The 138,616-nt window shown below is 50.1% G+C and overlaps 6 protein-coding genes, 1 non-coding gene and 2 pseudogenes across 28 annotated transcripts; 7 read left to right on the top strand and 2 right to left on the bottom strand.

Annotated features, from left to right (window-relative positions):
• The first annotated feature begins 17,760 nt into the window (after positions 1-17,760).
• On the top strand, positions 17,761-25,653 carry LOC101703389 (cell adhesion molecule CEACAM8-like). The gene is made up of 3 exons (XM_087200583.1): positions 17,761-17,824; positions 22,476-22,964; positions 23,465-25,653. Exons 1-3 carry the CDS (start codon positions 17,761-17,763, stop codon positions 23,725-23,727), a joined length of 816 nt encoding a protein of 271 aa, XP_087056709.1. The 3' UTR covers positions 23,728-25,653.
• Positions 25,654-48,140: 22,487 nt separating this feature from the next.
• On the top strand, positions 48,141-59,725 carry LOC110347263 (cell adhesion molecule CEACAM6-like; annotated as a pseudogene). Its single transcript, XR_015447136.1, has 5 exons — positions 48,141-48,394; positions 48,879-49,010; positions 49,586-49,945; positions 54,862-54,890; positions 59,509-59,725. The product of XR_015447136.1 is annotated as a cell adhesion molecule CEACAM6-like (transcript).
• Positions 59,726-61,600: 1,875 nt separating this feature from the next.
• LOC101703044 (beclin-1 pseudogene) lies at positions 61,601-62,653 on the top strand (annotated as a pseudogene).
• Positions 62,654-65,139: 2,486 nt separating this feature from the next.
• On the top strand, positions 65,140-71,014 carry LOC101702667 (uncharacterized). Its single transcript, XR_015447131.1, has 2 exons — positions 65,140-65,397; positions 70,105-71,014. It is a non-coding gene; the product is annotated as an uncharacterized LOC101702667 (transcript).
• A 5,992-nt stretch (positions 71,015-77,006) lies between these two features.
• On the bottom strand, positions 77,007-83,083 carry Lypd4 (LY6/PLAUR domain containing 4). 4 transcript variants are annotated; one of them, XM_021250974.2, is made up of 6 exons: positions 81,983-83,083; positions 81,551-81,610; positions 78,697-78,883; positions 78,292-78,435; positions 77,533-77,859; positions 77,007-77,278 (listed from the first exon to the last, which is right to left on the bottom strand). In XM_021250974.2, exons 3-6 carry the CDS (start codon positions 78,761-78,763, stop codon positions 77,076-77,078), a joined length of 741 nt encoding a protein of 246 aa, XP_021106633.1. In that variant the 5' UTR covers positions 78,764-78,883; positions 81,551-81,610; positions 81,983-83,083; the 3' UTR covers positions 77,007-77,075. The 4 variants fall into 4 exon arrangements, with proteins under 4 accessions (XP_021106633.1, XP_004873127.1, XP_087056922.1 ...); XM_004873070.3 differs by lacking the exon at positions 81,551-81,610 and having other exon boundaries at positions 81,983-83,078; XM_087200796.1 differs by lacking the exons at positions 81,551-81,610; positions 81,983-83,083 and adding an exon at positions 81,169-81,544.
• Positions 83,084-83,243: 160 nt separating this feature from the next.
• On the top strand, positions 83,244-89,014 carry Dmrtc2 (DMRT like family C2). 4 transcript variants are annotated; one of them, XM_004873072.3, is made up of 9 exons: positions 83,244-83,382; positions 84,516-84,743; positions 84,828-84,985; positions 85,568-85,644; positions 85,902-86,085; positions 86,225-86,351; positions 87,205-87,265; positions 87,423-87,597; positions 88,483-89,014. In XM_004873072.3, exons 2-9 carry the CDS (start codon positions 84,520-84,522, stop codon positions 88,593-88,595), a joined length of 1,119 nt encoding a protein of 372 aa, XP_004873129.1. In that variant the 5' UTR covers positions 83,244-83,382; positions 84,516-84,519; the 3' UTR covers positions 88,596-89,014. The 4 variants fall into 4 exon arrangements, with proteins under 4 accessions (XP_004873129.1, XP_004873128.1, XP_004873131.1 ...); XM_004873071.3 differs by having other exon boundaries at positions 83,247-83,448; XM_004873074.3 differs by lacking the exon at positions 88,483-89,014 and adding an exon at positions 87,917-88,461 and having other exon boundaries at positions 83,247-83,448.
• Positions 89,015-95,609: 6,595 nt separating this feature from the next.
• Positions 95,610-110,600, top strand: Rps19 (ribosomal protein S19). 4 transcript variants are annotated; one of them, XM_087200798.1, is made up of 7 exons: positions 95,814-96,016; positions 96,451-96,521; positions 96,614-96,714; positions 108,855-109,151; positions 109,344-109,462; positions 109,977-110,045; positions 110,186-110,600. In XM_087200798.1, the coding sequence occupies exons 2-7, from the start codon at positions 96,451-96,453 to the stop codon at positions 110,297-110,299; spliced, it is 771 nt and encodes a 256-aa protein (XP_087056924.1). In that variant the 5' UTR covers positions 95,814-96,016; the 3' UTR covers positions 110,300-110,600. The 4 variants fall into 4 exon arrangements, with proteins under 4 accessions (XP_004873126.1, XP_087056924.1, XP_021106640.1 ...); XM_004873069.4 differs by lacking the exons at positions 108,855-109,151; positions 109,344-109,462; positions 109,977-110,045; positions 110,186-110,600 and adding exons at positions 101,347-101,530; positions 101,968-102,022; positions 102,904-102,968 and having other exon boundaries at positions 95,610-96,016; XM_021250981.2 differs by lacking the exons at positions 108,855-109,151; positions 109,344-109,462; positions 109,977-110,045; positions 110,186-110,600 and adding exons at positions 101,347-101,530; positions 101,968-102,022; positions 102,904-102,968 and having other exon boundaries at positions 96,014-96,272.
• A 1,210-nt stretch (positions 110,601-111,810) lies between these two features.
• Positions 111,811-130,621, top strand: Arhgef1 (Rho guanine nucleotide exchange factor 1). 12 transcript variants are annotated; one of them, XM_021250874.2, is made up of 33 exons: positions 112,074-112,186; positions 112,295-112,384; positions 112,824-112,984; positions 113,328-113,456; positions 116,775-116,816; positions 116,906-116,989; positions 117,425-117,538; positions 119,126-119,224; positions 119,434-119,476; positions 119,700-119,946; positions 120,328-120,357; positions 120,564-120,663; positions 120,792-120,888; positions 120,965-121,000; positions 121,205-121,342; positions 122,090-122,195; positions 123,226-123,393; positions 123,678-123,823; positions 125,536-125,682; positions 126,011-126,093; positions 126,273-126,398; positions 126,509-126,623; positions 126,741-126,841; positions 127,105-127,182; positions 127,457-127,532; positions 127,619-127,786; positions 128,371-128,458; positions 128,548-128,634; positions 128,950-129,017; positions 129,116-129,202; positions 129,577-129,740; positions 129,848-129,952; positions 130,190-130,621. In XM_021250874.2, the coding sequence occupies exons 5-32, from the start codon at positions 116,793-116,795 to the stop codon at positions 129,929-129,931; spliced, it is 2,904 nt and encodes a 967-aa protein (XP_021106533.2). In that variant the 5' UTR covers positions 112,074-112,186; positions 112,295-112,384; positions 112,824-112,984; positions 113,328-113,456; positions 116,775-116,792; the 3' UTR covers positions 129,932-129,952; positions 130,190-130,621. The 12 variants fall into 12 exon arrangements, with proteins under 12 accessions (XP_087056909.1, XP_087056911.1, XP_087056908.1 ...); XM_087200783.1 differs by lacking the exons at positions 112,074-112,186; positions 112,295-112,384 and adding an exon at positions 111,811-112,010 and having other exon boundaries at positions 113,328-113,444; XM_087200782.1 differs by lacking the exons at positions 112,074-112,186; positions 112,295-112,384 and adding an exon at positions 111,875-112,010.
• A 529-nt stretch (positions 130,622-131,150) lies between these two features.
• Positions 131,151-135,828, bottom strand: Erfl (ETS repressor factor like). Its single transcript, XM_013068560.3, has 5 exons — positions 135,749-135,828; positions 132,892-133,126; positions 132,323-132,518; positions 132,089-132,206; positions 131,151-131,729 (listed from the first exon to the last, which is right to left on the bottom strand). The coding sequence occupies exons 1-5, from the start codon at positions 135,813-135,815 to the stop codon at positions 131,278-131,280; spliced, it is 1,068 nt and encodes a 355-aa protein (XP_012924014.2). The 5' UTR covers positions 135,816-135,828; the 3' UTR covers positions 131,151-131,277.
• Positions 135,829-138,616: the final 2,788 nt, after the last annotated feature.

Raw genomic sequence — 138,616 nt, 5'->3', positions numbered from 1 at the left:
CTGGACACTCCAAGGACTTTTTGGCAAACACTTGTGCACACTGTCACTACTGGACCTCCTGTTCAGAGTCGTTGTTGAATACATCCCCTCTTGGATTTTGCCAAGCAGTGCTATTAAAGGGTATACACCACTACATTCCAGGTAGTGTTGTTAGATCCTATAAACTTCTCCCTGTTAATATGGATTAACCCAAATTTCTCCTGTTAGTGGCTGCTGTTAAGACTCACCAAAACTCATCTCTCATAAATATCTCCAGGCATTTTCTGTCTCTCAACAATCTACCCCACCAACCTAATAGCTGAACAATGGGCAGGACGACTGGCAAAACAGCCACATGGCCAGAGAAACTCCCGTGAGTGCCGACATTATGGAGATTAAAAAGGAGAACAAACCCGGGGTCTGGAGAATCCCAAGGTGGTCAGCTACTTCCATGCTTTTGTTGGTGGAGTGGAGGTGGCCCACATGATACTCCAAAGATGAGTGGAAATATTATCATTTGTTAGTGAGCAATATAGTTTAAAACAATAAGAAAGATGTGTAAGTGTTCAGCATCTGTGGAGGGACAACTCCCCGAGGTGATGTGAAGTCAGTTGGGGCTCTTCTCAAAGCCCAGTAAGATAGAGACTGAGGGTGATTCAGACTATCAGACGGAGCTAAACCTGGAGCTGAATCCTGAGCTGGTGTGTGGAATTGATCAAGCCATAAGCTGGACATCAGGTAGAAAAGGCAGCTTTGGGCGGTGCACAGCCTGCACCAAGTCCCAGCTTGCGGCCACCCTGGTGCTGACTCCTGTTGGGAATCCAAGGAAGGAGAACAAGTCTTCCTGGAGGCGCAGGGACAAGCTAGAGAGTTCATGGAGGGTGATTCTTAGCTTCTTGGTAAATTTAATCTCAGATTCTAGTTTCATTTGATGGTATTGTCAGATTAGCAAGTCTAAAATATTTTCTGTGAACACCTTATTATAGTTTTTAAACTGCAATTATAGAATCAACTTGCTCCTTTACTACTTTCTGTTTGTAGTAAGATAATTTTTCCATTCATGGTCATGCTATTCTGGCCAGCACTAGCTGAAATTTAACAACTCTAAGACCAAAAAAAAAAAAAAGGTCTTTGTAAAACTAAGGCAGTTACCAGGTATACAAGAGAAACAAAACAAAACAAAACAGTAGGTAGGAGAGGGAGAGAGAGACAAAGAGAGACAGAGAGAGAAGAAAGTTGTAAGTATGAGCATGTACGTCAGTCAGGAAAGATTTGTATGGTACAGTAAGATTTTGTCCTAGAATAAAATGACTTGGATTGTACCAAAATAGACAAGGAAAGATAAGGGCAAAATCAAAAGTTCATAGGAAGTCACAAAGGGTTTGCAAAAGATAAAACTTATGAAATTGTATGCATGTGATTAAGTAGGTCATAATGGAAAGACTACTTATGAGCCACCATGCCCAGCCTAGCCCAATTAGTTTTCTAACAACCAAACTTTGATGTACTGATATAACAGCAAAAGTTAATCCTCTATGTTTAAAGTGACATTTTTGATATTTTTAAAGAACCTAATCTATTCTTAGTAACATTTATAATATCTGGCCTAAAAAACAAACATTTTGTCATTCGTCCAGATAATTTCTCACATTTCTTGCTGTGCTCACTAGGGTTTCATTGTTTGCTTGTTTCATATCACATTATTTTTCTTTTTCATCTGTCTTTCTTCCTTTTTTTCTGGGGCTCAAACCCAGGGGAAGTCAACTTCTGAACTGCCTTCCCATGCCGATCCTTTTTATTTTATTTTATTTTATTTTATTTTTTGAGACAGGGCCTCCCTACGTTATCCAGGCTGGTCTCGATTTGGAATATTCTGCCTCAGCCCCTAGAGTAGCTGCAATGACAGTTGTGTGCCACTGTGCTCTGCAGCTACTGATTTCATGGAGAACCCTGCTGTTTGAAACCTACTCTATTTGCTTTGACTAAATAAGCATTTGTTATTGTATATGTGTGATGCATTCATACATCAGAAAATAAGTATATTCATGATCATTAACACTCTTTCTTAAACTTAGAAAAGATTTAAAGATATTCCTTGATTTTTGTTAATGTTAAGCTGTGTAGGCCGGTTAAAGACAGTCCTGCTCTGATAAGTAAATGGATGTAACATTAATTTATTAATACATCTAGAAATGAATCACATCCCCGTGATCCTGTTATAATAATATCAGTCATACTGGTTGTCTTAAAAAGCTACACAAAATAAAACAACTAAATTTTTAGTTAACTGTTGTAATCACCTAAATTCTAACCGTACTTGCTCTAAGTCTTTTGCCATCCACACATTTGATTTTTCTCCAGAGCATTTGCAGTCAGATTCATAAAAAGACACTAACATGTACTACCAACAAATTGGTCCTTTCAATGATTATCTTTGGTCAAAGTCCATATTACAGGAAAAAATCAGGCAACTCTGCTCAAAGCAACTATGTACATTAAATTTATTTTTATTGTCTTCATTTTGTTTTGTAATTCCCTTGTAGCTATTTGTAATGTTGTCCCTTGAAATTCTGTAGAAGCATACCTCCAGAAAAGACTTCTAATCTAGCTTTCACTAGACCATCAACCATGAAAACAGGTTAAACATACCCATAAAGCCCAGGTAAACTTACCCACTCCTTCTAAGCCTCTGTGTTGCTCAAGTGTGGCTAAAAAGGGTTTGGGTTCTAACTCTCAATCATCAATCACTTCCCCTCCAACATGGCATAAAATGAGACCAGCAACCAGAACAGTTCTAAAAGGGCCAGAAAAAAATGTAAGTATAAGATAATTCGTCAGTGAAGACTTTGGAAAGACAAGAGGAAAATATAGGGAAATAAATTGTCAAAATCAATGTGGGATCGATTGTGTCAGCCCTATTAAAAAAATAGCTAAGGGGATTGTGAAAAAAAAAGCAGGATTCTAACATAAGAGTGCCTGATGACAAGTACTACAAGAAACTCTGCCATAATAATAAATTCGCCTGGAGCTAATTTTTGCCTGTTCCATAAGTGTTATCATTGGAGAACCAAGATCTTGAGATGTTTACACATGAGAACAATTTCATAGACACAGCTGCATGACTGCTCTATGAAATTAAAAATGAACTTGTCTCCTTTTTTTTTTTTGCTGTCAGGGATCGAACTCGGGGCCTTGTGCTTGCGAGGCAGGTGGTGGAACCACTGAGCTAAATCCCTGGCCAACTTGTCTCCTTTTAATGACACCAAACATGATGCTGTCACTTGGTAGGAGAACAGGATGCCAGTACACTGTTTGGGGTCTAGGTGGCTGAGTGTGTCGCAATGAGGCATCTGCGCCCTCACAAGACAGAATATGTAGACAGCCTATTTATTCCTGATAATTCTCCTACTGAGTCTTAAGGGTAATTTACCAACAATATTACAGCTATAAATAAATTTAGTGTCTAACTTGCTTCTTCGTGGTTGGTTAAAACCTCTACTTCTACTTAAGGTATGTTTTATTCATTTTTCTTGCTTTTATAATAGGGCTTGTTATAATTTGTTGTGAAATATGGTTAAAATATACATCTTAATGTACTCCTTGAATGATATTGCAAAAGATGGACCTGAGTAGATGCTGAGGACATTCAGGCACACAGGGTTGGGGTGTATCATTGTTGAAAAAAAATGAAGCTTTTAGAACTGTCTTAAAATACCCTTTGTTGTTCCCAAGACTCTGGCCAAGACAAGGGGACATTGTAAATGGGGAAACCTAATGTTATCTGTAAAAACTGTCCTCCTGTCTGCATGCTACATCTGCTCTCCCTTGAAATGCTGGCCATACAAGGGAGCAAAGCAAGTTAATGATGTCATTTTTACATACTGATCAATACACCCACTGACAATCATAACTCACGATAGACTAGAACACCATGGAAAGGACAAGTGTTATAATCCAGCTGATGCTGGACCCTCTCGGGTATTTTTGCCAAACACTTGTCCAGCCCCTCCACCCTGTGCCTGTTGGATCATGCTGTTGTTAAGTGTGCATGCTGTGTGACTGTCCGAGACACTGTGGCAGAGTCCACAACCCTCAGATCTGGAGAGCAGTGCTGCTGTGAAGTACACACCCTCATAGGACTTGCTGAAGTGTCTTGTTGTGGTGCACCCCTTGAGCACAGGCCTGTGCACACTTCTCTTGGACCATCTTTGTTATTAAGTATCAATTAACTCAGTCCTCCTTGTTAGTAGGTGCCAGTGTTAAAAAACCTTTATATCACCCTAGCCATATTTGGATATTTTCTTCATCCTCTCAACAAGTTACACCCATGTCTTCACAGTGTTTAGGCTCAACAGCAACCTTGTTATGGCCTGGACTGTCCCAGATGCCTCCCCTGAAGCCCATCAGCTTATGTATGTCTCGGGCCAAGCCCAGGGTAGGAAGCCCAGGGCAGAAGGGGATCTGCTTCTCTTCTAATGAATGGAATTCCGAGATCAGAGGCAAAGGGCATAGATGTGTCATCTAACAAAGGGAAGAAATGAACAGTGGAGAACAGAGGATCTATATATATCAAGAAGCACCATTTATTGTAAGTATTATACGTTCATTTATTATCACTATAAGTCCTCCTCCTTGAATTCTTACATTTAAATAAATACCAGTTGAAAGACTTTGTGGTTTTCTCACTCACAGATTGCATGTGTGGACAAGTGCCCTAACACACATACACACACACACACACACACACAGAGGCACGCACACACACACACACAGGCACACCTTCAGGGCCCTGGAAGATCTTAGCAGCAGGCAGGCATTAAACACAGAAAATGACTTGGTTGATGTTCTGGGACAGTCAGCTCAGAGACCATGGTGGGTAGTGAGATGGGGCCTGAGTGGAGTTTGCAGAGATGGTGGGGTCAAGGGCAGCGATACCCTAATGCCCGACGAGGAAGGAGCATCCCCCCCCCCCCGCCACAGAGCACATACAGAGGAGTTTCTCTCTGTAGAAACTGCACATACAGAGGATCCTCAGGCCAGGCTGACAAAATGCCAAGCCTATTAGGTAGAACTCTCGAAGACCTTGGCATAGGAAAAGACTTCATGAACAAAACCTCAGTTGCACATGAGCTAGCACAAAGAATCAACAAGTGGGATCTCTTCTTATTAAAAAGCTTCCGCACAGCAAGAGAAACCACCAACAGCATGAAGAGACAACACACAATGTGGGAAAAATTTTTACCAGCTGTTCCTCAGATAAAGGTCTACTATCTAGAATATAAAAAGAACTTTAAAAAATCAGACCTCCCAAATTTAAAGATCCAATCCAAAAATGGGCGTCTGAAATGAACAGACATTTCTCAAAGAAATAGAAATAGCAAATCAACATGAAAAACTGTTCAACATCACTGCTCATTTGAGAGATGCAAATGAAAACAATGCTGAGATTCCACCTCAACCTAGAAAGAATGGCTGCTATTATGAAATCAACCAATGACAAATGCTGGTGGGGGTGTTGGGAAAGAGGAACTCTTCCCCACTGTTGGTGGGAGTGCAGACTGGTGCAACCAATGTGGTAATCAGTATGGAAATACCTCAGAGAAGTAGGATTAGAGGTCCCATTTGACCCAGCTATTCCCCTGCTGGGTATCTTCCCAAAAGAATTAAAAGAATCATACCACAGTGATATATGTGCACCCATGTTCATAGCAGTACAGTTTGTAATAGCTAAAGCTTGGAAACAGCCCAAGTGCCCATCAACTGGAGACTGGATAAAGAAAATGTGAGGTTTCTTTTTTAATAAAACAGAGTACTACTTATCCATAAAGAATGAGAAACTAGAGACATTTATAGCTAAATGGATGCACATTGAGGCCATGCTCTGGTTTTTTTGGGGGGTACTGGAGATCGAACTCCAGTCCTTGTGCTTGCAAGGCAGGTGGTAGAAACACTGAGCTAAATCCCAGGCCCCAGCCATACTCTTAAGTGAAATAAATAGGACACACGTGGAAATACCAAACAGTTTCTTTGATGTGAGAAACTGAAAGTGTAAATAAGGATCAAAAGATATAATAGATGATGTAAAATAGGGAGAAAAGATGCAAAGGAGAAGGGGAAGTGGGAGGGGTAGGGGTAAGAAAAGAAGGAAATGGAATGAATCAATATGAGAAAAGGAAAAAATGCAAACCAAGTCTTTGTAAATAGGGAAGTGTGGAGGGGGTAAAGGGAGGGCAGGGGAAGGGGGAAAAAATAAGAACCAAGATAGATTATGTAAAGGTACAAATTTCCAGTCATGAATGTCATCATATTGTATGCCTAAAAGGTACCAATAAAATTAATTTTTAAAATGCCAACCCCACACTAGGTGCAGAAACTGAACTCTTCACCCAAGTTGACATGATTCATATTGACAATAATATCCAAGGGGAACTTGTAGTTCCAAATTCAAAAGGCTGGGCCCCCCAAAATTCAAAAACACCCTCACGTTTCATATTTAAAGGAAAGTCCCCACAAAACAACTTCTATCACATAAACTCAATTTCAGTAATTTGTGGGCTCCTCCCCACACCAGGGTGACAGGCTGACATACAGGTTGGCTGACAATGGCCCCAGGATCCTTGCCTCTGCTCAGCTGTTTCTTCCCCCTGGGGTTTGACTGCTGATAAGGACTCAGAGCCTCAGAGCTGCTCCCACAGCTGACCAAGAGGGCAGGATTTTGCCTCCAGACAGCTGCTCACCCTGCTGGGGACAGGGGTGTGCTGAAAGGCACTCTGAAGACCTGGCAAACATCAGGAGAGGTGGTTAGTCTGAGCTGCCCAGTGTCATGGAAGCAAAGTGCTGATGTAGGACCGGGGGCCCCAGACATGAAGGTAGGCTGTAGATGGGAGCTCAGGGACAGAACTGAGGAAGCCCAGCCAGGAGAGCATGGCAGTGGGAAGTCCTTGCGGCACAGCAGAGCAGCTCAGTGCTATAGCCAAGTGTTACAGCTCAGTGTTGCAGCCAAGTCTCACAGCTCTGAGGCATAGCTGAGCTTTACAGCTCAGTGTGGCAGCTCTGGGTCACAGCTCTCATTCTTTGAAGACTCGAGAATCCTATGGTTGCTGAAGAGGTGGAGAAAAAACTTTTATTATGCTGATGAGCCTCCAACTCAGAGGAGTCGGAGCACTCTACCAGAAATGAGAGCCTCCTTAAATAGGGATTTACAGGGTGAGCATGCTCAATGAGGCAGACGGGTGGATTAGAGAACATTCTTGAAGTAAAGGGGTGGAGTTACAGAACATTCCTGAAACATACACCATGTCCGCATGCTCACTGAAGCAGAGGGATGGAGTTACAGAACATTCCTGAGAGGGGGCAGAGCTTAACAGAATCGCCTTGCCATGGGACAGAGTTTAACAGAACATTCCTGAAAGATTACACAGTTCAAACAGTCACAAACCATTTTGATACATTGGGCAGGAGCCCAGGAATACAAACTTACATTTCCAAAACAAAACATTCTGTGGGGGGAAAAAAATGGAGGCAAGCCAAGGGCTTGTCTTATTGTATAGTACTTCTCTATCATTCACATTAGTGTGCAGGGACCAGGCTAGATTGTCAGAGCTAATCGCTCTGGCCCATGGACTCAGCCGGCAGCATTCAGAGAACTATGATCTTTCTGGCTTTCCACAAACTAGTCACTCCCAACTCCAGGAATACCAGCAGCTCTGCACTTCCACCTAGTAGAATTCACCTGGATTCCTCCATTATCTGATTCTACAGGAAGGTCCCTGTCCATCTCTAGGATGCACAGGGGCTGTGAGGAAATGGAGTTTCCTCCAGATAACCAGCAGATGGTCCTGCTGAAAGGGGTGGGCATGACCATGCTCTCCAACCTCCTGATCCTGTAATGGGGGACAATGAAGCTCATAGACCAGCTTCTCCCTCCAGCCCTGATGTGTCATGGCTGTTGCAGCCCATCTGATTCTTCCAGGTGAAGTCACTACTTGAGGGACCTAGGCGAATCTAACTCTAGAAGGTCCTGCCGGGGATTTAGCTCCGTGGTTTTGCCACTTGCTGCGCAAGCGCAAGGACCCCAGCACCAAAAAAAAAAAAAAAAAAAAAGAGTATGTCCAATTCTAGAAGGTCCAGCCCTGCCAAGGCTCTGTACACAGGTCCTAAGTGACAGCATGTAGAGACACAGGCTCAAGTCCCTTTTCCAAAGTAGCCACGTGTAGGCAGGGGTACTTGGGCCTGGGGATCCAGCCAAACTTTCCCCCCAGTGTCGCAGACACTGGCATTTTTTCTGGGTCAGCAGTCCCTGCTGCCACACACACCTTGTGGGGTTTCTCCTTGGGTCCATGGTGCCTGTCCCAGAGGCTTCCACCTGGGGAATCTGAAGCCTGTCTGAATCTGGGTCTGGGCAGAGATAGCAGAGGCTTTTCTCTCAGGGATGGTCAGGGTCACGTGATCTGAGGGACCAGCCTGTGCACCCTTGGTGGAGGCTTCCTGCCAGAAGCAAAAAGGGGCCAGGGAGGGGAGGTGTGAGGCTGATCCTGGACAAAGGGCAAGTTCACAAGAGCCGAGCATGCTGAGGCTGACGTCACAAAATGCTAGGAGGAGGAGGAGGAGGAGGAGGAGGAGGAGGAGGAGGAGGAGGAGGAGGAAAGTAATTCTACAAACTGAATGACCCTAGGTATTCCAACAACAGCACAAGGCAGAACCTGTGCTCTTATTAACACAAAGTGTTGTGTGTACATTCCTGACACTCTGCAAATGTGTCTCCTGCATTACATGATCTACGTTCATAGATCAGTTCAATGTCAGACTCTTCCATAAGCTTAAATAACTGACTGTGTCCTGGTTCTCTGGAACTAGCTGCTGAAAAAGAGCTCTAATTTCTCTGGCTATATGACGCTGCTCAGTGGAATTCCTGTATGTTGTGTGATCCGTTGTTGTTGTGGGCTAATGTCTCATATGCTCTTGCCCCCTCTTTCAGACTATCACAAAGAGATGGTTTTATAAACAACAAAACCTAATATTTCTATGTCTCCTTCAGATCAGTCAGGATGGGACATTTGGTTCCTGCCTAGGCAGGACGAATGTCCCTCCTCACTTTTAAGTAATAACAAGAGGATGGATCAGCAGCCGCTTCAGTATAAGGGATCGAAATCTTGGGGGAGGATGAATAATAGAGAAGAAATGAGAGATAGGTAGAGAGGAGTCAAGGAAATTATAACTGAAAACTGTACTTTGAGGAAGACTGCAACTTCCAGGGCCCTGCCAAAGTTACCCAAGGAGATGTAAACCAGCATTCCTTTGGTTAAATTTAGGCTCCTTCCCTTAAAGTCTCATCATACCCCCAAATTCCTCAGAAATATTGAAAGTCCATAAATTGCCTTAATTGAGAAAGTAAAGAGCAGGAACCTGATCCTAAGATAAAGAAACAGGTTGAGAGAATCTGAAGAATAGGGTTTGTTTACATGGCCTAATGCTAATATTTTTAAGAGATGCTAAAAACTTATTTACTTTCTGTAATAAAGTGCTGTCATTTCACTAGCTAGGCTTTGCTTAAATTATTTAAAATTTTTAAAAAACACTTTGCTTTTACAGAAAATCCTTGTAAGTTTCAGAATCAAAGATTTTGGGCTTTTCCCACCTCAAATGTGTTATATGTTCTTATCTAGTTGTTTAGGGCTTACATCTATATATGATATAGTTTGAGACACAGATATAAATAATAACACTAGTTTTAAAACTACTAATAAACTATGTGGAGATGGCACAATTTATAATGATCTAAAAGGTGTGTTGCTGTTGTAAATTGATCATATATCTTTTTTTTTTTGGTACTGGGGATCGAACTCGGGACCTTGCGCTTGCGAGGCAGGCAGTGGAACCACTGAGCTAAAGCCCCAGCCCAATATATCTTAACAATATGTCTTTTTAGTAAAATATTTCTAATTACAAACATTTTGTACTAAGGAAAATGTTTTAGAAAAAAGTTTAAAATGTAATGTGCAGGAATAAGGTTAGAATCTTTGGTTAAAACAATAAGGTCTAGGGTAATGATCTGTTTTTAGTAAAATTTACAACAAAAGTTTAAAAAGAAAAGTTTTACATTTGCCAAAATAATTTATTGTGTTCTCTACTGTCTTGTCCATTTTAAACGTTTAGAAACATTAAGCCTTAGGAAGTTCGTATTTGCTTAGATATTTGTTAGAAGTTTTTTTGTGATTCTGGCAACCTAAACTACTATTCTATGTAATTTGCCTTATTTTTACAAATGTAAGTGTCCTGATATACTGCAATCAGTGGTGACTGTCGTCTTTCTATGGTGTAAAAGTAACTGAATTATTTCATAAATTGCTACCTTGTATGTAGTCATATAATTGACAAAAGCCATACTTCTCTTGAATGATGAGACACAGTCCTCAAAAATGTATTTTCACCGATGTTAAAGTAGACATCTAAGTGCCAAGATAGACGTCGAGCAGTCCCACCTGCATGACTGTTGGGAATTTTTGAAATTTGTCTGTAGTCTGGAAACTATGAATTAAACATAGTTAAAAATTGAGGGTCCAAAATATGGAATTAAAAGAATGGTGGTCCCAATAGTTAAGAGTTGTTAGGTTCCAGCACCTGCCTTGCAAGCCCAAGGTCCTGAGTTCGATCCCCGGTACAAAAAAAAAAGAATTATTTCCAACAAGAGAAAATAGCAATCCAAGTGCAGACCAAGGTACTCCAGGGGACTAGGGGCAGACATGAGCCAGACTTGTTGGAGGTGTTCAAGGGCTGTGGACCCCTTGCTGGAGCTGTGTGGAACATATACACAGTGCTCCGTGTTAATAATAATGCGCATTCTGCTGTGAGCTGCAGTTGGAGTATCTCAGGCCATCCTGTTTTGGAGCACTGCCCGTTGCTTATTTTTATGTCAGTGTTTAAGAGAGAGAGCCTCTGCACGGTGTCACTGGGCTCTGTGGGAAGAGATAACACTGTGGCTGAAGAGAGCCTGTGGCAGGTGCCCCAGGGCCCTTTGATCTTGTTGCTGGACCAACTGAAAGGATGAGTTTGATCCTGCAGGCCTTCGACTCTGGGCAACCTGATGGCCACAGATCCCCATTGCAGACTTGGCAGGGCTTGGCGGTGCCCTGCCCTTTCGACGGTGATCCTTATCACATACTCTATGGAAATGTCCTGGCCTCCCACAGCTGTATCAGGTAATGAACTGCCTTTAGAGCCTTAGGAATCTGGGTCCCACTCCCCCTGCCCCCCAGAGGGCAGCACTTTTTTCTAATCTCACTTTTCTTTCTCCTGGACCTCTTCCCAGTCCCAGTTATAAAAGACTGCAGTGGCTATCTTGACCAGGACATCTAAAGAACTATCAGGACCAGGGCTGCGGATATAGCTCAGTGATTCCAGTGCCTGCCTCACAAGAGCAAGATCCTGAGTTCAATCCCCAGTACCAAACCAAAAAATACCAAAAACTATCAGAACCGAATGGGTTTTTTGTAATTTCTTATTTACATCAGTGGAAGTTTGGGATATAAATTTATCCTTGAGGATTATTTTTCTCTCTAAGGTGTCTGGGAACAGAGAGGTATATTTAATTAAAGGGCCTTGGAGTCATTTTTAGAAAGACGGAGAGATTTTCTTCTTTGCCCTGATTAATAGCTGATAATTTCAAATAATTGAGAGGCTTGGGGAATGTCCTTTGTAAACCCTCAAAAAAAGGAAGGCCTGAAAAATGTTTACATTTCCATTCACCTCTATTAACATCTGGAGCCCAGTGGAGATCCTCTCCTGGGACTGCCTGTTTCCCTCTGCGATATGATTTCTCCCCTTCCTTTAGATCCCCAGACCTCTTATAATGAATTATATGAAATTCGTCTCCAAAGACCTCTGCTGCCTGTAAGGCAGCTTCTTTTTCATTAGGTGATAGTGTCTGATTTAAAATGAGCATAACATTTCCAAGTTAGATTAAAAGACTGAGTTAAACCTTAAAGTATCTCTGTGTACTTATCAATATCATCAGAAAACTTCCATAAATCCTGTTTGATCTGTTTTAGGTCTGCCAAGGAAAAAGGCACATGGCCTCGGATGGTGCCAGATTCTCTCCCACCCAGGTCCTGAAGAGGGTATAAACCCCCTTTGGAGGTTGCCTTTGCTCTGAGGAGCAGCAGAGGTTCTAAATAGAGCAGACAAGAAGGCAGAGATGGAGTTGTTTGAATTCTGGTGGAGCCTTGTGGGGCCATAAGCATTATGGGTTCACATTTATATTGTTGAAAAAGTTTAGGTTATCTCCCAAAGTGAAAAATCACTGGACGTAACGAACTGCCAATCATTGTTTCTCTCTCTTACAGAACAGTTCAAACTGAAAGATGGTGTTGTAATTTATACTTCCCTCCAGCAACCACTTTTCCCCATCTCCCAGGGAGTTTGCAAGCTATGCACAGGTGCAGAAAAGAATTAGGCAACTTTTGGCGTCCCAATTTCTGAGCATATACTCCAGGGAGGTGTGGGAAATCGAGGTTGACAGCAAGGGTCCCATTTTGGGTTTGTTTTTGGGTTTGTTTTTGTTTTTGTTTTTTTTTGGTACCAGGGATCGAACTTGGGTCCTTGCACTTTTGAGGCAGGCAGCAGAACCACTGAGCTAAATCCCTGGCCCAAGGGTCCCATTTTGAAAGATGAGGGGAGAGAAGGTGTCCCTATCAAGCCTACTTATGCTGTCCCTATAGTGAAGATGTCCCTCGACTTGTATCCCTCCCATGCCTGCAGCTGTGAGCTGGAGTTGCCAGAGGAAATGGGTGGGCTGGATTGTCCGCCCTTCCAGGCACCTGTGTCTCCTTCCCTCACGATCCTGTGACTACTTGGCTCATACCAGCTATTGGTTTCTCCTTTTCCAGCCCCAGTTTACATATCTCTGAATACAGAATTGGAGCACAGCTCTCACCCTCTCTGATATACTCTGGAGAGAAATCGTGACAGGAGCAAGCAGTTCCCTGGAGACCAGCAGGGATGTGGCAGTTACCTCCCTTAATATTGGCTCTTGCCCAGATTTACCATCAAACCTATAAGGTTCCTTAAAATTGTTTTCTGTTCTGTCAAGGAAATCATCTCTACTTTACAACCAGGGACACTGACCCCATCTCAGGAGACTAATAGTCCTCCCTGTTCCTGCCAAGAATAGCAGATGCCTGGTAAGTACCTTTCCAGGCATCATTCCCTTTGGAGAAGGCCAGTGGAGAGGAGGTGACACCATAGTCTCAAAGGATAGGCCGAATCCAGCAATATTTACCTATGTAGGGCATGAGAGCTTTATCTACAGGGCTCATTACTATCTCTCAAACCTCACTACACCGAAGACTCTGGACTTTAGTAAAATAAGTCTCCAAAATATGAGAAATAAAAGAAGCATCAGGAGAAAGTCAGTGTTAAGAGGGCCTAATAGGGAAAGAGATTTGTCCTTATCCGCATTAGTGGTGAGTTAATAGAACAAGCTGCCCAAGAACCATCAGTCTTGGAAGAGTGAGAGCATTAAGAGCTTAAATTGCTCCCTCAGCAGCAGAGGTTCAAATCAGAAAGGAGACTGAGGCAGAATAGTCTCAACATTCCATCCCACATACTTCAGAGGGGTATTGGGCCAGACTGATCCAGTGAAACCTGTTCCCCAAGCCTTGAGACCAGAAGCCATGTTAATCACATTTGTGTGAGGCATAAAGCACAAAGCTATCCAAGTAAAAAAAAAAAAATAGAGAATTCAGATCTTGCTTACTTCCTAAATGTAATCATGGTTAACAAAAGCAGGGGTGGGGGCATGGGGATGCCAAATGAAGAGATGGAGAAGAAAAGAAAATACTTCCCAACCTGGATCTTACTTCCTTATCAATCCTGGATGAGCCCCCAAGGTTTTTACTGTCCAAGCCAGGTTGGTGTCTCATGAAGTTGAAGAATGAAACTATGGAAAAAAGAAGCAGTTAAGAGGAGTGTTTATTGGAGGTATATGATGAAAGAAAGCACTCAATAGGCAGAAAGAAGTCTCAAAAGAAGGTTGCCAGACTGGGCTTTTTGTCTAGGGTCTTCTATATCTAGGTGGTCAGATCTCTGGCCATAACGGATCAAGATGGACTTCCCCTATAGAATTTGGGTATGGACTGTCCATGTCCTAATATGACCTAAAGAGAAGCAGCACATGCAGTGGCCATGAACTGACCAAGCACTGTGCCCAGTCAGGAATCTCGGGGTATAATTAAGGAGAACAAAGTAAAAGGGAGGAGCTCAGTTACAGTAATCACTTCCCCGCCTTTTCTTTGCATTCCTGAGCTTAGTGAGCTATATGATTTGAGTTAACCCTTAGCTCGTGTGCATGCTGATTTCTTTGTAAGGCTGACCAGTCCTACTCCATCTTAGGGCCTGTCTAACTGACTATTTATAAGGTAATAATTAAACAACCTCCTGTAGAGGCATGCATTGGAAGCCAATCCAAAGCCTGATGAGGAATGATTGCTTAACACAAGGAGTTCCAGACCAGGCAATGCAATATAGCATGACATCATTTTAAAAATAGATGATATAAAGATGGATGGATAGATAGATATTCAAATATAAATTTTTAAAAATTTGATGCAAAATAGGCTAAAAACCATGATAAAGAAAATCAAATTTGGATTTTAATTTCTCCTTATTTGAAAACTTACTACAATGGTATAGTAACCAAAATGATGTGGTACTTGAATAAATATTCACATATAGACCAAGAGAATGGAATTGAGCATGTAGAATAAGTGCCCATGACATTGGTCATTTGATCTTTGACAAGTATGTTGATATTATTTACCAGCTGAAGAAAAACAATCTTTTCAAAATGAACTGCAACAGTTGAATAAGGACATGCAAAAGAATGATATTTTGGAATCCTACTACTCACTATATTAAAAAATTAACTGAAATAGATGAGTGAGTTAAACATAAGTGCAAATTCCATTTTCTTTTAAAAAACTATTAGGAAAAAATATAAGAGTAAATATTCATGACCTCCAATTTGTCAAAGAATTTTTAGATTTAACACAAAATTATGAACAATAAATGGTAAAATCTTTTTTTTTAATCCTTTTATTGGTACATTTTAGGTGTACAATATCATGACATTCATCCTTGGAGATATGCACCTTTACATACTCTCTTGGTTCTTTTTTTTTTTTTCCACTTCCCCTGCCCTCCCTTCAACGCCTCCATCCCTCAACAAATGGTAAAATCTTGATTCACATTTTACTAGAATTTTACTGGATGATAGAATATTCCAATATAGGTTTTTTAAAATATTTTACAAATTTTTATGTATCAAAATATATTATTAAGGAAGAAAAAGCTACCTACAGTGTAGGAGAAAATATTAATAGATAAAATATTAATAGATAATGTATGTGGTAGAAGTTTCACATCTAGAATATGAGAAGAACTGGTCTGACTTACCAACAAAAAGATAAAGAACATAACTATAAAATCAGCAAAGAACTTCAATAGACCTGTCTCCAAAGATGTACAAAGGATCATTAAGCCCATGAAAAGATGTTCAATATCACAACTCATGGAAATTCGAATCAAATCACAATGAGATGTCATGCCATACCTACTAGGGATGCTATAATACTTGGTAACAAAAATTTAAATAACAAGCTTTGTGAAGGATTGGAGAAATGGGAATCCTCATGCATTACTTGAGAGGATATGAAATACTGCAGCCACTGTAGAAAACACAGGCTGTTCCTAACTGAGCTAAGCAGCATTATCATGTGAACAGCTCTCCCTCTGCTAGGAATGGACTCAAAGAATGGAAAACAGGACCTTAAGTAGGCATCTGCTCACTACAGCTTTCTTCACAACAGGCAATATGTGGAGACAGCCCAAGTGTCCATCAATGGAGGAATGGATAAAAAGACATGGTACACACATGCATTCACATATGAAAACTAAAATTATGATGCAAACTGCAACACAAAACAAACAACAACCTGAAAACATTTCCCCTAAGTAAAATAAGGAAAAAAGAAAATGTCATTGAATCAACAATTCCACATAAATACAATACAGAATATACAAATTCATAGTCAGAAACTATTCTAAAGGTAATCAGAGGAATGTGTGAGGTGAACAAGTGGAGTTATTGCTTAATATCTGTGGAATTCTTGCTCAAGGGATAAAAAAAGTCTAGATACTTGAACAACATTTAGATGTAGTATTTATACACATCAAATAGTTAAGATAGGCAAAGGTATTCATGTTATAGTTATTATACAACAAATTTTAAAAGCCTTTAGAGAAGATACACCCATCCAAGTCAGCTAACTTGTACATCCCTCATGATCTGTGGCAGGAAAATCCAAGCACATAGAGACTGAGCATCCACTGCAGACCCAGCCTCCTCCAGGCTGGCGCTGTGTCCCTCCCAGATGTTTATTTGAAACCTTCCCAGATGTTGCTTTGAAACTTCAGGGACAGATGGCACCTTCCAAAGCCATTCATTGCCTAGAAACACAGTTCTCTGACTTTGGATTAAGAATCCCCCCAAAAAACTCCTTTCCTCTCCCTGCTCATCCTGCACAGCATAGTGTTACAGCCTGGAGACCTGCAGTAAACAGGACCTGGAATGAGCCGTCCTGCAACTCGGTTCAGAGCCCATTCATGCACAGGGATTGGGACCAGCTCATACAATGTGGATCCTGGTAGCATCCCTGCTGCAGAGCCTGACACTGGACACAGGTCTCTTTCGTCCTTCCTGGGGTGACACCAGGACACGTAGTCAACTCTCAGGAAATGGATTTCCAGACATGAACTTGGTTTTGGTTCAGGAGGTGGAGATGCAGCATAATTTCCATCCATTTCCCCAACAAAAACTACTGTGTTGCTGCTATGTACCTCCTCTGTCCCACTCCCTCCATGGGGCTCTGTGGACCCTGCTCTGCTAGGTGTTCTTGGGAATCCCCAATCCTGATAACCCTCATGTGAAAGGAGGTGGGGTGACCATTAACAGTCAACAAGGCAGCAGACAGAGGCTGCCCGTGGAGGATATGGCCAGGACTGAAGAACAACTCGGCCAACACACATTGACAGAAAAGTAATCCCTAAAACTTTCTACAAAAGACAATGCAGCTTATGGCCATTTGTCCTCCAACCACCTCAGTCCATTTTCCACAACACACAGGTCACCACCCATTGCACACTCAGGACCTGCAGATCCTTCTGAAACAACTGTTTAGGGGTCACTGTCCTTGGATCTGAGGTGAGGTTGATGACGGCAGGCATAGAGGACAGGTCTCCCTCACCAGTCCTCACTCAACTGGGCCCTTTCTAGCCTCTGCAGCCACCTGTCACTTTCTTGCTGTGAGTGAATCCCATCTTCCCAGAATATCTCAAACACAGAGAAGAGTGAGTGCCAAGCTGGGTTTCTGTGTCACGAAGGAAACATGTCCCTGTATTTGGGGTTCCCAGATGCTCCCTGTGGTGTTGACAGCCCCAAGGTCAAGACATAGCCTGGGTGCACAGGGTCTGGGTACCAAAAAGTCACCCGGGAAGAGGAAAAGGGGACAGGAGGCAGCGCTGAGAAGGGAGGAGACAGAGAAGTGCCCTGAACAGAGGCACCACCCCCAGGCCACATGACCCTGGAAAATGCCCCTGCCGGAGGACAGGCTCAGCTCAGAGGGAGGAAGAACAGCAGACCAAACACGCCTGAGCAGCCTGCTTGAGAGCTCTTCCAGAGGCAAAGCTCTTCTTCATACAGGAAGGACAGAGCAAGCGACAGAGACCATGAGGGCATCTTCTGGCCTTCCCAGCAGAAGGAGCATCCCCTGGCAGGGGCTCCTGCTCACAGGTGAGAGGGGATGAATTCCTGCCAGTCGGTGGGAGGACACGAGCAGAGACTGGCTGGGGTCTGCTGGGGAGGACGAGACCCTGAGAGTAGGCACAGGGTTCAGTTTGGACCCTGAGGGAAGAAGACCCAAAAGAGGGGCAGATGTGTCTGTAACAGGAAACTCTGAGTGAACTGGAACTGATAAAGGGAAGGACAAGCTCCACTGTTCTCTGTTCCAAGTCAATCATTAGAGGGCACTGTGTGGTGAAAATTGCTATTAACAGCTCTGGCAATGAGACTTTCCGTATAAAAATACAACGAAAGCATTAACCACTGTTCTGAGCCAGTAAGCTCAGAATCTGCCCTCGCTCCCAGAAAAAATCCCAGACCTGCAGGGCCCTGGGAGCCTCACACCCACAGGTGTCTGAGCCTGTTCCAGGCCCTGGGCTCCAACAACGATCAGACAGGTCCCTGCACTCACAGAACTTTTGTCCTAGTAGTCAGGAGGACAGCCCAGCAAGGACATCCAGAAGGGGAGGGGCGGTGTTGACAAGAGCCTTGGAGTGAACAGAGCAGAGACAAGTAAGAACGTGAAGACCCAGGGTCTCCACAGGGCTTGGTCAGGGAAGGCGTCTCCCCAGGATGTCCTGAATGTGAGCAGAGACCTGAGGGCAGCGAGGGTGAGCTGTGCCATACCTTGGAAAGAGTGCTCCAGACAGAGGAAATGACAGCTCAACGGCATGAAAGAACCCAGTAGAGGGCCAGGGATGTAGCTCAGTGGCACCGCACCTGGCTCGCAAGTGCAAGGTCCTGAGTTCCATCCCTGGTACCAAAAAAAAAGAGGAACCCAGTAGAGAACATACTGACATGCACATATACACAAACACAGCCAACACACAAAAATACACACATGTACATGCACCCAAGGCTGAGGAATGAAGACACCTGCTCAGGACCCAGGGCCCCCTCTTAGCATCCAAATGGGAAGATCTCAATGCTGATGGACTTCTCTCTCCTCCCTCCTAGCCTCACTTTTAACCTTCTGGAACCCACCCACCTCTGCCCAACTCGCTATTGAAACTGTGCCCTTCCTTGCTGCTGAAGGTAGCAATGTTCTTCTACTTGTCCACATTCTGCCAGAGAATCTTTGACTCTATCGCTGGTACAAAGGGGCAAATGTAGTCAACACCCATAGAATTGCAGCATATGTGACATCCACTCAAGCAATTAGACCAGGTTCTGCATAGAGTGGTTGAGAAACAATCTACCCAAATGGATCCCTGCTGTTCCAGAACGCCAAACAGGAAGACACAGGACTCTACACCCTAATAACTGTAAACACATTTCATCAGACACAACAAGGATCTGGACAGGTCCACGTATACGGTGAGCGACTTTCTATCCCCTCTGGGTGAAGGGCTGGAGTTAATTCTACTTTGCACACACAGGACTATCACTGTATCTCCTCTCCTTCTGCATTACTGTCCCCATATTAGAGTTTAAGCATTGAACGCAGGACACACACTGTGGAGATAAACTTAATGGATCAGAATCCTTCACTCGAATCCATAATGCAGAGAGAAGGACGGTCTGACGAGTTACTAACCCAGCGAAATCAGTCTCACCTCAGGCCCCAGAATCTCCCCCATCAACATGGCCCTGAGAAAGGCCCCGATAGACAACTTCACATCCTGGGTAGAGGCCCCCGGGGTTCTGCAGAAGAGTTCAGCTCCAAGAATTTTCTGCCCCCATCCTTTGTCCCAGGCTTCTAATTCCAGGTGACCCTGGGGAACTTGTGACCAGGAATGAACTTTGGTTTCTCATCAGGGATGATGGGGAACAGCAATTTTCCTGCAGTTCAGATCAGACAGCTCCTGCAACTGGGCACCAGCAGGGCTCAGCCTTAAGAGCCACATCTGGGTGAGGCCAGACTTGGTCTTTTGCCTGACACTTGTTCCCTAGGACATCAGGCATCTACCCTGGTGGGTTGAGGAGACTGCATAGGGAGGAACAGGGGCAGAGGAGAGTAGTTTTCTGGCAGTACCTTGTCCAGCTAGGATCAGCCTAGTAACCCTCTCTTGGAGACAAACTATCATAGATGCTGGATTTGGGGACAGGTTCACTATCTCAAGCTTTAGGTGAGATGATTGTGGCTATTTTAAGATGATGCAGAGATAACTAGGTGAGCTAGATACCACATACACGTTGTACAATTTTACTAAAAATAACTGAATCACAAGGGAGTACAATGACTGAATCAGTGTCTCACAGACAATGGGTTGCATATCAGGGCACAAGACATCTGTTTGCAGCTATAACCATCATTACCACCCTTATCAGTATATGTGGAATCCAAAACCAGTCATTGTATCAGCTCTTTTTTCCTAAGCATTAGTCTTAGAGGGAGAATGCTTGGTCTGAGAAATGACAGGAAGATGTAATCATATTTTATTCTGGGACTAAATCACCTACATCAACTCTAGTTCAGTGGGAGAACTTCCAGGCCGCCCCCTCAGATGGCTGACCCACCCCCATCCTCACTACCCTGAAATCACATATTTCCTGGGGTGCTGGTTGTCACACACTGGAGTATAAAGTAGAGGACTTTGCTTTCTCATTGCCCACTAGACTGCAACTGGTACAGGGTACAATGCGCAACCAATTCTCAATAGTTGAAGGAAGGAAGGAATAAAAGTGAATGAATGAATGAATGAGTGACCTAGAAGTTCTTCAGAGATTGTGAACTCCATGCAGAGTCCTGGGAGGATCTGGGTCCTGGTCCCTCCTGGATGCTAAGACCTTGTTCCATCTTTCTGACCATCTCCTCCTAAGCTCACATGATGACCCTGGGGCTGCTGGCTGTGGGAAGGTTTTCAGTGTCGTGATGCTGGTTCATTTCTGAGGCAGCCATGGGGCTCTTGGTCTCTGGGATCTTTGAAGTCACTGAAACCACACTGGCTCACTGCCTTTGGCCCTTCTGGCTCTCTTGCTCCTTCCCTGCCCTTCGTCTTCCTTCCCCTCATTCCATGTGGGACCTCACCTGCCCTGCACAGCTTGCTGTGCCTTTACCTTCTTAGACTGAAGGCTGAGCAACCTGCTCCCTTCCACTGATTGCTGGGGGCAGAACCATGCCCTGGGCAATAGTAAAGGGCAAAGAAATCAGTCAAAGCAGGTGTCTTTGCCAGGGCCCACCAGGAGCCAATGTCCTCCACTGTGAACAGCTCTCCACTGTGTCTCCATTCAAAGCTCTTTCATTCCTTGATGCCAACTCATGGAATAGGCCATCAGACAGGGCCCAGGGACTCCTCTGTCAACTCTCTACACTGACTCAGCCAGGGATCAGAGGCAACAGGACAGAGTTGCAAGCCCCAGAGCCCATTTCTTTCCACCAGTTTCACTCCTGAGTTCATCCAGGTCCCCATGTGGGGCTCACATCCCTTCAGTGACTCCAGAGCTTCCCCGAGGAAGCTCACCTGCTAGGTATGTCTGATGGGCTATTCCTCATGCACCTGTGTCCTCATGATGACACTGTCACTGCAGGGTGGGTCCTCACACACAGGGAGATGTGTCAGCGACTGCCATTTCAATTAGGTTCTGCCTTATCTGGAAGGATTTAGTAAAACTCGAGTTGTGTTTCTAGGGGTAGGATCAAAAGAAAGAAGAAATAATTTCACATGTCTATGTTAGGTTCCACCCACTTTGCCTCTCTCTCCATAGTGATTGGGGACATAGATTTTTCTAAATATACTAACATGACAAAATACTTCTCTGAACTTGGTACTGTCCCTTGTTTTGTACAACAGTGACAACTCAGTCTTACCCTCTGACCAGCTCTGTCCTCCCAACAGGACTCACAGGTCTTTTGCTACTCCATGAATCACTGGTCCAAAACCAACTTGAGCATGCCTTTGATCGTAATGTGACCTGTAGAGCCACAGACTTTATTGTGACGTCTAGATAAATATTCTTTTCAGGAATGGGTCTTGGATTCTGGGCCTCATTAATACTTTTTTTACATATTTAAGAAAGCTAATCTCGGGTTTCTATCCCAGTCTGTCAAACACACGTGGACCGTGAAGGCCAGAGTTTCAGCATGTTCATGCTCCTCACTTTCCACCAGTCATTCTGAATGCGAACTTGTCCAACTGTACTTCAGGAAAGACCCACATGCTCCTCACCTGCCCTTTGCTGTGGGAGAAGCGATATTAAAAACCAAGGACAAATCATGGGTTTTGTACAAGACCTGTCTGTCCTGCTCACTCTTCCCTACATCACTCCCTGGATCCATCCTCTTTCTTTTAGGTGTCACTGGCTCGTGTCAGTCACCATCAAATGTGTCAGCAGAACTGCTCCAGCTTGTGGCCCCAAACTGACCACTGAGCTAAATGTTGGGCCTGCTCCTGGTCCCCGTGTGTGCTATTTCTGCTCACATATCCAGCCCTCAAGCCAGGCTAAGAGGTGTTGTGGTTTAAGACCAAGGCAAGGTCCCATCATGACCCATCTCTAGGACAGCCTTGCAGGGCAAAGCCTCAGAGGAAGCACACCTCAGCCGAGCGGGCGAGGTCTGAGAGCAAGACCTGAGGCAAACCGGGCAGCTGAGTGCGAGAGGCACGAGAGGGCCTGACTTCTGCCCCTGTCTACGATCAAACTCTGAAGCTTGTCCACACGTGAGACAGCCTGTGCTTCTCTGAGACACAGCCTGGGGCCCCGCGTCCTCCACGCACCCAGAACCTTGTGCAGCTGCCTGGGAGATGCTCCCCTGCCTTGCTCTTTAAGAACTCAGGTTGGCTGGGAGGTGAGAGAGACCAACTCTTGTGGAAAGACGTCTTTGCAGGGATCACAGGTATCTCACAGCACAATCTTCTGTGTGTCGTCTGCACAGCGGGGTTACCCAAACCCTCCATCACAAGCAACAACTCCGACCCTGTGGAAGGAAAGGACTCTGTAGCACTGATGTGTGAACCTGAGACTCAGAACACAACCTACCTGTGGTGGATGAACGGTCAGAAGCTCCCAGGCAGAGACAGGCTGAAGCTGTTGAAGAGCGACAGAGCTCTCACTTTACTCCATGTCACAAGGAATGACACAGGACCCTATGAGTGTGGAACCTGGAAGCCACTGAGTGCCAACCGAAGTGACCCAGTGATCCTGAATGTCCTCGGTGAGTAACTTCTATTCCTCCTTGTCCCCTGCTGCCGGCTCAACACACACGACCAGGGGCCAGGATAGTCAGGCCTTCGCGGGTTCAAGTACACAGACCTCCATCCCTGGAAACTAGACTGCCGTGGTGTCCTGTCCCAGACACATCCAGGCAGGCCCAGCCTTGCTCCAGGAAGAGGAGAGGAGGAGCTGCTTCAATCTGAGCAAACTCAGAATTGACCACCTGTGATGGGGAAAACAGCTGAATGTCAGCTTCAGTGAACACTGGGGTTATAGTTGGAGTGTGTGTGTGTGTGTGTGTGTGCGCGCGGACGCACGCGCGTGTGTATGTGCTATGTACACTAGGCAAGTGCTCCACCACTGAACCACACCATCATCCTGGTTGGCACTTTTAAAACAAAATTGTGACAAGGCTCGGGGGAGTTACTCAGCCTTCTACAAGCCATGAGTTTCCCTTTTACTCTGCTGATCTCCTGTGTTTCTTTATTCTGTTTCCCCCAGATGGCCTGGATGCCCCCATCGTATTGCCCACAGATTCATATTTCCGGTCAGGGACAAACCTCAGCCTCTCCTGCCACACAGCCTCTAAGCCACCTGCAAAGTTTACTTGGCTTTTCAATGGAAGGGTCTTGAAATCTACACAGCAGTTTGTTATCCCCAAAATCACTACAAGTAATACTGGATACTATACCTGCTTTGTCCATAATTCTGCCACACGCCTCAGTAGGACCACAGTCAAGAATATCACAGTCTTTGGTAAGTGAGCGCTGAAGCATCAGGACTGAGCTCTGGGTGGAGTCTTTGGTTTTCTAGAGAGAGCATGGAAAATTTGATTCCCAGCCTGTGTCCACAGACACGCGCAAATCCCAATCTTCTTCAGACCCTCCTGCTCCAACTCTAAGACTATCTCCTTGCTTTCCATCTCTAATTTTTCATGGCTGAGAAAGTTCCAGGCTAGAATATGAGTAGAGTTGGGGGTTCCCCCAGCCCAAGAAAGCACCAGAGATTGGGAGGAGATTCACAGAGTGGGGAGGAGAAAGGTCGTCAGGGTTAGTTTCTGTCACTCACTCACTCTTCCATTTCTGTTCCCTGTTTCAATTTACCTCTGCCATGAGCACAAGGAACACATGAGAATTTGAAACACATTCACATTCTTTTCCTCTAAGAGAGAGAAGGAAACTCTGCCCCCACAGGGTGGAAGAGTGGTTCAGAGCCCTGCTCCAATATCTGCTCCAGTCTTATGAGGTAAAGAGCTCTGCTCCAGTTCTATATGTGGTGAGCGAAACAGGTACCTGGAAAGACTGCCTCGAATGTGTCCTGATTCTGTACAGTGGGCACCAGAGTCTCCCTAGGCCCAGTTGCAGGGAAATGTGGAAAGTGAGCTTGGGGGCAGACACCTCTGAGCTGTGTCCTGACACTGAAGTCCCAGCTGTAAGAGGCCGAGGACACCAGCACAGGCAATGCGCCATGGGGAGCAGTGAGTGTCACACACTTGGAGACACAGGGAGCTCTCTTATGTGGGGGTAACGGGCAGTGCCAAAGGAGTACATGTGGGAGAAGGTAAGGGGAGCAGCCCTTTGTGGACACTCGGACCAACTCTCTAGAGATTTTGTTCAGTGTGACATTCCCTCTGGCATCAGAAAATACATTTCCCCTTTTCTTCAAAATTATTAAGAATTTATTTATTTTTTTAGCACAGGTTTCCAGGATATAATTACATTTCCTCTTTAATTGAGAAGTCCTTTCACTTTGCACCTCACCAAGTCATAAGATCACGTTGACTGGGGAGGGCCATAGTCATGCCCTAATAAGTATTTTTCAAAAGTACATGCTTTCACTACTTCACATAAATCTGCCTGGCCCTAGCAAGGACAGAGCTAATAAACCCTCCTTTCCTAACATACAAGAAAGTATATCCCAGAAAAGGGGGCCTACTCTGTTATAAAGGGTCCTCCGAAAAGCATGTTAGAAACTGAGTCCCCAGCAATGTGAGGCGGGGCCCTGTGGAAGAAGAGCAGATGCTGAGGGCTCTACACTCATGAATGCTGTGCTCGAAGGAGTGGGCCAGTTACTGCAGGTGTGGGTTCCTCATGAACACAGGAGCTTGGCCCCTTCCCTCCAGTTTCACACTCACCCTCTTCCCATCGATGCCTTTGGCCATGTTACGATGCAGCTGCATCTGGCCCTCACCAGATGCAGTCCTTGGTCTTGGACATGCCAGGATTCAAAACTGTAAGAAATAAACCTCTATTTTTATAAATTACCCAGTCAGGTATTCACCTGTAACAGGATGGAATGAACTAGGAAATAAAAGATGCAAGAATGCATGGGAAAAAAATTCCACCTGATGATGAGGTCCTGAACACATGGGCTGAGAAGAGCTTTCCCAGGTGGATCCTAAGAAATGTCCAGAAAACAATCAGTGATCACTATGTGCAACCTGGTATGAGGGGGATGTACAGATTTTCACCTGATTAAAGACACGCAACCTCTGCAGAAGATCAGGGCCAGCCTCTGGGCCACTTTATTGCTCACACTGGGCCCTGAGAGCTGACTGAGATCGATGAGGTAGAATCATAACCCAGGCTCACTCTCAGTCAGTCTCCCCCATTTGTCAACCGATCTAGTGACAAGGGCCTCCCTGCAGACCAACAACACCACAGTCACAGAAGAGGGCTCTGTGGTCCTGACCTGCCTCTCGGGTGACACTGGAGTCTCCATCCGGTGGATCATCGATGACCAGGCTCTGAGGCTCACAGAGAGGATGAAGCTGAACCAGGACCACAAGACCCTCACCATAGCCCCTGTCAGGAGGGAAGATCCTGGGGAATATCAGTGTGAGGTCTCCAACCCGGTCAGTTACAGCAAGAGTGACCCCCTCAGTCTGGCGGTGAAATACGATGCACTCGTGGCCTCTCCTGGTAATTAATAAACTCTGTATCGAAAGGTTTACCTGGGAAGTGGCAGTTATCAGCACTAATGTGTGTAGAGCTGCTGTGAATAATCAATGAATGAAAATTGAATTGTTCCTGGAAGACTTATATAGACTCAATAAATTCTCCAAAGCATAAGTGACATCATTATCATTATTCTGTGTGTGTGTGTGTACCACAAATGTATCAAAAAAAGGAAAGGGATCAAGAAATTATTCCTGGCCCTAAAGTCCCATTTAACACCAGGCTCTCAAGTTGCACCTTCTCTGTGGTGGTGATGTTCTCTTGGGAGGGAGGCACCTGATCTGAGACCAGTGAGCATCCTGAACTGACAAGACAAGGTCTTTCCTGCCACGTGGCTTCACCATCACCCCAGAAAGACACCCTTGGGCACACCTGTTCAAGGGGACATGAGGCCAGGCTGAGTCAGCTAGGGATGAACTACAAAGCCCTGAACATTGCTACTTTCCAAGTGTACGGGAGCTGCAAGCTGGACCAGAAAACCCAATCCCTACATAGGGGGTGATCTGCACTCCACTAAGACAGAAGATTCCCGGCACACTTGATGTCTCTGAGAAGGGATCACAGTTAATGCACAGGGCCTGCTTCTGTCCTCCCTAAGATCCAGGGTTCTTCCACTGGGATATCTGTGTCTTCAAGTGTTTGGAAGGAAGCTGCCCTTAAATTTTCCTGAACCTGTGAGTGTGCAGCTGGGCACAGGTGGGCACTGCAATACACAGAAGCCAAGGGTGCCCTCTCTGGAATATCACACTCCAGCCCTGCAAAGTGTCCCTGGTGCTGATGGCTGGTGGGTTGACCTTTCTCAAGACTCCAGGCCTCAGGTCCTCTGACCACACAACCAACATGTTTGGCTCCATCCTCTCCATCCACACCTGTCCCCAGGTAGCCTGTGGCCCCTCAGTGTCCCTGCCCTGATTAGGACATGTGTCTTGACACACAGAGACAGCTCAAGGGAGGGACCTCATCCAGAGAAAGGGAAGGACAGAGGACACCCCAGGAGAGAAAGACGCTAGTGTTGCCATCCAGCAGGTGACTGAGGAATGAGCAGGCAGCCCCTTTTGGAGCTGAACTCTCACTGTGTCCCTCAGGGTCCCCTGGGCTCCAGGTCTCTGTTACCATCTGAGGGCTTCTAGGGAGTCCATGCAGGTTCTGGGAGGTGCCCATGGAATGAGCTTGAGTGGACATTGGTGCAGAGAAAGAGAATTCTGGGGTGAGAGCAGGACCTGGCTTCTCCCTTACCAAACAGCCCCAGGTGACAGTGAAATCTGGAGAATTCTGGTTTCCCTTCAAAGGGCACAGCCTAGAGTCACTGTCCAAGACGGGGTGCCTTTGCCCGCCCCAGCCCCATAGGCACTGCCAGCCCCTTCTTGCCTGGCCTAGGCCATTCCCTGGATGATTCTTCAGGTGCCTCTGGACAGTGCTGGTGTCGCTTTGTCCTAAGGAAGTCATGTTTGGAGGAGCTGTGTCTCTTAAACTCGTTTTTGAGAGACACATCAGGAAGACCCTTGGCTCCAGCAGATGGGGGAAGAAGGGGTACAGCCCTCTAGTCTCTCACCACATGACAGGAGATGCTGACCATGGGTCCCCATGATAAAGGCTGCATCTGTCCTTCTGCGTAGAATCTATCCTGGTCATACTGGAGTGAGACCAGGCGCCCAGGACCTTCTGTAGCAGCACATCCTCAATCTGTTCAGAAGAGGCCAATGTTGCATTTTTGGTCACTCCTGCCAGTTCTTCAAGACACAGGTCCCTGGGGCCCCCAGAGGGGGGTCTTTCCTCCCAGACATGAATGAGGGTCCTTGCCCTCCTCTGACCTTTTCTTCCTACTCTCCTTCACAGAATGACTGTTTTTGTTCACAGTCATCCCAGCAAAAAGCAATTGGGCTGGGGATTTAGCTCAGTGGTTCTGCCACCTGCTTGGTAAATGCAAGGTCCTGAGTTCGATCCCCCATACAAAAATAAATAAATAAATAAATAAAGCAGCTCCCCATTTCCTCCCCCTCTGTCATCCTTTCCAGATGCTTTTTAGCCAGACTTTGGGTCTGGCTCAGCCCACAGGAAAGGATATAGTCATTGAATCATTCCTTTAAAACTAGAGCACTTGGCAGCATGTCACTGCAATGTTAGATCCCATGTCCTTTATACCATCTCCAGGTCAAAAGACACCATCCTCCAATAGCATCCCCAGGGAAAATAAATGGAAGCAAAGATATTTCTGGCAGCGTTTTCCAGAAGAGATCATGCCAGGGGCACTGTGTCCCTGAGTATCTGATCACAGATGCTGGTTATTTGGGCAGCTCCTCTCTGTCAAACTTTGGGTCAGAGTCTGTATTTTCAGTGTAATTCACAGACCACCTGGTAGCGAAATATCACCTTTCCTTTTTTACTGAAGAGAAACTGAAGCAGAGGGAGACACAGTCACTAAATCAGGGTCACTCAAGGACCGGTAGGAGATCATAGTCCCAGTCCACAGCCCCCACCTATCTTCCGTCAGGGGCAGCTTATCAGGCATCTGTGGATCCCAAGACATCTACTGGTTCAAGGTGCTCTTGTAAGGCATCCTAACTTCAGAGGAGTGAGAGCAGATGGGAAACTGATCGGGTTCGCTCTGCAGCTAAATCCCCCATCTCAGCTCAAGTCAGTGCCATAATATCCAAGACCACCTGGTTAGACAGCAGATCCACACCCTCCCTCACCGGATTTTGAAACATGCTTGTCTTGGTGTGATGGGGGACTCCCCTGCACAAGTATAAAGGAAAGGACTTTGTATTCTCTGTCCTCACAGTACAGGCCGAAAGCAGTACAGAGCGCAGCTTGTAATGAGCACTCAATTGCCCTTAGATAGAGGAGGGAAGGAATAAACTGTGAATAAATGAATAAATGGTCCCTGATCCCTTTGGAGACTGGAATCAGATGCAGATTCGTAGAAATTCTGGCCATCAAGTCCTATGTCCCTCAGAAGCTGAGACTCATCCAGCAGCAGCTCAGACCTCCATGTTCATACGTGGAGGAAATGCAGCTGCTCCTCAAATTTCTGTCTCATAACTGACAAACATGAGGGACAGATTTTAAGCATGATTATGCTCCCCACCCCCTGTCCTTTCCACAGGTCAGTTCTTGACTTGAAATGAGCCACCTGTGCATTAGGAAAGATCCAAGTAGTCCTGGTCTGCTTTCTGAAATGGGACCAGGAAAAAGACAAAGAACACATTACTGTTGCAAAAGCCGGCCAGCTTCTGCTTGTCTGACCTCCCCACTCGTTTATTCCTTGATCATGACCCAGCCCTATGAGGTCATATGAGCTATCAGTCACCTGGGCAGAACTGTCTCACCCTGTGCTCTTGCATCCTGAGGATATAACTGACCCCTGGTCTTGCTCTTGGTCTCTCTATGCGTCGTTTCTGCTCCAATGCCCAGTGCTCAGTCGCCCAGGCAGCACAGCCATGGTAACCAGGACAGGTGCCAGGGTCTGCCCGTGATAACCCTACAACTTAGTCCACAGCTTAAAATGTCTGTGCTTCTCCTCTGAGCACTCAGATTCTGCGCATCTGCCAGTGAGACACTCTCCTGTCTGTTGCTTTCAGGACTTGGGTTTGCTGGGAGTTGAGGGAGACCAAGTCTGACGGGAAGATGCCTTTTGCAGGGGTCACAGGTACCTCACAGGGCAATCTCTCCGTCATCCGCACAGCTGAGTCGCCCAAACCCTTCATTACCAGCAACACTCTGACCCTGCGGAGGTTGGGGACTCCAGCACTAATCTGTGAATGCAAGACTCAGGGCACAACCTACCTGTGCTGGAGAAACGGTCAGAGCATCTGAGACAATGAGAGGTGGGAGCTGTCCAAGGGCAAGAGAACTCTCAATTTACTGTGTCACACGGAATGACACACGACCCTGTGAATGTGGAACCAGCACCCAGAGGATGCCGACTGAAGTGATCCAGTCACCTTGAATATTCCGTAGGAGTAACTTCTGTTCCTCTTTGGCCCTGGATGCCAGACCAATACGAGGGCCAGAATCAGTCCCTTTAGTCCCACTCAGATCCAAGTAGGCTGGTCATCACCCCTAACACGGGGCCATGATGTCCTGCTCCATGTACTTTGAGACAGACCCAGCCGTGAGCCATGAATAAGAGGGAAAGGGCTGCTCGTGGTCCACATTCTGTGATGCAGAAACAGTGGAATGTCTCAGAGTGACACTCAATGAACATACAGGGTGAGGTTGCAGTTTTACCAAAAAAGACTCCAACATGGCTCAAGGAAATACTGTGTACTTCTACAGAGAAGGAGTGTCTCCTTTCTCCTGATGACATCAGATGGGGCTTATTCTGCCCCCTCCCCTGCCTTAAATGTTCCAGAAACCAACAGTTCCCCTCTAACCTCACAGTTCCCTCCAGGGACAAACCTCAACCCCTCCTGTTACTCACCTTCTAGCCTGTGCCCACAATGTGCTTAGCTGATCAAAAAAGGCCCCTACAATCCATTCAAGAGCTCTTTATCCCTAACATCACCACAAACAAAAGAAGATCCTCTACCTGCCTCATCTATGTCTCTGCCACCGTCTTCAGAATGATGTTAGTTAAGATCTCATGGACTCAGATAAGGACCCTGGAGCTGAAATCAGCACCATGCTCTCAGTGGGGGGGGGGGGGGTGTTCAGAAGGAGCACAGATAGAATTTAACTCTGATTCTATGTTCACTGACACAACAAATCCCAATCCTCCCTTAAGACCTTGTTCCATTCTGAGACTCTCTGTGCCCTTGCTTTTGTGATTTTTCACGGCTGAACTGGGGTTCAGCTAAAATGTGGAGGCAGGGTTCTCTTAGCACAAGAAAGCCTTAAGTACTAGAGAGGAATGTCTGCAAGGCCAAATAGCTTCTTTCTGTCACTAACTCCTATACTGTGTGCGTGTGCGCGTGTTTTTGTGTGTGTGTGGTGTTGAGCTAGAACCAACGGTGTGGGTGTGCAAGTAATTTCCCGTAGCTATACCCCTAACTACAACTGTCCCTTTTGTCACTTCCTTGTCTCTTTTTACCTCCTCCATGGACTTCAATGAACATGCAAATCAGTAATCACACTCACTGCTTTTTCCCCCCGGATGGGAAGGGGAAACTCCCCTTGGACCACAGATGAGCAGCTCAGAGCTCTTCTTGGTCTGCTCCCAGCTCACCTGGTGACTGAGCCCAGGCATCCCTAGGCACCCCTGTGGTAACCCCCATGTGAAAGGGGTGGCTAGACCACTGGGGGTCAGCAGGTCAGAGCACAGAAGCATCTTACCAAGAACACGAGCAGGGCTGACTAACAGCTCAGCCAACACACAGGGACAGAAAAGTTATTCCTAAAACTTTCTACCAAAGACAATCGAGCAACACCCATTGGATCTTCCCCCACCACAGTCCTCTCTCATCACTGCACAGGTCACCTCCCAGTGCACATTCAGGACCTGCAGCTCCCTCTAGGACACCTGCTTAGGGGTCACTGTCCTTGGATCTGAGGCGAGGTTGATGGCAGTGGGTATAGAGGACAGGTCCCCCTCAGCAGTGGTTTCTCAGCTGGACCCTTTCTGGCCTCTGCAGCCACCTCTGTCACTTTCTTGCTGAGGGTGAGCCCCCTTTCCTAGATGATTTGAGAGCACAGAGAAGACTGGGTGACAAGCTGGGGAGACATGCCCCTGTATTTGGGGACCCCAGATGCTCCCTGTGATGCAGACAGCCCCAAGGTCAGGATACAGCAGAAGTGTGCACTGCGATGATGTTGTCATCCTCTCAAAAGAGAGAGGCCATTCTTTTAAGCTTATGAGACACAGTGCATTTGCTATTATTACTCTCTAATTGTTGTGTGATGAAATTTTGTTTTATTTTGCCATAGAAGTAAGAAGAGTGTTTTTATATTTTCTTCCTTAATTTCTACATGTATTATGTCAAAATATTTTAAAAATTAAAATTATAAAATCAAGACCTGGGGACCAAAAAAAGAGAGAGAGAAAGAGACTCCATCATCCCTGTTTCTCAAAGTGTGGCCTGGGTATTGAAATGTCCCATGGGGGAAGTGGAAAAGGGACAAGGGGCAGCACTGAAAGGGGGATGGAGAGAGAGAGGTCCTGGAGAGAGACGCTGCCCCCAGGCCATGTGACCTTGGGAAGTGTTCCTAAACTGGGAGCGAGCAGGCTGAGCTCAAAGAGAAGGACAGCAGACCTAACCCATCTGAGCAGTCCTGCCTGGGAGTCTTTCTAAAGCTGAAGCTCTTCTCCACCCAGGAAGGACAGAGTGAGCAGCAGACCATGGGCCCCCTCAGCCCCTTCCTGCAGAAGGAGCATCCCCTGGCAGGGCTCCTGCTCACAGGTGAGAGGGGATGAATTCTTGCCAGTGGGTGGGAGGACATGAGCAGAGACCGGCTGGGGTCTGCTGGGGAGGACGAGACCCTGAGAGTAGGCACAGGCTTCTGTTTGGACCCTGAAGGGAAAGGACCCAAAAGAGGGGCAGATGTGTCCATAACAGGAAACTCTCAGTGAGCTGGAACTGATAAAGGGAAGGACAAGCTCCACTGCTCTCTGTTCCAAGTCAATCGTCAAAGGCCATTGTATTGTGAAAATTGATATTAACAGCTCTGTCTGTGAGACATTCCATATAAAAATAAACTGAAGCATTAAACACTGCCCTTGGCCACCACGCTAAGAATCTGGCACATAAACCCCTGGACATACAGGGCCCTAGGAGGCCTCGCTCATCCAGCCACAGCTGGCTGAACCTGTCCCAGGCACTGGGCTCCAATGGACATCAAACTACTCACTGTCCTAACTGTGCTCTTGGCTTGGGCAGGAGAACAGAACAGTAAGGACATCTAGAAGGTAAGGTTGGGTGTTGACAAAAGCCTCAGAATGAATAGAGCAAAGAAAGGTCAGAAAATGGAGACCCATGGTCTCTAGAGAATGAGATTAGGGAAGGCTTCTCCCCAGGATGCCCTGAATGTGGGCAGGGACCTGTGGCAGCCAGGGTAGGCTATGCTGACACCTGGGGTACGGTGTTCTGAACCAAAGACATAACAAGCGTAAAGGCATTAAAAAGGGCTAGGGATGTAGCTCAGTGGTGCTGAACCTGCCTTGCAAGCGCAAGGTCCCGAGTTCATTCCCCAGTACTGGGGGGAAAAAAAAGGCACTAAAGCCCCCATAGAGAACACACACTGATGTGCACAAGTACACAAATTCTACAAACACTCAAAAATATACACACACGCATCCTAGCACAATCACCCAAGGCTGGGGCATGAAGACACCTACTCAGGCTCAGACCACCAAATAGGGTGGTCTCCATATTGATGGACTTCTCTCTTCTTCCTCCTAGCCCAACCCATCCACCTCTGCCCAGTTCACAATTGAATCTGCACCCTTTAATGATGCTGAACATAGTGACACTGGTATTCTTCTTCTTGCCCACAATCTGCCAGAGAGTATTGGATACCATGGCTGATACAAAGGGGGAAAAAATGTAGTCAACAGCCATGAAATTGCAGTGTGTGTGATATCCACTCAAGCAATTAGACCTACATACAACAATAGAGAAACAATATATCCCAATTATTCTCTGCTGCTCCAGAACATTACCCAGGAAGACACAGGATTCTACACCCTACTAACCACACATATATTTCATCAGAGACAAAAGCATTTATACGGGCCCAAGTACACTGTGAGTGACTCTATGACTTCTGGGTGTGGGATGGAGTTAATTCTACTTCACATACACACAGGACTATCAGGCCTGCACTGTGCTTCCCTCCCTCTCTGCATTATGTCCCCATGTTACGGTTTGAGCATTCAGTGCAGGATGCATTGTAGAGATAACTTTTCTTTTTTGGTACAGGGGATCAAACTCTGGTCCTTGGCTTGCGAGGCAGACAGTGGAACCACTGAGCTAAATCCCCAGCCCAAGATAACTTTTAATAGATCAGAATCCTTCACCCAAATCCACGCTGCGCAGAGGATGGTCTGATGAGATAAATCATCCCAGGATAATCAGTCTTATCCCTGCCCCTGAGAGTCCCCTCCACGAACATGGTCTCAAGAAAGACCCTGAAAGACTCTTTCAGGGCGCAGAGAGAGCGCCCCTGGGATCCTCAGAGAAGCTCAGCCCCAGGGGTTTTCTGCCCCAGACCTCTGTCCCAGGCTTCTTGTGGCCAGGAATGGCATTTCGTTTCCTGATCAGAGCTGATGAGAAGCAACAGTTTTCAGGCTACCTAGACTTCAGAACTCCTGGGACTGGTCATGAGCAGAGCTCAGCCTTAAAAGGCACATCTGGTAAGGCCAGGCCTGGTCTTTCACCCAACACTTGGAGTGGAGAGGACAGAAGTAGAGTTTCCCTAGGATGCTGGGCATTGCCGTAGGGAATTGAAGAGACTCTGCAGGAGGTCAGGGTGTTCAGCAGGAGACCCAGAAGAGGAGAGTTTTCTGGCAGTATCGTCACCAACCAGAATCAGGCTAAGACTCCCTCTCTTGGGGACAAACTATCATAGATGCTGGTTTGGGAGGCAGGTCCTCTATATCAGACTTTGGGTGAGATGATTATGAATATTTTAAGGTGATTCAGAGATAACATGGTGAGCCAGATACCACATATACTTCACACAATTTTACTACAGGAAATTGAGTCACAAGAGCGTGAGGTTACTAAATCGGTGTCACATAGGCCATGGATTGCATATCAGGGACTTGAGACATCTGTCTACAGCTACAGCCCATCATCAGTACCTTTATCAGACATAGGTGGACTCAAAACCAGTCATTGGATCAGCTCTTTCTTCTTAGGTATAGGCAGCTGGGAGGGAGACGGTCTGGTTTGGGAAGTGAAAGACCCAATCATGCAGTACTTATTCCGGAAATAAATCTCCTACCTCATCTCTAGTCCAGTGGGGAAACATCCAGGCTCTCCTGTCATATGGCTAATCCACACCTATCCTCACTTCCCTGAAATCGTGTTCCTTGAGGTGTTGGGTGTCACCTGCTAGAGTATAAAAGAAGAGGGTTTTGCATTCTCACTGCCCACTAGACTCTGCAACCAGCACAGGGTCCAATGAACAGCCACCTCTCAACAGTTCTGTGATGAAGGGCAGAATGAATGAATGAATGAATGACCTAGAACTTCTTCAGACACTGGGACACTGCCATGGGTGTTCCTGGCTCTCTTGCTCTTTCCTTGTTCCTCATCTTCCTTCTGCCCATTTCCAGGTGGAACCACCCTTGCCCTGCACTGCTTGCTGTACTTTTACCTTCATGACTGAAAGCTGAGTATCCTGCACCCTCCTAATAACACCTGGGGACAGACCCACGCCGCGGGCAATACTAAAGGGCAAAGAAGTAACTCAAAGCAACCGCCCCTGCCAGGCTCTATCAGGAGCCAACGTCCCTCACAATGAACAAATCTCCGCTGTGTCCCCATTCAGGGCTCCTTCTTTCCTTGTCACCAGCTCGTGGAGTAAACCATGACACAGGGTCCAGTGACTCCCTGTCGGCTCTGTACACTGACTCAGCCAGGGGGTCAGAGGCAGCAGTACCGGGTTGCAAGCCCCAAAGGCCCACATTTGTTCCCCCCATTTCACTCCCGAGTCCATCCGGGTTCCCATGGGTGGCTCTTGTCCCCTCAGTGACTCCAAGACCTTCCCCAAGGGGAGCTCTCCTGGCAGGTGTGTCTGCTTGTGCCACATGCCCCTGTGTCCTCATGATGACACTGTCATCGCAGGGTGTGTCCTCACACACAGTGAGACGCGTCAGTGACTGCCATTTCAATTAGGCTCTGGAAAAGATCTAATAAAACCCTAGTTGTGTTTCCAGAGGGTCAAAAAGAAGGAAAAAATAATTTCACATGCGTATGTTAGGTTCTACACACTTTGGCTCATTCTCCATAGCAAGTGAGGACATAGACTTATTCTAAATATACTAATACAACCAAAAAATACTTCTCTGAATTTGATATTGTTCCTTGTTTTATACAATAGAGACACCTCAGACTTCCTTTCTGACCAGCCCTCCCTCCTCTCAGTGAGTTGCTAGTTTAAAACCAACTAGGGCATCTGCCTTTGATCATAATGTGGCCTGTAGAGCCTAAGGCCTTATTCTGTTTTCTATATAAATATTCATTTCAGAAATGGGTCTCAGATTCTGGGCCTTAATAACATTTTTTTTTACATATTTAAGAAATGTAATCTCAAACTTCTATTCCAGATTTGTCAGATACACATGGATCATGAGGGCCAGATTTTCATCATGTTCATGCTCCCTGCTTTCCATCAGTCATTCTGCACGCAGATCAACCAGTTATAGTTCAGGAAAGATCCACATGTTCCTCATCTGCAGTGAGGAAAGGGACATTAAAAACACCAAGGCCAAAAATATGTTTCTTCAATAAGCCCCATCTGCCTCATTTACTCTTTCCTTTTTTAGATCATTTTTAGACCTTTTTTAGATAATTCCTTGGATTCATGCTCTTCTATGGGTCACTGGCTCATGTTAGTCACCATTAAAAACATCAGCAGAATTTCTCCCAGCTTGCGGCCCCAGGCTGACCAATGAGCTGAGTGTCAGACTTGCTCCTGGTCCCCACTCAGCTCCTCTGACCACACAGCTAACATGGTGGGCTCCTTTCCCTTCACACCTGACCCCAAGGAGCATGTGACCACCTAAGCACCTCTTCCCTGTTATTTTGGTGCATCCTGCCATACAGAGCCAGTGAACAGGGGAGTTCACCCTGACAGTGAACAGAACAGGGACCCCCAAAATAGTAATATCCTGGTTGTCCCTTCCAACAAGTGTATGAGGAGCAAGCAGGCAGCCATCTTGGAGCTGAGCTCTGACTGGGTCTTGCAAGCTCTGTCAGGACACAGGACCCTGACACCATGTGACGGGCCTGGGGGATGTTGTGGTTGTGGTGGTTGTGGTGTTGGGTGGTCTCCATGGAAGGTGCTTGGTGGGATGAAGGGCTCCAGAGAGAGAAAATTCTGGAGACAGGGTGGACCTTGCTGGCCCCTAGCCAGAGAGCCCCATAGGACAGTGAGCTCTGAGGGCCCATGAGGTACCGTGGGGGCTCATGGGGCCCACAGGACAGTATCCACAGTGGGCCCATGAGGTACCACAGGGTCCTGGCATTCCCCCAAGGGCACATTTGGGGAGTCATTATCTAAGAGGAAGTGCCTTTGCACAGGCTGGCCATGGAGGCACTGCCTTCTCCACCACTACCACTGCATGGGCCCTTGTCTAGGTGCCCCTGGATAGTCCTTGCCTGACTGTCCCCTCAGTGGGTATATTTGAAGGAGCTGAGTCTCTGGGGCACATTTTTGGGGGACATATCAGGAAATTCTTGGTTCCCTTGCAGTGGAATAAGGGACAATGTGCCCTAGCTTCTCCCTGTGTGACAGGAGAGTCTGACCCGTAATTCACATGCTGAACGCTGCATCCATCCCTCTGCAGAGAATTCCGCCTAGTTGCCTTGGAAAGAGACAAGGGACATGGGATCCAGGACATGCAGTGACCCGGGACCAGGGACTATAGTACACACACATCCTAGAGTCTGTATCCAGGGATTCTGATGCTGCCTTCATGGGAAACCAGGCCTCTGGGCTCTGCCTAGGCAGAGGCAACAGCTCTTTCCTTTTTCCACATGCTGGTCCTGGTCCCTAAGGGACTCAGGTGTGTGCATACCACAAGGGGTTTTCTGTTTGGACACAAACACGGGTCTTTGCCATCCTTTGACATCGTCCTCCTAGGCTCACTCACAGCACAAATACCTTAGTTCGTGATCCTCCCAACAGACAGAAAATCCCCAGTTTCTCTCTTCTACGTCACAGCTGCTTTTCCAGATGCTTCCTGTCCGGACTTGTGGTAGGTCACCAGCACAGCCCATAAAGGGCATGACTTTAAAAGTTAAAAGTTAGGATGGCTGGGGATTTAGCTCGGTGGTTTTGGACCCAAGTTCGATCCCTGGTACAAAAAAAAAAGTTAGGGCACTTACCACCATGTCCCTAAGATGCCCCTTTTATATTCCCAGGACTCTTGCCAAGCCAAGGGGAGCTTGTATGTTTGGCCAGACCAGACTGTCTAGATAAATATCATCTGAAGGATGCTAGGAACTGGGGAGGAGTAAGTCAGAAAGAAAAGAAAGAGAAGACAAATACCAATAGGTGAAAATCTAACAACAGACGAGACTCTGTCAGAATTATCTTTAGAACTCCAGTGAAGAGCTAATGTTGAAGGGGGTTGAGAGAATATTTCTGAGAAAAAGAGAGGGGATCCAGAGAAAAAAGAGAGTTCGGTTAAAGACTGAGGGAGGCTGAGACATTGTTGGTATCTGTTAGTATGTTGTTGGTTTATATTTGGATCCTATAGGCACAATTTTTGTGAGGGTCACTCCAACTTGCCCAGGAAAGAGACATTTAAATTAAAGCACTGATTAAGTTGTGTTCTTCCTTGTACATCTTCATACACTTCCCATACATGTGTCAGATAAAAGAAGGAAATGTAGAGAGAGAGGATAAAGGGCTAAGAGAGGAAGAGAGATGAAAAAAAGAAGAGGAGGGGAAAAGATAATGAGAAGAAGGACAAAGTAAAAAATACAAAAGGAATAACCAAGGGGAAAAAATCCTCACACAGTTACAAAAGCATATTACTGAAGTGTCCTCAAAGTTCAATTTCTTTTGCAATCTGAGTTCAATTGCAGGTCTCTGCGATAGTCCCCAGCCCTGTAATTTTCTCAAATGCCTGCCTGTGAGCAAGGAAGTTTGTCAGCCTTGATGGATTTCTGAGCCTACTTTTCGACTTCAAGCTGCTTTCTGTGTATGGTTAACTGGAGGCCTTTGTTTCTGCTCCAAGGTCCAACCATTTAAATAATTTGGGGAAAGGACATACCTTGCACTTGGGTCAAATGGATCCCCACTGCTTTCCCTGCATAGCAAATCCTGTGGTTACATCTGTAAGTTCCTTGCACAAGCCTTCTGCCTATAGATCACAAGATGCTCTGTCACACAGGTGCCAGCCCCACTGTTTCTCTGCAAACCCACATTGAGCTGAATGCTCAGATAGACCAATGGTGGTCCTTCCTCATCACCCTCCCCAAAGCATCACTCTCCTGCAACAGGTCCTGCAACCCTGTTAGAGATCAAGGATTTCTTGCTTTCAGGGGGTGGTAGGTTTTTGTGGGTACCTGCTCAAAGGCATGGACAACACACAGATCCCTTTCTCACAACACTCTCAGTATTTGAGGAAGAAGTGGGTGAATATTTATTTTGAGTCATCCCAGGCTCTTTACTCTCCAGATTCCCACTACTCCTAGAAGCTGCTTACTCATGCTTCCCCCAGGACATAGCTTCCTAAGTGCCCGTATCCAGTCCCTAATGATACTGGCATGCTTGTTTTTACTTTTTTCCAGGCCCTGCCTGTGTCCTCTCATATACCATTCTCCAACATTCAGTTTCTCTGAGCTGCCCTGGTTTGTGATTATCTCACTTGCTGTGTTCCAGTTACCAGTAGGGATTGCAGAAGTGCTGGGAGCCTATTCCCTCAGCCAGGCTATTGCTGAAAGAATGGCTCCCTCCTGGGTGTGCCCAATCCGCTCCCAAGATGGCATGTAACCTGGATTTCAGTTTCATAGGTGCCACATTTCCGGAGTGGTCCAGCTTCCCTTTCTAACCCACCAGGATACTGGATTTTGGTCCACCGAGTTTCCCCAGTGTTTACCTTTCTGGCATTCTCTGTGAACCTGCCTCAGTGTTCATGCTTTCTTCCACTGCAGGTATCAGAACCTCCCTCCCTGCTGCTGCCACCTGGCCATCCATGCCAAAGCCCACATCTAATCAATTTTATTGCAGTACAATAAAAATACCCTTTATAAATGCACAGTTTGATGGATTTTGACAACTGACACTGAGAATATATTATCACTACATGAAGTTTATTGATGCATATTTACACTCACTAACCCACAGCTTTTATTTTTTTCTAATGAGTTTGCCATCAGATTTGTAAAAAGACCAAAAAGAACTAGAGACAGATGGGTTGTTCAGTTATTTTAGTCAAAACCAATATATCAAAAATTCAAGTTCTTAGTTCAAAACTGCTATACAAAATAAATGACAAACACAGACGTAGATAGTCCCTGTGATGTTCTCACTACCTTAGAAAGCCTCAGTTTGATGGAGGCAAAACCAGTTCTCTCTAAAAGATCAAATATCTTATTGAGTGGAAAAGTATGGCATAGAATTTGTCTTTGTGAGACCAAAGTGACTCCATTTTGCTAAAATCCACCATTCCCCTAGCCTCTCAAATTAATGGTTAAAATGTGTTTGCTCTGGAACAAAAGATACAATCTGTAACAAACCAAAGTTCCTAAGTTAATTACTCAGCCATCTGTTTACCCAGGAAATGAACATCCTGGGCCCCACTATCTGTAGGAACCGTCTGTTAATGTGCTGACTGTCAGTGCTGGGTGGTCGTGACCATTAGTCACCATGTCTGCTGACCATCAATATGTGACAGTTGCCCACTAACCTTTGTCCTTCTTTTCTTTTGTAAAACCTATACATAATCACCCCTTACCCCTGATGAGTTCAGCCAATCAAAAATGTACACTTCATGCTCGCTAAATGTTAACCAATCATGTAACTGCTAAGTGGAAAATCTCCAAACCTTGCTGTAACCTCTATAAAAACCCCGCTAATTTGGAACTCGGGGCTCTCAATCTCGATCCGCTGTGTCAGTGACAATTGAGAGTCCCTGCTTAAGCTTGAATAAATGACCCTCATGTGCTTACATCGGAAACAGCCTCCTGGTGGTCTTTGGGACCTTACAATCTGGGCACAACAGTCTTCATATTTAAAAATGTGTATTTTGGTAGGATTCCTGGATTTAGAATCTACCCCAAAACAGACCTAGTGGTTGAAAAAGCTTGAGTCACACCCAGACTGTGGGGCTGGCACCATTCTGCACCCTCAGCCGGGCCACAGGAGCCCCTGTTGCTTCCTCTCTGGGGGAAGGCAGTAGCAGTGGTTTTAGGGGTCTTAACTTCCACTGACCTCCTCTCATACTCTGGGTGATTCTGTTGTCCACTCTTGGATTTGATCCTTGTATTTTTGACACTTTCTGTCCCTTTCCCCTTGCCAGAATTGTCATGGGCCTGGGAGAGGCCTGCTGTGTGTCCTTCTGAGGAATGTGTTCTCGAGGATACTTTCCTTTATCACACCACGAACAAACAGCTACCTGGGCTTCCTCCCTCTGATGACAAGGGTTCAGACACATTTGGGGAAACTGAGGACACTAAGAGGAAACGTGAAACCTGAGTCTTTTCGTGCTGTGTACAGGGATAGTGTGCACAGAGAGGTTCATTATTTATTTATATTATTTATATTTTATATTTATATATTTTTATATATTTAGTTATGTATTTATTTTCTATTTATATAATTATTTTATATTTATATTTTTATTTATTTCAGTACATAATGTTTACATTCCTTGTGGGTAGTTGGTACATGTATCTAATAAGCCCTAATTTTTTCATCTCCTTTTCCTTCCCTTCTTCCCCCATCTCCCCCTCTCTTGAGCCCATTTTGATTTGGGAAATGTCTACCTCCCTATTTTCTATGATCTATCTTTTTGTGTTGCTCTTTATTTATATTTTTGGTTTCTCCCTCTGACCAGGGAGGTCAGTCTGAGCTCAGCTGCCTGGGCCCCTCCCCAGGAGCAAGGCCCACAGAAAGACTAAACTCTGTGAGGGACTGACGGCCTGCCTGAGAAGCCCTTCACAGAGAGGGTCAGCTCAGGAAGGTCCCTGGCCCAGGTTCCTGGACTCCAGGTATCACTGGGAAGCTTTTGCAAGGAATGGGTGTTGATCTTCAGGTCAGAGCTCACAGACAGCAATAACTTTTACACTCTCTAGACCAAATAACTCCTGGAACTGCAAAGTTCAGCCCCTGGAACCACATCTGAGTGACAGCAAAACTAAGTTCACATGAGAATCTGAGCAGAGCAGAGAGGAACAGGTTCTAAGGCCATTTGCTTTGGCCCTGAGGGTTTGAGGAGATACCACAAGGAGGTCAGGGTCTGAGGTGGGAGGAACAGAGCAGAGTCTTCTGCCAGGGCCTTGTCCTAGGCAACATGCTCCAGCTCCCTTACTTGGGAAATAACTATCATGGATGCTGGGCTTTTGGGCAGACCTCTACCTATCAAGTTTCAGGTAAGATGATTTGAGACTGTTTTAAGGTGATCCACAGATAACATTGTGAGTTTGATATCATTTACAGTTCATACAACTATATTAAAGGGAATTGAGTCACAAGGGAGTGCAATTTCTGAACCAGTGTCACGCATACCATGGGTTACATGGGGTACAAGATGTCTGTCTGCAGCCACGACACCATCTTCACCACTCTTACTATAAATGTGTGCACCGAAAGACCACTCACTGGATCTGCTCTTTCTTCTTGGCTATTAGTGGCTCAGAGGTAGAGAATCCTATCTGGGAGAAAATAGGGACCAAAACATGCTTTATTCTGAAACCAAATGACCAACTTTAACACTAGATTTAGTACAGAAACATCGAGGTCTAGATTCAGGACCTGAGCAAGATTCTCCCCAGCACTGCCCAGGGCCTCTCACCCTGCATCTCCCTCATTTTCCACTTTGCACCCTGACTAGGTCTCCCTGGAGCAAGTCTCCTGTCCACACTCAATTGTCCAGCCCAGGTGGCCAGGGCCCACATGTGAAACTCTCCAAGTTCCATGATAACAGGACAAAGTCTCCTCCCTGCCCTGCCCTGCAAGATTCCCAGCTGCCATTTCCTCCATGCACCTGGGCTGGTGCTCGCAATCATTCCCTCAGGTCCTGGGCAGGTGATGGGGTGACATCCACACATAGCCTCACTTATATCAGGCACCACATTCCCACAAACAAGCAGGTCCATGCACTAATGCTTAGAGCACGTTCTGCCTCTGCCTGAGTGTTCTGTGTCCTGATATGAGAAGTAGGGAAACTACCACAGAGTTTCCCATTGTGGTTTAGCTCCATTGAGTCCTTATCTCAAACTAACATAGCTCAGGTTAGACAAGGGGGCTTCTCTTGCATTTCTTTCCTGTTCATACTGTGACAAATTACCACAAACACAGTGGCATAAAACTACACAAATCGAGGTGTTGATGTGGATACATTCTCTCTCTAGAGGACAGTCCATTTCCTCATCCTAGTCAGTCTCTGGCAGCCTCTACCTCCCTGAGCTGTGGCCCCCTCTACCATCTTTGAAGCCAGAAGTGTGGCTCCTCTAGACTGCATAAAAACCTAGAATCTCAAGCCCATGATTTTAATGAGCTCTATAAAGGTCCTTTTAATGACACATGTTCACAGCTTGTGGAGGAGGATGAGATGACTTGGAAAGGGATTTGCTCTGTCCATCACACCCCTTAAGGCCATTTTGTCCTCTTTCTTCACTAAAAACTACACAGGGACACCTGGATTCGGGTGACCAGGCTGCTGTGTCACTTCCTGCAGGGACATCCACAGCACCCTCCAACTCCTGAGAGAGAGGAGATGGAGTGCGGCCACACCATACTCCAGAACACGTGCACCGCCTTCTCCCTGGTGATAATGCTCAGCAGTTAGGAATAAAAAATACTGGGAGCTCACAGCTCACCAGCACACCTCCTTCGTCAGCACCACGGACAGCGTCTCGGGCCCAGGTTCCCGAGTTGCTGCAGCAGGGAGAGGGGAATGGTGAAAAGGCTTCCGTTTCCATTTCTACAAAAGAAAAGCACAGGAGAAAGCTTTTGCAGGGATGGTCTGGGTCTCCTCTAATTTATACTGAGAGTCCTCTGCACGCACCTGACATTAGGGTTTTTGCCATGTCTGCCATTGTCTGTCTGTTCCAACCTCCCAGTGAGTCTCTGGCCCCAAGACTCCAGGACTGAGGTTTAGCTTAGTGGTCATCTGTGTGCTCAGGGATCCTCCTGGTTCGGATGGGGTGGGTCACTCCTCACATCTCACATCTGAGCAGTCACCTGGGCTCTCTGTACCCTGTCCTGGCACTTTCTGTCTCTGTGCTGGGTCATCCTCTCATCTCTTCAGGACACAACCTCGGCACTGACAGGTGGATCTGGGGCTGTGTCTCTTCAGGAATCCTAGTTCTCACCATGTAAAACTGCTCAGACACTGTAGCCTCCCTTCAATAGGTGACTTGTGCTCTGGGTCCCTGAACACCTGGGTCCGTATCATAGAATACAGGACAATGACAGACACCTGCCCCTGATACCCAAACCCAAGGCCGAGGTCTGAGCAGAGTCAGAGCATGAGGCACCTCATGTTCCACCTAGGCTTCCATGTGCAGGAACATCCTGTCCCGATCTTCCCTCTATTGAGCTCAGAGGACACCTCAGCCCCACTTGCAGAGCACAGCCTGAGGTCTGTACCGACCCACTGCATGGGTTAGCCCTGCAGAAACAGCAGGCATGAAGGAACTCTACTACCAAGGACCCACTCCCCTCCCTCCCCTCTTGGTGTCTATGACAGGAACAAACACAAAGAACACACCTCTTCTCACCATCCAGTCCCAGATTGCTTTTCTCCCCAGCCCAGCTGATCCAGGACAACTTCACTGCTGTTCTTTGTCCTAAAAGGCAGGTTCCAGTTTCAGTGTTCCTGCCTAGAATGCCCGCTCCTCTCTGCTCCAGGAGCTCAAGCATACCCATCTCGCTGTCTCATGACCAAACTTCTCAGCTACATGCTCCCCTCTGTCTTCCCTGATCCTGAACATAGAGATGTAGCCTCTCCTGGAGCACTCACTGCTTACTGTCAGCATCTGGAGTCAGTTTCTGCAGGAATCACCTGTGCTCAGGACAGAAACCTATGGAACCGGAACTCCTGGAGGAACCAGCAGAGGAAGCTGCTCAGGATATCCAGGAACCCTGGCATCTGATCCACCACAGAGCAAGGCCCAGAGCACTTAATGGAAGGAGAAGCAGCAAGTGGATGGCTACAAATGAACTAGGGTGGTGGTGGTGGGCAGAGGAATGGACATGTGATGGCATGCACTTTCTACTCCTGGAATCACTCCAAGGAAGTGAGAGTGCTGGAGACGGACATTCTTATGGACTCCTGATGAGACTGCAACTCAGTATCCACACAACCTTGTCCTCATCAGATTTAATGTGTGCAAGGTTTGACCAGCTTTCTCCTTCCAAGCCTCTCTGAGCTAAGGCTGAAAGAAGATAAGACTGGAGCTGCCCTGTCCCTACCTTTGCCAGCAAGCAGCCCACATCCTGTGTAAGTGCTTCCTAAGCTTGTGACTGAAGGAAACAATCTCCTGGAGCCATGCTCCACACAGTCAGAAAATGAGGACATCCTTCCAGAATAGCTCATCAGGACGGGAAGTAGGAATGGTCTCCAGCCCAGCTGCAGGGTGTGGACAAGCATCACAGTGTAGCTGAGCAACAGAATAAAAGAGAACCCATAAAAACAAAACTGGCCCAAATCTACAGAGAGTCATGTGGGAGGTGCCCTCCACACACGTGTCACTATGAGAGGATATTCCCAAACAGTAACTTAATTCAATGACATTTGGCTGCAAATCTGGAGTCCGCCAGATGAGAAGATATTATTGTAATATTCACCCTATTACCAAAGGTGACACAGTGACCTCAAGCTCTGAGAATAACTGTCTAATGACCTCGGTCCTAGAGGTGTCCCTGACCTGCCCACCTGTCTCAGGTCTAGAAGCTGAACTTGGGAGTGATCATGAAGACAGAAGTTTCCAAGCCCAGAAATGCAACACAACTGCTCCAGACTCCCCTTCAGCTCTTTTTACCTCCTTTGAAACACCTCAGGGCAGGGAGCCCCTCTGATGATGTGACAAGGACAGGCCAGGCCTCCCTATGGGACAGAAGAATGTGACCAAGGTGGTCATGTAGGATAAGGTGGCTTGTAGGACAAGGCCTTGTGTCAGGTCACCTCTGAGCTCTGTGCCCCAGGAGGATCCAGGAATCCTAACCTGACCAGGTCTTGCACTCACTGCCCTGCAGAGGGATGATGTTGTCCACCTCTGCTCAAGGATCAGTGGTAGAAGCATTAATGTGCACTCTGGTCATGCTGGGTCTTGAACCAAAAGGTTCCTTGGAGCCTGAGACCAGCAAAACACAGTCATTTTGCCTCTATCCAAGGAACACTATTGTTTCCTCCACTCCCAATTCCCCTCAGAAACCCCTCACACTATCTGTCCCACCCCATTCTGCCCTGGTCACACCTGTGCCTCACAGTCCCCAAAACTCCCCTGAGCATGTCCCACAAAGAGGCGTTCACAGCCAGGTGTGTGTTTAGGGCTGTGGGGAGCTGTTAAAGCAACTAGACAGAGCTTGCACTGAAATCAAGCAAGTGGCAGAGGCAACCTCACACTCTATAAATCCTGCTCAAGGCGGGTCTGCATGATTATGAAACTAGAATATAAAAGAAAACTTAAAACATCCAGTGAAAATTTAATTCTAAGCAAGTCTTTATTCTGTAGATACACTGAATCCACGATGCTACACAAGGCTTCAAGGACTGTTCTTGGGTAGGAAAAGAAGCTACGCTATCACTTTCCATATACAAGCCCAGTACCATCTATATTTTCTGCACTCCCATGAGGGTATCACATTGCCACCAAACTCATCCTGACCCCATTTATCCTCACATTCAGGGAGGATGGAGATGCTCTCCGTCTGCCTCCACCTCCCAGGAGGTAAAAATAAATGAGAACAAATCTATGATAAGTCAGAAGGCAAGAGTCCCACCCATTCGTAATAATTCAGTCACCACAGCCATGAACTACCCATTAGAAATGCTCCCTTGGGAACAGAGAAGTAGCCGGCGGGGCTCTGGGAACCCCACCCTTCTCTGTGCAGTGGGGGGGCAGCACATCAGAACCAGCAGTGACCAGGACGCTGAGCCAGATGATCCAACACAGTCAGGCTTGGGCATGTGAGTACGGGTGACCTTAGTGACCCTCTTATAATCTCAATCAGGACAGCTGATTGCATCATAAAGTGGGGACAAGCTGACAGGGGGTGAGGACCCTTTCTGTCCCCTCCCACACACTGACATCCTCCTGGGACATACCTTGAATCCCCCCAAGGAGGGGAGAAGACGTGTGATTCTCACCTCCCACTCAGATATTGACTGTGAATAGTGAGAAGAGAAAGCCCCAAACCTCCCCAAATTCTGTTGGCTCTGGAAGGAGCTCCAGAGCCAGAGGACACCCCAGTTCCATGCAGAGCCCCAAGAAGTCCATCCCTCTGAGGAGGAGTGGGCAGTTGTGAGGGGCAACAGGTTTCTCTCACCCTGAAGTCTGCTCCTCTGCTGAAGGAATCCCCACATGACATCAGGGAGGCTGAGACACCCTGAGGATTCAGAGGGCAGAAAAGTTCTCAGGAAGGGAAGAAGAGACTGAGAGCCCTGTACCACCCTGGTTCCTGATTTCAGCTGCTCTGAGGTCATGTGGGAAGGAGACAGGATGAAGCCCTGTCCACCTGAGCACTCTGGATCGTGTAAGCCTTCACGCACTGACCTCTCTCCTCCTCACACGCGCTCAGCCCAGCCCAAGGCCCCGGGCACAAGGGGCTGGATCCCACGTCTGCAGACACAGCTTGGCCTGGCTTCAGACCACACGCTGAGTTTGATGACATTCATGGGCAGATCAGAGAAAGGCTTCCCTGAAAGACATTGAGAATACAAGTCTGAACACTTCCCATCATTAAAATCACACGTTAACTGATAAGTGCTTAAGGATGATGCTGCATAAACACTGTCTCCTGACTTTGCCCTCTATACTTTCCTCACTGTCCCCAAGCCTGGCACTTCCTAAGGGGCTGCTGAGCCCTCACTAGGGGCCACAGTCCAGCAGGGTCTGACCCACCCCAGCCCAGTCTCAGCCCACAGGCATCTTCCTTCTCCAATCTCCCCCCTTCAGCTCCAGTCGCCTCCACGATGAAGACTGTCCCTCTGTACTCATCTCCTGCCCTTTCACCCTCCTCTCTTCCCAGGGGAATGTCCACTGGCCTCAGGTCTCAGCCCAAAGGACCTTTCCCAGGGCTGCATTCTCTTATCCCCAGACCAGCTCGGTCCGCGCAGGCTGGGACGCCCCACACTACCCCTCACAGTCCTCTCTCCCTCGTAATTAACTCCCTCCTCAGCCTTGCTCCTCAAGAGTGTGGTGAGATATTAAAAGGTCACATGCGGAGAGTGGGAGGCAGGGCTGAGAGGTGCGGAGACAGCTTCCGGCACAGAGAGCCCGCCCCCAGCCCGCGTGACTCTGGGAAGTGCTCGGGGCCCTGAGCGGGAAGCACAGCAGAGGCCGGAGACCCTGCTGAACAGCTGGAGCTCCTTTCGGCAGAGGGGAAACAGAGCAGACAGCGGAGATCATGGAGCCCCCCTCAGCGCCTCCCCACAGAAGGGGCACCCTCTGGCAGTGGCTACTGCTCACAGGTGAGAGGGGACGATTTCCTGGGAGCGGGCAGGAAGGTATCAGTACAACTACTGGCCAGGGTCTTCTGGGAGACACAAGACCCTAAGAGGAGATACAGTGCTTCTGTATTGAGCTTGAAGGGAGAAGACACAAAACTGAGGCAGAAGTGTCAGTAACAGGAAACTCTCAGTGAACCGGAACCAATAAAGGAGGCAAAACTCCATTGTTCTCTTTTCCAAGGCAGTCAATCATCGCTGGCCACGATATTTCAAAAATTCGTATTACAGTCTGTCAGGGCGACTCTCCAAAGAAAAACGCAACTGGGACATTAACTATGACCCATAGAACAAACCTCAGAAACCAGGCAAATAAACCCCAGGACGTGCAGGGTGCTAGGAGCCCTGGTTCGTCCATCCACAGGAGTCTGAACCTGTTCCAGGCACTGGGCTCCAACAGAAATCAGACCAGTGTCTGTGCTCATGGAGCTCTCGTCCTAATTGGCAGGAAGACAGACCAGCAAGGACATCTAGAAGGAGAGGTCGGGTGTTGCCTCCGAAGGAAGGGGATGAGAAAGTGCAGACTCAGGGTCTCTAGGAGCAATGGTGAGGGAAGGCATCTCCCCAGGACACCCTGAAGGTGAGCAGAGATCGAGGGCAGCAAGAGGTGAGTGGAAGAGACACCTGGGGAAGAGTGTTCCAAACAGAGGGAAGGCCAAGTTCAGGGGCACGGAAGGAATGAAGTCCTGCTCCTGACACTGGCCAAGAACAGATACATACAGACATACACATATACACAAATGCAAATCCGCACATATTACACACACTCACGCTCAGGCTGATGGGTAAAGACACCTGCTTAGGACCCAGCACATGATCTTTCCACTTCTTACAAAGGTCCCAGTATTTTTCTTACTTGTATTATAATTATTAACTCAGTTATCATATGGGCGAATGGGTTTCTCTGTGACATTTCCATACATGCATATATATCACACTTTGTTTGAATCCACTCTCTCTAACACCATCCCCTTTCCTCCATCCCCCCTTGATTGATCTCTTTCCCTATCCCAACTAATCTTTCTTCTACTTTCAGGTTCTCTCTCTCTCCCCGCCGCCCCAACCAATGACAGAAAATACACCATAGTTATCTTTAGTGTCTGACTTACTTCACTTGAAGATCCCAATGTTGATGAATTTCTCTCTCCCTCCTAGCCTCAGTTTTAACCTTCTGGAACCCACCTGCCACTGCCCAAGTGACTATTGAATCGGTGCCCTTCAGTGCTACAGAAGGAAAGGACGTTCTTCTACTTGTCCACAATCTGCCAGGGAATATTTCAGGCTATAACTGGTTCAAAGGAAAAATAGCATACAATAGACCTGCAATTGCTACATATCTGATAGAACCTCAAGTAACTATCCCTGGGCCTGCATACAGCCATCGAGAAACAATATACCCCAATGGATCCCTGCTGATCCAGAAGGTCACTCAGAAGGATGCAGGATTCTACACCCTATTAATCATCCACACAGATTTTCAGACTAAAAAAGCGTCTGGACAGTTCCACGTACACCATGAGTGATTCTCCATGACCTTTGAGTGTGGGATGGGGCTAGTTCCACATCACACACAAGGAGTGCCTGGGCTAGACTGTGGCCCCCTTCCACTCTGCATCATGTCCACAAGTTGAGGTCTGAGCATTTAGTGCAGAATACACTTTAAAAGAGACACACTTAGGGCCGGGGATTTAGCACAGTGGCACCACGTCTGCATTGCAAGTGCAAGGTCCTGAGTTCAATCCCCAGTACTGAAAATAAATAAATAAAAGAGACACACTTCAAAAAATCAGAGTTACCCTCACTGAATCCAGACCCTGCGACATTCACTGCTGAGAGGGCTATCCAAAATAACTCAGTGGGATTGAGTCTCAGCCCAGTCCCTTGGGCCCCTGTCCCTGAACATGGCTCTGAGAAACACTCTGTAGGTGTTGGTCAGGGAGACCTCTGAGATCCCCAAAGAGAAGTTCAACCCCAGGCATCCTCTGTCCCCAAGATCCCATCTCGGGCTCTTGGCTGGATTTTACCCTCCTGCGCAGGACTGACTGAGAACAATAAATTGTCCACTGTGCTAACCACGAGCTCCTAGAACTGGTCACCTGGGAGGCCACAGCACTAACAGCCACATCTGGGCTGTCACAGAGCTGATTCCTTCACCAGTGTCATGGTGTAGAGGCCACAGAGGGACCAATCCCCAAGTCATTAACCAGCTGGCATGGGGGCCACTTCAGTACATTAATGAAAACTGCTTCTCTCTTTGTTCTCAGAGGAGCTTGAGGTAGGTGTGTGTGCGTGTGTGTGTGTGTGTGTGTGTGTGTGTGTCCGCCTGTCTCTCCCTCCCTCTCTGTCTCTCTTTCTCATTGCTGACTCCCTTCAGCTGAAACCTCTTCCCTCCCTCCGAATAAAGCTTTCTTTGCCTGTGAAAGAATGGGTGTGTTTTCAATAGTAGAACCAGTCTCAAAAATGAGAGAATATAATTTCCTGGCAGCACTTTTTTCAGAAGAAATCAGGCTAGGAGCACTGTGTCCTGGAACTTATGGCCATAGATGCTGGTTATTTGGGCAGCTCCTTCCTGTTAAGCTTTGGGTCAGATCCTACAAGTATTTTTAGCATAATTCCCAGACCACCTGCCTTTTTCCTTCTATACTGAGGAGAAACTAAAGCACAGGGAGACATAGTCGCTGAATCAGGGTCACACACGCAGGGGTGGCAGATCAGGACCCCACAGTGTCTGTGTGCAGCACAGCCCCCACCTCTTCCTCCTAGTTTCACTCACAGGATTAGTGTCTCAGTTCACAGTCATCCAAGCAGAAAGTAGTTCCCCATTTCCTCCCCCTCCTCCAATCACAAACCCTTTGCAGTTGCTTCTTGACCAGACTCACTGGGGAGTCGGTGGCTCAGCCCACACTGAAGGGCCTTGTCCCTGAATCATCCCCCTTAAAAGCTAGGGCATTTAGCACTATGTCACTAAAATGCTCCTTTACATTCCCAAGACTTTTGCCAAGTCAAAAGGACCTTTTAAGGTTACCCACACCAGACTCTAGATAAATATTATCTGAAGGACACCAGGAACTGAGCAAACTTAAGTTATCTGTAAAAATTGCCTTTTTGATTGTATGCAAAAGGATTTGTTCTGGGAAATACTGACCATAAAATGAAACAAATCAAGCTAACATTTTCACTGCCATATAGTTTATAAAACCTTCACCCTGAGATGACTCACAGCAGAACAGAGCGTGTGGGAAAGATGAATGCCAAGATCCTGCCACCTGCCGCTGGACACTCAGAATGCTTTTTGGCAAATACTTGTCCCTCCTGTCACCACGGGACCTCCTAAATGGTATCCTTATTGAATACACAACCCCTCCTGGGATTTTGCCAAGTGGTGTGTTATGGTTTGGGTCTTGATGTCCCCTCAAAGCCTTGTGCAGTCATAGATGGCTTTTTCAGAAGTGGCTGGATCTCGAGTGTGTGGTGCTGGGATTAAGAGCATGTGATTACTAAACCAGTCCACTCATTGGCTTGGCACTGCCCTAATCCCAGTAGTCTGGATAAGATAAAGGGGCAGAAAGATGCCATTAAGGTTCCCTTGTTGCTTTTGCTACCATATGGGCACCATGAACTGTTTATTCTCTGTGACACTCCTCTGGCATGTGCCCGTGATTATGGACTGAAACCTCCACAAATTGAGCTAAATAATCCCTTTCCCCTTTAACTTTGGGTGTTGGATATTTTGTCTCAGCAACAAGAGAAAAAGTAACTAAGACCCAATGCTGTTAATTAGAAGAGTGCACGTGCCCTTTGTGGACATTCCAAGTAGTGTTGTTGGACCCTCCCTGTTAGGGTCAGTTAACCCTATCTTACTACCCTGGCAGCACCTATTAGTAAGGCTCAGTAAATAACATGTCCAGGGATTTCTCCATCTCTCAGCAATCTATCCCCCACTCTTAGCTGGATTCTAGACTGGACAACTGGCAAACCAACCTCATGACCAGAGAAATTCCTGTGAATGCTGGGATTACAGAAATTAAAAGTGGAACAAAGCCAGGGCATTCCGGAATCGCAGAAAGAAATGTATGGAGACACAGAAGTTGGGTAAAAAAACAAAGCCTTTACTTGCCAGCAAGGTGGGACTGCCAGAAACTCGTCTGATCAATATTCACCCTGTCCTTTTTTTTAACATTTCCTTTTATATCTTCTTTTAGCCATTACCTCATTCCTGGTGGTTTTAGTCAGTAAAACTTCTGTTTCTCTTTTACAACTAGTTCCTGTTAATGCTTATAGTCACAGACATATAACAGACGGTACTTAAAACACATACATTGTAAACTACCCAAACATTTCTACTTTGCTTTTCTCCAGGTTCAATGTTATCTACAGCTAGGTTACAGGTCAAAGGTTCAGTTAGCCATCACCTTAAACAATAAAAGTATGGGAAAGGTAAATCTTAAAGGAATGTATTACTTATTCTACTTCAGCTATCTTAATAACTAACCTATAGTTTAAATTTTCTCTATCAAGGGGAAATCCATGTACTTCCATGTTAGTGTTGTGGAGCCACTTGGAGATTTGTTGTATTCACTTTGCTTTCCTTTATAATATAGCTTATTATAATTTGTTCCTCTTTATACTGTTGTGAGATATGTTTATAGTGCACATCTTAATGTGCCACCTGAGGAACATTGCAAAAGATAAGATTGTGAGGGCATTCAGGCACATTAAGATGGACTGTATGTTCCCAACACTCTTGCCAAGTCAAAAGCACCTATACCAAACTGTCCTGATAAATATTATCTACAGAACATTGAGAACTGGGTAAGCCAATGCTATCTGTAAAAACTGCCCTCCTGCCCCTGTGGTAAATCAGCTGTTCTTTGAAATGCTGATCATACGATGGAACAAAGCAAACTAATGGTGTCACTTTTATACACTTTCATCTATAAAATCCCTTTCCTGCAAGAGTTCATGGTGGGACAGGGCACTGTGGAGAAGATAAGTGCCATAATCCAGCCTCCCCTGGACACTCAGAGGACTTCTTGGTACATTCTTTTTTTTTTTTTGGTACTGGGGATTGAACTTGGGTCCTTGTGCTTGTGCAGCAGGCGGTGAAACCACTGGGCTAAATCCCCGGCCCTTCTTGGTACATCCTTGTTCAGCCTGTCACCACTGGACCTCTGGGGTGGTGCTGTTGTTAAGTGCACACCCTTCACAGACTTGGAGTGGCTCCATTGTAGAGCACATGACCCTCAGAGATTTGGCCAAGCAGTGTTTTTGAGTAAACTCCTTCATAAGATTTTTCAGACAGTCTCATTGTTGAGAACCTTCCGAGTAGTGCCATTAGACCGTCACACATTTCTCCTGGGCAATCCTCATTAGTAGCAGTCTTTTCTTCCTTTCTTTTTTACTTTTTTTTTTTGAGACAGGGTCTCACTATGTAGTTCAAGTTGGCCTCAGGCCAGCTTCGAACTCACAGTGATCCTCCTGCCTTAGCCTCCCAAGTGCTGGGATTACAGGTGTGTGCAACCACACCTGGCCTAGTACCAGTTATTCTTAAACGTTATCCCTCACAAGCCACCTGTGGATATTTTCTTCAGTCTCTGGGTAAGGTACACCCCTGCCAGTGTCTGGTTTGACACTTATCCAGCCATAGCCAGGATTGACTCATATCTCTCCCTGCCAGGTGGCCTAAGCAGATCTCATGGCCAAACACAAGGTAAACTGGAGGCAGGTACCATGATCCCCTTCTAATGGATGGAATTCCAAGATCAGTGGCAAAGGGAGTGGAAATGTAGAGTGGAGTCGAGTGGGCCTATCTACAATATGACCCACTATCTATATAAGTACATTTAGTGTCAGCACAAGTCCTTCTTCTTGAATCCTTGCAATTAAATAAATATTTGTTGAGAGACTCTCTAACTCCCTCACCCTGATATTGCATGTGTGTGCAGGTACCATGACAGAGACATATACACAAAATCCTCAGAGATCTGGCAGGACCTTGGACAGCACCTGGCAGGCATCAAAAACAAACACAGAATGAGCTGCATGATGCCCTGGGACAGTCAGCTCCGAGACCTCTGTAAGATGTGAGACTGGGCTGTGGCTGGGGGCTTCAGAGAGAATGGGGCCTGCAGGAAGGGTGGGGCAGGAGGGAGCTGAGTCCCGACCCCTAGGGAGGGAGGAGCACTGTTCCCAACACAAAGCACATCTCTCTGTAGCAGCTGCACATACCATGGCTCCCCTGGGCCAGGCTGATGGTGCCCCCCCAATGCAAACTCTGCACCCATGTGGAGAAGCTGAAGTTTATGCCCCAAGTAGGTAGAACTGAGTATGACAGTGGCCTCTATGGGAAGCCTACAGCTCCAAACTCAAGACTGCCTATAAAACACAAAAAGATCCTAATATTTCTTGTTAATTCCCAAGTCCCCACAGACAACTACTGCCACCTAAATTATCAAGTTCAGTGATTTCCAGAGCTCCTTGCCCCACCAGGATGACTTTCAGACACACAAGGAGGCTGACATTTGTTCCCTGATGCCTCCCCACCATTCATTTGATGCTACCTCATGCAAAATTGACTCAGAGCCTGAGAACTGGTCCCATAGCTGACCAGGAAGGCAGGATTCTGCCCCCAGCCTGCCTCTCATCCTGGTGGGGACAGGGATGTGCTGATGACCTCTCCAAAGACCTAGAGGTAGGGCCGGGGATTTAGCTCAGTGGTTCCGGTGCCTGCCTCGAAAGCGCAAGGTCCCAAGTTCGATACCCGGTACCACACACACACACACACACACACACACACACACACACACACACACACACGGACCTAGAGGTTATCAGGTGAGGCCAGCAGTCAGACAGACCTGCACCGTACAATGGAGACAACGTGTTGATGTAGGACTGAAGGCCTTGGGTGTGGGGAAGCTGCAGCTGGGAGCTCAGGCACAAAACTGAGGAGCCTCAATTGATAGCACTGATGTGAGAGGTTCTGGGTTTTTTACAGGAACCAGGCTGGAGTCTCAGAGGAACCACCCTAGCCCTGAGACTCAGCCTACGGCATTCAGAAGGCTATGAGCCTCCTGACTGCGCATCAACTAGGCACTCCCACCTCCAAGAAGAGCAGCAACTCCCCACATCCACTTACCAGAACTAACCTGGGTTCCTCCATTGCCTGATTCTATGGGAAGGTTCCAGCTCTGCATCTAACCTGTATTAGGGCAGTGGGGAGACCCAGTTTCCCCCCAACCACTAGGTGGTCCTGCTGAAATGGAGTGGGCAGGACCACACATACCTCTTGGTCCCGATTCTGGGTGACAATGAAGCCCAGAGATTCCCTGCCCCCTCGGGGTCTAATAGGAGTCTGTGCCATGGTGGCTGTCACATCCCACCTGCTTCTCCCAGGTGAGGACACTGCTTGAGGGGCTTAGAGGACCAGTCTTCCACTGTAGAAGATCCAGTCTAAAAGGTTCCACAGGAGCCCAAACAAGATCCACATACACAAATCCTAACTGACAGGGCCTTTAGAGGTACTGGCTCACTGCCCTTTTCCCTAGTGGCACACACAGGCAGGGGCATTGGCCCTGGGGATCCAGCCACTGTATAAAGACCCTTCCTCTCCCCAGTGACCTAGCCCTCATGCTGGTCCCAGGTCACCAGTTCATCCCACCACATCCTCCGGTGAGGTTCCTTCCTGTATCCCTAGTTCCTGACCCAGAGGCTTCAACCTGGGGAATCTGACGTCTGTCTGAAGACTAGGGCTGCCCAGGGAAAGCCGCTACATGTGCCTCAGGGATGGCCAGGGTCACAGGAACTCAGGGAAGAGCGTGCGCGCCCTCTAGTGGACGCTTCCTGCCAGAAGAGCAAAGGTGCCAGGAGAGGAAGGCCTTGAGGCTGACCTTGGACAAGTTCAGAGGATGGAAATGATGGTGCAGGAGGTAGAAGCTGAGGTCTGGGGAATGGCAGGAAGGATGGGAGGAACTGGTGAAAGGAGATTCGGGGGAATCTGGGAAGGGCAGAAAGCAGTCACCTCTCTGCCGACTGTCAGGGTTGCTCATGCTGTGGGACCGTCTGTAGCGTGTGAGGGTTTAGCTCCATCTGGGGACCCCGACCTCTAAGTACTGGTAAATCCCCTCTACCTGGCATGACAATCAAACGTGTCTCCAGACACTGCCCAATGTCCTCAGGGAGGCAAAACCTGCCTGGCTGAGACTTGCTGGTCTACACCTATCTTCAAAAACACACAAGAGTTAATCCTTCCCCTGTTGGCAGAAGAATCATGTGTAAGAGAAGTAAAGGTTGACACCTAGGACGCCTGTGAGAATGGCTCTTCACTAATCAGTGGCTTGCCGTCCCAGGAGAAAACAAGTTTAGAAGTGATAGCCATGTGCCTGCCTCGACATCCATTGAGTTGACATCGCCAGGTGTTGCAACCTGGGATGTGAGGAATTCCATGGTCAGGGAAAGAGGAAACATAGACTGCGAGCACACAGCTGCAGCCCTGCCCAGTCCCTGTAACTCTGAGACCACCTCAAGAGCCATCCGAGTGGTGGAGGCAAGGTCAGTTCTCCCTGTAGAAAGAAATGTCTTATTCAGAAGGAAAGTACAGCACAGGAGTTTCTCTTCTTATTCAATGTAGAATGCTTTTGTGTGATGCCTCAAGTAAGAATCCACCCAAAACAAACCTAGAAACAGGATGAGGTCTCATGCCCGCCCAGGAGATAGGGGTGGCACTTCTAGGATGCTCGCCTTTCACCCATCACCTCTCAGGCTCTGGGCTATTCTTGCCCACTCTGATGTGTTCATTACTGGCTTCTATTTTTATTCCTCACCTCTCCCAGCATTGCCACAGGCCCAAGAGATGCATTCTGCGTGTGATTTTGAGGGACACATTCCACCTTGAACACACCTTCACCTGTGCCAAGCAGCATTTGGACCAGATGCTTTCCAGCTTTTATGGTGAAATGTGTCTGCACTGTGTACAGCAATGACCAGTAGCAACAGACAGGAGAAACTGCATTTTTGTGCACCAAAAAGATGAGCTATACAAACCATGAAAACTTAGGTGCACAGTAGATTATACCTAAATCCACTTGGTGTGTACAGCTCTTACCATTTCCTTTAGCGATAAAATGCAAAATGTGGTGTAGCAGACATCCCTGCCCAGTACTAGTGGGCTATGAGTGGCACCTACTTCTTGCCTCCCTTAATTCAGCTATATTGTTTTATACTGAGAGTCAGACCAAAGCCTTATGTGACTCAAATGGGCATGTCAGGTAGCGGAGTTGGGCTAGTATTGCTCCTTTGCTAATGGCTGTCACCGAGGCCTAAGCCCTGGTCTGTGAAATGGCAGGGCCCTTCTGAGTTACATCCAGCTGAGGTCAGTGTGATGCCGATTAAAATCCTTTCCCCTGAATATGGCTTCTCATTGACCCAATGGGTTGCTTGCTAGTTGCACCCAGTCCCAGTACCAGTTTGTTTTATCCAAGCAAGATAAGCAGCGCTTACTCCCTAACAGCCCTGCCTGGTGCCATCATGCCAGGTGTTCAGGAGTGTTTCACAGATGCCTTCTAAGCATACGGCTCCCTATTCCTTCCCATGATTGTATTCAATAAATACTGGACACACTTGGGGGCCTTTGTATTTGCTGCCATCAGCACCTCTGATCAGGTCTCAAGACCTAGCTTCTTCATTCTAAGTCTCATTTCCTGTCTATCCTTTAATTTGCCTTGTGCTGTGATGGCTCACAGGAGACCAGAACCCACTGCAGAGGTTCTGGCAACGTCCCCTTCCCCATTCCCTATAATGTGGCTTTAACAAAGATTCTAGAAAAATAAAACATGCACCACAGTTACTGCTGCTGATTTCTGGAAAAAGCATTCCAGAGCATTCAGTTCATTTTTACAGTGATTTGAGGAAGATCTTTCTGCCCACACACTGCCCACCCTGCCGTGGCCTGGAGGAAATTGCCATGGTCTCCCCCTTTGAATCTGTGACATGATGAGAGGCAGCTCCTGGCTCCTTTCAAGGGCCAAAGCCTGCTGCCTGCTGTGGCTGCGAGAGGAACTGAGCATTATGCTTCCTTGGTGCTCTAGCAAATGGGAGGGGTCCGTGCGGCAGACCCTGGCCCGGATGTCCCAGTCCATGAGGCCTCTGATTTGCAGGTGCTGGGCCCCCATTATGAGGCTCCTGCACACTTCCAATATCTTAAGTTCAACCAGAACCAGAGCACTTCCATCCTTTCCTTGGGCTGCTTTCTTAGACACGTGAACCTTCTGGAAGCAGAACACCAACTGGAAAGCCTCAAGCCTGCGCTCATCTCTAATGGGACCTGCCTCAGTGCTCCCAAGCCTCATGAGCTCTGGGCCCTCTAGCACCCAGGCCCATCCAGTCAAGGTGTTCCTCAGCTGGGGCAACCCATCCCCATATGTGACATTCACTGATGATTGGAGGTGCTTCCCACATCCTCAGCTACACTGGGAGTCAGGAGGGGTGGAGGCTTTGGTCTGGGATGTATAAGAGTTTTGGGCTCTAGAGACCCTCAAGGTCACTGCCCTAAGCACAGAGAAGACTTTCACACCCCCTGCAGTCCACAGAGCAGTTCTTTATCCCCCAAACCACTACAAATAATGGCAGATCCTACACCTGACTTATCCATAACTCTGCCACTGGCCTAAGACCACAGTCAAGAACATCATAATCTCTAATAAGTGGACGCTGCAGCATCACCACCAGGCTGTGGGGTGGAGTCTTTGGTTCTCTGGAGAGAGTGCGGGAAAATGTTGATTTCTGGACTGTGTCCATAGACACAGGCAAGTCACAATCCCTCCCTAAGCCTCCTTCTCTATCCCTGAGATGCTCTGCTTCTGAATCTGCTCCAGACTCAACCAGTGACTGGCTCTACCCTGATTCCATCTGGGGTGGACATGTCTTGGAGGCCTGTTCTGAATCTGCTAAATCATCTCCCAAATGGACACCTGAGCCTCCTCGCAGTCAGGTCCAAGGAAACTGGAAAAGTGAGCCCACTTTCAGCCAGGCACCTCCAGTTACTCCATGGAGTTGGTGACACAGCCCTTCATGGGACCCAGCTACACACAGTCACAGAAGAGGATGCTCGGGTCCTTACCTGCCTCTCAGGTGACACTGGAGTCTGTCCAGTGGATCTTCAATAACTAGAGTCTGCAGTTCAGAGACAGGATGAAGCTGTCCCAGGACCACAGGACCCTCAGCCTGGACCCCGTCAGGAGAAAGGACGCTGATAATAACATCACAAGGCCTCTGATCCATCAGTTCCATCAAGAGTGACCCCCTCGGGCTGGCTCACTTATGATCAGTTATTTAACTCTATATTGAACTTTTTCCTATAAAGTGGCAATTATCTCTACTAATGTTTATAGAGCTAATGAGAATGGGAGTGTAAAGTTCTTACAAGATGTATATTGGGTCAATAAATTCCAGAGCATGAACACTGGCAGAGTGTGAACTGCTGTTGTCATTATTCTTTATCTAAGGTCCTGTTTACCACCAGGTCCTCCAGTTGCACCTTCTCCACTGTGGAAGTGTCTCTGATCTGCAGGAAGAGGGTTACCTGGGTGGGGCCCAGTGTCAGGCACTGAAAGGACAAAGTCTTTCTTGCCTTGTGCTTTCATCATCCCCCTGGAAAGATGGTCTCAGGCACACCTGCTCCAGGAGATGAAAACTTAGGGTGAATCATGCTAGGGATGAACTCAAAACCCTTAACACCCCCCACCTTCTGTGCTGCACCAGCTCCTGCAGGCCTCGCCCTCCTGCATAAGCAAACCCCAGATCCTACACCAGAAGTGGCCTGCACTCCACCCAAGGAACGCTGTACCCTAGTTGGAAGGAAGCTACTGCTAAGCACACCCCAGGCCTCCGATCCTCTGACCACACAGCCAATGTGGCGATCTCCACCTTCTCCCTCCACACCCATCCCCAAGTAGCCTGTGTCCCCTCAACATCCCTGTGGGCTGGGCCTCACAGAACCCAGCTCCAAGGAGAGAGCTCATCTGCAGAAGGGACAGGACAACGGACCACCAGGAGAGGAGAACACCAGTGTTTCTACACAGTAGGTGTCTGAGGAGTGAGCAGGCAGCCTCTCTTGTAGCTGAGCTCTCCCAGAACCCCGGACTCTGACCACCTTTGAGGGGCCTCTGGGGAGTCCATGTGGGGTCAGGTGGTTGTGGTGTTGGGAGTTAGCCATGAATGTGCTTAGCAGGAGAGAGAATTCTGGGGACAGGGCAGCACCTGGCTGTCCCCACACCACACAGGCCCATGGAACATGAACTCTGGGAAAAGTGGGCCCACAGGACTCCCTGGGTCCCTGCTGGTTTCCCTCCCAAATGCATGTCCTAGAGTCACGGTCCAAGACAAGATGCCTTCACCCATCCTGGCCCTGCAGGCACAGCCTGTCCCCTCCTGCCCTACCCAGACCACTCCTTGGCTCCTTTTCTAGGTCTCCCTGGACTGTCCTAGCATGTGCCCTTGGTGGGGTATGTTTGAAGAAATTAGTCTCTAGGACACATTTCTGAAGATACATCAGGAAAATCCCTGGTCCCCATGAGAGTGGGGAGGAGAAGGGGAATGGCACTCAAGCTTGTGACAGAGGGGGCTGACTTTAGGTTTCTATGATGAGCATTGCACCCAGCCTTCTACAAAAAATCCAGCCTAGTCACCCTGGTCAGAGATCAGGGACCCGGGACCTACAGGAGCAGCACATCCTAGAGTCTGTATGTGGGGAAGGCTGATGCTGAGTTTGTGGGAGAACAGGCCTTGCAGCTCTGCCTCTCTGTTTCAGGGTGCAGGTCCTCAGGCCCCTAGGCTCTGTGCACATAGAGTCCTTCTGCCCAGGTATGAAATTGGCTCCATGCCCTCACCCGACCTCTTCCTCCTGGGCTCACTCACAAGATAGTTGTCTCAGTTCGGTTATCCCAGGAGAAAGCGGACCTTTATTTCCTCCTCATCCATCACAGACCCCTTTCCAGATGTCTGTTAGCCACACTCATGCAAGCTCACCAGCCCACCCCACAGAGAAGGGTGTGATCACTGAATCAGTCCTTTAAAAATGTGGAAGCTTGGGTGATGGCTGACCTGGACACCTCGCTCCAGGGTGGACCTGAGGCCGTGGCGCCCCCACGGTAGAGTGAACCTGGGTCCCAAGGGATGGAAGGGTCCAAGGCATCCAGCAGCACCATGCAGGTCAGCTTCAGGTACCAGCACTGTGGTCAGCCCCTGAAACTGAACACCAGCTTCAAGATCCTGGACCTCATCACCATCCAGGAGCTCACAGATCCATTACTTACCACAGCCCAGGCTAAACCAGGAGAGACCCAGGAAGAAGAGGCTAACTCAGGGGAGGAGCCATTTGTGGAAATCAGCCAGGATGGTGTCTCACGCCAGTTCATCCCCCCAGCCAGGATGATGTCCACAGAGAGCACAAAGAGCTTCACACTCATTGGGGCGGCATCTAATGGCAGTACCGTGGAGAACCTCAGCCACAGACTGAAGGTCACCGGGGACCTTTTTGCCATCATGTTGAGCCAGACAGATGTGGACCACCCAGCCTATGAGGAGTGTACAGATAGACTCCTGGACTAGCTGGATACACAGCTCAATGTCACCAAGAATGAGTGTCAGAACTACAGGCGCTGTTTGGAGGTCCTGGAGCAAATGAATGAGGACCACAGTGGGCAGCTGCAGAGGGAGCTGAAGGAGCTCGCCCTGGAGGAGGAGCGGCTGATCCAGGAGCTGGAGGAGGTGGAAAAAAACCACAAAGTGGTGGCCGAGAACCTGGAGACTGTGCAGGGCAAGGCTGAGCAGCTGGGCCAGGAGGAACCCCAGTACCAGTGGGAATGCAGCAAATTTAAACAGCAGCAGCTGGAGCCGGACGATGAGCTGAAAAAGACCAGCGTCTTCAATGCTGCCTTCCACATCTGACAGCAGGCAGTTCAGCACCATCAACAACTTCAGCCTGGGGTACCTGCCCAGCGTCCCTGTGGAGTGGGACAAGATCAGCGCTGTATGGGGCCAGACTGTGCTGCTGCCGCACGCCCTGGCCAATAAGGTGGGTCTGAAGCTTCAGAGGTATTGGCTTGGTCCCTATGGAAACCACTCATACCTGGAGTTGCTGGCAGACAAATCCAAGGAGCTGCCATTGTATTGTTCTAGGGGGGGCTCCGGTTTTTCTGGGACAACAAATTCCTTTTTGTTCACTGAGTTGAACTGAAGTTGATGTATTTTCACTGGATTTTATCTCTCTGGACTTCTTCCACTTAAAATATGGAATAGAAACTGTGGTCTCCACTGAGACCCTGAGACCCTGAGGTGTGTGAGGCACACATTGGATGACACGGGAAAACGATGTCTCTGCTCTGCCTGGCCACCGTGTGATGCGACCACGTGATGCCATCCCAGGAGCCTGAAACGGAACTCTCTCTTCCCTGGGTTCCTTAGTGAACCCTGCTCCACCCTGTAGTGTGGTGGGGACAGAGTTCAGTCTCTGATTCTGAGACCCTCTGGAAACACAAGCGGCTGGCATGAGGGACATAATTCGAGATTTTAGTTGTAAATTAAAACGAAAATTCCGGTCGTAACCTAAGTTGTTCATATGTCAGGCCGGTCGTAACTTGAGAATCCACTGTAAACTAAAAAGCGCTGCATTTGTCTCTGGGATGGCGAGTCTCCGGCGCTCAGGAAGACCGTGCGCGCCCTCTAGTGGACGCTTCCTGCCAGAAGAGCAAAGGGGCCGGAGAGGGGAGCTGGGAGGCTGACCTTGGAGAAAGGGCAGGTTCAGAGGGAGGTGAAGATGCAGGAGGAAGGGAATGAGATCGGAGGGTACTAGGGAGGGATAGGGAAAAGCAGGGTGAGGGGAGGCTGCAGGGGACACGCGAAAGATGCGCAGTCGGGCTCTCGTCATCTCGCCACTGATACTTCCTTCAGGTGTAAGGATCAAACGTGTCTCCAGACACTGCCAAATACCGGCTTAGACGGCAAAACAACCCCCGGCTTAGACTCACTGCTCTATGCTGAGCTCCGGTAACAATTCAGCAGATGAAATCCTTCCCCTCTTAGCAGAAAAATTGTGTACAGGAGTGGCAGACACTGACGTCCTTGATACTGTGAAAATGGCTCTTCACTAATCAGCCCCGAGTGCCCAGAGGCCATGGCCCCGAGGCTTTCTGTGCCTCAACAGCAGGAAGGCGGTAGGTTTTCCAGGTCTATAATCACACACCAGGGGACACCCACTGGGCTATCTTCCAACCTGGGACATGAGGAATCCCATGGACAAGGAAGGAGGAAACATCCACAGCCCTGGACAGTCCCTGTGACAGTCAGAACCTTATAAGAAGTCTGACAGAAGGACGCGAAATCAGCTCTCTGTATAGCAAGAAGTGTCCTCGGAAGAAAAATAGGGGAATTTCTCTTCACGTTCCAAATTGTATACTTTTGGTTACTATTTAAGTAAGAATCCACCCCCAAGCAGACACAGTGACAGGACAGAGTTGGGATCTCATGCCCAGATCCAGGGTCCCTGGGCCCCACCCTGGACCACAGGAACTCTTGCTGCTCCCTCATTGAGGGGGGAGGCAGAAGCAGTGATTTTAAGGCACTCACCTGTCACTTCTCAGACTCGGGCTAATTCTGCTGCCCACTCTTGGATTTAATACTCATGTTACAGCCTGGGCACCCACAGTGAACAGGACCCAGATGAACAGCCTTACACCCTGGAAATCTAAGTTCGCTTGTATGCTAGGTAGGCTCCAGGCCAGCTCGCACCATTTGGAGCTGGCCAGCATCCCTGCTGCAGCTGCGGACACTGGTTGCAGGTCTCCTGGTGACCTTCAGGGGGCGTCTTGAGGCCACACAGCCAACATTAGGAGGTGGAGATGCAGCCTCGTTTCCATCTCTTACCCCAACAGACCCTGTCTGGTGCTTCCCACATGCCTGATCTGTTCCACTCCTTTCCTGATCTCTGAGGACCTTGCTCTACCAGGGGTCCCTGTGTAGCACCCTTCTTCCTGGCATCGCTCATGGGTAAAGATGGGGGACCACAGGACAGTCAGAAGGGCAGAGGACAGAGGCTACCCAGAATGGTCAAGGAAGACATGGGCAAACCTGAGCCCCAGCTCAGCTAACACATAGAGAGGCAGGTTGTCCTGAAACTTTCCCCTGAGGACTATGGAGCCCACAGCCACCTGACCTCCCACCCCTACAGTCCTTTCTTTCCAGGACACCACAGTCACCTCTCCCTGTACATCAAGCACCTGTGGTGCCTTCTGCAATAATGATGCTGCCTTGTGTCCTTGGTTCTGAGCTAGGTGGTGACATGAAATATAAAGGGTGGGTCCTTCTCACCAGTCATCACATAGCAGGTCTCTTTTTACCCCCCAGTGCCATCTCTGTCACCTTCCTGCTGGGAACAAATCCCACCTTCCTAGATACATGAAATTATGGGCAATACAGGGCCCCTCTGGGTTTTGGTTCACAAAGGGAAACATGCTCCTGGGTTTGGGGACCCCAGAGTCCTTGGTGGTGCTGACAGCCCCACCTCCAGGACAAGGAGAGGTCATAGCTGGGGGTGAGCTGATCTTCTCTGAACAAGGTCTCCAAAAAGCCTTGCTCCTCAAAGTGTGGTCTGGGTGTTGAAAGGTCACACAGGGAAAGAGGAAGAGGGCACAGGAAGTAGCCTTGAAAGGGGAAGTGACAGAGAATCTTCCTGGACAGAGACCCTGCTCCCAGCCTATGGGATATTAGGAAGTACTCCTGCCCTGGGAGGAAGCTCAGCCCACAGAGAGGAAGGACAGCAGAGCTGACCCACCCAAGCAGTTGTGCTTTGGAGCCATTCTGGAGACGAAGCTCCCCCCCACAGACGGAGTACAGAGCAGGCAGCAGAGACCATGGAGACACCCTCAGTCTCTCCCAACAGATGTGTGTCCCCTGGCAGGGGCACCTGCTCACAGGTGAGAGGGGATGATTCCCTGGAAGTAGGAGGGAGAAAGGGAGAACAGATACTGGCTGGGGTCTCCTGGGAGGACAAAACCCTGAGAGGAGACATAGGCCTTCTGTTCAGAGCTTGAGAGGAGAGGACTCAAAAGAAGGACAGATGTGTCAGTAACAGGAAACTCAATGAACTGGAATTGATGAAAGGGGAGGAAAAGCTCCACTGTTAACCGTTCCCAGTAAATCATCACTGTCTATTCCATTGTGAAAATTAATGTGAGCTATGTCTGGGTGACTCTCCAAATGAAAATGCAACTGGAGCTAGGCATGGTGGTGCATGCCTGCAATCCAACACTCTGGAAGGCTGAGCCAAGAAGATCACAAGTTCAAGTCCTGCCCAGACAATTAGTAAATTAACGAGACCCTCTCTCAAAATAAAAATATATCTATAAATTACTGGGGATATAGTTTAGTAGGAAGACCATAAATTCATTCCCAAGTACCACCACCACCCCCGCAAAAAAACGGCTAAGACATTAAACATTGTCCTTAACCATCAACTTCAGAATTTGAGAAAAAAAAAAAAAAAGGCAAGGGATTTAGCTCAGTGGTTCTGGCACCTGCCTTCCAAGCACAAGGTCCAGAGTTTGATTCCCAGTACCAAAAAAAAAAAAAAAAAGAATTTGAAAAAAATAAAAGCACAACCAGATATTCCAGGCCCTAGGAGCCCTTGCTCATTCATCCACAGTTATCTGACTCTGTCCCAGGCCCTGGACTTCAATAGAGATCAGACAGGTCCCTGCATTCATGGAACTCTTGCCTAGTGGACCAGAAGAGAGACCAGCAAGGACATCTAGAAGGAAAAGTCAGGTGTTGACAAGAACCTTGGAGGGAAGAGAACAGGAGAAGGTGAGAAAGTGAAGACCCAGGGTCTGTAGAGGTTGTCAGGGAAGGTGTCTCTCCAAGATGGCCTGGATGTAAGGGGTGAGCCATGTAGACACCTGGGAAAGAGTATGTCAAATACAAAAAATGACAACTTGAGGGTTGCTGAAGGAGTGGAAGTCATACTCCTGACTTTGACCTAGTAGGAGACACACACACAAAGATACACACCCCAGCGAGGGATGAAGATATCTGTTGAAGACCCAGGGTCCCGTCTTTCCATCCAATATGAAGGTCTCGATACTGATGTACTTCTCTCTCCTCCATTCTAACCTCACTTTTAACCTTCTGGAACCCACCCACCACTGCCCAACTCACTAGTGAATCAGTGCCCTTCAATGCTGCAAAAGGGTGGGATTTTCTATTTGCCCACCATCTGCCAGGGAGTCTTCAAGGCTGTTTCTTTTTTTTTTTTTTTTTTTTGGTACCGGGGATCGAAAGGGCTGTTTCTGATACAAAGGGGAAATGGCAATCAACAGTGATCAAATTGTAAAATATGTACCACTCACTGAAGCAACTACCTCCGGCCCTCATACAGCCTTTAAAAGACAATATATAAAGAGACAATATAAAAGACAATATACCCCAATGGATCCCTACTGCTCCAGAAAGTCACCTAGGAGCAGTGACAACAAACTTTCAGAGCTTCAGTGATACAAATAACCCACTGTGGCACACACGCCTAGGTTCACCACCACTGCCCTGGAGAATGCAGGATACTACATTCTGCAAACCTTAAACAAATCTTTAGTATGAAGAAGCATCTGGACAGTTCCACATATACCATGAGTGATTCTTTACAACCTCTGGATGTGGGATAGGGATAATTCCATTACGTGCGCACACACGTGTGCACACACACGCACACACACACACAACTGTCAGACCTGAACTGTGCCTCACTCAAATTCTGTATTATGTCCCCATGTGGGGTTCAGCATTTCAGGAAGGACATGCACATTGAAAACACACTTCAATAAATCAGAATCTTTTACCCCCTGAACCCACATTGCAGAGAGAAGAGGTTAACTTCCTGGGGTCAGCTGAGGGAGATCAGTCTCAGCCCAGCCTCTAGACTTCTCCCCATGAATATGTCCTTGAGAGAAACCCTATAGGACTTGGACAGGGCTGGCCTAAGAGACCCTATCTTAGTTACTTCCTCATAGTTAGGACAAAACATCTACACCCACAAGTGAAAGGAGGAAAAGCTTAATTTAGCACACAGTTTGTAGAGGTTTAATCCATAGTCGGCTGGCTCCATGGCAGGGTGGTATGGCAGAGGAGAAACAGTCCGTGGCAGGGTGGGCAGAAAGAAGCAAGCCCGTCTTCCTTCTTTCTCTTTATATTTCACCCAGTCTACAACCCTATTAGTTGGTGCCATCCACACCCAGGTTGGGGTTTCCCACTTCAGTAATTCCAGCACCCACAGCCATGCTACACCAATGAGTGGACTAATCTAGTTTTCACACACCCATAATCCAACATCACACACCCATGATTCAGCCACCTCCGAAAGCTCCGCATAGGAGTACCTGAGGCTTTGGGAGACATCTAGATATAAGCGGTAACATTCCACCCCAGCTCCCAAAAGACTTTATGTAAAAGGCCTTTAGTCCACCTCTAAGAGTTGCCAAAGTCCTACCAGTTTCAGCCTTGCTGAAAAGTCCAAGTCCAAAGTCTCTTCTGAGATTTAAGGCAAACTCAGCTGTGAGCCCCTGTACAAGTGAAAAGAAAGTTAAACACTTCCAACATTCAATGGCACAAGATAAACACTTTCATTCCAAAAGGCACAAATAGGGAGATAGAAAGGAATGGAACAAAGCAAGACCAAACTCCAGCCAGGCAAACACTAAGTCCTATAGTTCCAGGTCCAACATCTGGTGCAACCTGTGGCAAGATGTGAACTCTACAGGGCTTGGGTGGCTCCACCCCTAAAGCACTGCTGGTGGTTGTAGCTGTCATGGCTTCTCTCTTGGACTGGCTTTGCTCACTCCTTGCAGCTTTCCTCAGATGATCCACATTCCTGGCTTCTCCAACCTTCTAGGGTCTCCACTGCATCTTCAGCTTCACACTCACAGCTTCACACACTGCCCTTCATGGCCTCCCAGGCCTTCTTCTGAAATCTAGGTGGAAGCTTTCCTGATTCTACAACTCTTGCATTCTGCACATGCCTAAAACCAGCACCATGTCAATGACACTGACATCTGCCACCAGCTGGAGCAGTAGCCACACTTCCTTCTCTCTCTTGGCTGAGGGGATCAAGTACTTGGATTGCTGAGCACTATGAACCCAATTCAGAGAAACAATTTCTCTAGGTTGCCACCATTCTGGAACATGGTGCCCTGAGGCTCTGTTCTCAAAGCAAAGTCTTTCACCTTTGCTATTTTGAGGCTACATAGGCTAGAGTCCTGGTGGTTCTTATGATGTCCTCAGGCCATCTTTTCTATTTTCCTGTTCCTTCTCAGCAACCAAGTTCTCCTCTGCTTCATCTTTGCAGGACACAAACTTACTGGAGCTTTCTTTCTGGCTAACCTTAAAACTTTTTGAATCATTCTGCGGGGTACTTTGCTCTTGATTCTCAACATAGATCTAGCTAAAAATCCCCAACAGTAACCATGCCATTGCCTCAACATGGGGCTGCCTAGAAATTTCTTCTGTGAGATTAATTAGTACACTGCCCTTAATCTCTGTCTCCTGCAAAACCCCAGGACATGAGCAAAATGCAGACAAATTTTCTGCCAGAGCATAATACACATAGCCAGAGTCCAATTGCCAATGCAGTTCTTCCCAACAGAAAACTCTTGAGCCTGGTCTTTACTGGCTATATTACTTCTCAGCATTCTGGTCTTCTGAACACCGACCAGAATCTCTCATCAAGTTCGGCTTACCGCATTCTAGGGCTGCTTCTCCAGCCAGCATCTCCAAACCTTTCCAAACTCCTCCCACAAACCAGTCCCAAAGGCTTCTGGACCACATGGTCAGGTACTCACCCTGACAGTTACTTTCTCATTGCTAGGACAAATACCAAACACCCACAAGTTAAAGGAGGAAAGGTTTATTTTAGCTCACAGTTTGTAGAGGTTTCAGGCGGTAGTCAGATGGCTCCAAGGCAGGGTGGTATGGCAGAAGAAAAACAGTCCATGGCAGGGTGGATAGGCAGGAAGGAGCAAGCCTTCTTTCTTCCTTCCCTTTTTGTTCCATCTAGATTACAAGCCTATTGGTTGGTGCCACCCACACCCAGGTTGGGGTTTCCCTCTTCTGTAAATCCATCATCTGTACCCCAAATTATTCTAAACCAATCAGTGGACTAATCCAGTATCACACACCCATGATCCAGTCACCTCCCCAAAGCCCCATCTATGAGCACATGAGGCTTTGCGGAGACATCTAGATATAAGCCGTAATGTGGTGTATCAAATGACACAATCCTTCAGAGCTTGGAGAAAATGTGGTTAACAATCCAGAAACTAGATAACCTTGTTATTATCTTGATTCTGATCTATACATGATGTTTAACCTTTGACTAAACACTCAATCTCCTGAGCCTCAATTTACTCCTCTGTAAAATTATAATGTATCACCTTCATCTTAAGGTTGCTGTGATGATATTTATTAGATTCATGAAATTAAAACCCTTAAACCAGGATCTTACACAGAGTCAAGGCTCAATCTATGCTGTCAACTAGTATTGTTTTCATAAACTTTGTTATTAGTTATTGAGTCAAGTAGAACTGGGTTAGCATTTCATTGAATCACTTATCAGTTCTATGACTTTCTTTGCTTAGAATTTAGGTGCCAGAAAGGAACAGACCTGATGATCAGTGGAATAGATTAGAAGATGCAGAAACAACTCCAGACATGCTCAGCCACCTCATCTTTGACAAAGGAGCCAACCAACATCATTGGAGGAAAGATAGCCTATTTAATAAAAGGTGTTGGAAAAACTGGATTTCAACCTGCCAAAGATTGAAACTAGACCCATACCTATCACCATGCACTAAACTAAGATCTAAGTGGATTAAAGATATAAATATTAAGACAGAAACACTAAACTTGCTGGAAGATAAGTTAGGTACAACTCTTGAAGACATTGGCATAGGAAAAGACTTCATGAACAAAACCTCAGCAGCACGGGAACTAGCAGAAAGAATCAACAGCTGGGATCTCATCTTATTAAAAGTTTCTGCACTGCAAAAGAAACCACCAACAGAGCTAACAGACAACCTACAATATGGGAAAAATTTTTTAGCAGCTGTATGTCAGACAAAGGACTACTATCTCGAATATATAAAGAATTGAAAAAAATCAGACCCCCCAAATTCAAAGACCCAATTCAAAAATGGGCATCTGAAATGAACAGACATTTCTCAGACAAGGATGTAAAAGGAGCAAACAAATATATGAAAAAATGTTCAACATCACTGGTCATTCGAGAGATGCAGATGAAAACAACACTGAGATTCCACCTCACCCCACAAAGAATGGCTGCTATCAAGAAATCAACCAATAACAAATGCTGGCAGGGTTGTGGGGAGAAAGGAACCCTTCTCCATTGCTGGTGGGAGTGCAGACTCGTGCAACCACTGTAGAAGTCAGTATGGAGATACCTCAAAGAACTAGGACTAGAGGTCCCATTTGACCCAGCTGTTCCCCTGCTGGGTATCTTCCCAAAAGAATTAAAAGAATCATACCACAGTGATATATGTGCACCCATGTTCATAGCAGCACAGTTTGTAATAGCTAAAGCTTGGAAGCAGCCCAAGTGCCCATCAACTGGAAACTGGATAAAGAAAATGTGGGTTTTTTTATAAAATGGAGTACTACTCAGCCATAAAGAATGAAAAACTAGAGTCATTTATAGCTAAATGGATGCATATCGAGGCCATAATCTTAAGTGAAATAAATAGGACACACATGTGTAAATACCAAATAGTTTCACTAGTGTGAGAAACTGATAGTGTAAACAAGGGTTAAAATGATTAAAATGAATAATTGATAATTTGAAATAGGAAAAAAGGTCCAAAGACGAAGGAGTGAAGGGAGGGGAAGGGGAAAGGAAAAGAGGGAAAGGAAAAACTATGAGAAAAGAAAAGAAAAAAAAATGGAAATGAAATCTATGTAAATAGGGAAGGGTGGAGGGGGTGAAGGGAGCACAGGTAATGGGGGAAAAAAAATAAGAACCAAGATACATCATGCACAGGTACAAACACCCAATGATAAATGTAAACGAATTGTATACCTAAAACGTACCAATAAATGAACTAAAAAAAAAGAATTTAGGTGCCAGATTCTAAATCTTCATAGTGGGGTGATATCTCCCCCCTCTTGGGGATGGGAAGATCAATGAAATGTAAGTATTTCCTACTACTCCTGACACATAAAAGCTCCTGAAAAGAGTCACTATCATTACTACTAATCAGCACTCTGAGACTGTCACGTGATGAAAAAGAAAAAAATAAAAGAAAAAGCATTAAAGAAACAGGAATAGGGTGTGGTACAGGCTACAGGTAGGAGTGTATAAATTAGAGAAACCACAGGATTTCAAAACAGAAAATGAAGCAACAGCTGCCAGTGATAGAGGCAGGAGAACATGATGAGGAAAACAGCAAACCACTCGGACCTTGGTGCTGTTTCCTTCAACCCTCACTGGGCCGCTCCCTGCACAGACCCTCAAGGCTTCCCCTGTAACATACTGGGTCTTTCAGCAGAAGAAAATACCCCAGTTCTCCCTGCAGGGGTCATTGCTGGTATAGTGGCCGGGGTCTTGGTTAGGGTGGCTCTTGTCATCACCCAGGGGCTTTCCCTGCTCTTCACAAGAGCTGCAAGGTACCAAGACTGATCTCCTGACTTCTCACCAACCCTTCCCTCTCACTCCACTCAGCTCCTCCATCACCAGCTCTGACCCGCAGCTGCTTCCTCAACAGTTTTTACATCAATAAAATAAATCGGGCATAACTAGAGATGTGCACCCTCAGCACGGCCCTCGTTCCCACACTGCAAACCTGCAGTCTCTCTGGGAGGTGGTCAGCGCTCAGAAATCAGTACCTCCTGCTGTTTATTCCAGCCATCTCACCCGGCTGGGAGGGGTCACAACTTGGCATCTGAGGAGTGGACCTGGCCAAGGTTACACAGGGCAAGTGTAAGAGCCGCCACAGTCTGGCCAGGGTCAGAAGTCCCCAAGGCTGCCGCATTACCCATGGCCCCAGTATGCGAGATGGGAGTGCCAGGGCCCAGACAGTGCAGTGTATCCTGGGAGGTTCTCTTTGACTCTTGCTGAGGTAGATAAATAGAGATGTCAGAGCTATTGTCACATTTCGGCACCTCCTGGCCTGATCAAAGGCTCTGGCCACAGCCAAGACACCAAAATAAGGAGAATCAAGATGCCTGAGGCTCCCCAGGTCCTGTCCACATGGCTAGCCTTGCTCTCCCTCCCAGGGCTAGGACCTGTCCACTCAGGCAAAGCTTCATTGGTTGATTCCTTTCCATGGTCCTCAGTCCCATTCCTGTGTCCCTGGATGACTGCCCTCCTGAAGCAACTTCCTTCAGGCCCAAGTCAGAAGTGCCTGCCTAGGGCCTTTCCTCAGCTGGCCCTCTCCTGGGACACCCTCCCCTCACCCCACCAACTAGTGGAGAAAGGAGGTCTCTACCCTCTCAGCAGAAAAGAGACTCCTCCATATTCCCTCTCTGGCCATGATGCTGCGACCTCTCCCTGCATTCTCATGAATAAGTTTGGCCTTTCTTAGATCCAGTGTCCAACACAAGCTCTAAGAGCACCAGCCCCAAGTGTCCACCCCAGGTGAAGCCCCTTCAGCCTAGGTGTGGCTGGGAGCTCAGGCCTGCCCTCCAGTGTCCACTCCTATAGTCATCACTGGGGTCAGGCCCTTCCCCAGCAGGCCTCTTCCCTCTGCACAGGGGACCTCAACTGCCAGGTCAGCCTGGACCTGTGGGATCCAGGTCATGGTCACCTCCTGGGCTTCACTTGCTCTCTTGCTTCAAAATGTCTCAAGGGCCTCTGTCTGGAAAATACTCCATCTACCCTGACGCCCTGAAAGCTGAGGACCCCCAGGCCTCCTGCAGGAGGGGCCCAGGCCTCCTCTACCCTCCTGCTAACTCCTGTCTCTATCTCCAGGCCACAGACCCTCTGAAAGTCCTGCCTCCCTGGTAAGCCCACCCCACCCGCTTCACAGGGCTGAAGCTGTGCAGGCTCAGGGCAGGGGCTCTGTCAGCCCTGCCCTCCTCCACATGGCCAGGACAAGGTTAGCCCAGCCCTGACCATGTGCTGGGGCCTCCTCAGGGCCAAGAGCAGCCTTGTCCTCTCCTGAGTCCACCCTGGTCTCTCTGTCTGGCTGAGGAGGCCCTGGAGTCCAGCAGGTGCACAGTGAGCATCAGTCAGGGGTCCCAGGATAATGAGGATACAGGACCAGCACAGCCAGGACAGGAACCAGGTGTCACTCCCAGCATGCAAGCTGGTGCTCAGGAATCCAAGCTGCTCCTTCCTGAGGGAGAAGGGAAAGAGTGGACACAGGGATGCAAGCTCTGGCCTCTCAGAGACCAGAACATTCCAGGCTCAGCCCAGCACCTGCTCAGTGGGGCCTTGGCCTCCGTGATCATTCTTCCCTGTTCCCTGACACCTGCTTTCTCTTGCCCACCAGGCCGACCTCCCCAGCGCCATCCTGCCCTGCTGCTTCTATCTACGAGGTGAATGTGGGGTATGAACATTCTGGTCCCACAGAACTAAGAGGGACTGAGGCCTGTCTCCACCCCATACTGGCTCTGCTTTGAGATCCGGGAAATGGGATCAGGGTGGTGATCAGAGAAGAGAGGGGACTGGTAAAAGGGCCCCTGAGCATCTAAGCATAGCCAGGCCTCAGCACACAGCAGCTCTGGCTGAGCCAAGGCCTGGGAGACACTCAGGAGCCCCTTGGTTCTTTTTATAAGAATTACTAAACCCTGATGTGAACATTTACTGCAGGATCAACCCCACATCAGATGTGGCTTCTTAGCTTCCTTAGAGGCTTTCATTAGGGGTCAAAGGGATGATTCTCCCTAGGACCCTAGATCCTGGGTGTGGTTCGGAGTCAGAGGGTAGGGGGCCTCCTGGGACTCTGAAGACCTAGGTGGACTGCCCTGAGGTCCGGAAGGGCCAGACCAAGGACCCTCTCCCCCAGAGAGGAGGAGCTTCCAGGGAGATTGAAGGACCCACAAAATGTCACCTGGAAAGGAGCTGAATAAAGAGGAGGAAGTAGGAAAACAACCCGCAGAGTTCCCCATCATGATTTAGCTCTAGTAAATCCTTATCCCACATGCACATAATGTCAGATTAAACAAGGTAACTGCTCTTCCATTAGGTTCCTACTGAAACTTTGACAAATTGCCACAAATACAGTGGCATAAAACAATATGTCCATATGGCTGTATTGTTTCTTGAGGCCCCAAGGGACAGACATTCCTCACCTTTGCCAGCCTCTGGCAGCCACCTGCTCTCTTAGGCAGTAGCCCCTTTCCCCACCTTTTAAGCTAGCTGTGTGGCCTCTTGAAGCCCCTCTCTGTTCACCCTCACACGTCCTGCTCTTCTCCCTCCTCCCTCTCTCTTCTAAGAAAGGACTCTGTGATTACCTCAGACCCACCTGGAAAAGCCACAAGAATCTCCCAGATTCATGACCCTGCTGTAATCTGTAAAGTGTCTTTTACCAGAGAACACATTCACAGATTCTGCAAATGAATACAGGGGCATCTTTAAAGGAAACTTGTTCTGTCCACCACATGTCTCAAGGCGGTGTTGTCATCTTCTTTCACTGAAAACGACATATGGACACCTGGATTTGGGTCATCCTGACAGTGGTGTCGCTTGTCCACAGCACTCTCCAGGTCCTGCATGGGAGGCCAGAAGGAGGGACACATCACACTCCAGCACAACTGCCTACTTTCTCCTTGTGATAATGCCCACCTTTAGGAATGAAAGAGCTGGGAGCTCACAGCTCACCCCCTTTCACTAGTTCGCTGCTGGATAAACAGCGCTTTTCTATTTTGCCAAAGAAAGACACAAGTGGAAGGTTATTCCAGGGATGATCTGAGTCTCATCTAATTTACATATAGTGATCCTCCACACATGTCTGAGTTAAGGTGGTTGGCACATTCACCACATTCTCTGTGAGGCAGACTGCTACACCACAAGTATGGTCTCATGGAAGCTGAAGCCTGCACCAGCCTCATGGTCTCTGTCCCTAGACACAGGGGCTGGGATTTAGCTCAAGAGCATAGAGCTTGCCTAACATGGCCAAGGCCCTGGGTTCAATCCAACCCTCACCACTGCAAAACAAAAACCTAAGTTTTAAAAATAAACTCCCCTGAGACACTTGTCACTGCCTCTGCCTATATAGGGTGGAAACTTTTCAATTAACTTCTGACCCCTCATGCTAGTCTTTGAAACCACATCCATCACCCAACCTGAAGCACCCCCTGCCCAGAGCATCCTGCTCCCTGAGTCCCCAGAAAGCTGAAAAGGTGTTGTATCAATACAGTGAAACACTAGTCAGCATTAAAAGGAAAAAAATATTGATACAGGCTGCAATATGGATTAACCCTGAAAACATGATAGTAAGTGAAAGAAATCAGTTACAAAAAAACCACATATGGGGCCAGGGATTTAGCTCAGTGGTGCCACTGCCTGCCTCGCAAGCACAAGGTCCCGAGTTCGATCCCTGGTAACCCCCCAAAAAACCCCACATATGGTATAATTTAATTATATATGACTCAACATATCCAAAATTTCCAAATATGTAGGGACAGAAAATAGACTAGTGGTTGCCTATAGCTGTGGGGATTTGGAGGAAATAAGGGTGACTAGGGATATAGAGTTTTTTCGGAGGTTGAAAAAATGTTTCAAAATTGATTTCAATAGTAGTTGTACAATTTTGTAGATGTACTAAAAATCATTGAGTCAGACACTTAAAATAGGTGACTTTTATGGTATGTGAGTTATATCCCAATAAAGCTGTATAAATTAATAAATATAAGAAAATGCTCAAAATATAATTGTCTTAAAATTTTTCCTCTCTATGCCTTGAGCATCATATTAAGTGTTATTATACGTTTTTATCAGTGACACACTATGATTACAGAAACTCATGGAAGGGCCAGGGATTTAGCTCAGTGGTTTTGCCACCTGCTGCGTAAGTGCAAGGACCCAAGTTCAATCCCCGGTACCAAAAAACAAACAAACAGAAACTCATGGATAATGACAGTGTATTTGGAGAGCTGCCTTTAGCCATTTTCTCCTTTAGCTTGAATCCAGGGCCTTCTCACTGAGCCACATTGTCAACCCATTTTTGTTGGTTTTTTGGTGTTTTTAAATTTTGAAATAGGGTCTCACTAAGTCTAAATTGCCCAGGCTGGGTTCAAGCTTTCAATTCTCCTGCTTCAGCCTCCCAGATTGCTGGTTTTACAGGCACGTATCACCACACCTGACCCTTTGGCCATTCTTTAAGGACAGCAGGAGATTGTCTTAATCTCACTTCATCAGAGGATATCCTTATGTTCCCTTCATTCCTGAAAGATAGTTCTTGGCTGTTGGATATAACACTACCATTTTGTCAGATCCTTCTGCCCCTGAGTCACTCCCTGGACATGCTTGCCCTTCCTTATTCTTTCCACACCTCCACACTCTCAAAGACCACAGGACAAAGTATAAATGTAACTCTACAACTTTATTTGGTTATGTGACAAAGTCTGAGTGTTTGTCTAGTCCAGGTGGATATCAGTCCCTGAAGACAACCTGGAGACCTAAGAGGATGCCCCAAGAAGAACCTCGACTGGAGGGCCCTGCACCAACAATCTGGGACTTCTCTAGGACGTTTAGGACCTCAGTTACTCGGATGCTTCCAATATGCTGAAAATTTGCTAAAAGCTTTACAGAGTCAGGAGCACAGCCCAGGAGGAGGAAAGTGGTATTGAGTAACCCTATAAGGAAGAAAGGGAAGGATCAGAGACACTTGAAAGATTCAAGAGTCCTTCCCTCTTCCCAGAGGCCTCTAATAAACCAGAACACCTGCCCTCGGGCACCAGCAGCCTTAGCCTTTCCTTGGCATTCATGTGTCTGGTCCCCTGCACCCCTGTTCCCATCTCCAAAACCCACCAGCTTCTTTTAGATATATGAAGGCACTAGGTAGCACCTAGCATAGAGTAGGCATCAGATAAAGTTTCTCTCCTCTCACCTGCCCGAAATTTTAAGGTGGAACCATAACATGCAAGGGCACTGTTAGGGCAAGTCTCTCTGGTGACAAAATTTGGAAGACATTCCTTGCTGTGCTCGCCCACACAGGATGGGCAATTATGGAAAGAAGATGGTACAGACTTAGGAGCGTTGGCCTTGAGGTTCACAAACGGCTGCAGGGTGGTGAGGTTGTTGCAGAGATAGGTTCGACAGACGCGGCTGTAGGAGGCAATGGACACTCCAGGTGGAGGAACAAGGTAGGAGACTTGTGGAGAGTAAGATAAGGCTGAGCTGCAGCCTTTGAAACCCACAACTCCCTCATTGGTCCCTGAGGAGCAGAGGATTTGTGATCAGTGACATGGGGCTCACCAGAGTCAATCCCTTCCACTCTGTGCTTCCTATACCCTCCCTGATCCTGCCAGCTTTGCTTACCCTCCGTGTCTGCTTACTCAGCTGCTGGGGTCTCCATCTGTGTCTCCTCATCCCTTGCTCTGCAGGAGCCGCTATACTACTCTCTCCTTTGTGCCCCACCCTTTTCCCTCCTCATTAGCCCTTCCTCCAGTGATCTGCCCACTTCCATTCTGCCCTCTTACCCAGCCCACAGTATAAACTGAGGCCTACCCTGCTCTTCCAGGGTCCCAACATTTTCCAAACATAGAGTGAAGTAAACATATGGAACTCTAGCCCTGGGTACTGAAAGTGCAGCTGGGGTCAGATGAGTGAGCAAAACAAAGTACATCAAACCCTATCCCCACTTTACCTGTCTCAATCAGCACTAGTGTCTCCTCACAGCCCTCTCTCAGCTCACACACCATGCTCCTCATCAGAAGCCAGCGCCAGTAATGGAAGTTAACTCCTCTGAAGAGTGAGGCTGTTGCTTCATAGCACAAAAGAGCTCCAGCCTCTACAAAAGAGAATGCCGCTGGGGATTTAGCTCAGTGGTTTCGCCGCCTGCTGTGCAAGCACAAGGACCCAAGTTCGATCCCCGGTACCAAAAAATAAAAAAATAATAATAATAAAGAGAATGCTTTCCTGCTCATTTAACCCCCACACACATCACCTTCTTAGCCCTGAACTGTAAACCAGGAGCTCAGCTCCCCTGAAGAACCCAGATACCCAGCCCTCCTTCCCCCAGTGACAAAGGATCCAGCCCCACAGAACATACGAGGCAAAAAGGTGATGGCCCATAGGAGGCAGAGCAGCTGCATAGGTCGCAAATGCTGAGGTCTCATGGTTCTGTGTCTGGGTCCTGGATGCAAGAAGTCAGTCTGGAACTAGTTTTAATCTGGGTCCCAAGTTTGGTTCTTGTCAGTCCCTGAGTTTTCTGTCCACCTGACTCTTGGTCACTGTTTCTGAAGCAGAAAGTTTATTGTGTCAGTGGCTGTGGGACAGACTCCCTTGACACCTTCAGGACACAAACTTCTCATCTCTCTCCAATCTAAGCCGCATCCAGCACATCGGCTTCTCAAAGCATGGCTCTCATTCTCCCACCTAGGTCCACTCACTGGCCACAACGTTCATCCAAAGGGCCAGGATTATACAGCTGTTCTCTAGCCAGATGTAATAAGATCACAATAGCAAATGAATCCTTAAAATATCTGTGTGTGAAAGTTAATTAGTATATTACTAAGTACCTTTTGCTTGAATAAAACAATTTAACAATATTTAGAACTGAATAATATCGCTTCTCGGCCTTTTGGGTAAGATCAAGTGTAGAACTGAATAATAAATCCCCCCCACACACACACACACATGTGCTTATAAAATCTGTTGAAAACAGATCTCTGGTTAATCTTATCATCCTGCTCATATGTTAAAGTTATATGAGATATCCTTGTGCGGAAGCTGAAGAAGTGGTTAAGGGACTCTGCATTCTTTTTGCAACTTTCCATGAGCCAATAATCACTTCAAAATCAAAAGTTTTTTTAAACTACACATCAAAATATGGGACACAACTAAAGTAGTATTTAGAAGTAAACATACTTTTTTTTTTTTTTTGCAGTACTGGGAATGAAACCCAGGGGTGCTTTACCACTGCCCGGGTGGGACCTGAACTTGTGGCCCTGCTGCCCCAGCTTCTCTCTGTGCTGAGATTATAGGGAGGCATCACCACACATGGTATACGTGAATTTATACTTTTAAAACATTTATCAGGAAGCAAGAAGCATTGAAAAGTAAGTATGTTTAGGAATTGGCTCAAGAAATTATATAGTAAACAACAAAGCAAACACCCCAAAAAGAATGGAAATAAAAAGAACAGCAATGAAATAGTAAACAACATTATTTAAAAAACAAAAACAAAAGGGCCGGGGATTTAGCTCAGTGGTTCCACCGCCTGCCTCGCAAGCACAAGGTCCCAAGTTCGATCCCGGTACCAAAAAAAAAAACAAAAAAACTTTGGGCTGGAGAGATAGCTCAATGGCAGAGTCCTCACTTAGCATACACAAGGCTCTGGGTTTGATCCCAAACACTAAAAAAAAATCTGACATTCGTTCTACACTTGGTCTTAACCAAAAGGCTGAGACGTGATAACATTCATTCTTTGAAAAGATTAATAAGATACTTCTTTGGTAATTCAGCTCAAGAAAGAAGATGCAAGGGCCAGGGATTTAGCTCAGTGGTTCCGCCACCTGCCTGGCAAGTGCAAGAACCCGAGTTCGATCCCCAGTACCAAAAAAAAAGAAAAAGAAAAAGAAAGAAGATGCAAATAAAATACAGAATGAAAACTGGGAAGTAACAGGTGGCAGATGTGTTATAAATAAAAGTGGCCGTGGCAAGTGCAAGGTCCTGAACTCAATTCCTGGTACAAAAAGGGGGTTGGGGGTGGGGATTTAGCTCAGTGGTACCGAGCCTGCCTCGCAAGAGCAAGGTCTTGAGTTCAATCCCCAGTACCAGGGAGGAAAAAAATTCTGCCTATAAATTTGAAAACCTAGACAAAGTGGTTAAACTCAATATAAAATGCCAAAGTTGACATAAGAATATATGTAACATCTTAAACCAACAACAATGGCCAAGGATCTCCTGCAAGTCAACAGGAAAAATGGGCCAAGCATGTGAAGAGAGGCACTCAAACCCAATAATAATCAAGGAAATGCACCAATCCTGAGATGTGTCCTTGTTATACATTTCTCAGTCTGCCACTGCCAATAACAAGAAAACTGGAAAAGGACAAGTGTTGGGAGGAATGTGGGTACAAAGAGACCCTTCCTTACCACTACTCATGAGGTAACTGGGGTGATGGTGGATAGGAATCTTTTCTAGACCCTGATTGAACAGAGGAGTTGAGAGGTCTGATCTCAGGCCCAACATTGCATTGTAGGGAGAAGCCTGACAATATTTAGTCAAATTAGGTTTATAAACACTCATTTGTGATATATCCTCGGTATACATAATGAAAATATCCACATCAGGTGTCTGAGGCTGCAGTATTAATGTGATGGCGAGTTGAGGCAACAGACCATTCCTTCCTGAAACTGAGTGAATGCATAACATCCAAGGGATGCCTGCCACACCATATCACAAAGCAGGTAAAAGCAACCAATTAGATGTGCACATGTGTACCTGGACGGACCGTAAAAGTACAGTGCTGATTAAATAGTAAATAACATCATATCACATCTACAAACTAAAAACTCACATATAGCTGGGAGTAGTGACACATACATGTAATCCCAGCTGCAAGGGAGACTGAAGCAGGAGAATCAAAAGTTCAAGGCCAGACTGGGCAACTTAGCAAGACTCTGTCTCAGAAGAGAAAAGGCTAAGGATGTAGCTTAGGATGTAGCTTGCCTAGTATGCATGAGGCCCTGGGTTCAATCCCACAAAAATACTAATTTTTTAAATCTCGGAAGAATACACACAAACCAAAAGACATACAGAATAACTGACTATGGAAAAGTTAAAGAATGAAGTCGAGGAGTAAGGATTAATGGAAATAACCAAAACAATGTAGGAAGGGATACAAAGTTTATAGGCCTTGCACTCAGAGAGTAAATCTGCAATCTTTATCCTCCACTTACTAGCTGTGCAATCTTGTGCAATTTGTTGAACTCTGAGCCTGCTTTCTCATTAATGTATTTCTAATAGAAAGGGGCTCAAGAGATGGAAGGACGGAGGGAAGGAGGGAAAGGGGATGAAAAAAGGAATTAAGCTGTGTTATATATATGTACCAACTCCAAATAAGGAATGTAAACATTATTACTGCAATCATGTACTAATAAAAAAAAAAAAGCCTGGAGCAGTGAAAAAATAAAATGTATTAGTACAGCTCATCACTGTAAAGGGAAATGAGATTATTAATATAAAGTGGCAACAAATGCTAAACTCTGTGTTATTTCCTCTCTCCCTCCTCCCTCCCCACTTAAAAGATCAGATTCAGTCTTTTAAACTGGCATTTAAATCCCCACCCATCCACCTCACCACACCCAGATTTCAGATTGGCTCCAAACAACCTTTCCAACGTTAATCTAGAACAGCTCTCCTGCACAGCAGTCCAGCTGGAAGTCACTTCTGTCACCTTTTTCAGGCTGGAATGCCACAGACACACAGGTCTGTAACCCCGAAATCTGTGCCAATCAAAGGAGTCAAAGCCCACAGAAAAGATGGGACATGGGAAAGGGAAATTAAGGCTGACAAAGGATGGCAGAGGGGTTGGGGAAATCAGAGGAGACTGCACACACCAGCCTGGGGTGCAAAACGAGAGGACTCAACAACGTGAGCACAAACAGAGACCCAAGCAGAAAAGACTTGAAATCCTAAGGAACAATGATGAGGTGGTCAGAGGGGACGCCACCACTACAACAGACAAAGCTACAGAGGGGGAGGAAGGGTAACCTGATGGGATGGCACTTTGCACGGAGACAGAACCAGCGGAGAGCCCTGCAAAGGGGCAAGAAAATGAGGCGCGGGGCACAAAGACAGGAGAGGGGGAGTCAGAGAGTGAACAAGAGAGGAGGAGCCAGGTCGCGCCTCTTCCGCATCCCGATATCCCCGGATGCACAGAGAAAATGGGACCACGCGGCGAGGATGGGAAGGGAAGACAAGAGGGGGTCTTCAGGGAGATGTAGAGAAGGCGCCCGTTACAGAGGGGCGGCCTGAGAAAAATGAAATCCCTGAAGGAGAGGTACACAGAAGGTGTAGAGGGCCGCAAAGGCAGAAAAACTACAGATGACTCTGGAGCCAGACTATCAAGGGAATGGGGTCCGAAAGAGGGCAAGGCAGACAGGCAGGACACAAGAAAACGGGTGCAACTTGGGAAAATGAGTGCTGAGAAGAAACACGGAAATTAAAGGGAGGGGAACGCAAAAGAGAAGGGCAGCCCGGGAATGAAGGAAGGAGGAGAGCAGAGAGCAGCGAGGACACAACAGCCTTCGAAGTGAAGCTGAGAGCACAGGCGAGAGACGGGGATGACGGCGCATGCGCAGATGCTCTGCAACGCTCTCGCTCTCGAGGTGAGGCGGAGCCTGCCGTTCGGGGGGTGGGGGGTCGGGCGGGGCCCGCCTGGGTCCTGGAGACAGTACTCCTCGACGCCCCAATGGCCATTTCTCCTGAAAAAGAATAGTCTGGAAATGCCAGCCATGATGGGGGAGGGTAAGAGACGCGAGACTCAACTCGACGCGCTATTGGCTGGCCTGATACTCTGCCTCCTGTAGAAGTGCACAAGGAGGAAGGGGCGGGCCGTCAGCATACCGTCTCAAACCGCATTGGTTGCCCCTCAGCCAGTGCTTGAAGCTCATTGGTCCTTGGAGGATGGCGCGGGAAAACTAGCGCGAGAGTGACCGTTCCTCTCACCACTTTGTCTCTCCTTTCCTTCGCCTCCTCTCCGCTGAGTCTGACTCCGCTCGAGGCTGTGGTAACCACGGGGTGGCGGCATGAACTCGAGCCCTCCTCACTCACTCTCTACTGCTCCTTCTCTCTTGTACGGGATCCCCCATCACCCCCCAAGCGTCCTCTTCGCCTCCTCGCGCCCCTCTCTGTTCCCCCACCCTCGGGACCCGGGGCGCAGCGCATTCCTCATGCCCCGCCCCCTCCCTGACACCCTGGAGCGCAGGCGGGTGTTTGGGGGGGCAGCTCCTGGCGGGGTCCTCGGCAGTAATGGCTACATAGGGGGTGTGTGGGATTAATTGTTGGAAACGGGTACAGGTTCATAGGCGCTGGGTACAACCGCATGCAAGGGAAAATTGGCGTCCTGAGGCGAGGCCTTGGCCTTGATCGGGGCCTGGCACACGGCAGGGACTCAGTAAACGTTTGTAGAATGAATGAAGGAGTGAATGAAAATAACTGCTGAAAGTGGGGAGGGAATCCCTGGGAATAAGGTAATTACTGAGGGTGTAAGAACAGAATCAAACTGGCCCGGGGACTTAGCTCAGTGGCGCTGCACCTGCTTCGCAAGGGCAAGGTCCTGAGGTCCTGAGTTCGATCCCCAGTACCGCAAAAAGCAAAACAAAACCAACAAAAAACAGAGTCAAACTGAAGGAGAGCGAGGAACAGACTGAATTGGACTAAGAATTTCATAAAAGGGGCTGGGGATGTAGCTCAATGACAGAGTGCTGGTGGGATATTTTACTGGAATGGGATAAATACGAAAGGATAGGATGACAGTTGTTGAAGAGAATGCCTGGGAAAACTGAGATGGAACAGAGTGTTTGTGGGAAAAGGATATGGGCATCAAGAGAAGCCTGGGAGGGCATGTGTATGCCCCAAACTGGGATTCATCATGGGAAAGTGTGCCGGTGAGCAAAGGAGGATGCGGTTTGTATTGAAATAACACCTAAGAAAGGAAAGAACAGAGAGATTTCTTAGGAAGGAGGATCAGTGAGAGATTCTTAGGAAGGAGGTTGTGGGGTGAAGAGAGGAGAAACCAGGGTGAGAGCACGGTCCAGAAAGGGCAGGACGGAGAAACACAGACGTGGCCTCCCCCGAGCAGGAGAACTGGTTACGAGAAGGTCCCACGTAGCCATCCTAACCTCCCACCTCTGCCCCTAGATCCATGGAACCCAGTGAAACACCTGCTGCCAACCACTCCCCCACTGACTCTGGCTCAGGAATTGAGACCAGAGTCACCCAGGGCACAGAGCTTATCCCCAGAAGATCTGTCAGTCGTTTTCCAACTTGTGCCCGGTGCCGCAATCATGGCATCACAGCCCATCTCAAGGGCCATAAGCGCCTCTGCCTCTTTCAGGCTTGCGAGTGTCACAAATGTGTCCTCATCCTGTGAGTATGAGGTCTAGGGAGGGGAGGGGGATGGCCTTCTAAAAGGCAGCTGGCTTTTGACTTGCAACTCACTTGCTCTTTTAGGGAACGCCGGCGAGTCATGGCTGCTCAGGTGGCTTTGCGCAGGCAGCAGGAGGCCCAGCTAAAGAGGCAGCTAGCTCAGGGACTCGTGAGGAGAGGGGCAACCCCTCTCAAAGTGCCTATCCATATTAAGAAAGAACCTACTCAATCAGGGGTGCCCTGTAAGTATCTCTGGCTGCGGATGGGGCAGGGATTTGGATGTAGAAAGCATAAATAGGGAAAAGAGTCCCAGTCCTGCCACCAAATGGGGATGCTACCTTGGGCAAGTGTTTCTACCTCTGGGCTTCAGCCTCCCAACTATGAAAAAAGATCAAGTGTTAGGAGGGTGCAGTGGAATCTTCAGGTAGAAAATGGTCAAAGAGGGGCCAGGGATTTAGCTCAGTGGTTCCACTGCCTGCCTCGCAAGCACAAGGACCCAAATTCAATCCCTGGTACCCCCCCAAAAAAAATGGTCAAAGAGAGCTGGGGGTGGTAGCACATGCCTATTACCCCAGCACTTGGGAGGCTGAGGCAGGAGGATCATGATGAGTTCAAGCCCAGCCTAGGCTACATAGTGAGTTCAAGGCCAGTCTGAACTACATAGTGAGACCCTGTCTCAAAAAGGAGAAAGAGAGAGAGAGAGAGAGAGAGAGAGAGAGAGAGAGAGAGAGAGAGAGAGAGAGGAGAGATAAAAACTCAGATGGGTTTGAGGAGGAAATGGGTCCAGAAGCAAGCTCACTAGAGCTCTCCCTGGTCCCTCACAGCTGGAAAGGAGAATATAGCACCTTTGCCTCAGAATCTCCATGGGGCAATCCCACTGGCACTGACACCTCCTAGGAAGGTAAGGAGATCGTATGCCCTGAGGGAGTGGCTTCCACCCTATCTCCTGCCCAGACCCTTCCTCAGTGCTCTCAACATCTGGATTCTAGCCCCAACCCCCATTCACCATGTAATCTTGGGCAAATCACTTCCGTAGGCAAAATGAGAAGGTAGGATTTTAGGGCCCACACATACTTTTGGGGTCCTGTCCCATCCTAGAACACATCTCTTTCTTCTCCAGCTTTGTACCTAAATAACTTACACCCTCTACCTTTACAGGAGAACTCCTGTGGGCCTCTGCTGCTCAGTCATCCCCCAGACATCTTGCCTTTGCCTTGGACTCCAATGCCTCCCAGCCCTTGGGGCCATGGACACTGGCTGCCTCCAGGCCTCTCCATGCCACCTCCAGTGGTGTGTCACTTGCTGTGCCAAGAACCTGCTGTCCCTCTGCATCCCTTCGCTGGTAGGAAGAGAATTCAGCATTCATTCAGTGCCAGTTTGGCAATGTATCAGAAAGGAAAGAGGAAAAGGACACAGGTGAGGAGAGTGCAGAGCTGTGACCTCTGATCTCTCTACACTCTGCATTCTCTTATTTTCCTTAGGCTTTGACCCTGGTACCTCCTTCCGGCTGCCCGCTCATGGGTCCCTCCAAGCCTTCCCAGGATCTCGCTCAGTACTGACAGCTCCTCCTTCTGGAGAGCCTCAAGGGCCCCCTACCCTGCCACACACGTGAGTAGAGACAGAAAGATGTGTATGTTTATTCCAAGCCTAACTTATGAATATCACAGTAGATGATAAAGAAGAAAAGTTCCCAGACTACTAATAGGCAAGGCAGAGTACTCATAGAGCTACTCTTTATGAATCTTCAGATGAGTTTGTATACATGTCTGAGCCCATTTTTCTAACAGTAAATGTGAGATGCTATTACTTTAAGGTTTTTGTAAAAATTAACAATATATGGAATACACCTAACACAGGTCCTACCTTCAACAAATAATGGCTATTAGATCTTCTTAAAGAAATGAGATGGGATAGGATCGCCTACTGAAATGGAGGATCATGATGGTGAGATCCTCAGAGGCTCAGGAGAGAAAGCTTCTTGAAGGTTGGCCATGCTGGCCTTCAAATTCCATAGGAACTTCGGAACTGGGGAAGTGAAACCAGATCTGGTGGAGCAGGGTCAGTAATCCCAGTCCCTCTAGGTAAATTGTCCATTTTTTAAAAAACTGACACCAAAAGCTGGGTGTAATCCCAGCACTTGGGAGGCTGAAGCAAGAGGATTGCCATGAGTTTGAGGCCAGCCTGGGCTACATAGTGAGTTGAAGGCCAACCTGTACCACAAAGCAAGACCCTGTCTCAAAAGAACAAAAAATGTTTAAAAACTGACACTAGTGATATCCTGTAATCCTTATAGTAGTCTGGGAATTAAAAATGGTCAGGGATTTTCATTTTACAGAAAACAAAGACAAGGCATAACACTTACCCAAGCCCACAAAGCTCAGTGGGCCAGTAGGCTCTCAGAACTCTAATCCTCATGTCTGTTTATGTGTTTAATCCTCCTGGCATCTCTCCTTGCTTCTAGATGCTCAACTGTGATACTCCAGTCTTGTGGTGCCCCGGACTCTCTTCTGCTACAGCCACAGGTCCTGGGAAAGACGTGGCATCCAGGATCCGGGGAGGAGGTTGAGAGCCTGAGGAAGGGAAAAGCAAGGAAATGTGAAGGAACTAGAGATGGAAGGAAATACTTGCAGGGTGGGGGAAAATGGTGGTTCTCAGCCTGCTTTTCTCTTTCCGTCGCAGGCCCCTGGAGCCTCTCGTCTGGCCTGGACATCTCCCCCCTCAGAGTGGCAGCTGCAGCAGGAGGCAGCTGAGGCTCTTGTAGGTCTGAAAGACTCATCCCAGGCTCCCCGACTGACCCCATCTGTATCCCCTAACCCCACCTGGATCTCCCTACTCCACCCCTGTGGCCCACCAGGTAACTTGCTTCCTAAAAGGAGAGAATGCAATAAGGGTGTTTGGGAAATGTTTACTAGAGTAAGCAAGGACTAACCAAGGAGATGGGAAGTCAACAAACTGAATGTCCTCAGGTCCAAGTCCCCAAGCTCAGCCTGGCCTCTGGGATTGCAGCTGAGGGTTGTTTAGTGAATCACTTTTACCAGTTTTGTACTCAATGTCCAGTGTCTTGATGTCAAGGAAAATGAAGCCTTTAGAGAGGCAGGGACTCGTCCAAGGACATATATCAAGATAATGTGGAGCCTGGTCTCGTGACTCCAGCCCAAGTTCTCTCTCTCCAGACACTAGCCACCTGCTCAAGTCTGGAGAGGGAATGAAGAAGTAACCAGGGTCTGGCCTGGGAGGAGGTAACTGCCTTCCAGGAGCTTCCGTTCTAGCTGGGGAACCAAGGTGCCTTCACAAGTATCAGTGGCAAGACCTGAGGAACTCTGAAGAGTGAGAAACACTCAGGAGGACAGAGAAGAAGGCTGAGAGTCCTCCTGTCCAATGGTGGATTGGCCTAGAGGAACTTCTGAAATAGGGAGGGATGAGGCTAGAGAGGCTTCTGACTATGGAGATCTGTCATGCTGGGCTTAGGAGTTTAGACCACCAACTGTGCACAAAAGGGAACTGTTTCTGAAATAGACAAGGATATATTCAGAGACCCTGAACTTTAGAAAGTCAAGTATGTTGGGTTTGATGAAAGGGCAGGAGAAAGGAAGACTGGAAATGAGAAAATCAGTAAGGAGGGGGGTCTGCAATAAGCCAGGTGAACAAGCATGAGGCCTGGATCAGATGGGGTAAACAGGGAGTTTCTAGGAGGGAAAATGGATGTGACCTGGTCCTGCCACTTCCTGCTTGCCTATAGCTCCCACTGGAGGAAGAGGATTCCAGCCTGTTGGACCCTCTCTTCGATCCAGCCCAGCTCCCTCTGTCTCTCTGCATATTGGGCATCTGGGGTCCATCTCCCTCCTGAGCTAAAATCCAGAAGTGGAGGCTGCCTCAATGGGGTAGGGAGGTGAAAACCTATGGGCACTACATATTTGCTGTTTTGCTTAGGGGTTTTGCATGGAATTTAAAGTAATGCAAGCTTTAAGGTTCTTTTAAGCTTTCAGGTACTTCATTAGCTTTTAGTTCCTTTTGTAGTATGGGCATTTCCTTGACGAAAGGTGGATATTCTGATTCCTCTCCTTGGGCCCTGGGACCTATTTAAATCCCCAAGAAACACAAAGTTGTACAATTCAAACTGACAAGGATCTAAATACATTTTTGCATGAATTCATGTGTTATATATACCTGTGCACTCATGTGTGTCTCTGTGCATGTGAAAATAGATTATTTTCATTTTGTGTTAGCTTTGTGTGAGCAAGCAAGAAATAAACTTCTGTTGTTGTAAGTCATTGAGAGTTGGGGATTATGTTATCTCAGCCTAACCCAGCCTATCCTGACTGAAAAAAAAGACTTGTTCAATTCACTTCTTAAATTGAAAACCAGCTATTCAATCACTACCACAAATAAACACAAACTTGGATTTCTTATCATGGCCAGGTAAGAGTGATATAAGAATGGGTCAGGGATTTAGCTCAGTGGCGCCACTCCTGCCTCACAAGCACAAGGTCCTGAGTTCGATCCCTGGTACCAAAAAAAAAAAAAGAAGAGTGATAAAGGGAGATGGTGAGGGATTCACTGATGCAATAATTGCCCATTCTGTACCAGACATAGTTTTCTGATATCCAGAGGGCTGCAGATTTTTATTAATTTTTGTAATTACAGTGGTATCTCGATTAATGAACTTAATTTGTTTTATGATTTTGTGGAAGATGGCCATGTTTGTGTTTGTGGGGGGGGAAGATGTCCATGGTTGTGTTTGGAACTCAATGTGCAGTTTGTGAACAGAAGCAAAATGTTGTCAAACACTTTTTTTTTTTTGAGCCAGGGTCCTGCTATTAGTTCAGGCTGACCTCAAACTCAGGGGAATCATCCTACCTCAGCCTCCCAATTGCTGGGATCACAGGTGCCACCACACCTGTCTTGTCAAATCCTTTTGAGAACTGGTTTGGGGAAACAGAAGCATTCATGAATGGAGGTGCCACTGTATTTTCATTAGTACATGTGTGCAGTACCTAATGATTATATTCATTATGAGGAGTTGGTACATCTACATAATATATCTTAATTCTTTTTATTCTCCTCTTCCCATTAGAGGGTTGCAAACTGAAATACCTACAGGACCAAATACATTACATAAATGAGCAAAGGCGGCCAGGTGGGGGCTGGCAAACAGAATGCATCCTTACCTAAGAGGCAGCCTCTTTTTGGCCCTAGTGGATTGTTGCCAGGCAAAAACATGGGAAACCAGATTTCTATCTTCAACATCTTAACTTTTTTTTTCAATAGTAGATATTGAACCCTGGGCTTTGCACATGTTAGCCAAGCACTCTACCACTGAGTTACATCTCTAGCCCAGCATCTTAATTTTCCAATAAACATTGGCACAGTTTTTTTCTTTAATTCTTTTTTTTTTCTTTAATTCTTAATGTGGATGAAATATATCTTCATGGGCCCGGGATTTAGCTCAGTGGTTTCGCTGCCTGCTGCACAAGCACAAGGACCTGAGTTCAATCCCCGGTACCAAAAAAAAAAAAAAAAAAAAACCAAAAAAACTGGGCTGAGGATTTAGCTCAGTGGTTTCGCTGCCTGCTGCGCAAGCACAAGGACCCGAGTTCAATCCCCGGTACCAAAAAAAAAAAAAAAATCTATCTATCTATCTATCTTCAGGCTAGCTTTGGCAATGGAATGCCATGTTGATGCTAATCTAAAATATCATTTTCCAGGTAGGAAAACTGAGCCAGTCAGGACAGGAAGAACCAAGTTAGTTTTTATCAAAAAATTTTTCTGGGCCCAGGGATTTAGCTCAGTGGCACTGTGTCTGCCTTGCAAGCATGAGGTCCTGAGTTCAATCTCCGGTGGTACCACACACACACACATACACACACACAAAAATTCTGAACTAGGGAGGTTCATGTATCTAAGTGTGGAAGAATCCATGGAAGGTCAAAGATAATCTTTACCATTTATTGAGTACCCATTATATTTGATTCACATATATCTTCATAGCAACCCTGTAAGCCATGCATTATTTCCATTTTATTACTAAATGGAAAAGTTTAAAGAGGTAAAATGTCCTGCCCAAAATTTTAGGGAAAACTGCTAGGGAAAAATCAGGAGGAGGATTCCTTCTTGCCAGGCCCTAAATCTATTAATAGATAATTTTTATGAAGCATGGAGCAAAATATTTGAGACTCCAGGGACAGACATGAGTCCAAAGGATTTTTTTAAAAAAGTATTGCTGATAGGCCAGGGATTTAGCTCAGTGGTTTTGTCACCTGCTGTGCAAGCACAAGGACCCGAATTCAATTCCCGGTACCAACAAAAAAGGATTGCTGAGGATGTAGCTCAGCGGTAGAGTGCTTGCCTTCATGCATAAGGCCCTGGGTTCAATCCCCAGTACTACACACAAAATAAGTCTTCCTGCTCAAGCTATCATTAAGTAAGAATAAGATCTTACCTGCATTTGTTTCTTAATTCTCTGCTGTCAAGTCTTTCTCCTTGAACTGTTCCAAACATATAAAGACCTGTTGAGCTATCCCAAAGATACAAAGACCTGGAAAGCATTGTCCATCCCCACCTTAAGAAGGGGCAGACAGCTCAAGGAATGTACTTGATCACAAATTATTTTTCCTGATGTTATCTACCCTCAAGATAATGATTTTAGCTTCCAATTACATCTTTTTCTTTATTTGGAGCCCTAAGGAGGGCTGCTTCTATTCCCTAACAAATTACAGAGTAACAAACCTGCATAATTCTCAGGAGGTATTGTAAGATATCAAAAGACTAAAGTCCATTTCACACCTTCCTTCACTCCTTGAGTTATAACTTAGATGTATGATTGCCCCTTAATAGACCTGCCTAAGTCTTGCTGTGCCATGCTCTCCCATGACAGATGACCAAGCCCATAGAACCATAGAGCACAGAAGCATCGCAGCATGCAGTGTAGCTAAGACTCTGCTACTTAGGGATGACAAGTGCACACAACTAGGAGGGGTATAAGAGAAAGTATAATTTGGGGATAAAGGGTGGCATGAGGAAGGGGAGGAAAGAGAAAATGATGGAATGATGGAGGGAGCAGAGAACAGGCCTTTTTGGTTCTCTGGAGCCCATCTCCCATTCAGTGTCAGATGTTGCAAGGCTTTTCACATCATAAGCTTGGCCAATTCATGTTTCAAATTGTTAGAACCTCCCCGTCGGTGCCTGGGGGATTGGTGTGGACTGCCCAAAGAGGTCAGCCTTAAGAACATGGGTAGAGCTGGGCATAGTAGCACATGCTTATAATCCCAGCACTCAGGAGGCTGAGGCAGGAGGATCACCACAAGTTCAGGGCCACCCTGAACTTCATAGTGAGACCCTGTGTCCAAAAATAAATAACAAGGGCAGATATAAGAACTGCTCATGCTACCACATTGCTACTTCCTTTCAGTACAGCACTCTTCACCTGCAGCTGTAAGGAGCCAATAGGCTCCTGGCCTCTGACCAGCCCCCAAGGACTTCAGCCAGTGGACAATGACCACTGTTTCCTATGCCACCCCTCTTCCCACTTCCCATTGCAGAATCGCCAAAGGTATTGCCTTCATACTGCCCTGGAAGCCTTCTAAGCTTTTTTATGTACTCTTTTGACACTCTGCAGAAATAACTGCTGAGGGCCCGGGGATTTAGCTCAGCGGCACCACATCTGCCTTGCAAGTGCAAGGTCCTGACTTCAATCCCCATAGTACCCCCCCAAAAAAAGAAATAACTGATGAAGTTTCAGATAGGAAGCACCGTCCCTGCTCCTCTCTCTCCTCACAAGACTCCCCACAACCACCAGGCTTAATTTCAGGAGCACATTTCACATTGTGCCCTTTGAGAATCCATATTCCCTTCACTTCAGCCCTATGTGAATTTGGTCCATTGCTGAGCACACTTCTAGTACAAAGTACAAAACCATGTCATACCCCCCAGCCCCAGGCTACACTCAAGCCCTCATTCCTGGTTTATGTAGTCTCACTGTACAGACTTAGACACTTGTGTAGCTAGCTTTGTAGCCCCTGGCACATGTTCACATAAGCACAGTCCTATAATTCAGACCCTGCATAAACCATGAGATCCTAAACTCTTCCCAAAAGTGAGAGTCATCCTTTTAGCCAGGTGTGTGGCTCACTCTGGGAGGCTGAGGGAGGAGGAGCACAGTTTCAAGCCCAGCCCAGGTGATTTACCAAGGCTTTGTCTCAAAATTTTTAAAAACTAACTAAATAAGGGGCTGGCAATGTAGCTCAGTGTGGCCCCGAGTTTAGTCCTCAGTACCAGAAAAAAATCAATTCTTTTATTCTTTTTTTTTTTGGTAGCGGGGATTGAACTTGGGTCCTTGTGCTTACACAACAGGCAGCAAAACCACTGAGCTAAATCCCCGGCCCTATTTTTTTATTCTTTTTGGTACCAGGGATCAAACTGGGATCCTTGCACTTGCGCAGCAGGCAGTGAAACCATTGAGCTAAATCCCCACCCCAATTCTTTTATTCTGACTCAATGTCTCTATTAAGCCCCACTAAGTTGCTAAGTTGCCCAGGCCGGGCTCAAACTTATCCTCTCAGAGTGCTGGGATGACAGGTATGCACCACCATGTCCAGTGCATTCTTTTAATATAGTTTATTATTTAGATCAGTTTCAGGTTCATAGCAAAATTGAGCAGAAGGTAATGTTCCCATATACCACCCTACACACACACACACACACACACACACACACACACACACACACTCCTCCTCTAGCAGCACTCCACACCAAAGTGTACTTTGTTACAATCAATCTACAATTGGGCCGGGGTTATAGCTCAGTGGTTCTGCCACCTGCCTCGAAAGCACAAGGTCCTGAGTCTGATTTTAGGTACCAAAAAAACAAAACAAACAAATAAAAACAGTATGAGCGGGCACCACTCACCAAACCTGTAGTCCCAGCTACAGGGAGGCTGAAGCAGGAGGGTCACTTGAGCCCAGGAGGTCTGGACTGTGGTGCCCTATGCTTCTCAGGTGGTCACACGAAGTTTGTAGTCAGAATGGTGACCTCCATGGAGCAAGGACCACCAGGTTTCCCAAGGGCAGGTGAACCAGCCCACTTGGCAATTGGAGCAGGTAAAACCTCCCATGCTGCTCAGTAAAAAACATGTGAAACACTGTTCAGCTGTATTCTACTAAAACCCTGACTTGAATGCATGATTTTCTTATACTAGAAGCATTGTTGTTGTAGTTGCTGTTGTTCTGTTTGTTTGTTGTAGTGCTGGGACTGACCCTAGGGAGGGACTCACTCATGCTAACAAAGCAAGTGTCCCACCACTGGGCTACACCCCTAAACCCAAGGTTTAAATTTTTAATAGTTATGAAATATATTGGTTTATAAAGTTATAGAACATATTGACTCATAAATAGGACATTTTGAACACACAGTATCTCAGTGTGGAAAAAGCTTGGGTTTTTTGAGACAGGGTGTCACTATTTAGCACAGGCTGACCTTGAACTTGAGGTCTTCCTGCCTCAGTCTCCTGAGTGCTGGGATTACTAGCATGTGGCACAACATCTGGCTTCAATGTGGAAATTTTTATATTGTTTGCTCTGATGTTTTAAACTTTTTTTGGGGGGGTACCAGGGATTGAACTCAGGTCCTTGTGCTTGTGCAGCAGGTGGCAAAACCACTGAGCTAAATCCCCAGCCCTAAACTCTTAGTCTTTTCAACACAAAAAATAAATACATTTAAGTATTTCTTTTTTGTAGCAACTTAATTTTATAGAACGACAAAGGGTGTCCTTCGTATTCATTGCTGTGGGCCTTGTAAAAATTAAATGAGATGATGCATGTAATAGTATAGAACCAGTAACATAATAAATAGCCAACTAATGTTTACCTGCCCCTGGCACATAGTAGGTGTTACAAACAGCACACAAGAGATCACCTGGACACAGGGTTTATGTGAGAAAAAGGCTGGACTTATTTGTCTAAATGCTGACAGGCTGAGATCATGAAAGATTTCAGCAGCTGGCCAGAGGAGAAGTTAAGTTGTTATAGAGTCTGGGGATGGGGTTACAAAACTAAGAAATCTGGGTGTAATGCCTGGGGTCAAAGTTCCAAGGACTGTCAGTTCAGGTGTACAGGTAATACCGGACTTTTTTGCACTGGGGAGACTGTATGTCTTGTCCTAAATTTTTTTTATGGCCGTCTGTTCTGTTTACTGAGGGCAGCGTGGCCCGTTAGTGTTGTTTGTGCAGGGCAGTATATTTGCTGAGAGGATCTCACTCAGGTCAGCCATGACAGTAGGCACACAAAATATTTGTCTCTAGAATATGTGAAGGACTGCATACAAGAGCATCACTTAAAATAGGAAAATAACTGGAATCTCGGTGTGGTTTTATTTGGGTTGGGTTTTGTTGTTGTTTGTTTTGTTTTTTGGTGGGGTTTTTTTGGTTGGTTGGTTTTTTGAGACAATGTCTCGCAATGTAGTTCAGGCTGGCCTGGACTCATTATTATAGCCCAGGCTGGCCTCAAACTCGCTGGATCCTCCTGCCTCAGCCTCCCGAGAGCGGGGATTACAGTTTCGAGACTGAAGCCCTCGGTTGTAAATACAGTTTGTGAAGCTAACAAAGCTAAAAGGCCAAAGTAGGGCTAAATGCGGAACAGACAGCAGTACCGGGAGGTAAAGAGCAACTGACCCTACAAAGTCCCGCCTCTGCCTTTGTCCCTACCCTTAGCTCCTTCCCGCCTCATTCCACTCCGGTCCCCTCAGACGAGCTGAAGCAATTTCTGCCCTAAGAAGGGTGGGGCTTCCGCCTCCTCCTGCTCTCGCGATTACTGGCGGTGGACGAGGGAAAGGCGGTGGCCATATTTCTTCCTTGCCCTGCCCCTAGGTTCCCTATCACAATTCCGTCCTCACCACTCCTACTTCCGGCTATCCGGGAAACGGGTGGGCCGCTGTGGCCAGGTCTTTCTTGCCCAACTTGTCCATACTTCCGCCCTCATAGTGTCCTCGGCTCTTCCTGCCAGCCGTGCACGACGCAACAGAAGCCAGGTTTCTTCCAGCTCCAGAACGGAACTCTCCCTGCTATCTCGCCCCACCCCAAAAAAAGACAGGGCGGGAAAGGAAACACAGGCGTCGCCACCCTCACACCGCGCCCTCCACATTCTCCCTGAGAAAGGCGGAGGCGCCTGCGCTAGCCTTGCTCTCGCGAGAGCTCGGAACTCCCGCGAGACTGACGCCCGATTTGTGCGCCCGGGAAACCCCGTCGTTCCCTTTCCCCTGGCTGGCAGCGCGGAGGCCGCACGGTAAGTGGGAGCTCCGGTTTGGGTTGGGCTCAGGGCATCAGGGCCGGACCTCTCAGCTCGGGAACGCGTGTTTCAGGGTCCGGGGGCGCCCGGCGTGGTGCCGCCCCGCCCCCTGGACCGGCGACCACGTGCGAGCGGCAGGCCTGGACATGCCCAATCTGCGCGGTCCAGGAACCAAGAGGGTTTGCTGGGCAGCGGGAGGCGCCCAGAATCCCGCGAGTGAGGGGAAGCATCTCGAGAGGTCTCCTGGCGCGGGGTGGGTCTGGGTCTTCATAGACCATGGGCGCCAGTGAGCCACGCGGGACCGGGAGGTGGGGGTGAAGCGCGCCGGGGGTAGTTAACGAGGAAGCTGCGGGCGCGATTGGTCTCAGGCCGAGTCCTTGTCAGTCGTCTTCATTAGGCCAAATGTTCATGTGCATGACCTTCTCTTGTAGATGCCTGGAGTTACTGTAAAAGACGTAAACCAGCAGGAGTTCGTCAGAGCTCTGGCAGCCTTCCTCAAAAAGTGAGTATTGAGGTTGAGGCTCAAAGTGAACGGAGGCTGGAGAGGAGTTTGTGGAGATTGCTAAATTGCTTTTCTCATTATCTTGGTCCCAGGTCCGGGAAGCTGAAAGTCCCCGAATGGGTGGACACAGTGAAACTGGCCAAGCATAAAGAGCTTGCTCCCTATGATGAGAACTGGTTCTACACGCGAGCTGGTGAGGAACTTTGGGCCATTGGCTGGGGTTAGGGAATGAGCTTGGCCCAAGCATGGATCCCTGTCTTGCCCTCCTCCCATGGCTGTGATATAGGAAGAGACCTTACTGTCACGATATGCTGGATGCACTGTGTGTTCATTGTGCCATTGAGTTTCAGGGAAAGTCTAGAGACAAATGAGCGTTCGTTTGTATTTTAATAAGGTGGTTACTTTAGAGAGGCAACATCTGTTATATCCATGTAGTCAGACTCTTGAGTTCGGCGTCGTTTCTACCGTTTAACTGACTTCAGGAAAGTTGTTTAACCCTTCTTTTGTTCATTCCTACAGTGAAGCTAACAATTGAACCAAAACTGGCTTATTGTGGGGAAATATTTAGAAACATGTCTGTTACATAGTAATTCAAGAAAAGTCAGCTGTGTCTTTATTTTTGTTGTTCAGATCACAGTGCTAGCCCTTTCCTTGTGTCTAGTAAGGTATTTCTAACTAGATCGTTGGAATCTAGGCAGATCACTCCCTGCTCTGAATCTTGACAAGATTCCCAAGTGCCCAAAAGAAAACTTGCAAATTTTTGTGGTTGCCCTGTGGCCTTGTAGCAGCCCCCTTCTGTTTTAATATTCTGGTTGTAATTTAAATAATTTGCTGACTGTGCAGTGCTAGTTTTTGTTTATCTGACCTTTCAAGGTTCCGTAAGCTGTCACCCTTGTATAGACTTGGGGGGATGGGATCAGTGCCAGGGTGGTTGCCTCTGTATAGGCCTTCAGTAAAGTGCCTTAACTTCCAGTCTTCAGTCTTATGCCTTTATGAAGTGGGAACTCTATCCTAGCCAAGTCTCAGTAGATAGGAAGTAAGGAAGCAGATTGCTTGAATTACCACAGTGACCCCAAGATGTCTTGGGCTTGGGCCTTATACAGGTTGGCATGCATTTGTACATCAAATGTTAGTGGACCCCTTTGTTTCAGGCTCTGGACTGGGCACAGGAGCACAACATAGACTCAGCACAGCCTCTGACCTGGGGACTAGAAGTTGAGCTCTGAGGTAGGTAGAGTAGGTGGCATATCCACACACCCACCATTATTTTTAGAAAATAGGAAAGGAAGCTGACTTTCCTGGGGACCCAAGGCCTGAGTGAGACACAGCACTCCACAAACCTGGGAATCAAGGTTGCTTGGTCCTGTGTGTTGTTTGGCAGTGGTCAGTTGGCAGGTCATGCATGGCTCCTTTGGATTTAGGATTAGAAGGAAGTAGTCCAATAGTTTTTCCCATTGGGCAATGTTGAGTGCACATTCTGTGTAATGTGCAAAAAACTCAAGTATGATTGGTTTTGTCTGTTTCACGGTTGGTGTCAGGGAGATGAAGTAACTTGTCCAGGGTCAGACACCCAGTGATGCTCATCGAGATCCTGGGTAATAAATCTAGGTGAGCCTGCTGGTCATGCTACAGTTGGCGTGACCCCCTTCTAACCCACTACATCCTTCCCAGCCGTCTCCCCATGGGAATGCACTTTTTTCCTGCTACTGGTCTCATCACCTAAAGCCCCTGATGGTCTGTGTTGGACCTCACTTTACCAGCCACGCCGTGGCCTAAGGACAATTAGGTTCTAGGCCCAAGGCTCATGTTTTTGTTGGGATGCTGCCACTCCAGGTTGTTGGCATCACTACAGCAACAGGTACAGAGTAGTTGTGACAGATTGGATATTTACTGTGTGGCCCTATAGAGGAGGTGCTTGCCAGTATCCTAGAATCCAGTGTCCTATCGGGTTCTGTCATCAGCCTATACCAGTGGTGGCGAACCTATAGGATGCGTGCAGCAGTGGACTGTTTGTATCATTGAAAGCTCTAAAAAGTTCCCCATCACTGGCCTGTACTCAAGTTATAGGAGTGGTCTGTAACAGGAAACTGAGGTACAGAAAGGTGAAATGGTTTGCTGCAAGTGGCCATGGAGGTATTATTGAAGGTAGATTCTGTCCAGAACTAGGCATGTGGCTGTTTGATTTTTTTCTCTGGATGGTGGGTGGTGGGCTGCCTGTTTTGCCCCCTCAAGGGTTTGAGGCTCCAGTGGGCCAGTGGAATAAGTGTTGATCCTGGAGCCTGAGAGCTGGAGAAGGCAGGGCCCTCTGCGGGTGACCTGGACATGAGGCAGGGCTGTGGGATGGGATAAGTCCAAGGGTGAGGTAGAGAAACGAAGGACCCACTTCGGGAGAGTGGAGACCCCTAGAGGACGGCTCAGTGTTGCTCAAGGGAGAACTTTGGTGAAGGGATGAGGCGTTACCCTGTTTGGGCCTCTTGTTTCTCAGGAGCTGCTTAGGAGTAAAAGAAGTGTCTGGTGTGGTGTCAGTTGGGGGCTTCTGGTTGCTTGTAAGGGGAGCTTGGTCCATGTAACCTCTGCAGGGCGGGCAACCCACTTGTGCTGTGGTACATCGGCCTGTGCTTGGCACACACTCTTGAGGTGCCAAGTTGCCATGACCCAAGAAACCTTGGTCTCCTTGCTCAAGCACAGGGACTCATGGACAGTTTCCTGAGGGGAATGGGCTGTCACTCCCAAAGACAGAAAAGGAGCAGGGGCCTGTGGGACAGCTGAGAAGCTGTGGCAGGACCTGGCTCATCGGCCCTCTTCAATTATAGCTAAGATGGCCTAGATTTGTGTTCTTAGAACAAGTCTTGAGGGGGTGGGAAAGAGGTCAGTTGTACAGAATTCTGTTTATTTCAGTTTTTACAGCTTCTAGTTTTTAAAATATAAATGCCCTTCTTGTGGGTCAAAAATGACCTGCCTGAACTCAGGTATCAGGGCAGGACCTCGTGATGTGACAGAAGCTGATCTCCATACTGGATGGTTTTTATACAGCACTTGAGAAAAATGTAAGCCCCCATTGAAGACTCCTGTAGGCTTCATTGGATCTTGTTTTTTGGTTTTTTGGGGGGGGGGGTTGGTACCGGGGATCGAACTCGGGTCTTTGCGCTCGTGCAGCAGGCAGCAAAACCACTGAGCTAAATTCCCAGCCCATTGTATCTTGCTCTACCAGTCACTGTGCTAGAGTTTAAGTGAACAGTCACTTCTAGTACTAATGTACATACCACCTGGAGGCCAAAGAGACCATCACTGCTGACCAGGAGCAGTATTGGGACTTGAGTCCTCATCTGCTGTCTGTCTGCCTGGCAACTCTGGGCCCTGTTCTGGTGAGCCAGGGCCACCCACTTTGTCCTGGTGAGCAGTCTTTGCTGGGCATCTGTGGGCCGTGCCTTACAGCAGCTATCCATACTGCCCAGCTGCACCCAGAGCCTGAGCATAGTCCAGTGAAGGTACAGGATGGACGGACCGACCAACCACGACTATGGGCCATTTGGACTGGTCTTCAGGGTGGAGTTTTCCAGTGGTGACACTCCTGGCAGAAAGACTGGAGAAGAGGCCTTCCACCTCGTCTAGTCAGTTATACACACACAACACTGTTCCACATCTGCCTCTCAATCCAGAGTTACTGAAGAAATGAACCTCTGATGGCCCCGGCTGACCTTCTGAACCAAAAGAAGACGTCGCCTGGGCAAACCAGGGTCACTGGCTGATTGCTCAACCCCAGGGATAAAGCAGAATCCCTGCCCTTATGTTCCACAGTCAGACAGCTGTGCAGTGGCTGAAGTCTGGGAACTTCCTGGGCTTCAATTCTTTAAGGCTTCAGTGACACAACAGGCAGTCCCTCTGGGGTGGGTGACATGGGGCCATTGAGTACCTTCTGTAGCCTCAGTTTCCCTTTCTCTGAAGGAGACCAGTACTTGACAAATACATTGAGTCTTCATTTAGCCAGGTCTGGGGCTCACTCCTGGGCCTTGGGTCAGGTTGAGTGGCCAGGCTCCCACTCAGTGGCACTTCTCAACTGGCTTTTACTGGACCTTGCTGTGCAGGCACGGAAGCTCTCCCAAGGGAGACTGGGCAGAAGTTGTCCAAGACCATGGAGGGAGTGATGCACAGCCCGGGTCAGGAGCATTCACTACATAGTGTCTGCCCTGACCATTTTCCTGAGCTCTACCCTGCTGATGTGGCCGGGGAGCTACACTCAGGAGTAGATCCTTTCTCTGCTTCCGAATCTCCGGCACATAGAGATGGTTATCAGTTTTCTTTGGATATTTGAGATGGGGTCTCACTATGTAACCCAGACTGGGCTCAAAACTTAGTGATCCTCCTGGGAGCCAGGGTTACAGGTATGCACCACCACACCCGGTTCTGTCATAGTTTTTCTTAAACGTTTGCTAGGCTCCATCTCACTGCAACACTTACGCAGTAAAACCTAAGGATCTTGGCCCTGGGCAGGGGGAGTCCTTCCCATAGTGCTGGACCACTTAGCCATGGAGGAACTGGGCTGAAGGATAAGAAAGTTGTCAGTACTAGGTCCTGGTGTTTTCCATTTCCTTTCCTATAAAACGGTGAGAATTGGGGCCAGGGATTTAGCTCAGTGGTTTCTGCGCCTGCTGCGCAAGCGCAAGGATCTGACTTTGATCCCCGGTACCTAAAAAAAAAAAAAAGTGGTGAGAATTAACTGCTTCATAGCAAATTGTATATATGACCTTGAACAAGGCTCTTGGGTGTTGGGAGGAGACTTCTCCCTGAGAAGGGTCCTCAGACTCCCTCTCATCCCTACCTCCAGCTTCCACAGCACGGCACCTGTACCTCCGGGGTGGCGCTGGGGTTGGCTCCATGACCAAGATCTACGGTGGACGTCAAAGAAACGGCGTCATGCCCAGCCACTTCAGCCGAGGCTCCAAGAGTGTGGCACGCAGAGTCCTCCAGGCCCTGGAGGGGCTGAAAATGGTGGAAAAGGACCAAGATGGGTAAGCAGTGAGGAGGTCAAGAGTCAGGTCATGCCCACAGGTGGCCTATAGTGGAGTTGCCAGGTGCCGCTCCCATGCATGGAGGTGGGTGCCAAATGCCCAGCCCCTGCCCCTCGGGCCTCAGGCAGGGGATTGAGCAGAAACGCAAACAGTCAGGGTCTCACCCCGACCTCTCTAGCTGACTTCCTCAGGCTCTGGGAAGGTAATTTAGCGACTGTCTGCTTTCATTAGCCTGCTCGTTAACTTTTCCCAATTGATTTTTTCGGGGCTTTTGATCTAATGCTTGCACAAACGACACCCCGTCAGTTCCCAGGAGGGCTCCTGCTCCTGCCCCCAGCTCATTAGAATGTAGCAGGCTGGGGCTGGTGTTCATGTGGTCCCACAGCCTTCTTGCAACACATTCTCACCAGGGACTGCATAACTCTTCCCTTCTGCAGGGGCCGCAAGCTGACACCTCAGGGACAGAGAGATCTGGACAGAATCGCCGGACAGGTGAGGCAAGCGTGCAGGCCTGAGCTGGGTCCCTTGATCACTGTAGGCATTTCCAGAGCCCCTTGTCACACAGATCTTACTTACTTCCTCCCCGGGAGGACTTCCCAGGGGCAAAGAAAAGGACTTTCTGGCTTTCTGCTGGAGTTGCTTGGAAATTTGTGTGCTGGTGTAGAGGGAGCCCCTGCCCCAGCGTGCTATGGGTCTCTGCCAGGTGCATATCTACCCCCACACTTGGTTCCCTCCTCCCTGGTCAGCCCTAGGGTTCTGACTGCAGTATTCTTGCTGGGCCCAGGTGGGACAGCATGGGAGAAGCTGAGATGGGAGCAGCACTCTGACTCCAGTCCCCCATCTAGACCCTGGCTGTCCTTCACTCGAGCAGGCTCACTTCAGCTCTGCAGTCTCCCTACATACCACTCCCACCGACCTCATGAATGGTGGCGAGGAGTCCACAGGCCCTAGTGCAGCAGAGCCTCCTAGGGATGTTTAGTCACTTTTGTCAAAAAAAGAACAAAGGGCCTGGCATGGAAGCGCTTGCCTATAATCAGCATTCTGGGAGGCTAAGGCGGGAGGATTGTTGCAAGTTAGAGGAAAAAAGAATGGAGTGTTTCTGGCAATAATTGGGTGACCTGGAAAAAGGAACTCTCCACAGAGCAGAGCCTGGCACAGTTGTCAGTGCTGGAGGTTCCCTTCCCCTCAGGACAGTGGGTAGAAGTTGGAGTCTCATTTCCTGAAGCCCAGCTTACAAGTCTAACCTGGGGGAATGGCCGTGGTTGTAAAGGTTAGATGAGATGAGTACATTTGGCATCTGGGGATGGTGGATAGCTAATTAAACACAGCGCCCCAGCAGAAACTCTGCTGATGTTATTTCTCCTTTCCCACAGGTGGCAGCTGCCAATAAGAAGCATTAGAACAAAGATGCTGGGTTAATAAATAGCCTCATTCGTAACCTGGTCTGGGTCTCTTTTAATCGGCTGTTCTTTGGAGATAGGAAGATGGCACTTCCTTCCCATCTTTAAGAGGGACTAGAGGCCCCTCTGTCTCCTCCACACACACCTCCCCAAATCCTACAAGGGAAGGAAGTACTGAAGTTCATACTGGAACGGGCTGCCACTTAAGGCTACTAAGGTTGGGCTTGACCCTGAAGTGCAGCTTCTGCTCGGTGGCTGCCTGCCGTGGAGTCCTTAATGACCAGTTCCCCATTCAGGCAGAAGATCCAAATGGCACCCAGTGGGCATGTGCCTGACACTCAGAAATACACTCCTTACCAATGTAATCCCACCTCTGAGCTGGGAAAACTTAAGGTGCTGAGCCTGAAGTGGCTCAGTCAAGGCCCCGAGGCCACCCAGTTCAAGCTATTCCTCAGGTATGTACCATTTCCTCCCAGTGCAAAGCCTGGGCTTGAGTTCACCTTCCAGCTCTGGGCTAAGGAAGTAGTTCAGTGGTAGATCCTGGCTTTGGTAGCCAGCACTATACAAAATAATGTCCTACCTGCCACCTTGTGTACCTTTTTCTCTCTCGGCCTTAGCTGTGCCACTGCAAGATTCAGCAAGATGCTGTGCAGAGCTTTGGAGACAGCACTTGGCTTCCCCCATATTGAAGAACAAGGTGTTAGAAGCGTAAACTATCAGCTGATGGGGAGTGAATCCACCACCCTTAATGGCTGTGTGAAGACACTAGAATCTCCTGCGGTGCCAGGTGCTTTAGAAATACATGCCCAGCGCCCTGGTGAAGTAGGTGCCAAACAGCACCTGGGTGTTGGAGATAAAAGACCTGGAAAGAGGCAGAGCCATCATTTAAACCTGAGCAGCTCAGCCTGCTACAGTGCTGTCCCTCAGGTGAGAGGAGGCCCAAAGGATTCTGCTTGGCCCAGCCCTGGGCCAGTCACACCCCTGTTCCAGGGCTGGTTTTTTGTTTTGCTTTGAGAAAGTTTCACCACGTAGTCGAGGCTGGCCTTGAGCTCACCACCTACCTCTGGATGATGGTCCTTGCCTCAGCCTTCCTGAGTACTGGGATGACAAGTGTGTGTCACCACATCCAGCTCTCCATTTCCTCTGCCCTTTGAGAATGAGAGCATTTCCCAAAGCTGATGAGAGCAAAATGCTAAGGTCTGTTTCATACAGGGTGGGCCACCGGGGGTCCTAGGTAAGGAACAAAGTACCCAACTGCCTGCGCCCTGGAGTGGGCCTGCAATCATGCAGCTGCACCCTCCAGCCACTGGGGGACAGTCGAGGGCCTCAAAAAGTTTAGCAGCTGGAGGATCCTGGATTCCTAGGGGTTCCAGCTGGGGGTCCATACTTCCTAGGTCCTGAAGGGAACTGAGGCACAGAGCAGGGGGCCAACCAAACACCTGGGTGTCTGGAAGAAGGGGGTGAGCCTGGAGGGCCAAAGAAGGAGAACTAACTACCGCTGTCCTAGGAATTGTGTTGATGCGCTTTGTAACACTAGTATGGCCTCTCAGGGGCTTGGATACACACCCATGTTACAGCAGAAGAAACAAACACAGCCGCTCAGTTGGCAGAGCTGAGATACAGACCTAGGAATCTCAAACTTGCGTATGTGTGTGCACAAGCATGCAGTGTTGAGGACTGAACCCAGGGTCTACATCCCCAGCCCATTTTTATTTTGAGGTAGGGTCTCACTAAATTTCTGGTTAGACCTTCCTGTCTCAGCCTGAGAGTCCTGGGATTACAGGCATAGGCCACCATACCAAGCTTGAATCCCTATGCCAGGCATGGCAGACCTTTTAGAGTTCTCAGTGACACAGCCCACTGTGGCTCACATGCCATAGGTTCACCACCATTGGCCTGTGCTCTTCCATGTGGGTGACAGTCACACTATTTTTAAATTATTAAGTATTTCAGGTATGCAAAAAAATATAACAGTGTAACAGAAACCAGTTTAAGAAGTAATTAGCCAAGTGTGTGGCAAACATCTGTAATCCTAGCACTGGGAGGCTGAGGCAGGAGGATTACAAGTAATGTAGCTCAGTGCAAAAACCCTGGGTTCAAGCCCCAGTACCGGGGGTGGGGGTGGGGGGAGACACAGGTTGAACTTGGTGGCACATGCCTGTAATCCCACCAGTGACAGAGTCTGAGGCAAGAAGTTCACAAGCTCAAGTCCTGCCTGGGCAAGTTAAAAAAGTCTCAAAATCCACCACCTGCCTCACAAGCGCAAGGTCCCGAGTTCAATCCCCAGTACCCTAAAAAAAAGTCTCAAAAAATAAAAAGTGCTGGAGATGTATCTCAGTGCTAGAGCGCCCGTGGGTTCAATCCCTAATACTGCAAAACTAGATAACCAAAACTGGCAACGCCATCTGTATGCCCTTCCTCAGTCCCAGCCCTCCTCACTTCCTCAAAACATAACCCCCTCAGGAACTGGGCACTTGTAACCCATGTGGGTCTACATCTCTTCCACAAGTGTGTAGTGAAGCAACACACAGTGTTTTGTCTTTTTTGTTTGTTTTGTTTTGTTTTTTGAGACAGGGTCTTGATATGTAGCCCAGGCTGGTCTTGAACTCACACCAATCCTCCTGCCTCAGCCTCCTGAGTGTTGGGATTACAGGCATGTGCCACCATGCCCTGCTTTCTTCCCTTTTAAAGAAACAAGTCTGGGCCAGGGATTTAGCTCAGTGGTTTCACCGCCGGCTGCACAAACATATCCCCGGTAGCAAAAAAAAAAAAGAAGTCAACTGCACCACGCTACACTTTTTTTGTTGGTCTCGTGTTGTTTCATATTAACACTCCCTCTACTCTATGGTATTCTGTTGCCTGACTGTCCTACAATTGTTACATCTGTCTCCAATAAGTGGATTTTTGGTTTGTTGCTCAATTTTTCGTACCAAAAATCTCCCCTGCATTGAATTTTTTCCCTGCACATCTCCAAATGTGTGTGAAGATCCCCTAACTGCTCAACATCTCTACTCTCCCCACTCCAACCTAATTTCCCTGGCCAGGAATAACTGGCTAAAAGGAACCTGGGAATCACAAAAGTGACTTCAAGTAGTGTCACACACCTGTGATCCCAGCACTCTGTGAGGCTGAGGCAGGAAATTCACACATTCAAGCCCAGCCTGGGCAACTTTGGGACTTAGTGAGAACTTGTCTCAAAATTAAAATAATAAAATTTGCCAGGGATTTAGCTCAGTGGTTCTGGTGCGTGCCTTGCAAGCACAAGGTCCTGAGTTCGATCCCCGGTACAAAAATATATATATAAATTTTTTAAAAAATAATTAAAATAATAAAATTTTAAAAGGCCAGGGATATAGTTCAATGTGAAAGCCCTCAGTTCAATCCCTAGTATTGCAAAACAAACAAAAAGGGGGTGACTTTGAATCCTTGCTCCACTCTGCTCCCCCACTCCCAGAATGTAAGGCACTGGGCAAGTGACAACCTGGCCTCCCTGGGCCTCGGTTTCCTCCTCTGTAATATAGAGGATGGTCTACCTGGCCCGTGTGACCAACATAAAAGAACTCCAGGGCCGGGGACTTAGCTCAGTGGTTCTGCTGCCTGCCTTGCAAGTGCAGGACCTGAGTTCGATCCCCAGTACCAAAAAAAAAGGACTCCAGTAAAGAGTTGATCATGGGGAGGCTCACAAGTTTGAGGCCAGCCTGGGCAACTTAGGGAGACTGTCTCAAAATCAAAAAATTAACAATAAATGGCTGAGAGTGTAGCTCAATGATAGAGGACTTGCCTAGCGTACCTGAGGTCCTGGGTTCGATTGCCCAGCACCACCAAAAACATACATACGTACGTACATACATAAATACATAAATAAATAAATGGTTGGGGGAGGGAAGTGACTCCCTTGTCATATGGGTAGTGGGCAGAGGGTCCGCCTGCACTGTTTACTCCTCCTGAACATGGATGGTGACTGAGCACCTACCACAGACCGGGCCCTGTATCCTGTGCCTTGGGTGCACAAATCTCTAAGTCCCACCCCACCCCCCAAGAAGCTAAGAACAGAGGCTCAGAGGGGACAAGTTTCGCCTAAGGTCCAGAGGGGCACAACCCAAGCTCAGAACCAACCACACAGACCTGCCTGTGCCAGGCACCCATGACTCTGGCTATCCCAGCCTTCTTTCCCAAGGCTTGGGGATGGGGGGTGGGGCTTGAATCAGCCCCGCCCCCCACCTGAAGTAGCTGTGCCTCTGGGGAATTGTGGCTGCCACAGGTGCAGGAGCAGTTCCTCTGACTGGCCTGAAGCATACTGCCAGGGGCTGCCCACAGGGCCCGGCAGTGAGGGCCACTGGAGCCCATCTCCGGCAGGGCTGGGCAGGAAGCAGGGTGAGGTGAGGTTTGGGTGGAATCTGCCTGCTGCAACCCAGATTAATCCACCTACTGGAAGAAGATGCCTGGGGGCACAGGAGTGTTCCGAGCTCTGCCGGCCACCATCCTCCTCTTCTTGTTGTCTGCAGCCTGCTGGGGTATGTGGCCAAAGGGCAGGTGCTGGGGCCTGGGGAGGCTGGAGGGAAGGCGTAGGCGGGGGAAGGGTTCTGTCAGGGACAGGAGTTGGAAGAAGGAAGAGCTGGGGAAGGCTGACGTGGAAAGCAAGCGCATCAGTCAATTGGGGGATTTGGGGATTGACTGACCCATATGTCCCAAGCTTTACCAAGATAAAGCCGGGGGAGGCTCGGCAGTTAGCAGGGTGCCCACAGCACCATGGAGGGAGGCAGGCTTGGCAGTGCCACCCCCCACCCAACCCTTGTCCACACAAGTCAAAATAAGGAACTAAGGTGGTTCTTGACTGAACACCGGGGCTGGGGACAGGAAGGGGCCTTGGGGGTGGCACTGAGCATCAGAGGAGAGAAAAAGCTGTGCCTGTCTCCACCTTCAATCTCAGTGGCACCCTGTGTAACCTCCTCAGTACAAGGGAGTAGGGTGTGCCTCGTTCACTCCTTCCTCCTCTCTTCCTTTCCCCACCCAAGGCCAGCTGACAGGGACTGTGACCACACTGAAGTTCAGAGGGGAAGGTCACCATCACTGTCCCAAGTGACACTAGGAACAGAGTGGGTGCTCATGTCTGTCTGAGTCTTAAACCTGTGATCATGAGGTTACTCAGCCTCTTAACCCATCCCTTCCTCCTCCTCCCTCCAGAAGACCGAGCCGGCCCTGTGGACCGGCCTGGGGAGGCTGAGAGCTGAGGCTTCCCAGAGGAGAAGGCACCAGACAACCCTTTCTCCCTCAGAAACACCCCTGTCTCCACCCAGCTGTGGCCCCTCCCTTATCCTGGGGCCCAGCCGAAGGACTGAACCCACCTCTGAGCCCCAGGCTGCCACCGGAAGTTACAGAGACTGAGGGTTGCCCTAGGCTCATACAGAGGAGGAGAGAAGCACCCCAGGCTCGCAGGCCAATGTGGGCTTCCCTCCCAGGCAGGAACAGGCCAATGGAGCTGGGAGTTTGTGCCCTAGGGCCGCTCCCCTCCCTAGGCCTCAGCCACCTTGCTGTACAAGGGACCCTAGTTCTCAGGGCTTTGTGATGGTTACACAAGGTAAAGTCCCCTGTGCAGGGCTGACCTGAGGCTCGGGGACCCCAGTGGCCTTCAGGAGGGCGGCTGCCTGCGCTGACTCTCGAGGAGCTGTCTGGAAGCTCTCAGAGGAGCTCTTCAGTGCCAGAAAATCGACATCCAAAAGCCAGAGTACACAGCACAAAGTTGACATGCAGAAGAGACTGGGGCTCCAGGCGGACCCATCATATTCTCCTCCTTCCCGCACCCACACACCCAAGGAGTGATGTCACTCCCCCCACCACTCCCTGGAGCACTCCAGCTGCAGGAGCCAGGGCTGGGGACAGTGGTGCTCTCTCCAGTCTCTGACCCACTGGCTGCTTCTCAACAGGACCTGGGTGCCAGGCCACCCTGTGGGTGCACAGTGGCCTAACATCAGTGACAGTGAGCCTTGGGGAGGACGCCCACTTCCAGTGCCCGAACAATGGCACCAACCCCAACATCACGTGGTGGCACATCCTCCAGGGCAACTGTACTTGGACCCCAGTGTTACTGAGTCACACTGGTGACCAAAACGGCTCCTGGATCATCCCAAAGGTGAACAAGAGCCACAGGGGCATATACCGCTGCCGAGTGGAAGCTGGCGGGGCATGGAAGCACTCCTGTGGCACCTACCTTCGAGTGCGTGGTGAGTGGCTCAGAACCTGGCCTCAGGTCCCCTGTGCCAGCTGGGGGCTGGGACAGGCTTTCCTCTTTTGTTGAGCGCCTTCCTCCTGTGCTTGGAATGGGCCACTAGTGCAGGAGGGGGCCTGCATGGGTGGGGTGGGCATCCCGGGAGGGCAGGAGGCGCAGGGTTCTGAGCAGCACCCGCTCTTCGCAGAGCCACCTCCCAGACCCTTCCTGGATATGGAGGAGGGCACCAAGAATCGCATCATCACAGCCGAGGGGATCATCCTGCTCTTCTGTGCCGTGGTGCCTGGGACTCTGCTGCTGTTCAGGGTGAGCCCCAAGGACCTGGAGTCAGTGGGCAAGGCCTGGGCTGCGGTTCCCCCCCACACTGGGAACTGGAATGTGTCCACCTCTCGGGAACTGTGGGAGCCAAGTGAGCCAACCCAATGAAAGGGTTTTAAGTGGCGCTGGCCTGCGGGGGTGGGGGGGCTGTCCTCATTGATTCCTCTTCCCCAGTATCCCCCCTGTCCCCCTGTTTACACCAGCAGCGCTCTCTCCAGAGTGGCAGCAGAGAGCAAGGAAGAAGGGGGCTGGTTGTCCTCCCACAGTCACCTGCTCTGGCCTCTCCTTAGGCCACAGGGAACTATTATTATTTACTATCATTGTTGTCATTCATGGAGAATAATAAGTGCAGATGGCCAAAATGACACCAGCTCTGGACCCAGAGAGACCTGCCACATACTGGATATGTGGCATGTCCCTTACCCCTCTGGAAAAGCACCTCCTAGAGGCATCCAGGAGAGTTTGAAAAGCTGTTTTGCTTCCCCCTGCTCACCCCTCACAGAAGCGCTGGCAGAATGAGAAGTTTGGAATGGACCCCAGGGATGACTGTGAAGATGAAAACCTTTATGAGGTGAGTGGAGGCTTGGGGATGGGCAGCACAGGGGCAGGGGCTCTGTGCAGGCTGCACAGGGTCCCCCTTGGGATTGGTGGTGGGAAGGGCAGGGAGCCTAGGCTTTGGGGTACTGATGTCTGCTGCCCTGTGTCCCCCAGGGCCTGAACCTCGATGACTGCTCCATGTACGAAGACATCTCCCGGGGCCTCCAGGGCACCTACCAGGACGTGGGCAGCCTCCACATTGGAGATGTCCAGCTGGAGAAGCCCTGACCACCCCCCACACACACCTCGGGCTGCGCCTGCCTGCTGTGCACCCACCTCCAGGCTCTCCTCACTGACCAGGAACTCTCCCTCTCCTCCTCCCTGGGAGCTTCCTTCCCCCTGGAGTGTCCCAATCCCCACCTAAAGCAGTCCTCCCCCTGTTGTCTTTCCCAGGCTCCCTCCCCAGTGGGTAATGAGCCCTTAATCGCTGCCTCTAGGGGAGCTGATTGCAGCAGCCTCCTTCGTGTGTCACCCCCTCCCCCCAGATCTGTCATGGCCACTTAGTGATAATAAATCCTTCCCGACTGCAGACCCTGGCAGGACTCATGGATCTCCTGAGGACCAGGCTCCGTCCTTCCCTGGGACCCAGGAGTCCCAGCCTAAGCCGTCTCTTCCTTCCAACCCCAGATTCTGGGCCCAAGCCATCCCCTACCCACCCACCAGCTGGGATGGAGTAGCCAGTCTTAGTCCCCCCCCCACAAAAATATCCAGGAAGTCCCTTGGGGAAGTCCCCACCCCAGTTGAAGGGCTCCCCTCCAGGGCTCCACTTACACCGTGTCCCTAAGCAAAGGGAGAAAATGGGGGCGGGGAGGGGGTGCTGTGGCTACCCAAAAAAGGGTTTTTTTGTTTCGTTTTTTCGGTACCGGGGATCGAACTCGGGACCTTATGCTTGAGACGCAGGCAGCGGAGCCACTGAGCTAAATCCCCGGCCCAAAAGGGGTTTGTTTGAGATCGAGTTTTGCTATATAGTTCAGGCTGGCCTTGAATTCACTATGTAGCCCAGCCTTCCCTTGAACTCGCAGAGATCCTCTTGCCTCAGCCTCCTAAATGCTGGGATTACAGGCGTGCACCACCAGAAATTTTATGTGTATTAAGCCGTGGAAACAGGACTGTCTTGAGGGCTGGTACTGAATTCCCCGACCCGACCGGTAGATTTGCAGAGGTGGATTTGGAGCCTGTGGCTCTAATTTGGGGACGGTGCAGAGACAGAGAGACAGGCACTGTGACAAGAGTCACTGGCACAGGGAGGAGGCGGCAGCGACACTGAGAGACAGCGAAGGAGAGAAAGTAGGTGAACGGAGAGAGGGTCGGGAGACGGAATTGGAGAGACCAAGCTATGGAGACTGAGGCGCAGAGAGACCGCGAAGGAAAGAAGCTGGACGGGCTGACCCTGGAGACCGAGGGAAAGCAAGTGGCAGTTGGGGTAGGGGACAGAGGGGCTCTAAGGGAGCCAGGGACGCAGGAGGAAGAGCAGAGAGCAGCAGAGGCCAAGGAGGGGAAGATCCCACCCGTGGAAGGGCGTGGGGCACAGGGACCCGGAGCGAAGCCCACGCTGAGGGACGCAGACGGAGGAGTAGCGCGGGCGCGCAGCGAAGGAGCGAGGGAGGCTGTGGCGGCCGGGCGCTCGCACCGGCCGGGGACGCGAGGACGCCGGTGCGCGGACGGACCGACAAAGCGGGGGCCGGGCGGGGCCGGGCGGGGCCGGTGCCTGCGGGGAAAGGAGGAGCCGGCGGGCGGCTAGAAGGGGAAGGAAGCGGAGGTGCCGGGCGGGCGCGGGGCGCGGGCAGGAAGCAGGGAGGGGCGCCGGGGCGGGGGCCTCCGGAAAAACGCCCCAACTTCCTGCCCCGCCGAGCCAGGAAGCCGGAGCCGGGACGCAGGGCCGGGATCGCCGAGCCCGACCTCGGGCGCCCCGCCGGCCACCTCTGGGCGCGGACTCCAGGTACGCAGCCCCCGGCCCCGCCCGGCCTCCTCCCCTCGGCGGGCGGCCGGGGGAAGCGGGAGGAGGAGGGAGCGACCGGGACACTGCCGGCAGCCGAGCGGCCTCCTGCGGCCAGTAGCCAGCGACCGCCCCCCGCGCGGGCCTCAGTTTCCTCATCGGTCTAAGGTGGCAAAGAGGTGATTAACATTTGCCAAGTACCTAGTAGGTGGGGATGAATGGTTCGAGGTCGTGGTCAAGCCTCTCCTTGCTTTGATGGCGAATGGGTGTTCACACCCATTGTACAGGTGGAGAAACTGAGGCCCAGGGAGCCTGAACTGACTCGCGCCACGGAGACACTTCGTGAGACAGTGTGCAGTTGGGATTTGAACTCGCAGGTGGTTCCTTCTTAGCCCAACCTTGAGTGCTTTAGGGCTCCATAAAATAAAAACAATAAGACCCTGAGCAACTGTGGAGCTGAGTTGCAGAGAACTTTTGAAAGGGTTTTTGTTTTGTTTTGTTGAGACAAGGTCTCGCCTTGAACTCACTATGTAGCCCAGGCTAGCCTCGAATTTAAGGTGATCCTCCTGCCTCAGCCTCCCAGGTGCTAGGATTACAGGCGTTAGCCACTGCGCCCGATTGAATGCGTTTTTGGGGGGAAGCTGTCCTCGGGTCACTAATTGTACCCTGGGAAGTGGTCTTAGAGAAGAGAGGTGGGAAGACTGAGGCCTGGAGAGAAGAAATTATTTTTTATTTTCTTGGGTTTTTGTTTGGAAGTTACTTTGATGTCAGAGGGAAAGGTACGCTCTAACCCAAGGTTTTGCTCTCCGGCTCCAGTTGAAGGAGATGACAGGGCTGCGGAGGGAATTGACGTACGAGCTTTGGGGATTCAGCTGGTCCCCGAGGTGGGGAGGCGAATAATGTGGCGAGCCTCAGCGCAAGACCGGGAGATTTGGGGTTGCAGTAATTCGGAGATCTCGGATTGAGCCTTGATTGGGGTAGGAACCCTCTGTGCCGCCGGCCGGGGAGGGGGGCGGGGCCGGAAGAGTGACGGGCAGTCGAGATGCGGAAACGCCGGCCCTCCTAGACAGGCCAGAGCGGTTCTATCTGGCCAGCGTGGCGGAGTGGAGCGCTAGAGAGGCCAGAGGAGGAGTAGAGTCGCCAGGGTAGGAGCCTAGCAGGAGCCCCGCTAGAGCGGCGAGCGGGAGGAGTGGAGCTGGGTGCAAAGGTAGACTATGAGGTAGCTAGAGAGACTCGGCGGCAGGGGTGGGGAAGTCCGGAGCCCGCGAACGGAGGCTTCGGTTCTGGCGGCTGCAGTGGCTTCTCTTCCCACCGGAGCAGGTGAGGGACGCGGCCCCTGGCGGACATAAGACCCTGACTCTGCAAGTCATCCCCGGCTGTGCACAGCGCCACTTCCACTGTAGGACTTGGGGCCGGTGTAGACCCGCCACGTCTCATGTAAGATTTGGGGTACGTGAAGACCCGCCGCTTTCCACATAGGTTACAAGGTCTCACAGACCCTCCAGGTTCCAGCTAGCCTCCCGTTGGGATCTGCCTTCTTATAACATGGAATTCTTAGATCTCCTAGAGTCCCGGGCCCGAGACCCATCACACACCTCTGTAGAATTCAGCTCCCCTTTTTAGTCTCCAGAGGCTCCATCGACTTTATAGAAATATGATCCATTTGATCTCTATAGAATCATGATCCATTTGATCCCTATATTCTTTAGACCCAGCGTGTGTCAAATAGAATCTGGGGCTGTATATATTCCAGGGGCCCATTTGAGGTTCTTAAAGGATTCCAGAGGTTCTTGGAGACACTGGGTCGTCTTCTCAATAGCTTATAGATCCTCAGCCCTGCAAAAAACCCAGATGCCCATGTGCACTTACTTTGCTTCAGGACCCCCTCACCTCGTGGACCTTAAACCTGTCCCGACCCCTCAGAGCCTCCTGCTCACAGTGCTCCCTCTGCTGGACCTCAGGCTTTGTTGTTGCCTACAGATCTCTCTCTCCTCTGACAGCTTCACCGTAATTGCCCAGCCATGGCAGGACCCCCTCACCTCCCATACCCTAAATCCTCCCTCTCACCCGACCCCCAGTCCTACCTGAGGCCCAAGCCTCTGTGGAACAGCTAGGTCCGACCTGTGTTCCTGCCCACGCCACAGCAGCCACATACCCCTGATTTTCCCAGGCTCCATAAGGAGACCCGATGTGTCTAAGAGCTTTGATTCAGATTTTAGTCTTTTAAGGATGGAGTAGGGGGCCAAGTCCCCAAGCTTGAAGCAACCTAGTCTGTTACATGCATAAAGTGTAGACCCAGGCTCTCAGCATCTGACCCTGCTGTGTCCTTTATGAACTGTGCTTCGGTTTCCAACTCTGTAGAATGAAGATAAGAATAATAGAGGCCCAAGAAAATAAGAAAAATAAAACAAACCAGAATACTACTACTAGTCTAGTGAAGTCATTGAGAGAATTGAATGAATTAACACCTGTAAAGCAATAATGCTGTGTCTGACGCGTACCAAGTGCACTTTAAGTTCTAGCTATTATTTCATATTATTGTGATGAGGAATAAGGAGATATGCTTAGCTGGGCATAGAGGCACACACCTGTAATCCTAGCTATTGGGGAGGCTGATCGAAAGTTTGAGGACAGCCTGGGAAACTTAGCAAGACCTTTTCTCAAAATAAAATTTGAAATGTCTAGGGATGTAGCTCATTGATGGAGCACTTGCCTAACATGTGCAAGATCCTGGATTCCATCCCTGAACTGGAAAATAAAAGGAGATGATGCCTGTCAAGTGCAGGATTCAAGGCCTGGCACTGAGCATGCATGCATTTATTTGTTTACTTATTTATTTATTTTTGTGTTTTGTTTTATTATTGTTGTTGTTGTTTTTGGTGCCAGGGATTGAACTTGGGACCTTGCGCTTGCGAGGCAGGCACTGGAACCACTGAGCTAAATCCCTGGCCCTATGTTTAGTTTTGTTTCATTTTGCAATCCTGGGGATTGAATTCAGGGCCTCCTGCATGCTAGACAAGCATTCTGCCATTGAGCTGCACTCCCAGCTCCTCTTTTGTTCCTTTGGGATCTCCCTGCCTCAGTTGAACCTTTCTGCCCCCAAGTGGGATACACATGAGCCCTTCATGTCCATGGAATGTTCTCCAGCCCAGAAGTTATGGCTGCTGGCCTAGTGAAGGCATCTCCATCTCTTGTGGGATTCAGACTAGCATGGGGTTGTTTGCAGTTTGGGGAGTTAACGGAGTTGATACATGGCAAGCACTTAAAGCAATGCCTAGCACACTGTAAGTGCTAGGTGAGCTTAGTCCTCATAATAAATAATTACTACTTTTTTTCTGCTTTGGTTTGAAAATTTATTTATGTGAACATTTAACAAACACTCAGAGCTTGAAATTACCCAAGCCTGGATGGTGGACAGATAAACTTTATGAAGAAGAATAAAAATTACGCCTGCTCAGGTGGACCCACAAGATGGCATTTGAACACTCCAGAAAGCATCATTGTTTAGTAATCATAATTGAAATCATAGCTACCATTTACTGACTGCTAGGGAGGAAACCCATGGAAAAGGGAGAGGGTGGATCGCAGGCAGTAAGAGATATAAATAGCTTTGGGGTTTGGGGAGCCGCCCCCTACTGGTCCAGCCCATTAGTCTTTCCACAGCTCCTTCCCCACTGACACAACTCCCATGGGATTAGTCAGACTAATTAGGGACACAGAAAATGTCCCTGGAAAGATTGAGGAAGATGTGGAGACTGAAGGGAGACAGACACGGTAGAGGCAGAGTTGGGGGAGAGAAGGGGACGGAGAGAGATGAGAGATAGCCAGAGACTCAGGGCAGTGGAAGCACCGGGGCACAGACAGGAGGAAGAGAGAAGAGAGGCAGAGGTGGGGGAGGACAGGTGAGAGAACCGAGGAAACCAGGGAGAAGAGGCACAGGCTCCAGGCAGAAACAGCATGGAGGAGCAGGCAAGACAAGATAGGATGGAGGGAGGGGTATGTGTACACCTTGAGAGTGGGCTGTCAAAGACCCCTTGTTTTGAAGTCCAGAAACCAGGATAGGGTTCTGGGGATCTAGCTCAGTGGTTCTAGCGCCTGCCTCGCAAGCACAAGGTCCCGAGTTCGATCACTGGTACCCACCCCCCAAAAATAAAGGCTCCCCAGAAACCAGGAAAGATAGATGGTGCCTAAGGAAAAGAAGAATCTCTGAGTTGGAGACTTTGGGTCCCCGAGAGAGGTGGTTCAGAGTTTTGTTTTCTTGCGTGGAGAGAGTTGAGACTGCCATTTGACTTCCTGTCACAGGAAGTGGGGCTGGTGGGTTCAGAGGCAACATCCTGGCCCAGGCCTGTCACAGATCAGAGGAGAGCCCCTCACAGCCCAGTCTTCTCCTTCTGACCTACCCTTCAACCTTTCCTTTGACTCTGCTTGTCTGGAGGCCTTGCTCTCTTGGGGACCAGACCCCAGCCCCTTAGCTCCTCCTCCTCTAGGGGTCCCAAATTGCCTGCTCTCGCCCCGCAGCCTTCTCAGGGACCCAGGCTTTGGGGCTCCCAGCCTACACTCCCCACCAGCCTTCAGTCCTTGGGCTCCCCGCCCCCCCGGCTGGCCTCTGAAGGGCTCTTTGTGTGGCACAGAGGCCCCATTGAGCTGCCGAAGCTGGGATACGGGGTGGCTGTTTACTCACCTTCACACCTGGGCCAGGAATCTATGAGTAACCGCCTCTGTGTGCCTCCTTCTGTTATCCCTAACCACACCCCCGCCTCTCCCCAGCCCTGCAGAGCTCTGGAGATGGAAGACATTGCCCCTCGGGCGGTGAGTGCAGAGAGCAGGGAAGCAAGGGTGAGAGGACTTGGGGCCTGCGAATTAGGGAGACCCATGGACTGAATCCTCCTCTTCCACAGGCCTCAGGGCTCCCCCGGCCTGGCCTGGTGCCTGTCAGCATCATCGGGGCTGAGGATGAGGATTTTGAGAATGAGCTGGAGGCGGTGAGCAGAGATGGGGTGGAAGAGCTTCTGTCCTACCCTCAGTGCTGTCCCTCCCACTGCAGGGCGACTTCTCCATCCTTAGATGTGTCCCCACTGCCCACCTCTCATCTTCCTAGTGCCAACTTCCTTTTCTCCCCCTCCTCCGTGCCCCGATCCTGCATGGACTCCCACCCTTCCTCCTCTGGCCCTAAATTGTCACTGTCCCCTGCATGGATCCCCATTTCTTCTCTTCTAATTTCTGCCACCAATATTAACACCACATCTCATCCGTTCTCCCCAACCACCTGCCCTTACTGTCACCATTATGGCATAGATGCATCACCCCTTCCAGGACCTTCACCAGCTTGGATCCATTTGAAAGGTGCTAGAGGCCAAGTAGCGTTAAGCCCAAGGCCCCTCCATCTCACGGCACTCAGCTTCCCTTTCCATACCCAGCACTCAGAGGAGCAAAACAGCCAGTTCCAGAGCCTGGAGCAGGTGAAGCGGCGCCCAGCTCACCTCATGGCCCTCCTGCAGCATGTGGCCCTGCAGTTCGACCCAGCACCCCTGGTGAGGGTGTGGCTGGGGAGGCCGGGGAGGGTTGAGGCTGGGATAGGCCAGGGCTTTCAGAGGGCCAGACCAATGAGAGTGAGCTGAAGGGCCAGGGATTTAGCTCAGCAGCAGCGCGCCTGCCTTGCAAGCACACGGTCCTGAGTTTGATCCCCTGAACAAAAAAAACAGAAAGTGAGCTGGACCAGTTTGGAGAACTAGCTCCAGAAAACACAGCACAAGATCTAGAGACAGTAGCACAGAGGAGAGACAGAAGGCACACCATGTGATCTAGATAAGCGAGTCCCCCGTGTAAACAGCAAGCACAGGCCAGGACCACATACACAGCAGGGCCATGCAGACAGCAGCAGAGAGCCCAGCAGAGTGGCAGAATCCATGTCCTGTCCCCTTCCTGCCTGGAGCAGCATCAATGACAGTACTCTTCCTCTGGACCCTGGAGAGGGACCAAGCAGACCCTTCTGGGTGGGTATCACCTAGCAGGCATTCAGGGCTGGTGCTTGGGAGAAAGCTATTAGTCATCCCAGGCCTCGATCCAGAAATAAAGAAACCGCCACAAGCAGCCAGTCATCAGGTGGGCGGGATGTAATCATTAACCCAGAAACTTCCTGCACCAGGCAGAAGATACCTGGGAGTTGTACATGCAGGACCACGCTGTGAGAAACACCTGCAGAGTCTAGCAGACTCCCCAGCAGGTGATTTAGGAAGGAGAAGCCACAGGGTTGGCTAACAGGTTTGTAGACAAGGGCCTCATTCCTAAAAGATCCACTACAACCCAGGCCAAGAGCCAGGGGATATTCAGAGCATTGTGCTATGGGAAATTCACAGTAGATCCCTTCAGAAAACTAGAAGCCTGAAAGAAATAGTAGGGAGGGCACCTGGGGTGCAGAAAGGGCACATTGACCTGTAGAGGCTGGTAATCCTGATGCCAAGGTTCAACAACTGGCCCCAAAAGAAACTGTCAAAAAAAACCTGGGAAATTACCAGTCTCTCTCCTATCTGCATTCTCCAGAAAAGCACTGCCCCTCCATTATTTACCAAGGCTTCGCTGTGCAGTAGGCCCCATCCGATGACATAGGAATCATAACCTACCTCTCACCGCCACACTCACACACAGGCTTTCACGTTCCTTAGTGTATTTCTAGACAATAGGGTGTAGCACAGATAAGCTGCTCACTTTCGGATTTCACATTTGCCACTTACCAGCTGTGTGACCCGGAACTGTCATCCTGAACTCAGTTTTCCATCTGTAAAATGGAGATAAGGGTGGTCCCTATGATTGAGCACATTAATTAATGGATATGTCAAAACTTTAGAACTGCGTCTGGTGTATGCCAAGTCCTCCATATAGCTAGGAGGAGGAGGAAGAGGAGGAGGAGGAGGAGGAGGAGGAGTGGTAGTAAAGAGGACCACAAAGAACCACATCAAAGGACAGAAAATTAGGAAATGCTCATAATGGTGGCCCTGGGGAGACTGCAAGGGAGACAGGGCTTGGAGGGTGGGAGTAGAGATTAGAGAGCTTCTCAGAGGAGGTGGCATGGGGTAGCTGAGGGCTGGGAGGGAGGAGAGCCACATTCTTTGTCACTCCAGCTCTGCTGCCTGCATGCAGACATGTTGTGCTCCCTGGGCCCCAAGGAGGCCAAGAAGACTTTTGTTGACTTCTACCACAGCTTCCTGGACAAGACTGCGGTGAGAGACACCTTCAAGCCACCCCTGTCCCCAACTCCTTGTTGGCCCTGGGGAGCCACCATGTGCCTCCCAACCTCTGGCCACTGAGGCACCTGTCAACCTGAGACATCCTCAACATCCTCCCTCAGACCCTTATTCCCACCAGGCTTCCTGGGCTGCATCCCCATGGCTCCCAGGCCCTCCCTCACTCCAGTCTCTCCCCCGAGCAGGTCCTGCGGGTACCAGTCCCTCCCAGCGTTGCCTTTGAACTCGGTAAAGACACAGGAGGGCACTGGGGATGAGGGAGGGTCTTTGGCAGGGATTGCCTCCCAAGACACCATGGAGAGGGAACAGGATTCATTCATTTATTCTTTCTTGATGATGGCAGCCCAAGGAAGCATGGCTGTCAGAGTCCACGGGTGGATGGGGACTGTGGTCCAAGCAGGTCAGAGCTGAGCCCAGGGAACTGGCCCCAGCACCGTGTGTGTCCCTGCAGACCGCACACGGCCTGACCTCCTCTCTGAGGACATCCAGCGGCGGTTCGTGCAGGAGGTGGTGCAGTTCCAGCAGGCAACCGTGGGCCAGCAGCTGGAGGACTTCCGCTCCAAGCGCCTCATGGGCATGACTCTCTGGGAGCAGGAGCTGTCCCAGCTAGAGGCCTGGGTCGGACGTGACAGAGCCAGCTACGAGGCCCGGGAGCGGCATGTGGCTGAGCGGCTGCTGAGCCACCTGGAGGAGATGCAGTGAGTGGGCAGCAAGTGGTCACCCTGTGCCACCCCAGCAGGTTCTGCCCCAGTTGGCCAGTGCCCTCGCAGTGTCAGGGTGCCTTTCTTAGCCTTTGGGTTCTTCCCCTCCCCTGGGTCTTCCCTTCCACCTTTGGAGTTCCTTGCAGCTTCTGGGTCTCCTCCACGGTTTTGTGTTCAGGCTTGGCACTCCTTATACTCCCCATCCATGTGGATGAGAGACCCTTCGCCCTCCCTGTGGTGGACCTGCCCAGGCATGGCAGTGCTCCTCTCTGCCTCCCCTTGCCTCTGCCCCAGGGACAGTAGCGTGGAGGTATGTGCGGGATGACAGCAACCTTGGACTTGGCAACTTTGTCACAACCTTCTTTTTTCTCCCCACAGACATACCATCTCTAGCGATGAAGACAAGAGGTGATGGGGTGGAGACCGTGGTGGGGAGAGGTGGTTGGTCCCCTGGGCCCAAGAGGGCCTGGGGCCTGGACTCCCTGGCTCTGTCCTGTGGAACCCTCCCCTCCTCCCCAGAGCCTCTGGAAGTGGTTGTGGGATAGGGAGGTAAAGGCAGGTGTCCATGTACCTGCATGTGTGCGATGAGGGCCCTCACTGCTTACTCCCTGCAGTGCTGCTGTGGTCACTGCCATCGGCCTGTACATGCGCCACCTTGGGGTCCGGACCAAGAGTGGGGATAAGAAGTCTGGAAGGAACTTTTTCCGGAAAAAGGTGCTGACCAAATCTGGCCCTTTCTTCTCCAGACACCCCCTGAGGGAACTCTGAGACCTGGGCACTTGGGTTCCATTCTGCTCTGTGCATCTTGCAAATGCTTCCGTCCCTTCTCCCACCTCCTGCAGGTGATGGGGAACCGACGGTCAGATGAGGCTCCCAAGACCAAGAAAGGACTGAGCAGTATCCTAGATGCTGCCCGCTGGAACCGGGGAGAAAACCAGGGTAAGGTGGCCCTGGCCTCTGCCCCGTCCTGCCTATCCTCAGGCACCCTCACCTCACTGTCCCTCTCTCATTTCAGCTCCAGATTTTCGACACCTCAAAAGCGAGGTTGATGGTAATGGACCTGTAGCCATCCGTCCTGGGACTTTCGAGAGGAGGGGCTCAGGCCTGGACCCCCGGGTCTGAGGGAGGAGGACTCTCCTGTGATAGGGAACAGGGGCAGGAGCACCATCATAGATCCCCATGAATCCATCAGGTAGTTGTAGATTGGAGTCATTGCTCTATGATTTCTCCTTCTTATCCCTTGCTGTCTCCCCAGCTGAGAAGCCAGGCCCTACAGACCGGAAGGGAGGCCTGGGGGTCTCCTCTCGGGACCGGAACACAGGGACTCCTGGCCTGGACACCCCTGGAGTGTCTCTACACCCTCTTTCTGGGGACAGCCCAGACCGGGAACCTGGTGAGTTTCCGGGCCCAAGGCTGAAGTACAGGCCAAAGTTGTCCAGGTTAAGCCCTCCTTTTCCTTCTCCCCTTTCTGGCCTCTGGTGTTATTAATAACCATCATGTCTTCCTGGGCTCTGACCTCCCTCCTGGTGCCAGGTCTCCTATCCTTGCATTGGATTTCCATCAGCCACTGGACTTGGTTTCCCAGAACCTCTCTGCGTGGTAGCGGGTCAACCCTCGTGTGCCCCATGGGTCGTGAGCCGCACAGCCCCACTTAGATCTTTTCTCATGCTCCTCAGAGCTGCACGGTCCTTAGCCCCTTGGATCTCATACAGTTGCTTGTCCTGGCCTGGGTTCAGATCCCCACTGTGAAGCTTACTCATGTTATATTTTGGAAATCACTCTCCTCTCTGAGCCCTACTTCCTCTTTGAGGAAGCCTGAGGGTTCAGAGAATGACTGGGCACAGAGGCTCTGGCCCCTCCATCCCCTTCCACCCGCGGGGCTGCAGTCTGGCCAGGTGGGTGTGTGCAGGGAGCACCCTAGTTCTCAGGCACCTCCATCCCCTTGGGCCCAGCCGCCCCCACCCGTGTTCTCAGTGATCTGAACATCTGTCCCCCTTTGAAGTCTGATTGGAACCACTGTGTGATGTCTGCCAGGCACTGTGTGCTTTAGTCCCCCATTCCACAGCTGGGACACTGAGGCCCCCAGAGGGTGGGTCCCAGGAGCTTTCCAGCCAGCCTCACACCGCTTTGCCCCCTGCAGGTGTCGATGCTCCCCTGGAACTGGGGGACCCGCCCCCACAGGGCCCAATGAGCCTGGAACCCCTGATGCCCCCGGAGAGCACAGAAGAGGGTGCTGAGACAGAGAGGTGCCCGGCTGGGGTGCTGCGGGGTGGGGCGGGCCCAGCTCAGCAGGGCCGGGGAGGGTGTGCGGATCGCCGCTGCCACTGTGCACTGCCCGTCCCCAAGCCGTGTCTACGCTGCCTGGCCCCCCTTCCTCCTGCTTTTCTCTGGGTCTTGGCTCCCTTCCTTTCTCCTTCTTCCTTCCTTTTCTCGCCTCTCCTTCCTCTCCTTCCTTGTTTGATGCTATTTCTCCTCCCTTCTCTCCTTGTGTCCTCATGGGTGCCCCCTGCCCAGCCTCTCCTGGCAGGTTTTCTTCCCCTTTTCCCTCCTCTCCCTTGCTCTTCACTCCCTTGGCTTCTCCCAACCTCTCATTTTCCACCCCTCCTCCTCAAAGCCCTTGCCCGCCCGCCTTGCTCCTGCTCCTGGTGTCCCTTATCCCCTTCCTCCGCTCCGTGCCCTGGGGGCCCTGTCCCCCTCACAGTTGGGGGGCAGGCTCTGCCCCCTGCCTGTCTTTGTGCCGCTGCTTTGGGGGCCCACTGGTGGGGCGGGGGTGGGTTGGTTCCCTCCGGCCCACCTCTGACCCTGTGCCCTCTCTCCCCAGAAAGTGGAAGAGGTGGGTGCCTGGGCCCTGGGCCGGGGGAGGGCTAGCCCCTCCCCCATTTCTCCCAGCCCCTCTCCCTCCCCATGGCCACCCCCTCCCCTTCACCCCCTGCGAGGGGTGGGTGGGGGAACGTCACCCTCCCAGTTGAAGAGCTAAGTATCAAAATCCTTCCCCTTCTGTCCCTGTCCCCCTGCCTCAGGAAGGGAGGGGGTCAGTCCTGTGTGCCACACTGGGTCCCCACCGCCACCCAATTCAGTACCCCTCCTCCTTCCCCTCCCTGCCCAGCACCCCAGAAATCCCACTGCTCCTGACTCTTCTCTCTCTTCTGTTGCATGTTTGATCTTGGTCTCTGTCCCTGTCCCTGGCCTGGTCTCCTCTGTCCCTGGCCCTGTCTTGGTCTCCCTGTTCTTGTCTCTGTCCTGGCCTCTGTCTCTGTCTTTGACCTTGGGGTCCAGGCTGTCAGGGCGTCTGGGGCGCTCAGAGAGCCTGCGGGTGAGTGACCGCCGCCGGCCTTCCCGGGGCAGCCTCGGGGCTAAGGGCCGGGGTGGGGGCCGCTCCCGGAGCGACGTGGACATGGACCCCAGCTCCGCCACGGCCGTGCTTGGCCCTGCCCGACGAGCCACGTACGTCCCCCCTGCCCCATGCACTGAGGCAACCCGGAAAGTCGGGAGGGGGTTATTGCCAGAGCCACAGAGAAGCAGGTAGCAGACGCTGAGGTCACCGAGGGCCAGCTGTGGTCACGGGCCTTGGAGGAGGAGGGCGTGGGAGAACTCTGTCTAGAGATCTGGGGACTAGTCCACCCTGGGAGCCTTAAATGCCAAGGCCACAGAGACGTTGACACTAAGGAGCCAAATGTTCCTCCATGGGTTGCGCCAAACTGGGGTCCTAGCAAGGCCTCTGTCCACAGCCCAGAGCCTGGAGACGAGGGGGAGCCTGGGCGGTCAGGACTGGAGCTGGAACCGGAGGAGCCCCCTGGCTGGCGAGAGCTCGTCCCTCCGGACACCCTGCTTAGCCTCCCCAAGAGCCAGGTGAAGCGGCAGGAGGTCATCAGCGGTGAGTTGTCCCCCTCCACCCCCACTGTGGTCAAGGACACAGTCCAGCTCTGGCGGTGGCGGAGACAGACACATGGCGATGTCCTTTCAGGTGTTGATTTACCCTGGAGGCTTCTGAGGGCAGCTTGTTTCCAGCAGAAGGCAGTTGGTTACATAAATTGCAGAACAGCCGCGAGATGGAGCATGAATGCAGCTGTCAAAGTGACATTTCCAAAGGATTTGTAGCAGGGCAAATAATGCTGATGTTAAGAGCCAGAAATGGGGCTAGGAAGAGTATAGCAGAGTGCTTGCCTAGCAGGTGCAAGACCCTGGGCTCTATCCCTAGCACCGCAAAAAAAAAGCCAGAAACAGTATATAAAAATTGCATTTCTAAACTGGGCATGTTGTTGGATGACTGTAATCCAAGCACGGGAGGGTGAAGCAGGAAGATCATGAGTTAGAGGCCAGCCTGGGCCACAGAAGACCCTGTCTGAAAAAATTAAAAATGCATTTCTAGCCAGGTGCAGTGGTGCAAACCCATAGTCACAGCACTCAGAAGGCTGAGGCAGGAGAATTGCCATGTGTTGAGGCCAGCCTGGGGTACATAGTGAGTTCAAGGCCAGCCTGAACTATATAGTGAGACCTTATCTCAAAAAAACCTAAATAAATAAACAGACAAATGAAAGATTGTTGTGAAGATATGATAATCTTTATGAAGTACTCACTGTACTGTGGGCCTTTTACTGGGATTGTTGTTATTAGTGTGATTTCACTGCTTTAGGGACACAAGGGTTCCCACAGGGAGAAGTTGGGGGAAATAATCAGTATCTTATCAGTGCTTGCTCCTGGGTGGAGAGATGATGGGCCCATCATTTTCATGTTGATTTTTTTTTTCCCCCTGTGCCTCCTAATTGTGTAGGAGAGGAGTGATTGCAAAGGTAGAAAAGCTTTGGAAGCTTGCTTGAAAGTTCATGTACTGGTTACTCAATAGTAGGAAATGTGCTCATTCAAAAGTTTGGTTGCCAGGGGTGGTGGCACACGCCTATAATAGCAGCACTCAGGAGACTGAGGCAGGAGGATCACTGCAAGTTCAAGGCCACCCTGGCGTACTACATAGTGAGACCCTGTCTCAAAAAACAAAACAAACAGGGGCCAGGGATTTAGCTCAGTGGTTTCGCCGCCTGCTGTGCAAGTGCAAGGACCTGAGTTCGATCCCAAAAAAACAAACAACAACAACAAAAAAACAAACAAAATGGGGGAGCACACTTGGCCTACCATGCATTTCATCCCAGCACTGCAAAAAAGAAATTAATAAAAATAAGAAAATAGAATTTTTAGGACAGTAAGTAAATACTTTTGGGTCACTTTTCTTTTTTTTTTTTTTTGAGATAATCTCACTATGTAGTCCAGGTTGGCCTCAAATTCAAGATCCTCCTGCCTCAACCTCCCAAGTGCTGGGATAGGCATGCACCACCACACTCAGCTCATTTGGCCTGTTTTATCACTGAAAGTTCTGTGATAAGCGAACCTGACCCACCGGTCACCCTAGCTGACTGCCAGGGCCAAAGGTGTGAATGACACTGCCCAGAGAGAGTGTGGGCCTCTCCAACTTCTAGGAGTGTTCTTCACCCCTCGGACTCTGTCTTCCCCTCCTCATTGTCCCAGCCCACCTCTGAGGCTGACTCCAGAGTCTGCACCCTCCCCAATGGTGCTTTCTGCTTTGGGCCCCCACAGAGCTGCTGGTGACAGAGGCGGCCCACGTGCGCATGCTGCGGGTGCTGCATGACCTCTTCTACCAGCCCATCGCAGAAGGAGGCTTCTTCGTCCTGGAGGAGCTGCAGAACATCTTCCCCAGCCTGGATGAGCTCATCGAGGTGCACTGTGAGTGCCTAGCCATTGCCCCTCCACACCCCACTGCTGTCTCCCTCCTTTAAGGATGCCCTTGAACCAGAGCCAGCCTGTCCTCCTTGAGCATCCCCCACAAGTAGCATCTGTCCAGCACTGGGGACCACCCATCCCGCCCCCCCCCCCCGAGCTCACTCCCCAGGGAGGCAGACCACTATCCAAGCACAGGAGGGCTGGGAGACAGGCTGATCAGCCCCCAGGACTGCAGACAGCCACCTGCAGCCTGACCCCCACCAGCTCCCACCTGGGTGCCTCAGTCTTCCAGGCCCTAACAGCTCACCCCCTCTCCTCACTGACCCCACAGCCCTATTCCTGGATCGCCTGATGAAGCGGAGACAGGAAAGTGGCTACCTCATTGAGGAGATTGGAGATGTGCTGCTGGCCCGGGTGAGGGTGCCCTGCCCAGCCCCTCCTCACTCCCCCAGCCTGGGACCTTTCCCCTCCAGACCCAGGGGGCTGGGGCTGGGGCTGGGCCTGGGGTGTCCTGCTTTAGGCTTCCATCCCTGCTGAGATTCTGTTCTTGCCAGTCCCATCTGAGACCTTCCCTGGCCTGAATCTTGCTGTAGTTTGATGGTGCTGAGGGCTCCTGGTTCCAGAAAATCTCCTCCCGCTTCTGCAGCCGCCAGTCATTTGCCTTAGAGCAGCTCAAAGCCAAACAACGGAAGGACCCCCGCTTCTGTGCCTTTGTGCAGGTGAGGTGGGGCCTTGGCCCCAGGGACCTAGGGAAGGAGGAGCTGGGGGCTAGATTCCAGGTCCCCTGGAGGTGGGGCCAGCATCCTACCCCACACTGTTTTCCCCCCAGGAAGCTGAGAGCCGCCCGCGGTGCCGCCGCCTGCAGCTGAAGGACATGATCCCCACTGAGATGCAGCGGCTGACCAAGTACCCCTTGCTGCTACAGAGCATTGGCCAGAACACAGGTACTGCGGCCTGCTCCACCCCTCTGGCCTCAGCTGCCCTTTCTTAGCCATGGCCAGAAGCAGGAGCCTTCAAGGTTGGGGTTCACTGGAGCTGGTTGGTCTCTCCCATGTCTGCAGAAGAGCCCAAGGAGCGAGAGAAAGTGGAGCAGGCAGCTGAGTGCTGCCGGCTGATCCTGCACCACGTCAACCAAGCCGTGCGTGACACGGAGGACCTGCTGGTGAGCGGGCATGGCCCTGGCCAGGTTGGGGGTGGGTGGGGCGCCAGGCCCCTCCTTACCTTAGCCACAGACCAGTCAGAGCCCTTGACTGCCCTCGGGTCTCCCAACCCTCAGCCACTCCCCTTCAAGGTCACTGGAGGTCAGGCCTGGCCTCATCTTGTCCCTCAAAGGTGACCTTGGCTCTCAGCTTCCCCAGCCTGGGGTATGTGGGGGTCAGCCCCAGTGCTCGGCTTGTCCCTTGAACACTGTCATCTCTGCTCCAGCGGCTCAGGGATTATCAGAGGCGCCTGGACTTGTCCCACCTTCGGCAGAGCAACGACCCCATGCTGAGTGAATTCAAGGTAGGCCTGTGGGCCCCTCCCTCTCGTGCCCACTGTCCACCCTGCTCCTGCCCTCTGGGGGATTCTGACACAGCCCCCACCCCGGCCCTGATAATGTGCCCAGGGAGCCTCACCACCCACCCGATTTCCAGCCCGGTGTCCATCGAGACTCTTGACTTCACTCCTTGCCCCACGGCTAGGACCAGTCCTTGGCCCTGAAACTGTCCTGCCTGCCACTCTTCTCTCCCTTCCTTTCCTCTCGCCTTGGCTGACCATCACTTCCTCCTGCCCCCAGAACCTGGACATCACCAAGAAGAAGTTGGTCCATGAGGGACCCCTGACATGGCGGGTGACCAAGGACAAGGCTGTGGGTGAGCACCAGGGTGGCAGCAGGGGTGGAGACAACGACAAGGTGTGGGGGGTCAGGTGGGAGCACCCACTGGCCGTGCCCCTTCAGAGGTCCACGTGCTGCTGCTGGACGACCTGCTGCTGCTGCTCCAGCGCCAAGATGAACGGCTGCTGCTCAAGTCACACAGCCGGACACTGACGCCCACACCCGACGGCAAGACCATGCTGCGGCCCGTGCTGCGGCTCACTTCTGCCATGACCCGAGAGGTGGCCACCGGTGAGAGCAGCGGTGGGGTGAGGGCAGGTCATCAAGCAGAGCTTCCCTGTAGGGAGCCGAGGAGCCCACTCTGAGGCAGGGGCGGCTGTCATAGAGGCTCAGAAGGGGCCCACTAGGCTGGTGGAGGCAGAGGTGGCAGGATGCTGCAGGAGCGTAGGAAAGTAGAGAGAAACTGCTCCTGTGTGTGTTTGCACTGACCTGTGGCCTGCCCTGACTGGTATTTTGACGAGACACTCTGGCTGCCACTTGAGAATCATAGGGTATAGGGCCAGAAGCTGGGAATCCAGGCAGGAGGGACCAGCAGACGTACTGCCTAGAAGCTGCAGCAGGGCCGGGGCCATGGGAGACGCTCGATGGTGGGGCATCTGGGGGCTTCTGTAGGTACAGCCAGCCAGGGGACTTGTTGCCTGATGGGATCAGGGTCTGTGGGAGCCGGAGGGATGGGGACAGGAAGTGGGACTGGGAGATCAGCCAGACAGCAAGGGGTGAATTGCATCTCTAGGGCTTTCTAGCATCCCACCTGCACAGGACAGGCAGGGTGCATACTGGGAGGTCCTGGCCCTGAGCTCCTTCTCCCTCCACAGATCACAAAGCTTTCTACGTCATTTTTACCTGGGACCAGGAGGCCCAGATATACGAGCTGGTAGCACAGACGGTGTCGGAGCGGAAGAAGTGAGGGGGGTTCCCTGGGGACAGTGTGGGTGTGGGAGGTGCCCCCCCCAGGTCTGGAGGTGCTGACTGGCCTGGGCCTTTCTCCCCAGCTGGTGTGCCCTCATCACTGAGACCGCTGGATCCCTGAAAGTCCCTGCCCCTGCCTCCCGCCCCAAGCCCCGGCCCAGCCCAAGCAGGTGAGGGGGACCAGGGAGGGAGCTGGAAAGGTGGGGCGGCTTCCCTTGGCATCCCCAGAACCCAAGCCCCGGTCCCGGCTCAGTGTGCATGTGTGTGAGTGTGCATGCCGACCCCACCACGCCCATCTGTCTCCTATCTCCAGGCCTCTCGGTGGTCTTCCATTGTCAGGGCCTCTGTGTCTCCCTGTGTCCTGGCCTCCACCTCTGTCTCTGTCTCCGGACTGTCCCGCCTCCCCACCTCCAGCTCTCTGTCTCTCTGACCCCGCTGCCCAGCAGGGCCAGGGGTGTGGGGTCACCCAGCACTTCTCCCCACAGCACCCGAGAACCCTTGCTCAGCAGCTCTGAGAACGGCAACGGTGGCCGAGAGGTGCCTCCAGCTGATGGTGAGACCGGAGGGCCACTGGGTGGGGAATCACGAGCAAGGAGAGGTGTCCACAGTATGCCCAGCCAGATCTGAGTACCCTCCTGTTTGCCCATCCAGCCCAGACTGAGAGAATCCTCAGTGACCTCCTGCCCTTCTGCAGACCGGGCCCTGAGGGGCAGCTCGCTGCCACAGCCCTTCGGAAAGGTAGCCCAGCCCTGCCCCCCCAGGGCAGCCGCCAGCCAAACGGTGCCTCTGTTCCAATTAGAAAAAGCTTCCCCATTTCCAGTCTGTTTTATGTCCAGCCAGTAGGACCCAGATGCACCGAGCCGACCCAGCCTGCACCACCATCCTGGGTGGCCCAAGCCCCTCTTCTTTCTACATCAACATCCCTCCCTTAGCCCTAGATTCAGCCTTTCTGTCTGCAGTGCCCTCCTGCCGCATCCAGCCCTGACCCCAGCCTCCCCACTATATCCTCCCCACCCAGCAGGCCCTTGGCTTCTGCCCTTCCTGCCCCTCCGGGACCCCAGCAGAATCCTCTGCCTGCCTCTCATGACTCCATTCCCCTTGTCCCTGGCCAGTGCTGTCCCTGAAGCAGCTCCTGTTGCCCACGGAGGAAGACAGCGGGGCGGGGCCTCCCCGAGACGGGGATGGGGTACCAGGTGGTGGCCCCTTGGGCCCTGCGCAGACCCAGGAAATTCAGGAGAACCTGCTCAGCCTGGAGGAGGCCATAAAGCAGCTGGAGGTGTGGCTGGGGGAGGGAGCCCTGGGCACACCTTGCACCTCGGGGGAGGAGGACCCCCCCCTCTCCCTCTCCCTCTCCCTCCTGACCTGACGGCCCCTCCCCACTAGGAGTTGGAGGAGGAATTCTGCCGCCTGCGGCCCCTCCTGGCTCAGCTGGGAGGGAACCCTGCTCCCCAGCCTGGCTGCACATGAGGCTTCAGCCCGCCCCTGCAGGTGAGTAGGGGAGCTGGGCTGGGTGCGGCCCTGAGGGGACAGAGCGGCCGGCGCCTGTGCCTCCCAGCCCCGTCTGGGTCTCCCTTCCTCCTGCGTGTCTGCGATCACTGCGCCGCCTCTCCCCTTGGTCCCTGCTTCCTCTGTCAATTTGTTTCTCTGCCTCTCTGCCTTCTCGGACTTCTTCTCCCGCCTGGTCTCTGTCCCTCCATCTCTCCCCTTCTTCTCCTGCACCCCCAGGCCTTTCAAAAGGAAGAGACGAGCAGGGGAGAGGACGTGAGGGGCCCCTGCCCCCACCGCTGCAGCCACATCTCACACCCCAGGGACCTGAAGAGGGAGCCAGGCCGCCGCCGCTGGGGCCACACCTGGGAAGGGCCCAGCTGCGGTCCCTGCCTCCTCCACCAGCCTCGCTAGGCCTGCTCTCCCTCCTGGCTTCTGCTTGGGGGACTCAGGGCTTCATTCCAGGGGGTGCCACCAGGACCCCCCTTTCCCTGGCCGTCTCAGTATTGCTTGCGGGGGCACCCCTCCATCCCCCATCCCCAAGTGCCTTTGCTGTTTTTATACCCTGAATTGGAGGTTTATTTTTTAATATATATTACCTAAGGAGAGGTCTGGGGGCGCTCGGCGGGGTGTCCGGCTGCCTCCTGCTGACTTCCTAGGCCCGACCACGTATCTCTGCCTCTTACCTCCTTTTACTTTTGCGTTCATTCATTCTTGTGTCTTAACAGTTACCCCCAGCACCCTGCCACACACACTGGATGTAAGGAGCCCCCACTCTTCCCAGCCCCCACCTGGGGCCCCAGTCATCTAAAACACTGGGGGGACCCACCAATCTCACTTTCTGTTCTTTTATTTTTGTAGTAAACTCTCCGGAGGTGGCTATGGGGGGTCGTGGGGAGCTGGTGGGGAGGGGGCCCTCCTGGGTGGGGGCTGGGGGCGGGGTTATTGCTCTGAGCTCCCTTTCCCCAGGGGGCCTGCGTGGGAGGTTATCAGGATGGGGCCGGCACGGGGGCTGGAGACACGGCCACACAAACACACAGGTCACAGCAACGGGCCGGGGAGGTGGGCAGGCTGAGCGCCATATTGCACTTTGGGAGTGGGGCCAGGCGGGGACCCCTCAAACTGGAGCCTGGAGAGGAGGCCGGAGGCCTTCAGGTTCCTTCCCCACCCCTTGGGGTGAGAGGTGAGACCCCCAGTGTTGGGCTGGGGAGGGCTGCCAAGGGCTGGGCCTGGGCCTTGGTCTGGCATGGAGGGCAGACTGGGTGGGTGAGCCTCTGAAGGTGGCCCTCCTGGTCCCGCCTCGGCAGAATCCATCGCCCCACATTGGCTCAGCTGCCGGTACCCGCTTTGCCCGCCTTGGCCTTGGGGGGCCCCGGGAGGCTCTCATCGCCCTCACTGTCAGAGCTGCAGGCGCTGACATCGGTGATCTCCAGCTCCGAGTCGCTGTCGTCCTTCCCTGCCAGCGCAGGCTCTGGACCCCCAGCTCCTGGCAGTGCCAGGCGAGGGGCTGCTGCTGCCAGACCTGAGGGGCGCTCGGGGCCCAGGCTCTCCCCGGTCGCAGCCAGCAGGGGTGCAGCTGTGGGGCCTCCCCCAGCCCCTGCAGAGGGCAGGTGGCCCAGGGAACTGGCCAGAGGGCTGGGATAGAAGTGGGGGGGGTAGAGAGACGGGGGCAGCTTGGGGAAGGGGCCCGTGAAGTACGGGTTCAAGTTCCAGGGGCACTCAGGGAAGGCGCGGCTGTAAGGACCCAGCAGGCCAGGGGGCTTGGAGTAGCTGGGGGCACCTGGGGGGGGGGGATGGGCTGGTCAGGCTGGGCCCCTCGACCTGGGGTCTGCCTGCCTGGGGCTGGTTGGTAAAGGTGCTGCCTCCTGCTCTGTTCTGCTCCATTCTCCCCTGTCATCCTCACTGTCCCCCCTGCTCCCCCTCACAGCTCCCCTTTCCTTTAGTGCCCCTACAGCCCTTCTCCCAGCTTGTCCACCTCCCGCTCCATACATCCACCGGCTTTTAAACAGGCGTGCACACGTGAACACACACAGCCTGGCCCCAGGCTTCCTTCCTCCAGCCTGTCTCCTGCAGTCTTGTCTTGTTCTCCCTCAAACCCCTGCAGATATCCCATAACCCTTGGGACCCACAGGCCCTTACCAGAGCCCAGGAATGGGAAGGGGCTGTCCAGACGCAGTTTGTCCATCTCAGAGGTGAACAGGGGCGTCCGGGCCCCTGGCTCTCCAAGGCGTGGGGCGGAGAACAGGGTCTGCAGGGTCTGGAGAGGGGAGTGGGGGAGGCAGTGCTGCTCACACTGCCCCTTCCTGGGCATTTCATGGTGGGGGGAGTGAGATGCCCCAGTTCCAGTTCTGGGACCCAAGGATCCAAACTCACCTCAGGGGTGAGGGGAGGAGCATCTGGCCCAGGGGCGCCCCCAAAAGGACCAGGGGTCAGCAAGAGTGGGGAGCCAGTGGCAGCGGCCGCCACATCCAGCAGTGGGTAATTGACAAGCACGACTTTGCTGAAGTTGAACTTGTAGGTGAACCTCTTCCCTTTGGTCTTGTGGAGAATGCGCTTGTTGTAGTAGTAACTGTGGGGAGAGAGGTTTTGCTGTCCTGGGGAGGGGCAAAGAGAACCCTAGGGGTTTTAGATAGAACCTTCCCTGTGCCAGCAGTTTAGGAAAACAGATTCACTCGGTGAAGGGTCACAGGGCAAGGGAAGGGTAAGGCAGGAGCCGAAATCCTACCCTGCATGGCTCCAAAGCCCAGGGCTCAAGTCCTCTGTTTTCTCTCTTCCACTCACAAGTAATTATGACAGCTACAATACAGAGCCCTGTGCTTTGGGATCCAACAGGATTTGGCCCAGGATGTGAAGGGAAAGCTCCCAGCAGGTGGGACCAAAGGCACAGTGCCTGCCGGGAGGGGAGGGGGAGGTGGGAGTCCAGGCCTGCAGCCCCTCCTCACCGAAGGGCCCGGCTCAGCTTGTCATAATTCATGTGGGGCTTGCACTTGCGGATGCCCCAGAGCCGGGCCACCTCATCAGGGTCCTTGATGACGAATTCCCCGTAGTCCCCCTGCCAGGCGATGACGCCCTGGTACTCCTCCTTCTGCAGCAGCTCCAGGATAAAGTGCCACAGCTGGATCTGCCTCGAGCCAGGGGACGACTCCGGCTTGTAGGCCCAATCCGGGAAGGCAAACCCTGGGGACAGGAGGTAGGGAGTGGCCTGGGGTCAGGATGCCAGGCTGTGGGTCATGCCAGACTCAGCGACCCGAGGGGCATCCAGTCCTCCCCTGGCTTCAGGGCTCTGAGGAGTAGCTGCCGGCCTAAGGCAACTTTAAGGACCAGGTTGTCATCTCCAGATATGGCCTGCTGTTGTCTAGTCCCTAAACTGTCCAAACTAAGAGAGGCCCCTAGGTCGCTGCTCCCTGCCTGACCTTCTACCCACCTGGGCACAACTCCCTCGGGGTCGGCACTGGGGGTGGGGGTGGGAAGGGCCAGTTCCCTGTACCAGCCACACTGGGGAGGTGCTGGATGGGAAGGGCAACCCCTCTCCAGCTGAGCCCTTCTCTCTGGTGTCTCCTGCACCCTGAGATTCTCTGTCTCCCCTCTTTCCAAGCCCTTGCCCCCTGCTCCATCTCCATACTCTCCCGAGTCCTCCACCAGCCCCACCTGGGCTGACCCCATGTACACATCTCTCTGCACCTGGCTGTCTGTCCCCTCCACAGCCCCAGGACCCCTCTCCATATCTGTGCTCAGGTCTATCAGAGCTGTGCAGAGCAGGGTTGTGTGTCCTTTGTGTGCAAGCACACATGCTCATGCCCTCTCACAGATGCCTGTGGCAGACAACGCATCCCATAAACATCCACTCACTCATCAGACACCCAGCCATACCAAGGGACACAGTCATGGCAGAGCACCCCACAGGGCCTCCAAGGTAGGCACGCCAGGCACAGACTGCCCAAGGTACAAGGTCAGTCACCCCAACAAGCCAGCACTGCGCACCCATCACAACATGCACCACTGTACATTTCCTCCAGCTCCTCAGAACTGGGACCCATTAGCAACACAATTGCAACAAATGACACGCATAGTAGCCCAAAGAGCCAACTAACACCCAGTGTGATGGAGACCATGTCTGCAGCATCCAGTCATTCAGGTCTACAGGTACACAGCCAGACAGACACATGCAGGGCGACACTCTGGTAAGCATCCTCCCAAACCCACACCCACAGGTCAGCACACCTGCAGCTCATTGTCACATACTTCACACAGGGAGGGGTGCCCTGGGCTCCGCTGTCCATGTACACTAAGAAGGTGGGTGCAAGTGGGAGGTCTTGCCCACCCTTAGATCTCACCTCCCATCCAGAAGGCTCAGGCCTTGGGTCCAGCTTCTGAGTCACATCCCTTGTCCCTTCCCCCGGCACAGAGCCCCCAGACCCAGGCATCAGTGCAATGCAGCGGCCCCCTTCCCAGCTGAGAGCCCTGCAGGAAGGAAGGGGCTGCTGAGGAGGGGGCGATGGGGCAGAGCACCACTGAGCTGGGAGACCTGGGTCCCTGAATCCACTTGCTATGTGGCCACTGGCAGGTCCTTGCCTTCTCTGGCTGCTGATGCAAGGAGAAGTAGAGTCCTGTCCAGGCTGCCTGGTGTGGAAGAGTGGGCGCTAATGCCCTCCTGCCAAAATGCCAGGCAGTTCCTCAATGGGAGATTTTTATCTCAACTCCTTTCTGTGCCTTTCTCACCTCAGATGACAGGACTCAAGCAAAGACAGCTTTGGCCCACTTCACACCCCAGAACACACCCTACCAGCCTACAGGGAAGCGAGTGTACCACAGACTCATTCATACAGCCCCAAGATGATAATGCAAAACCAACCCAGAAAAGCCACCTTCCCTGGAACACACCTTCTCTAACGCCTTATAGTCACTGAGACAGATACACGGCTGGAGAGAGCCCCCAGTCAGCTGGCGACACACACACTGATGACAACCCCAAATACTGTCTGACACACACAAACACCTGGATGGAAAGCTAGACACAGAGCCTGCCCGAGAGGCCGGGGGCACATCCAGCCACGCAGCCCAGAATGTGCCAAGAAGTCCCTGGGAATGCCACGTAGCACACCGCTTAGGTGGCCTCAGCCGGGCACACGCGGGCACACGCAGATGGGCAGACTGGCGCCGACACTTGCCCAGGTGAACCCTTCTAGAAACACTAAAGTGTGACACAAGATGTGCTCCACAACGAGACCCCAAATAACCAAGTGGTCTTGTCTCTCCCTTGCTGTCACTCATGCGGGCATGCACACTTGCACACACACCACACACACACTGCCATCTGTGGGGAGTGTGACTCAGGCTCAAATGCACGTCCAAGCCAGCCTTTCTGTCCTTATCCCCAGTCCTGAGCATCCACTTCTAAGCAAGCCGGCTCTCCCGGGCCCGGGCTGCTTGGGCTGATCTGACTGTCCATCTGTCCGTTGTACCTGGCCTAATGCCCCTCCAGTCCTGCTCCCCGCCGGCTGCAGGTGCTGGGTGTCCAGGTATGCATGGCTGATATGCCCAGGCATCCTCATCTCTCACTGACCTCTTTGCCTCATCCACCCCACCCCCATGTCCCAGCAGGCAGGTGGCAGGGAGAGCTGGCTACGAAGTTTTTAGCCAAGTTTTTTGTGAAGGGGTTTTATTCAGGGGACTCTGACAGAGACCAAGGGAGACAGATGCACAGATGGACAAGAAGACACACAGAAAGAAGGTAGAGAGAAGGAGGTGTGCCCCTAGGGAGGGCTGGGGGGGCAGGGTCGGGGGATCTGGGCCAGTTACCGGGGGTCCAGAGAGCCGGCAGGGCAGGCGGGGCGAAGAGGAGCTCGGAGACGCAGCTACAGTCCATGGCGGAGCTGGCCCTGCAGAGGCCGGACAGACACACGGGGATGGGGACAGCAGGAGAGACAGACAGGTCAGCCGGGCCGGCGGGACCCTGCAGGGCTCCCGTCTCCCAGCCCCACCCGCCCCCTGGTACCCACTGCTCTCTCTGCCCCCAGTTCCTCCCAGCCCGCTTTCCCTATGGGCCTCCCCCTGCCCCCTGTGCCCCTCTGTCCCTGGCCCGAGCCACCATCCTCCCCTCTCAGCCTCCTGCTGGTGCCTCGGTCACTAACCGCGCTCCCAGCCTCTCCTCACTGCCCGCCACTCGCTGCGGCTGGCTCACTCGCACTCACTGGCTCTCACTACCCGCCCGCCCGCCCTCGCCACAGCGCCACCCGCTGCCGCCTCTGTCCCCCGTCTCTCGCCTGACCTCTGGGGGCTGGGCTCTGGGCTGTCTCTGGGTCTCCCTCTCGCCCTCTCTGTGCGTCTCTCTCCAGCTGCCCCGGATGTAGCTGCTCTGAAGCTTGCCCCACCCGGCTGACCCCCAGGCCAGTTCGTCTGCTCTCCTCTCCTCTCCTCTCCTCTCCTCTCCTCGGAGCTGGCAGAGCTGGGCACCTGTCGGCCAGGCTGGGAGAGGCAGACGGCCCCTGCTGTCCCCGACAGGATGCCCCCAGCCCCCTGTATGAGTCCCACAGACCTCTTCCTCCAGACCTGCTGCTCACCCAAAGACCGTGCACTTGGTCATCTCTCCCCTCAGGGCCCACCCTTCCAATCCTGCTCCCTCCGACCGACACCCTCTCTCCAGATACGCGGAGATCGGAGATGCTCCATCGCTGCTCACCCCTTCCTCACAGCACCTTCTCCTCAGAGAGCCTGTGCCCCTCGCCACCCCTAAGCATCCACTCCCTTCACACGCGGTGGCAGCGACACTGCGCCCCTGGATGGGGCACCCTTTAGCCCCGTCTTGCCCGCGCTGTCGGAAACCCCTCCCACGCGCCCCTCAGACCCCCTCTGTCCTCCCAGACTCTCTCCGATGCTCTCAGATATCCCTCACACCCTCGGGACCCCTCAGGATGCTCAGCTAGGTCTCGGCCCCTCCTAAACCCCCTCACCCCTTGGACCCCAGGCAGTGTCAACAGGTCCCCAAGCCCTGTCCCTGCACAGCGCCCCCAGCTCTCACTCGTGCCCTCTCGGCCCCCTCCCTCTGTCCCTCCCTGGTCTCCTGCCCGTCTCCCACCTCTCCTTCACTCAGGGGTCTCCTCCGCTCTGCTCTCGCCCTCTCAGTCTCCCCGGCTCTTCCTGACTATCTGCCCCCAGCCCCACCCCACTTCCGAGTCCGTCTCTCCCATCCCCTTCTGTGCCCCTCTCCATCTCCCCAGCTGGAGCCTCCTTCCGTCTCGGGGAGACTCCCCGTCTCTGTCGCCCTCCCTCCCTCCCTCTCCCCCGTCTCCCCGGCCACCACCCCACCCCAGGCTCTCTCCCATCTCCCCTCCCCACTTCCCCTCTCTTTCAGCCTCTCTGGGTCTCCCCCTCCTCCCTCCCGCCCCGCCCCCCATTGGCCCCTCTCATTTCCGTGTTGGTTTTGATTTCTCTTCCCTTTGCTTTCAACTCCCCGCCGCCTCCTCCGGACACGTTATAACGAGGAGCCGTGGGATCGGCGCTCCGGGCCCTGCTCCCACGCTCCCCCACCGTCTCTCACAGGCGTCTCTGCCGCCCCTTCTCCCCACCTCTGTGCCTGGCCTCTGTCCAGGGTCCGCCCCGTGGGGACCTGGGTCCCTGGCACCCCCACTGGGCCCCCTTCCCAGCCACCTGCCCCACCGCCTGTCCCAGCCGCTGCTCAGCCCCGCGCCCAGGTCAGCTGCCTGCGTCGCCTCGGTGCACTGGACGCCTCTCTGCCTCTGGGCCTCACCTCTCTGCCTCCCCACACCGCTGTCTCTAGGTCTCTGGGCCTGGCAGCCCCCCGGTCTGTTTCAGGGCCTCCACTGCTGCTACCCAGCATCCTGTCTCTGGGTCTGCCTCCAGGTCTCCATGTCCACATCTCTGTCTCAGTCCCCATGTCCCTCTCTTGGGGTCCCTTTGATCTCACCCTGCCCCTGGCGCCCCCCTGGCCCCATTGATCCTTGATCGACCCACGGAGGGAGCAGGGCCTGCGGCCTGGGGCGGTCTGGCCAGGCAGGGGCCTGTTAGGGCAGCTGGACAGATGGACAGACAGCCCCAGCCCCAGTGGCTGCTGAGGGGGAGCAGCTGCACCCCCTTCCCGCGGCCGGCGCGGTGCAGATGGGGACTCCGGGCAAGCTTTAATTTTTAATTTTATTTTGCTTCCTCCACCCCCCTCGCCCCCATCTCCAGCGCCCGCAGCCATGGCACCGAATGTGTGTGTGTGCGCGTGAGGCAGCAGTGTAGGGAGGCTGGCCAGGCAGGGGCTGCCTCCCTCTTCCTGCCAAGCACAACCTCACAGCCCCACACCACACACAACACAGCACACGCACACGCCAACAGAGTGGCACACCACCGTGCGCCTGACAGCACACATCCACAGATCCACGTGTGTCAACACAATCACACACGCCCTCACTGTCGTGCAACACACACCACACACCCACACGTCAACAAAGTCACTACCACATGCCACACAGCACGTATCAGTTAGGTTCACATAGCAACAAACACTGCTGCCACACACACAGTCACACATCAGTAGAGTCACCAACACTCATACAGACGCACACAGTTTCACACAGATACGCACAAAGGACACACACCAATTCAATCCCCCACAGAAACAAAGACACACAATCACACACCCTAGAAAGACCCTGACATGGACAC

Source organism: Heterocephalus glaber, unplaced genomic scaffold (genome assembly GCF_053883595.1).
Source record: "Heterocephalus glaber isolate CG9 unplaced genomic scaffold, H.glaber_assembly_v1.0 deba00001744, whole genome shotgun sequence".
In the NCBI taxonomy this organism is placed as follows: Eukaryota; Metazoa; Chordata; class Mammalia; order Rodentia; family Bathyergidae; genus Heterocephalus; species Heterocephalus glaber.
The sequence above is the reverse complement of the archived record's forward strand: the minus strand, read 5'-3'. Positions and strand labels throughout refer to the sequence as shown.

What these genes read in the sequence shown, in the direction of transcription:
- LOC101703389 (XM_087200583.1), top strand. Translation starts at nt 17,761, where the DNA reads ATGAGGGCATCTTCTGGCCTTCCCAGCAGAAGGAGCATCCCCTGGCAG. An exon ending in GCAGGGGCTCCTGCTCACAG is followed by an intron (nt 17,825 to 22,475) that starts GTGAGAGGGGAT and finishes TCCACACGTGAG; the next exon opens with ACAGCCTGTGCTTCTCTGAG. An exon ending in AGTGATCCTGAATGTCCTCG is followed by an intron (nt 22,965 to 23,464) that starts GTGAGTAACTTC and finishes TGTTTCCCCCAG; the next exon opens with ATGGCCTGGATGCCCCCATC.
- Lypd4 (XM_021250974.2), bottom strand. Translation starts at nt 78,763, where the DNA reads ATGAGACCTCAGCATTTGCGACCTATGCAGCTGCTCTGCCTCCTATGG. An exon ending in GGCCATCACCTTTTTGCCTC is followed by an intron (nt 78,436 to 78,696) that starts GTATGTTCTGTG and finishes TCTCTTTTGTAG; the next exon opens with AGGCTGGAGCTCTTTTGTGC. An exon ending in CACCTTAAAATTTCGGGCAG is followed by an intron (nt 77,279 to 77,532) that starts GTGAGAGGAGAG and finishes TCTTCCTTATAG; the next exon opens with GGTTACTCAATACCACTTTC.
- Dmrtc2 (XM_004873071.3), top strand. Translation starts at nt 83,402, where the DNA reads ATGAACTCGAGCCCTCCTCACTCACTCTCTACTGCTCCTTCTCTCTT. An exon ending in CACAAATGTGTCCTCATCCT is followed by an intron (nt 84,744 to 84,827) that starts GTGAGTATGAGG and finishes TTGCTCTTTTAG; the next exon opens with GGAACGCCGGCGAGTCATGG. An exon ending in TACTCAATCAGGGGTGCCCT is followed by an intron (nt 84,986 to 85,567) that starts GTAAGTATCTCT and finishes GGTCCCTCACAG; the next exon opens with CTGGAAAGGAGAATATAGCA.
- Rps19 (XM_087200798.1), top strand. Translation starts at nt 96,451, where the DNA reads ATGCCTGGAGTTACTGTAAAAGACGTAAACCAGCAGGAGTTCGTCAGA. An exon ending in CTGGTTCTACACGCGAGCTG is followed by an intron (nt 96,715 to 108,854) that starts GTGAGGAACTTT and finishes GCTTCTCAACAG; the next exon opens with GACCTGGGTGCCAGGCCACC. An exon ending in GGACTCTGCTGCTGTTCAGG is followed by an intron (nt 109,463 to 109,976) that starts GTGAGCCCCAAG and finishes CACCCCTCACAG; the next exon opens with AAGCGCTGGCAGAATGAGAA.
- Arhgef1 (XM_087200783.1), top strand. Translation starts at nt 116,793, where the DNA reads ATGGAAGACATTGCCCCTCGGGCG. An exon ending in TTGAGAATGAGCTGGAGGCG is followed by an intron (nt 116,990 to 117,424) that starts GTGAGCAGAGAT and finishes TTCCATACCCAG; the next exon opens with CACTCAGAGGAGCAAAACAG. An exon ending in AGGCCATAAAGCAGCTGGAG is followed by an intron (nt 129,741 to 129,847) that starts GTGTGGCTGGGG and finishes CCTCCCCACTAG; the next exon opens with GAGTTGGAGGAGGAATTCTG.
- Erfl (XM_013068560.3), bottom strand. Translation starts at nt 135,815, where the DNA reads ATGGACTGTAGCTGCGTCTCCGAGCTCCTCTTCGCCCCGCCTGCCCTG. An exon ending in GCCGGCTCTCTGGACCCCCG is followed by an intron (nt 133,127 to 135,748) that starts GTAACTGGCCCA and finishes TCCTGTCCCCAG; the next exon opens with GGTTTGCCTTCCCGGATTGG. An exon ending in AAGCTGAGCCGGGCCCTTCG is followed by an intron (nt 132,519 to 132,891) that starts GTGAGGAGGGGC and finishes CTCTCCCCACAG; the next exon opens with TTACTACTACAACAAGCGCA.